We start from the raw sequence: 144,179 nt of genomic DNA, 5'->3' as shown, positions 1-144,179 counted from the left end.
TAGGTCACTTAGCTGGCTTTAAGGTGACAGCAAAGGAGATTATACCGGGCGAGCCTGACCTAATCAGACAAACCTTCAAAAAGTGTGACATCATTGAGATTCCCACTGTAGGCCTCAAGGAAGAAAGCAAGCCGCTCTGTCCTGAACTGCCAATAGAGAGGGGTGGCCTCTAGGAGTTGAGCCCCTCAGTCTTACAACCACAAGGAAGTGACTTCTCCCAACAACCAATGAGCTTGGAAGAGGAACCCAGATTCTGATGAGATTTCAACTCAGGCTGATTTCAACCTTGACTTCAGCTTTACAAGACCTTGAGCAGAGAGCCCAGCCGCGTCGTGCCTGGACTTTCATCCTCCTGACCTGCGAAGTCATGAATGAGTATTGTTTTTACCTGGTAAGCTTGTGGTGCTTTGTTAGGCAGCAATAAAAAACTCATGCCAGTTCCCACCCACCAGGAGACAATCAGCCTAAAAGACTCAATCTAAAATTATAAAATCTTACTTTAAAATATGCAATTGTATTTCAAATATATATGGTGAATCAAGTGAACGGTTGGTTGACCAAGTGTTTCCAAGCTGAGGGTCTTCTGAGCTTACTTTATTGAATATATGTAATATGTTTATAACCTTTTTATACAATATCTTTGTTCCATAGTGCTAGTCAAGTGTTTACATTGATGTTTAGATTGTTAATCTTCTCCTTCCCTTTTCCACCTGCCCTCCTCCAATGACCCTCCAGTGTATTATTTCAGATATTACAGTAATTATTAAGCCTGGTTGAACAAGACTACTCAGAATTATGTCTCACTGGAATCCAGTAAGATTTTACTCTACATTTGAGTCTCAGATAAAGCTATGCCTTGATACAGAAGAGGAGGTATTGACTGGAAAAAACTGACTGACCAGCTCTCTGGGTTCTAATCATGTGAAATTTACTTTCCTAAAATTTGCTGTGGCCGTGGTCCAGAAAGGGAGTCTTTGTTCTGAAAGTTCAGAAACTCCTTGTTAGTGTTGTAGGTAGGTCTGATTGGCCCAGGGTTAACCTGAATTCAATGCAGGTTGAATTCAGATCCTGATTCTAACTCTCTAAACTTCAATGTCCATTTTTAAAATGCTGAAAATGTGTCTACCTTAGAACACTTTTGAGATGGGAGGATTACCACCTGTACCCCAGTAACTTATGGAAAAATAAAATTAAAAAATAAAAGTTTTAAAAAAAGATCCTAACGAAGAAAGGAGAATATGTTCCAGATCAAAGATGAACACTGAGCATTCCAAAAAAAAGGAAAAGAAAAAAATGAGATGATTCAATGAGGTAATTCCTTGTAGATCAGTTAGGAGGAGGAGAAGGAGGAGTCATCAACATAAAGCACACTTGGTAGGGGTTTGACACTGAGTGAGAGAATGAATGAATGAATGAATGAGGACGCTTGGCGATGGAGGCCAGTTCATGAAATAAACATAAAAATCGGACCAGCCAAGTACTTTGGATAATTATTTTGGCTGACCAAGGAAGCTAGAGGAGATGCCAGGTCATTTCCAAAGGTTGCTTGGTAAGCATAAGATTCTAAGCCAAGGCAGGGAGAGATTTTGTTTTTTTAAATGGAGGAATTGCCTGTTTTATGGTAACAATCAGTGATCTCCAGATACACCTATCATCACACTCGGGTTAAACACGCCCGACAAAATCTAAACCAACACTGCAAGAGTTGAGTGTAGGTTTGCTAGTGTCCAATCTCCTTGGCGTGGTGCCTGGCTGGACACTAACATGGGAGTCTCTAGTCTCCTTTTCTTAACCATTACCAACAACTTTCGAAGAACTTAGACTTTTTTCCAACATATTGATTCAAGTCCAGCCTTACAGGCTTCACCACCATCATGTTTCATTAGGCTGATATTATATATCCATTCTCTAATTTTCCAGGTGTCGATGTCATAGTTGAAACCCCAGAGAGTGATGTTATGTCCAGTCTTTTGAGGGAAGGGGCAACCTAGATTTGCCATTCCATCCTTTCTATAGAGTAAATCACACAAACCAAATAGACCTAGTGAGATGACAAAGCCAAAATCAAAATGCGTTTCTCCCAAAGTCATTCTAAACCAAAGGCAATTTACAGACAGTAAAGTTAATATTTTTTCTTGAGTTTTATGATCTGAAAGATTTATGTACCATGATCTTAAAAGCCTATTTGAGTTATGTGGAAGAATGTCCTGATTTTTAGATGTGTGCTGAATTATTTAGAAATCAAGTGTCATGATGTCTGCAACTTACTTTCAACTAGGTCAGCAAATAAACACACAGACATATATATGTGTGTGTGTGTGTGTGTGTGTGTAGACAGAGAGAGAGAGAGAAAGATAAGTATACATAAAGCAAATTTCACCAAATTTGAGCAATTGTTGGCTCTGTGTGACACATATATAAATGTTCATTTGTCTATGTTTGAAAATAATCCTAATAAAATGTTGGAAATAAACTCTACCTGCGTTTTAATTCTATTTTATTATTATTTTGAGAGGGAGTCTCACTCTGTCACCCAGGCTGGAGTGCGGTGGTGTGATCTCAGCTCACTGCAACCTCCACATCCCAGGTTCAAGCAATTCTCCCGCCTCGTCCTCCCTAGTAGCTGGGATTACAGGCGCCCACCATCACACGTGGCTAATTTTTATATTTTTTAGTAGAGACAGGGTTTCGCCATGTTGGCCAGGCTGGTCTTGAACGCCTGACCTCAGGTGATCCACCTACCTTGGCCTCCCAAAGTGCTGGGATTACAGGCTTGAGCCACTGCGCCCAGCCTTAATTCTATTTTATATGTCCAAAGGTGAATTTGTGCTCTTCCATTCTTGTCTTCTATGATATTGACTCTAACCATTTAAATATATGGAACCTTTTCACTAAGGCCTCCTTTTGCCACCAGTTATGTTGTGTATTTTATTCTTTCATTCCCTTATAATGATTTTGTCCAACTCTCTTCTCCTTAGGACGTGGGTTTGCTTTCTGCTTTTAATGTAATTTTACATTTAACCAGAGAAGGCTTGCTTGGGCTGTTTCTTTTTACTGATGTCTTATTTAATAAATCAAAACCACCTCTAGCTTCTGAGATTAAGCCCAGCCAATGCTCCATTTTTTATTAGGATGAGAACGACTGTAACTTTCCCCCTGCTAGGCTGCCACAAGACGACTTTGCATTTAGTGACGACGGTGGCCTGGAAGTTACAGGGAATTAGATCCGACTCAATTTGACTCACTTTGATCCGAGCCTCTTAACATAATTTTCAAGTGTTTGACCCAATCAGGATCATGAAGTGGAAAATTTGAGGAAAACTGATTACTGAGGCTTTTTTCTTTTTCTAAAAAAAAAAAAAAAAAAAAAAAAATATCAAAAGGACCATTGGAAGATGTTTAAAGAAATGACACTGCATAGGAAACATCACAGTGTGTGAGTCAAGACACTTCGGAATCAGTCGACCAGAAAGGCACCTTGTTGTTGACTCTGCTGAGAGGACACACTCGAACAGGCAGGAGGATGGGGATCCTGCTGAGAGAAACAGAATGGAGCCCATCACAGTGTTAGCAACTTCCTCCTCAGAAGAGCTTCGTGGCTGAGCAGCTCTGTGGAAACCTTTTTGAGGTTCATGTCGATGGCACTGGGTCCCAGAGAGTTAGTGAGGTCTTATCATGGAGGAAGGCCTTGGCCAGAGGAAGTTCTGATGAATTTCTTGCTGATTCAGTAATCTTCATAACAATGCCATGAGGTTAGTGGAATTATCCCCAAGTTGAAGGTAAAGAAACTGAGGCTCAGAGATTTAAATAATTTACTTAGCAATGACACACAGCCATAACACATAGTTGATTATTCACATTAGTCATTTAGATCCCAGAGCCTGAGCTATTTTTCATAAATAAGAAGCTTAGAGATCATATGGTCTAATCTTTTCCTTCCTTCCTTCCTTCCTTCCTTCCTTCCTTCCTTCCTTCCTTCCATCCTTCCTTCCTTCCTCCCTCCCTCCCTCCTTCCTTCTCTCCCTCCCTCCCTTCTTCCTTTTTTCTTTCCTTCTTTTCCTTCCTCCTTCCTTCCCTCCCTTTTTTCCCTCCCTTCTTTCCTTCCCTTCCTTCCCTCCCTGCCCTTCTTCCTGCCTCCCTCCTTCCCTCTTTCCTTTCCATCCTCTTCCTTTCTTTCTTCCTCTCCTCCCTCATTTCTTCCCTCCTTTCCTTCCTTTCTCCCTCCCTCCTTCCCTCCTCTCTTTCCTTCTTTCCTTCCTCCCCTCTCTCATTTCTTCCCTCCCTCTCTTCTTTCTTCCTTCTTTTTAGCATGTAAGCATCTTCAAGGATACATCCATGAATAAATGAATTAAAAGTCTTTGCTCTCATGCAGCTCATATCCTTGGTGCTCATAAGTGAAAAATGACAGATTAAGCACAGTCAGGCATGTTTGGGGTAGGGAGCTGCATGTTTAAATAGGGGGTCTAGATAGAAACCGGTGCAAAGGCCCTGTGGCTGCAGCTACTGGGTCCTTGGCATGTTTGAATAACAGCAAGGAGATCATTGTCCCTAACACAGAGGGAGCAAAGGGGAGATGGGAGGAGGAGAGGCTAAAGAGGTTACTGGTGGCAAGCTCTTGTAGGGATTTTCCTCTGAGAAAAATCCATTGCAAGGGATTTGAGACACAATGACAAGACTGACTTCCATTTTCAAAGGTACACTCTGGCTGTTGTGTTTTAGGGCAATGGCAGAACCAACGAGACCAGTTAGAAAGCCAGTGAGGAAATCCAGACAAGAGAGATGTTTGTCATTCATGTTAGGATGGAGACAGTTAAGGCAAGGAGAAGTGCCAGATTCAGGTTATGTTCCGAAGGTAGGGACAAAATAACTTCCCAGTGGATGGCAAGTGGAGTGTGAGAATAATTGAGCAGTGGAGCACAGCTCTGGGAATGGGGTCTATGCAATAGAAAGGATGCAATGGCATCAACTGAGATGGGGAAGCTATTGTAGCTCATTTGGAGGTAGAATGGATATAGTCTGGAAAATGTTTACCTTTGGACTTTTTGATTTTGAGACATCCATTAGACATCTGCTTGGAGGCGTCTATAGTTTAGGATAAAAGTGGGGGGTGTATAGTTACCTGCAAGTTGTTAGGAAGGAGATAGTATAAACACTTTGATAGGTGATCAGCCAACCTTCGCTCACCTACCTTGTATAAATGTAAAGCTAGTTTTTTTCATAACATCTACTTTTCTTTCTCTCTATATTAGATATTTCTCTTTAGCTCATTTTTACAATGAGGACCTGTTTTCTTTAAATTTACTTTAAAAAATTAATAGATAATGCACATATCATAACATTAGCCATTTTAAAGTGTAATATTCGTGTTTTTAACAGATTTATGAGATTTCACAGCCATCAACACTATCTAATTCTAAAATATTTTCATCACCCCTGGAAGAAACCCTAAACATATCAATAGTCACTCTGTATTCCTGCTTCCCCTGAGGACCTGGCATCTATTAATGTACTTTCTGTCTCTATAGATTTGCCTATTCTGAGCATTCCATAAAAATCACATATAATATGTGGCCTTTTGTGTCTGGCCTTTTTTTTTTTTTTTTTTTTTTTTTTTGGTTAGCACAATATTTTCTTTTTTTGCATTTTTTTATTATTATACTTTAAGTTCTGGGATACATGTGCAGAACATCCAGGTTTGTTACATAGGTATACACGTGCAATGGTGGTTTGCTGCACCCATCAACCCATCATCTACATTAGGTATTTCTCCTAATGCTATTTCTCTCCTAGCCCCTCACCCCACAACAGGCCCTGGTGTGCAATGTTCCCCTCCCTGTGTCCATGTGTTCTCATCGTTCAGCTCCCACTTATGAGTGAGAACATGCGGTGTTTGGTTTTCTGTTCTTATGTTAGTTTTCTGAGAATGATGGTTTCCAGCTTCATCCATGTCCCTGCAAAGGACATGAACTAATCCTTTTTTATGGCTGCATAGCATGCCATGGTGTATATGGTTAGCACAATATTTTCAATTGTGTTCGTGTTGTACCATGTATCACCACTTCATTATTTTTCATTGGCGAATAATATTCCATCAAAGGAATATACTGCATTTTGATTATCTATTCATCAGTTGATGGGCATTAGCATTGTACCTGCTATTTTGTTATTCTGAATCATGCTGCAGTGAGCATTCATGCGCAAGCTTTTATGTGCATAGCTATTTCCAGTTCTTGTGGGTATGTATGTAGCAATGGGATTGCTGGTCAAGTGGTAACCACATGTTTAACTTTTTGAGAAACTGCCAGACTGACTTTCACAGCAGTTACACTGCTTTACATTGCCACCAGCAAAGCATTAAAAGTTCCAATTTCTCTGCATTCCTGCCAAGATTTGTGATTGCATGTCCTCTTGATTATAGTGATCTTGGTGGGTGTGAAGTGGTATATTATTGTGATTTTTATTTGTATTTCCCTAATGATTAATGATGTTGAACATCTTTGCATATGCTTATTAGTCATTTGAATGTCTTCTTTGGACAAATGCCTATTCAAGTTCTTTGCCAATTATTAAATTGGGGTATTTAACTTTTTGGTGGTGAGTTTTAAGGATTCTTTATATATTATCATCTGTATGACTGGCAAATGTTTTCTCTCATTCTTTAGCTTTTCTTTCCACATTCTTATTAGTGTCTTTTGATGCACAAAAATTATTAATTTTGATGAAATCCAATGTATCTGTTTTATGTTAAGATATACACCTGTGTTTTCTTCTAAGAGTTTTATAGTTTCCACTTTTACATTTAGATCTTTGATGCATTTTGAAATATGTTCTGTGTATCATGTACGATAGGACCCAAAATTCATCCTTTTGCATGTAGATGTTCAATTGCCCCAGCACCATTGTTACAAAGACTATTACTTCTCTAATGAATGGTCTAGACATCCTTGTCAAGCATTCTCTGAATTTGCTTTATAGATTCTTTCCAACTCCCTTACTTAGTACAAGAAGTATATAGGCAGATATGTTTTTTATATGAACACAAGCAAGCAGGTACACATATATATGTGTGTATACACTCATATATATGTATATGTGTGTATATGTATATAAATATAATTTTCATATTATCTTTAAAAGACCATAATCTTTTTGTTTTCTACTTTAACAAAAGATGAAAATCCAATTTTGTAACTGTAGGTAGTTGGGATTTGGAGATAGGGCAAAAGATGGGCAAATTGTTATGATTGTAGTACATTCCATATGGTAGTTATTAAATCAATTCTGTGCTACAACTGCTCATCTTCTAATGGAACTCACTCATACCTACCCTTTTATGGCAATCTTTCCCTATTATTGTAAAAACTTGTTGAAGAAAAGCATCATTTGGCTCAGTGAAAATATTAACCATAGCAATGGAAAGATAAGCCATTTAAAAACAGGCTGCAGGAAGGCATGAAGAAGGGAAACCTTGACCTCTCTGGGTCTGTTTGGGCCAGCAGATAAAGCTTATTTTTATTTTAGTATATCAGAACTGGAAAACCCTTAAGATGATCTCTTCTCCAGGATGATTCATCTGAAGGATTGGGGCTCTGAGAAGGAAGACAGGGCAGTATAGCAGAATGGAAAGCAGGTTGTATTAATCTGTTCTCACACTGCTAATAAAGACATATTGGAGACTGGGTAATTTGTAAAGAAAAGAGACTGGACTCCCAGTTCCACATGGCTGGGGTAGCCTTACAGTTATGGTGGAAGGCAAAAGAAAAGCAAGACACGTCTTACATGGCAGCAGGCAAGAGATTGTGTGCAGGGATTCCCCTTTATAAAACCATCGGATCTCATGAAACTTATTCACTATCATAAGAGCACCATGGGAAAGACCTGCGTCATGACTGATTACCTCCCACCGGGTCCCTTTCACAACACGTGGGGATTATGGGAGCTGTAATACAAGATGAGATTTGGGTGGGGACACAGCCGAACCATATCACAGGTGGAAGTTGGAGTTGCACAAACTTGACCTTGAACCTCATTTTCGTCATATTTTTCTCTTTGACCTTGGGCAAGTGACTTTACTTACCCACACCTGTACTTGTCCATTAGTGAAATGCCATGATAATACTTGTACTGCAGATCTATAGAATAAAATATGTTTAGCACCTAATTTAATACCTGGCACAGAAGAAGCATCCCATGCAAATGTGCTGTTATTATTACACTTGTTACTTAGTTTCTACAAGACGTTTTGCTTGAGAATGTCTACTCAGCTCACAGATATTGGCTAGGACATCACTCCTCCAAAAAAAAATCTTACAAAGCACTGTTTCTCAACCCCACATACACATGAGCCTCCATTCCATATTTGTGGATACTACATCCCATGTACTCAGAAAACCAAGCACCTTTCTTCCTATGATTTCTCAGTAGTTTACAATCACACCCACGCGCGCGCGCACACACACACAAACAACACCCTGCCTTTGTACAAATGTTTGTTACTATTTTTTCTCTTCCTTACTAAATTAAAAAATAAATGCAGTAAAAGTCACTCATCATGGGGTACAGTTCTGTGAGTTTTGCCAAACACTATTATGTAGCCACCACCAAAATCAAGATACAGAACAGGCTTATCACCCCCTAAATTTCCTCATTCCCTTTTGTAGTCAGTTCTCTCCACCTCCAGCCTTCAGCATGTACTAATCTGTTTTTTATCTATAAAGTTAGTTTTTTTCTCTGAAATATAAAAATGAAGTCACACAGCCTTTGCGTATGTGTTCCTTCACTAAAAATGCACTTGAAATTCATCCATGTTGTTGTGTGTATTGGTAGTTTACTGATTTTAATTGCTGAGTAGTATTCTATTGAATTGATATACAATGATTTGTTATCCTTTCACCCATCGGAAGCCATGTGGATTGCTGTGAGATTTGGGTGATTATAAATAGAGCCACTCTGAACATTCATGTACACATTTTTGTGAGACCATAACTTTTCATTTTACTTGGAGGAAATGTCCAAGAGTAGAATTTCTGGGCCTATCTGCAGAATTTTATTTTTTTAAAAAGTAGAAGAATTATCTGAGGCAGATGTAACAAAATGTAGGTTTGACAATGTGGGGGTGAGTGAGCACAGGTGTTCTTCATATTATTCTGCATGCTTTTCGTGTGCTTAAAACATTTTATTAGCCGGGCGTGGTGGCTCATGCCTGTAATCCCAGCACTTTGGGAGGCCAAGGCAGGCGGATCATGAGGTCAGGAGATCGAGACCATGCTGGCTAACACGGTGAAACCCTGTCTCTACTAAAAATACAAAAATTAGCCGGTTGTAGTGGCACTCGCCTGTAGTCCCAGCTACTCAGGAGGCAGAGGCAGGAGAATCGCTTGAACTCGGGAGGCAGAGGTTGCAGTGAGCCGAGATCGCACCACTGTACTCCAGCCTGGGCGACAGAGCGAGACTCCATCTCAAGAAGAAAAAAAAATTATTAAAAACAAACCTTACAACCTGTGCGATGTAAGTGAACCAAACAATCCATATGAAACAGGAACTGTTGATTTTGTCAAGGCTTACACATGGCCATTTAACTGTAATAACATTCTTTCCTACCTATCAACACAATAATTCTTAGACATATCACTGAAACCTTTTAATGACTCTATGAGTAGAAATGGATTAATCTTATCTATAGCTGACAAGGCAGCCCTTTGGGATAATGTGAATCTCTGTGTGATTCCACCTTCCAGGTACTACTGGAGTCACTTTACATAGATGCCCATGAGTTTCTTACTGGTCCACCTTCTTTCCACTTTCATTATCTATCTCCCCTCTGCTTCCACCTTACCCAAGTGCCATCTTCACCCAGTTATTGCTCTTCCTTTATACTTGGTCTTCTAAAAAGAGCTTTTTAGTTACTGAGAGATTTTCCAAAGCATCAAATTCTCATGTGAATATACACATAACAATATCTCATGATCGCTATATCTACCAGGGCAGGGGACAAGGATTACAAGAAAACAGGGAGGAAACAGGGAGCCTGCTGGGGCTAAGCCAGAATAAAAAAGTGGAGGACAATAGCAAAGATATGGAAACAACCTAGATGCTCATTGACAGTGGATCAGACAACGAAAATGTTCACATACACTGTGAAATACTACATAGCCATAAAAAAGGAAAAAAGCATGTTCTTTGCAGCAACATGGATGCAGATGGAGGCTGTTATTCTAAGCAAACTAACACAGAAACAGAAAACCAAATATTGCATGTTCCCACTCATAAGCAGGAGCTAAACACTGAGTACATAAAGACACAAAGATGGAAATAACAGACACCAGGGTCTACTTGAGGGAGGAGGATGTGAGGAGAGCTGGGGTTGAAAAACTACCTATCTGGTACTATGCTCACTACCTGGGTGATGGGATCATTTGTACACCAAATCTCAGCAACACACAATGTACCAAGTAAAAACCTGCACATGTACTCCCTGAATCTAAAATAAACATTAAAAAAAAGAGGTGAAGGAGCAGAAAACCATATCCTATCACATAATCATCAGGCCTCAAGAAGTTGGGTGGCCCCCACCCGCAGTCTAGAAAGGTGACGATGGGGACACTTTCAGGCAGAAAATGCTTTTCACAAAACGCCTTTGGATTATGCTTCGGAAAATTGCATTAGCTGTAGTGGTGATAAATGGTCTTTTAAAGTCACAAAACATTCATCAGCTTAACACTCAGAACCTTCAGGTAGCACAGAGAGTGAACATTGACTGGAAACATGAAATATGGGCCAGTCCACCATCCACTAACTGAAATGTTTTATCTAGTAATCACTCTGGAGCAAGATTTATTTTTGGTTTCAAAAACATCTTTTTAATTTAAATTAGATTCAAGGGATCCTCTCTCTCCATCATCTGCCATCCTGGAGTTTAGCATTTTTAGGGGCTCTTTTTTTCATTAACCCTCTCATAATCATCTTCCAATCAAGTGTTTCCAAAAAGAAAATTACACGTGGAGCTCAACAATAATTATGAACTCCACTGGAAGTTTGGGCTGATGGTAGGCTTTGAGGGAAGTGGGCTGAGAGTTCTTTAATGACAGGAATTATGAAGAAGTCTGATACAGAATTTGAATTTCCTTTTCCCAACATCGTCCCAGGTGTTCTTGACTTGCATTGTAGAGCTCAGCTTGGGCATTCCTTCTACTATGGAACCATTTTGTTGTTGTTATTGTTATTGTTGTGAGACAGGGCCTTGATCTGTTGCGTGGGTTAGAGTGCAGTGGCACAATTACAGCTCTCTGCAGCCTCGATCTCCTGGGCTCAGGTAACCCTCTTACTGCAATCCCCAGAATAACTGGGACTACAAGTGCATGCCCTCATGACTGGCTAGTTTTTACATTTTTTGTAGAGATGAGGTCTCACTACATTGCACAGGCTGATCTTGAGCTCTTCAGCTCAAGTGATCCTCCTGTCTCAGCCTCCCAAAGTGCTGGGATTGCAGATGTGAGCTACCATGCCAAAGAAGAAACATTTTTGTTTGTTTGTTTGCTTGCTTCTGCCCACTCCACCCAGACAGAATCACACACTTCTTCTCCTGGACCCCAACAGCTCTCTATTGTGCCTTCCTTGAAATCATCCATCACTTGACTTCCCAGCTCCTTTCTCCAGATTTTCCTCCTGCCCTTGGATACCTGGTGTTCATCTCAGTTATGGTTGAATTCCCTCTGCCTTTGCTAGTGTCCAGCATGCAGCAGACACTCACGAAACACTTGGTGAAGAAATGAAGTCATCTTTCTGTGTGTAGTCTGCTTGTCTGGATCCTGAGAGAGTGAAAAAGAAAAGCCTACAAGAGGCAAACAGGCAAAGAATAAGAGGAAAGAGAAAAAGAAAGAGAAAATTGCATCCCATGACAAATCTCATTGAACACCATTTTTAATATAATGAGAAAGGACTCAAAGAGAAACTTTAAAGGGGAAAAGAATCTTAATGATAGGAAACAGAAATCATTACACATCACACGGCAGGCTGACATCACATGGCAGAATGACAAATCCTAGAAACATTAATTTCTTTGTTAATGTGTAGGTTTACTTAATATTTCCCCCTTCTTACACAATTCTTCTTAAAGTTTTTATTTTTGTATTTTTAGTAGAGATGGGGTTTCACCATGTTGGCCACGATGCTCTCGATCTCTCGACCTCGTGATCTACCCACTTCGGCCTCCCAAAGTGCTGGGATTACAGGCATGAGCCACTACGTCTGGCCATGACTCTGCGTTTCTACAGCTTCAGTCAGACACATAGATGGTATCAAATAGCATTTTTTAATTTTAATTTTTGTGGATACATAGTAGGTGTGTATGTTTATGGGGTATGTGAGATGCTTTGATGCAGTCATGCAATGTGCAATAATTACATCATGGAAAATGGGTATCCATCCCCTCAAGCATTTATCCTTTGCATTACAAACAATCCAATTTGGCACCATCCAGGAAAACAGTAGTCCACATAAGTGATTTTGATATATTTGTAAGACTTTTCATTCCGGTTAACCAACATTTGCTGCAATTTTGACACTGGGCTAGGCAAGATCCACAGGCTTGAAATGCAGAAGAATGAATCTGTAGGGGCATGGGTTTGACTGACCTCACCCTCTCCAAAACTGGATTAGCTCCACATGCAAAATCATTCCACATGAACATACAGTAAGTGTGCACTTACCAGCATTGACAGGTTCTCAGAAATTCCAACTTGAAGTGAAATGACGTACAGCAGGTCCTCGAATACCATTGCTTGCTTCAATGTTCTTTTGTATAACATTGATGAAAAAAATGGTTTTATTCTAGTTCACTGCACTTAAGGTTGCAGTTTCCAAGAACCTATCAACAATATTAAGTGAGGATTCACTGCACACTCTAAAATGTAAAAAGAGAATAAAGTACTTGCTGTGAAACACAGTTTTAAGATAATTCCCCCCAGCAATTCTTCCTTTAAGACAGGTACCCTTAAATATATCATTTGCAAGCTTCAGGAGGCACCCCTGAGCACACATATTAATAAGCCATGATACCTGGCCTCGAGGAGTGAAGCAGATATTGCTAATGGCTTTTTGGGAGAAGTATATATGGCTGGAGGTCTGTCAGCAGAGAGAGAGGGGTGCTCAGTACAACCTGATGGTTAAGAAAAACCTTCTTGGAAAAGGTCACCAATTTACATGCCAAATCTGCATATACATATTTTAATCATTATGTGCCTCCATCCTTTTATTATTAAATGGAGGATCCTTAAATGACCCATCTGAGTGACTGCAACCCCTCATTTTGGACACAAATTTCTAAGATGCTCTCAGACATTCTCCATATGTAGCATTTTGCATGCCTTCTCCAAGTACCCTAAAAGTGAGACACTTCGATATATCTACATTTAAAAGCTTGCCTCCTCTTTTGTTATAACAAAGTGGTGTACCTGTATCATTCAATTCTGTCTCCACCCATCTCCTGCCTATCTCATTCATTCCTGGTTGGGCTAAGAAAGAAAACCCAATGCCAAACTTCTGTAACTTGTGTTAAAGTGAAATTAGATAGTGTCAGAGTGAGGCTAAAGAACAAAGCAGATAGCATCTGTAATAGTCGTTTTCTTGTTTTATCCTCTTTTGGGGGCCAGAGGGTGGAAAGGAGGTGGGAAGGGTCTAATTTCTTGGAGTACTCCACAGTTATGTACATTTCAAAGAGCTCTGTTTTTACACTCTCTAGTTTGGGCAGTAAGCCATTTTATTTATTTGTGGTTTATTTATTTATTTATGCAATTCTGGGTCAGCAATAAACCTGAGAAAATGGGCATTGAGAAAGTTCTTGGTTGTTGCATTTTTCTTTCCCTCTTTCTTTTTTTTTTCTAATCACTGTTTAGGTTCCAAACATAAATTTAGAATCTATGGAGGTGAGGCTACATGATACATGATTACTGATTGGTCAGTCAGCCAGACTAATAACATGAACTTTAATCACCAAGAACCACATTTACTCATATTTATTCTCCCTTTCTTCTCTTATTCACTCCGTAGGCCCGGGAAGAAGAGTGTCGTCATTGGGTACCTGTCTATTTCACCCTTGGCAGCCTGTAAGAATATTTGAAATGCTCATCTTCAAAGACTGACCTAAAAGTACTCTGGAACTAGGGATAAAGTTAACTGCCATCTGGTACTCTCTGAAGGCAGTCAGTGATAACCCATTCTCTGCCTTTACTTTTGATTTTCTCTGCAAACCTTCTGCCTACTGTGGACAATTTTTTCCAGCCTCCATGCTCCAACTTTGGGCATGAGAAAGGAATTTCAACTAGACTAACTGCTAAAATATACAGAAATGATGCCACAAGGTCTTTCTGTTCCTAACACCTCTAATAGTGTTGGGCTATGAGTGGTGCTGCATTAGTTTTGTGTTGCAGCTGTAACAATTTGCCATAAACTTAGTAACTTAGGCTGGGCACGGTGGCTCATACCTCTAATCCCAACATTTTTGGAGGTCAATGTGGGAGAATGGTTTGAGCTCAGGAGTTTGAGAACAGCCTGGGCAACATAGGGAGACCCCGGCTCTATTTTTAATACTTTTCAATAAAGAAGAAAGACCTTAGCAACTTAAAACAACATGAATTGCTTATCTCACAGCACTGGAGGTCAGAATCCAAAATGGGTCTCACTGGACTAACATCAAGGTGTCTCTAAGGCTGTCTTCCTTTCTGGAGGCTCTAATGGAGGAATTGTTTTCTTGCCTTTTCTATCTTCTAGAGGCTACGCACATTCCCTAGCTTATCACCCTTCTATCTTCAAAGCCAGCAGTGGCTTGGCCGGTCAAGTCTGTCTCACATTGCCTCACTCTGACCCTCCACCCCAGTTCTTTTTTTCACCTGTAAAAATCCTTTTGATTACAATGAACCAAGAGAATCCGAGAGATAATGCAACATAATCTCCTTCTCTCAAGATCGACTGATTAGCAAACTTAATTACATTTGCAATTTTAATTCCTCTCTGCCAAGTTCTAGGGATTAGGACACAGACATCTTTGAAGGAGTATTAGTCTACTGACCACAGGTACTCAGCACAAATGGGAAAAAAAAAATTTATTCTTATGGATGAAGTTCACTGGGTTGGATTCCTTGGGACAGTTACTCGGCTTTGAAAAGAGAAAGAGAGGTCATGTTCTCATTTTATCTTTTCTTGAACCAGAAATAAAAATGCTTTCATGTCTATCTTAAGGACAGAAAGCAAATATTCAGCAAGGGATGCGTTTTAGCCTAACATTTAACCACATTGACGATGAAGGCAGCCACAGCTTCGGAGTTCAGCCTGCCTCCTTGCAGCTAGCTGAACATGGACAAGCAATTGACACTCTGGACCTGCATTATCCAATAGAACTTTCTGTGATGATGGGCCTGTCCACGTCTGTGCTGCCCCATCTGTAACTACTGGCCACATGTGGCTCTTGAGGTCTTAAAACATGAGCAGTTAGAGAAACTAAATTGTCAACTTTATTTAGTTTTAATGAATCCGAATTCAAATTTAAATAGCTGCATGTGACTAGTGGCTGCCACATTATACAGAACAACTCTAGGCATTTCTAAATAAATGACAAGCTGCAAAATTTGGAATTAATAATATCCAGTGTTAAGGGTTGTTTTCAGGATTAAATGAGATAATCTATGTAGAGTGCTTAGCATGGCACCTGGTTTATGGTAACTGCTCATGGAAGTTATATTTATTACTACCATTGTCATCACTGCTATTATTATTTTATTTCTTATTGCTATTTAAGATGATTATTATTTACTACTAATAATAAGTATCATTATTTTTATTTGTACCCTTTGCATTAATGATTTCCTGCCAATTAGACAATGCTTTCATGTGTTCATAGAGGAGAAAGTGGGCTGGATCACAGAGAAAAGCCATGGAAAGAGAAGAACAGACTGGGTGTTTTCAGAGGAGGAAACCCTAAATCAATGACAAGCTCTTCTCTAGATAGGGAATCCCAGGAAATCGTGAAATTCAGAAACTAAAGATTCCCACTGAATTTCCTGAAGTGCTTCCCTGAGGTGGAGGCATACAATTTTGTAGGAAAGATCCCCTCCATCCTGGCATAGTATGAACTAAGTTCTGAGTCAAGACTCTTAGAAGTTATTTCTTTATATTTGTAAGGTATCCGCTTAGCACAGCTGTAAGTCACCAAGTGTGCAGCTCATAAGACACTTGAACCACTTATAGACAGATCATAAGCCATTTGAACCCTGATATATCTGACTACAGTCTTGGCCACGTAAAAAGGAAAGGTAGAAAGAGTGTAAACTTTGGAGTTGGAGCAAATGGAAATTGAATGCCGACTCTGCCGTTACTTACTGGGTGCTTTTGCCAAATAACATACCCTCTTCAAACCTGCTTTCTTATCATTAAGGGGATTGAATTAATCACTGTGTTTCAATTTCTTAGCATAGCACCTGATATATAGTACATGCTCAATTAATTAAATTATGTACCTGGCATATTAGAGATGCTTAATACATTTTTGTTGACTGGGTGAATAAATCTAGGGACCCAATGTGAAATGACTTTATACATCAAAAAGAATGGCTATATAGAAATGTTGCAAAGGATTTGGGCTCTGAACACAGAGGCAAGCCCATGAGTTTGCTGGTTGTGTTCTTCAGAGCAGGTGCTCTGAGATGCAGATTGAAAAGCAATTTATTAGAGATCAACATTTGTGAAAAGAAGAGGAGAAAGCTGCACTGAGAAGACAGAAGTCAAATGCAATGCAGGCCACTGTAAGGTTTTGGCCAATGAGGCAGGGAGCTCTAAGAGGATGTTGCCCATGAGTTGATTCAGTTTGGCCTGAAATGACTAGGCATGTATACCTTGCCCTTGCTTAAAGACTGGCTTCAGGCTGCCCCAGGAAGCCTGTGGTCTCACTCGAGGGTACTCTCTGAAGCTGAAACAGATCCTGCAAGAAATGACAGCTGGAGCTCCACAATGCCACACTTCTCATAGTTGGGCAGCACACCCTACCATGAAGATGGATCTGGGAAATACATCCCTTGTTCGCCCCAATGGGATACTCAGATTAATGAGAGCAGGTGAAAGGATAGAAAGTGCAAGAAACTTTCCCAGGGTCGTAATCAACCAGTGGCAAATATGTGATAGGAATCCAGGAGAAACAGAGGATGCTATAAGCTAAATTTGGAAAATTTCATATGTAACTCCTAATAAATTTCTATTCATTGTAATAAGGACATTTATATGAAGAAATAACATTCCCAAACAGATCAGCAAAAGACAAGAAATGCGGGGTACAATTGAGAGTAATGGAAGGATTTAGATCAAACAGAAAAAGCTTTCTAATTGCAGTGTTTAAAAACTTGGGCAATGACATCATAGTGATTTGGGATCAAGTCCTGATTCTGTAACTAACACATGACTATTAAGTCACTTAACTTCCCTAAGCCCTGGTTTCCTGATTTGTCAAATGGGGAATTGAATTGCAATCACTGCATAACATTGTCATGGTGATTAAATGAATTAATGCATCTAAAGGGCATTGTGTTAGCATATAACATTCACTCAATACATTTTAGCTCAGTGTTCTGACTAGACTATGAGTTTTCTGCAATTTCTTAGTGAGGAGAGGTTTGAAATTAATATCGGACTTTTCTTTCTACCAAACACATATATAATACTGAATATTATTTACACTTTGTGTCTAAGATATACCTAAATGAAACAATAGTAAAATATACATATTTCTAATGTCATACAGAAGATTCAACATTACCAATGATTTTTATTTCCCATTTACAATTATGTCCACTGAATCATAAATTACATAATCTTCCAAGACATTGTTATATACCAGCTTACATGCTCTCGGAGAATTGAAGAATGCATTTGCATAATAAATTATCTGAGGAATTTCAGTCAGAAGAATGTTCCAGTGTTTAATATTGTTGAACCTAGATTACCCAATTTCTTTTGGCCCTATAACCCTTATTTTTCATGTGCAGATTTATTAATCAGAACACTTGAAATTGCAAGCAACAGAGACTTAACTCTACCACACTAAGCAAATAAACAGATTTATTGCACCAAGGAATTGCTTTGAAGATGAAGCTCAGGCCTGGTTGAATCAAGGGACCAAGTAATGTTATTTGTCAACCTCTAAACTGTTTTCTCTGTATCCACTTAATTCTCAGGAATACTCTCCTTAAATGTTTAAAACATTGACAATACCAGTTCTAAACTTTCTATGACAACATAAATTCCCAGAAGGGAGGAGACAAAGTTTCTGTTGTTGCTGTTTTTGTTTTATAAAAATCAATTTTAGGAGAAGTGTCAGGGTAGCCTCTCAGTAGCCCAGATTGGACACCATCACTGACCAGAATGATGTAATAATGCTAAATGCCCACCTTAGGTCAGACGTCCACCTCTGGAACTGAAATAGGGTCATTAAAGTCACACTCATCCACAGCACAAAGACTTAGATGGTTAAGCTCTAAATAGCCCCATTGCCAGAGAGGCCATCTGAGATCTTTGTCTTGCCAAAAACAGCTCCATGCTGAATTTGCAGAAAGGCTTAATTTCTCCTCCGGAGCTCTGAGCAGGGTTATTAACAGTCCCTTTCAAGTCCTCCCTCTGGGAAGCTCTACAAACAGCTGCACTAAAAGGAAGAGGGAGGAAGCACTAAAGCTTTTGGAACCCAGGCTGTGCACCCTCTGGCAGCCCCAGGCTTTATCCGGGCAACCTTGATGTAGAGCAGCAGCATTCAGGGGAGGTTGGAGGCCTGAAGATTTTCAGCAAAGCTCATTTCTGAGAATGCCTGCCAGGGAGTGCCCTGTGCAGCCATATCAGGGAATTGAGAATAAAGCTGATATCCAAGAAAAAGATTGTGGTTTAGTTTAGGATAAAGATAGGCTGGTCAGAAAACATTTGACTTGGGGGAACAAGCATTATCATAAGACTTCTTGGTGGATGAGAAGTTATATATGCCACCATCAAGTGTTCCGAGCTTTAGGCAGGCATGCTTTTTTTGGAATGCACACATCATTATAAGAGCTATGACCAGGAAAGGAGCAAGTAGGTGAGCAGCATGGTGTATGGAAAGGTAACCGAACTGGGATGTAGAAAGAATTTACACCAATTCACTGAGTCACCTGGGAGGATTCCCTTCCCCTCAGGCTTTTACTTTCTTCATCTCACAAGTGAGATGGGATAGCAAATAATCTCATCTCACAATGAACTCTCGTGGTGTTGGCACTGTGTTGAGAAAGAATCTGAGGTTGTATCCTCACTCTTCAAGAAATAATTATGCGGTTGTTTTACAATCACATGTCATAGCCGTTGGAAAGGGTGATTACTAGCCCATCTCTTTTATTTGCTCTCCCTGGAGAAGATACTTCTAATCTTTTCTGGATGGAAATTTCCATTATTCCAAACACTTGAATATTTTCCTTGATGCTTGAGACTAGATAATTATTTTTAACCTCTCACAATTGTTTTAAATGTTATCTACAAAAATCTTCTCTTTTTTGGTATGAGAACTAAACACAGGTATAAAACCTGGAGCCTCTAAGCATTCCATTTGCCAAGGGTTTCAGCGTCTCTCCACTGTGTGTTCTGGTAAGTGAACTCTGCCAAACATTAATAAACTACAGCGTGCAGAGTCACTGCCTCCGGTCTGCTTGTGTTTTTCTTCCTCCCTCAGCCCTGATCATGTTGTCCCTTTCTGAGATTCCACAGCTCCCACAGATGCTAGAAAACCACGTCTGAGCAGCTGGAGAGTTCCTGGGGCAGGGTTTTGATCAAAGCTGGTGGCTTTTCAGTTCATTGTGTTCTCTTCGGCGAAGCTGTCACTGTTCTTTTTCTTTCACGTCTTTTAAAGGAAGTACTTCTTTGCACAGCTATTCAATTCAACAAACACTTTCTAGTGTCAATTGTGGGTAACTTTCTGTGCTAAGTGCAAGAGAAAAATAAAGATGAATAAGACATAGTCTGTGTCCTTGAAGGGGTCACAAGTTAGTGAGGGAGACAGACTTGGACACAACTATGGTGATGAAAATCAGGCTGTGATAAATACTTTAATACTTTATTCAAAGACAGAACACTATGGGAGAAGGGAACAGAGTAGGCATTGGGTACGATTCCAGAGAGGCTATTTGAGTTTGGCGGTGAAGGAGAAATACTAGGGGGAAAGAAGAATGTTTTCCAATGAAAGTAAGAAACTTACGCAAAAATATGAGGATAGGGAGTGCATGGTGTGTCCGGAGAACAATGAATGAATGGTTTGAGGTGGCTGGGATGCAGTATCTATGTAACAGCAGCAGGGATGAGGTGGAGGTTTACATCAAAGTCACAATTTTGAGGGCCTTAAATAGCACTGTAACCCACTTCAACATATAAAACGGATATTGAAGCCCTATATGTAATAGGCATAGTGCTCTAGGCTGAGCTGGGAGGATGCCACACACAGTACCTGCTCCTAAGAGACAGGAATAAAGGAGGTGCATATACAAAGTGCTAATCACTGCATAGTGTGTGATAAATTCCCTAATGCAGGTATATAAAGGGGTATTGCAGCAAATAGCCAATATCTAATGAGGAGTAGAGAAAAAGCATTGATGAATAAACGGGAGACAGGGAGAAAAATTATTTCAGCACTGGAACTACCAAATAAGACTTAAATTATGAGAGATTCTAAAATTTTTGGAAATTTTAGTATGGCCAAAATGTAGACTAAATGGGGATCAAGTGATGGAAGTTAAGGCTGATAAGCTTGTGGCTTAGTCTGAAAGAATGAAGAAAATAAGAAATGCTTAACTTACTAGAAACTAAATGGTAAATTTAAAAAATGCAACTGAGTATTTAATAATACTAATTTAAAGTACCCATTATAGGCTGAGAGCAGTGGCTCATGCCTATAATCCCAGTATTTTGGGAGGCCAAGGTGGGTGGATCATCTGAGGTCACGAGTTTAAGACCAGCCTGGCCAACGTAGCTAAACCTCGTCTCTGCTAAAAAATACAAAAATTAGCCAGGCGTGTTGTGGGGACCTGTAATCTCAGCTACTCGGGAGGCTGAGGCAGGGAATGTTACTTGAACCCAGGAGGCAGAGGTTGCAGTGAGCCAAGATCGCACCACTACATTCCAGCTTGGGCAACAGAGTGAGACTGCATCTCAAAAATAAAATAATAAATAAATAAAATACCCATTATAAATGGTCCATCATTTGTAGTGTACAATCCTCGCTGTACATATACTACTCCTTATCATTTTAAGTTTAAGTTTCTACTTGTATTGAGCGACTTACGGCTGGAAGATATATTTAGAAAAATGGAATTTTATCTTTAATACAGAAAACATTTTGATCTAGATCAGTACTGTTGAACAAAACTTACTTGGATGATATAAATGTTCTATACTGTGCTACCCAATATGGCAGCCTCCAGGTGCCTGTGGGTATTGAGAACTTGAAACATGGCTAATACAACTGAAGAATGGAATGTTTTCTTGGACTTAATGTTACTTAATTTAATGTAAAAATTAAATAACTAGATGTGTCTAGTGTTTAACATATTGGATAGTACAGATCAAAATGAAGAAAGTATATTAAAGCCTGAAATACAAAATTTGATAGAAATAGATTACTTAGAGCACCATTGCAAGAATAAACAAGTAAGACAGCTTATTGGAAGGAACTGTTGTCACGTAGGAATGCCATTCCCTCTTTCTTTCTGGAAGTTCTGAAATCAAGGAGATGAAAAGAGAGAAAAAGACAGCCTGTGAGTTATCCCTCCCTAGAATTAGCTTCTAGTTAGAATTGTTCAAAGAGACAGATTGAACAGAGAAAGGTTGTGAAAATAGTAGAAATGAAGCAACGAATTTTCAGACAAAATTTAACCCCCAGCCTTAATATTGTTATCAGTAAAGGGTGCCTAGGTTCTTGGCATCCTGAACAAAGAATTGGTCAAAAAGCGCAAAGCAAGGAAAGAATGAAGCAACAAAAGCAGAGATTTATTGAAAATGAAAGTACACTCCACAAGGTGGAAGTGGGTCTGAGCATAGGGGCTCAAGAGCCCAGTTACAGAATTTTCTGGGGTTTAAATATCCTCTAGAGGTTTCCACTGGTTGCTTGGTGTACGCCGTATGTCAATGAAGAGGATGAGGTAAAGTTACAAAGTCATTTACTCAGCCTACACCCTAGGTAAATGGAGAGGATATTTCCTGTCATAGCTGAAGTGTTTCCATTTGATTTAGTTGTAGGAAGTCCTTAGGTTTCCTGCTCCAGACCCTATTTTCCCATCTCAATACCGGTGTCTTGATCTTTAGCAGAATGATCTTAATGGAAGGATTACACAGCTCAGGGTATTTAAGGAATAAAAATTTGTGCCTGAGATAAATGTATCTTGTTTTTACTTACTGGTATCCATTTCCCACTTTTCTGATAGCACCACTCTTTTACTTTAGGGAACTTCCATTTCTACATCCTGTGTGGTCCTAATAGAGCTTTAAATCTCAAACCCTGAGTTTGATGGCCCAGGATTGGTCAATAAAAATGCTTTACCAGCCTGAACTCAATAACTGGTTCAGGGATAAACCAAACGAGCCAATTAGAAACTTCCCTGAGAGCCTTCCTAGCTGGTAGATTTTTCTCTGAAACAGAAAGCTAAAAATATCATAGATTTGGAGTTTCCACTGATTATCTTGCTGTTTGTCTTCTTGGTTATCATGCAAGGAGCCATGTAGAGATCAAAATGGGAACAAAGAACATCCCGAAGGTATAGTTCAAATCCCTATGTCTAGCTGTGCCCAAATCTCCCAATCCACTCCCCTAGGAATTTAAGAATTCCTAGTATAGGAGTTAATCAATTTACTCCTTTACTTGACTTGAGTTGGGTTTCTGCCATTTGCAACTAAAAGCCTGTATGGATACACTGTCACACAGAAGTACAGGTCTCAAGATTTGATAGCTGTTTTTCCATTAATTAAATCTAAATATCTGCCTCTGACAGGTGAAATTATGGTTTTTGGTGAGTAATGAAGAATTTTGAAGCAGAGTAATTTTTTTTCTTATTATTTTAGCAATTAGAGAGTAAAAGAAAAATGAAAGAGAACTTGGACTTTTCCAATATTTCAGTGAATGTCATATAAATGATCTTGAAATAATGCGGTCTGGGAGTATGCCATCTACTTTAAAATTTCAAATTCAAACACAGAGTCTCTGGTAATTATAACCACACTAACACCATCAAATCTTGCCACTGATGTGTGGGAGGATTAAATTCTGAAATAGAAGTTAGAATCAGAATTTGCCATTCTGATAAGACAATCAGCTGTCTTGTCAGCCTTTTCTCCCATCTCTCATCCACCCATATTGAGGACAAGCTGAGGATTACTCAAAATTCTAAAACAGGTGGTCTCGAGTGACTGACATTTGTCTTAGGAATAGGCACAATGTCCATATTAGCTTAGAGATCTTTGAATGTGGTCTGTAGATTGTCAAATATGCCCTGAGGTCCTAAATGTAAACAAGAAACCCCAAGTGAAAATTAACTTTATCCAAATAAATAAACTTTCTTTTTTCTTTTTTTTGAGACAGAGTCTCACTCTGTTGCCCAGGCTGGAGTGACTTGGTACGATCTCTGCCTCCCAGGTTTAAGCGGTTCTCCTGCCTCAGCCTACCAAGTGACTGACATTACAGGTGTGGCCAACATGCCCAGCTAATTTTTGTATTTTTGATAGAGACAGGGTTTCACCATGTTGGTCAGGCTGGTCTCAAACTCCTGACTTCAGGTAATACACCTGCCTCGGCCTCCCAAAGTCCTGGGATTATAGGCATGAGCTACCATGCCAGGCCCAAATAAATAAACTTTATCTATAGACCAATAAAATGTTTATTAAAATAAAAAAATTCATAGCATTTGTATAATGTGAGTATATTTGCATGATGAGGATGGGAGGAAGTATAGAGCAGTGAGGACAGAGTCAGAGAACACAGAGATTAAAATGATTACGAAGAGGGCTGGGGGTTTACCCAAGGATGACTATTAGGTCTAAGTCGTGGGGTGCAATGCTGATCAGTAGAGCTGTGGAATGGAATGGTTGGAGAGACAGAGAGAGAAGGAGAAAGAGGAGAGAAATGCCAGGTTGTGTGTTGTGGATGAGGGATGCTATTTAACAAGAGAAGTCAGATTATAAAGGATCAAAAATGACAGTAAAGGAATAGAAAAGGAAGCTTATGAAAGTGGCTCTATAAAAATAGAGAAGACTGTACTTCCTCCTGGACAGTGGGTTGAAGAGAGAAATGTTTTATATATACGATCCAGAATTAGTAATCGATACCATGGTGATATGGGATGTGGGTTCTAGAGTTAAATAAGTGGGTTATTTATCTATGCCACAGAGCAGAGGGTCTCAGCTGGGGCTATTGTGTCCTCTAAGGAACATCTGTCAGTGTCTGGAGATGTTTTTGATCACAACTGGCAGAGGGGGTTGCTACTGCCATCTAGTTGGTAGAAGACTGGTAAGATGCTAAACATTCTACAAGGCAACGATTCAGCCCAAAAATAAGAGTGCTGAGATTAAGATTCAGCTCAAAGATGCCACAACAGCAACATTTCTTAAGCTCTTTAAAACTAGGTTCCCTTAACTGCAGAGTCATAATAACAATACCTGCTTCTTAGGCATTTGAGGATTTAATGAGCTAATAGGAGCAGAGTGCATGGTGCTAGTAAATCCTCAGACACACCGTCATCGTTGTTGTTTTTATCATTGTGTGATGGACCAAGATATTGACTGAGCCAGGATTCAAGGACAGGGCTTAATGCTAATGAGAAAGAAGACGGCTTTAACGGTTATGTGTCAAGGTCTTTGATTTCCTACTTCTCTCGTGTCAAGGTCTTTGATTTCCTACTTCTCCTTTGTGGGGAGCAGTCGGGGCTGAAGAGAGAGGAGATGACCTTTAGAAATAGGTTTATTTTTTCCTTCAAGTCTGGAAAACCCCTGGGTGTACTGTTTTCAGATATAGAAATGCTTCCTGCAGTGGGATCTTTTGTTTGCTTGTTTGATTGTTTTGTTTACTCTTGGTAAGAATAATCAAGACTTGATCTCAGACCTGGAAAAGTGTATAAATGTATTTGTAAAGAGTACCTTGTTCTCTTTACAGATAAGATAAGAAAGATAATTTGGCAAATAAAAGTCTTCTCTGGCATACAAAAGATTTAAATCTATGTAAAAAGTTTGAAACAGTTAGCATAAATATTATCCAAGAGTTCATGTCAATTTTTAAATGTTTGTTATTTTCATTATGCCATCAACTTCATTGCTAACTTAAAACATGTTTTTGCCCATTTCATTATTTAAAAACATTCTAATTTCAAGCTGAAACTATAATCAAGTAAGGAGAAGGACTGCTTATCTTTACCTAGGTTAGAACGAAAGCACTCCTGACAGAAATGATTCCCAGGCAATGGAGCTGATTCTATTTCCGTTGCTGTTGAGAATGATCTGTTTTGTGACAGGACAGATGGATAGATAGATACTCCTTTGGGGTACTTCCAACTGAAGGAGAAAAGCAGATTAACTAATGAATACATATATATGTGCGTGTGTGTGTGTGTCTATGTGTGTATGTATACGTAAACATATAATGGATATATATCTGTTTTTATATACATATATATGGAAATAGAGAAGATGGTACTTACTCTGAACAGTGGGTTGAAGAGAGAAATGTTTTATATATATGAAGATTCAGAATTATATATATTCATTAGTTTTATATATAGAAACACATTTAGTATATTATATTTATATTTATATAAATATAAAACATGATATATTTATATATTATATATAAATAATGGATATATTGACTGTTATATATAACTAATGGATATGCTATGTATGTATGGAATTCATATATATGGAATTTCATACAATTCCATATGTGTGGAATACATATATTAAATATATATCCATTAGTTTTATGTATATATAGTCATATATATAACTTATATAAGTCACATATATTACTAATGGATGTATATTGAGTATAAATATTCGAATATAAATATTCAATATCTATAGAATAGATATTATGTAGTCATATATATATAACTAATGGATACATATTTGAATATATATATAATGGATATATATATATTTGAATAATTGCATGTGTTATGCCTGCACATTTTTCTATTTTCCAAGGTGGAATAAAAAGAGATTGAATAGATCTTACGAAATTGATTTGTTGCCAGCTTGTAGCAAGGACTGTGTGTGGAGGGTGTGTGTGTGTGTGTGTGTGTGTGTGCATACGTGTGTGTGTGTGTGAAATAAAAATTGCCTGAAAAAGAGTTGGGGAGAGGTGCACATTTGAAAGATTCCTACTCTAGTCAGAGTCACTTAGCCCCTTAATCCCTTACATTGGCAGCTGAATCCCAAGGATGTGTTCTGGTGCACAGAAGAGCAATAAACAAACACAGCTCAGGGCTCCTGGCATCGTGGAAAAAATAATCGCCTATTTCTTGTAAATAGATTGCAATAAAACAATAGTGACGGAACATTTGGTGGAAGAGAGAATCAACCAAGAGGAACTCTGACTTGGTGGCCTTTAAGCTACAAAAACAAACACAGGAGCATTGAAATGGACTCGAATGAATCCTTTAAAGACGACTAGCTTTTGAAGGTTTATTAATCAACCTCTTGGCCAGACTACCAGACTATTTTAACTAGAATGAAGGTGAAATCAAGTAATAAAAAAAATAGTTGATTGACCAAGCAGGAGATGTGTGTTCCAACATCAACAATTATTTTTTTTTTTCCCCCTTGCCTTATTTTCGTGTCTCTGCAGTGGTCAGATCCTGGGTCTGCCTTTCACAGACCGGTTAAAAGGAAAATGAAAAAGCAATGTTCTTTGTCGTGGACATGTGTGGCAGCCTTTTCAGAATTTCTTTGCCTTTTCCCTTCCTGACCATACCTGATTTGCATTTGGGGACCCAGGTGATGCTGATGTACCCCTTCTTTGGAAGGGTGCGGGCTGGAGCTCATGGCTTAGGTTAAATCCATTAAGTCATTACGGTCCCTCCGGCCACCATGATTGGTTTATCCATTGTATGGGATCTAATCTGGTCTGCTTTGTTATTCCAGCCAATATATTCTCCTCATAATTAAGTCCGTTCAAATGAGTTTTCTATTTTTTTGTCTTTTAAAAAAACTATTATTTTAAATTCAGGGGTACTAGTGCAGGTTTGTTACATAGGTAAAGTTGTGTCATGGGGATTTGTTGTACAGATTATTTCATCACCCAGGTGTTGAGCCTGGTACCAATTAGTTGCTTTTCCTGATCCTCTCCCTTCTCCCACCCTCCACCCTCTGAAAGGCCCCCGTGTGTGTTGTTTCCCTCTATGTGTCCATGTGTTCTCATCATTTAGCTCCCACTTATAAGTAAGGACATGCGGTATTTGGTTTTCTATTCCTGTGTTAGTTTGCTAAGTATAAGGGCCTCAAACTCTATCCATGTCCCTGCAAAGGACCACGATCTCATTCTTTTTTACAGTTACATAGTATTCCATAGTATATATGTACCACATTTTCTTTATCCAGTCTACCATTGATGAGCATTTAGGTTGATTTTTTTTGTTGTTATTATGAATAGTCCTACAATGAACATACACATGCATGTGTCTTTATAATAGAATGATTTCTTTTCGCTTTGGGTATATACCCAGTAATGGAATTGCTGGGTCGAATGGCATTTCTGCCTTTAGGTCTTTGAGGAATCGCCAGACTGTCTGCCACAATGACTGAACTACTTTAGACTCCCACCAACAGTGTATTAGCATTCTTTTATCAATAACCCAAAACATCTTGACTGACATGGTGGTCCCATATCCCAGTGTCTCAGTTGCTCAAATTGATACTCCATGCATTAATTTTCTACTGCTGCTGTGACAAATTACCACCAACTTTGTGGCTTAAAACAGCATGAATACATTATCTTACAGTCTGAAGGTGAGAAGTGTGACATAGTTCTCACCGAACTAAAAATCAAGGTGCTGGCAGGGCGGCACTTCTTGCTGAAGGCTTGCTGAAGGGTAGAATCTATATCCTTGGCATTTCATCTTCTGGAGGCTGACCACATTTGTGGTCTTTTCCTCTGTCTCCAGAGTCAGCAATGCAGTATCTCTCTGACTCTGATTTGCTCCTCACATCTCTTTCTCTGACTCATTTCTTCTGTCTGTCTCCTTCTTTGTTTGTTTTCTTTTTTTGTTGTTGTTGTTTGTTTGTTTGGTTTGGTTTTTTTTTTTTTTTTTTTTTTTTTTTTTTTTTTTTTTTTTTTTGAGACGAAGTTTCACTCTTGTCGCCCAGGCTAAAGTGCAGTGGCGTGATCTTGGCTCACCACAACCTCCGCCTCCCAGTTTCAAGCAATTCTCCTGCCTTAGCCTCCTGAGTAGCTGGGATTACAGGCATGTCACCACGCCCGGCTAATTGGTCAGGCTGGTCTCGAATTCCCGACCTCAAGTGATCGGCTCACCTTGGCCTCCCAAACTGCTAGGGTTACAGACATGAGCCACCACACCCAGCCCTCCTTCTTTCATTTTTAAGAATCTTGTAATTAAATTGGGCCCGACTAGATAATCCAGAATAATCTCCCCCTCTCAAGGCCAGCTAATTAGCAACCTTAATGCTATCAGCAACCTTAATGCTATCTACAACCTTAATCCAATTTCTCTTTATAAAGCAACACATACATAGTTGCAAGGAATGGACATGGGCAATTTCGAAACACTGTTCTGTTTACCATGTTTAATTATTCGGGAATTTTTTAATGAAACTTTTCCATGTTTACTAACGTGGAAATTTGGAGTCAAATGGAGTTGATGTTAGATGGTAATTATGAAGTCTGTTATTTTGACATTGCCACTGTCACATGTCTATATTGAAGTGCCTATGTAAACATTATTTTAAAAATAAGGGTTTTTTGTATAGATTCAGAGAGTAAAAATGCAATTTTTATACAGACATATTGCATAGTGGTGAACTCTGGGCTTTTAGAGTAACTATCATCCAAATAGTGTACATTGAACTGATTCAGTAATTTCTCATTCCTCACTTCTCTTCAACCCTCTCACTTTTGTGAGTCTTTGATGTCTATTATTCCACACTCTCTATCTGTGTGTACACATTATTTAGATCCTACTTATAAACAAGAACATGTGGTATTTGACTTTCTGTTTCTGAGTTGTGGAAAACAGCTTCCAGTTCCATCCATGTAGCAACATAAGATGATGCAAAATATGTGATTTCATTCTTTTGTATGGCTGAGTAGCATTCTATTTTTTATATTTATATGTATACTGTATATGTATCTATATAGACTATATATGGTATATATCTATATAAACTGTGTATATTAATACTCTATATATTAATACTGTATATATATATACAGTTTTGAGATGTTGTATATTTTCTTATCCAATCATCCATTGGTGGACAGTTAGATTGATTTCATATCTTTGCTATTGTGAATAGTGCTGTAATCAACATACAAGTGTAGGTATCTTTTTGATATAATGAGGTATATAATGAGGTACTTTCCTTTGGATAGATATACAGCTGCGGGATTGCTGTATTAAATGGTAGTTCCATTTTTAGTTCTTTGAGAAATCTCCATACCATTTTTCGTAGAAGTTGTGCTAGTTTACATTCCCACCAACAGTGTATGAGTATACTCTTTTTTCTGCATCGTGGTCAACATCTGTTATTTTTTGACTTTTTAATAGTAGCCACTCTGACTGGTATCTCACTGTGGTCTTCATTTGCATTTTTCTGATGATTAGTGATGTTTAAAGTTTTAAATATGTTTAAATATGTTTCTTACCCATTTGTGTGTCTTCTCTTGAAAAATGTCTGTTCATGGTTTTCGTTGCTTTTGTTCAATTGTTTAAGTTCCTTGTAGATTCTGGATATTGGTCCTTTGTCAAATGCAGAGTTTGCAAATATCTTCTCCCATTCTGCAGTTTGTCCATTCACTCTTTTGATTTTCACTTATGGCAATCTAATTCTCCCAGCAGAATTTATTGAATAAGGAGGTCTCTCCCCAATATATGTTTTTGTCTACTTTGTCAAACATCAGCTGACGGTATGTATGTGACTTTATTTCTGAGTTCTCTATTCTTTCCAGTTTATCTGTATGTCTATTTTTATACCAGTACCATGCTGTTTTGGTTACTATAGCCTTGTAGTATAATTCAAAGTCAGATAAGGTGATGCTTGTGGATTTTGCTTAGGTTAATTTTGGCTATTTGGGCTCTTTTTTGGTTCCATGTGAACTTTAGGTTTGTTTTTCTAATTTGTGAAAAATTATATTGGTATTTGATAGGAATTTCATTACACTTGTATTAGGTTGTTGCAAAAGTAATTGAGGTTTTTGCCCTTGAAGGTAATGAAAAAAACCACAATTACTTTTGCATGAACCAAATAGATTCCTTTGGACAATATAGTCATTTAAATGATACTGACTCTTCTGATCCATGAGCATGGGATGTTTTTCCATGTGTTTGTGTCATCTACAACTTATTTTATTTGTGTTTTGTAGTTTTTCTTGTAGAGACCTTTCACCTCCTTGGTTAAATGTATTCCCAGGTAATTCTTTTTTTTTTTTTTTTTTTTTTTTTGTAGGTATAGTAAATGGGATGACTTCTTGATTTGATTATCAGCTTGATCGTTATTGTTGTATGGAAGTGCTGCTGAGTTTTGTACATTAATTTTGTATTCTGAAACTACTGAAGTCATTGATCAAATCTAGGAGTCTTTTGGAGGAGCCTTTAGGGTTTTCTTAGGGAGAAGGTAAGAAAACCAGTAACAGGGTGAGGATAAGTAATGGGATGGACCATAAAATGATCCGCCGTGAGTAGGGTCAGGGCCAGGCTCTATGGAACCTGATGGTTATAGAATTTCAAGGCCCTCTGTAAGAAAAAGATTGCAAAAGCACAAGTAAAAACATGTTACAAAAGTAAGTATTTATTTAGAATTAGAATATAAATCACAACAAATTGCCCAGATTTCTACAATCTTATCAAAAAGCACAAATATTACAAAATTCAAAGAAATAATGTAATATTCTCTATTTATTATCGCCTTGATACACTTCCAGGATACATTTTTCTTACTCCTTTTAGCTGCAAATTTTATTGCTTTTTCATATGACAACAACTTGGTAATACTTTTCATAGAAATGAAAGATTATGATTTTGTTGATTGGGATGTATTTCTATTATTATTGATGGTTGTGTTTTATAAAACATGTGTCTATACAGTGAGAACTGTCTGTAGTATACCTGAAGGATTTCACCCTAAATATTCAAAAGATCTAATGAATTTTATTTATCTAATATGTTTCCTATGTACATCTATAAACTATGTAATATTTAAAATTGTATTGGCTGTATTTTTCCAGTATACTCCTTTTGGTAATAAATTTTATTTTGAGTAGTTATCAGTGAGAGCCAAGTCAGTTACACATATTTTATATATCTTATGATTGGAAGAATTTTCTACAGACTTGTTTCTACCATCTTTCATTTCAAGTCTTATTCCTCCCTCACTGCTCACATATTTCCCGGGCTTGGGGCTACAGAACCCAGGCACATCACAAAATAACCTTTTCCCAGCATTTTCATATCACGACTCCTGATGGGTAAACATAGTGGGTGGAACACATATTTCTTGAAGGCATTCCTACACTGGGATGTAACAGTAGTTTAATTCTCCATAAAAGTGACTGAAAACTACATTAATATGTCACACTCAATCCAACTAAATGTAGCTCCCACTCAAATCTCTTTGATGGATCACCAAAATACCTGTTCCATTTGGACAACCATATCACAAGAGGAAGTGTAATTAAGAAGGTTGATGGGATATCATTAATAGTCTTAACTGATAGCAGGTAAAATACTTTGGCTTTGACATTTTTAGAAAATCTATGACCATATATATACATTGCTAGGCTTCCTCCCAGGGTCTTGAAGAAAACCAGTGTAAGTAAACATCCTTGAAGCATGAGATGAGCTTGAGAAATGGTAGAATGTTCATAAATGTGATAAAAGAGAGGGAAGGAGGTGAGGTTTTTAGTGCATAAATTATGGGATAAACTGAAAGTTTTGGGGACTGCTATTTATTTTATTGGCTGAGTGGAAGTATTCCTGCCTCTAAACCCGTACGACACAGATTTGAAATGGATATTTTACTCTCTCAACCTCCACTCATTTGGTATTTTACCATTTTCAAAACTTTTTACATTCATGATCTCATTAGAATGCTATTTTCTTAAGTTTTCCCGTAGCATCTAGCTTATTTTAAGGTACTCATGCAATGTCAATGATCTGTGTTTTTGGATGTGTACATGTGTGCCCTCTTCTGACCAAAGAGAATTTATTATTGAGCCACACATGTCTTTTAGGATGAGTATTCTCCAAAGATCCTGGTTGAACTTCTCTATCTGTCTACTAGACATGAGCAGATATGGACCCTAAGAGAGGTTAAAATAGAACCACCCCACCAGCTTCAAAATATATACTCTTTTAATACCCACAACACTGGCCTTCATTTAATAATAAATATTCTTTGAATATCTACTACGTTGTAAGCACTCTGCAGAGTAGTTGAAGAAAACAATGAGCAAAACTGGGAAACACTTTGACAAGAAGCAAAAAGATTGTGGGTATTCTGTCTAAAAGTCTCTTCATCATCTCAGTTCCTGTCCATCGTCGAGCTGTTTCTCAGCTCTGCAAATTGTAGGAAACAGATAGCAATGCAAACGATTCTTGTGCATAGACATGCAAATTCTGTCCCATGGAATGCAATTGATTCTTGCCCTGTGGACATCGACCAGTTTTGCTTCTACTTGTGAATTATTTTCAAGATTCCTGATGTCTATATGTGTATCTGCTTTTTGGATTCTTCTTTGAATTATTTGTGACATCTTATGGGTTTCTGCATTAACTAAAGGGCTAACTGGAATCTTTTGACAAACATTCATGTTATATTTGTAAAACAGTCATGATTTTACTGTTTTTAAACATTGCAACCTCAAAACTCAAAATTTTACTAGTTTTAAACATTGCAGCCTCAAAACTCAGCAACACAAAATGGGCTTCCTAGAGGTTACAGCTTGAAGACACACATTAACCACATTATCTCATGCCACTACACATGGGCAGGCTCTTTGGGAGTCCTGAGAGTCTGTACTGGGGGAACTGATATTGTCTATTTGATCACTGCAGACTCCCCTGTGAAAGTGACATGTGAGTTGACCAAGTACGGGGTTTATAAGGTGTGCATAGCATGTGTAGAAGGAGAGAGGAATTTAGGAGCAAGCCAGCTTGTCACAGAAGCTGCTCGAGGTCATTTCTTCCAGGAGGAGATTTGTGGTCCTGGGAAGGGTGGCCTTTGGACAATACTTCAGAGAAGCTGGGAGATTTGGCAACTGCCATTGTCTGTGTTTTGTGATAAGACAGTCAGTGAGTGATCTTCAGATTGGCTGAGGCCAGGGGTGTGGGGAGATGAGAGCCAAGAACCTGGGGGCTGGCTGTCGCTCACCTCCCTTTCCTGGGATGAGTGTTCCAAGCACTTGTTTTGATGATCAAACAGTCTCTTTTTTGAAACATATTCACTCTAGGCCTTGACGACAACACTGCATTTCAAAAAGCGGTGGCATCATTAAGAAAGAAGGATCCTGGCTTTTCTCTGTGACCAGCATAGGCCATGAAAGCTTTTTCCACCAAATTTCGTTGTTATTTAATAAGGATCATGTCATAGTGTTCTGACCACTTTTATTCTGGAAGCTGGCTGCAGGTGATTTTTTTGTGAGCAGACCCCTCTACCTGGGATGCTCTTTCTCAGAGAGTCTCTCTTCCCTGTACTTCATTTACTTTTCTACCACAGGGTCATTTCCTCTGAATGGCCTTTCCAGATTGCCCAATCTAAAACACATCTTTCCCTCAATCTCTACTGTTATATCCTGCTGCAGCATAGCGTGAAAAAAAATTATGGGAGATCTTTTGGACTGAGCTCCTGCACTAGGCCCCAGTAGACGGTACCAAATCAAGTGGAATCACGCATGCTAAATGCTACATTGTCAAACTAAAACTTAAAGGAAGCAGATAGATCCCCAAACAGGCCAGTTTTTCCTGAAAACAGGAGGTTCCAGTCTCCTTGAGTCTGCATAATAGGAAAGTCCACTCTGCTTTCACTCTTACAGAAAAGGTAACTTAAAGTAACAATGTTAAACAATGTGACCCGCCAGATAGCTGATAAAACATTATTTCTAGGTTGTGTCTGTGCGAGTGACTCCAGAAGACATCGGCATTTGCATCGGTAGACTGAAAAATGAAGATATTCTCACCAAGGTGAGTGGGCACCATCCAATCTGCTGAGGGGTAGAATAGAGCAAAAAGGTAGAGGAAGGGCAAATTTACTCTCTCTGCTTGAGCTGGGACATCCATCTTCTCCTGTCCTCAGACGCTGGCACGTCTCGTTCTTGGAATTTTAGACTTAGGCCAGGACTAACACCATTGGCCTTACCTTCCATTCTCAGGCCTTCAGACTGAGATTAAATCACACCACCAGCTTTCCTGGTTCACTAGCTTGCAGATGGCAGATCATGAAACCTCTTTGCTTTCATAACCACAAGTGCTAATTCCTATAATAAACCTCCTTTATATCTTTCTCTGTATGTCCTGTTGATTATGCTTCTCTAGATAACCCTGTCTAATACAGACAGTCATCTGCATTTAGAACTAGATAACCCTGTCTAATATAGACAATCATCTGCATTTAGAACTAGCAACCCCTGCAACAACATGGGTAGAACCGGAGGTCATGATATTAAGTGAAAAACGCCAGGCACAGAAAGACCAATGTCACATGTTCTCACTTATTTATGGAATCTGAAAATCAAAATGATTGAACTCATGGACATAGAGGGTAGAAAGATGTTTACTAGGGCCTGGGAAGGGTGGGGTATGGGGTACAGGGGAGAGGTATGAAAGGTTAATGAGTATAAAAAAAAGTAGTTAGAAAGAATGAATAAGACCTAATATTTGATAGCACAACAGGGTGACTATAGTCAATAATAACTTAATTCTACACTTCAAAATAATGAAAAGAATGTAATTGGATTATTTGTGACACAAAAGAGAAATGCTTGAGGGGATGGAGACTCCCACTCTCCAAGATGTGATTATGATGCATTGCATGCCTGTATCAAAACATTTCATGTACCCCATAAATATATACACCTGCTATGTACCCTCATAGATTAAAAATAAAAACAAAATAATAAAAAAGCAGAGTAGAACTAGTAACCCAGACAATTGTAAGGAACCAAGAAGTTTGAGAATCTATGGCAAAGAAAATCACTTTGGTATGGAACTTTTGCGCTTAATTCTCAAGAGTGTAGAGGTAGAGAAAATCAAGACTTATTTCAATGTCACCTCTGTTTATTTTATCCCCCCTTTAAACTGAGAGCTTCTAAAGATCATGTTTATCTTGTTCAGAGCTCTATTCCTACTTACTAGCATAGTGATCAGTATATGATAGTGCTCAGTAGACATTTGCTGAATAGACACAAAGAAAACAATATGAAAGAATGCAAGTTGAATTGGCATAAGAGTTATTTTAGCAAACAAGATTATTTCAACAAATAAGATTTATTTTGCATTTACTATGTGCCAGACACTGTTCAGGAATGAGGATACTGTTGTGAGCAAGACAGGCAAGTACCTACTCTTATTAAATCTATGTTTTATTGGAAAAATGTAAGCAATAAAAGAAGTTTATTTCTCAAAGTAATAGGCACAATAAAGAAAATAAAATAGAGAATTGGTGTAAAAGTCAGATGGGTCACTTCTCTAACTTCTACTTTCATATTTTGGTGTTTAGCTATCCAACCACCAGGTGCATAAACTCTGATTAGGAACCAATGGTGGTAATTCCTTTCTCCTTGGCAGTGGTTGGTTTAGAGGTGGGCAGGTAATTCAGCTCTGGCCAATGAAAGGTGGGGCAAAGTGTGTCGCTAAAGCCGGGCCTATCTGCAAAAAGTTCCTTTGCTCTTTGCATACTATACACATATGTGCAATGGCCTTTTCTTCTCATGGACTTGATTGTGTTTGCATATGATACCCAGAGTCTCACATCATTTTGTGGCCATGAACTGGGACAGCAGGACAATGTCACATAACTAGGTTCCTGATGACATCACTGAAAAGCTGAATTTACCAACTGTGGATCCATCTACCTACATTACATGACATGCTGCATCTTCTTTATTTTCGAAACTGGTTTGAGTTGAGTTGTCTCTACTTGAATCAAAAGCACCCTAAATAATGCAATGAAATAGAGGATGTTGGGCTGGCAGCGAATGGAGGTGTCCAAAGATGAACTCTCTGATGTGGTGATATTTGAGTTGGATACTTAAAAATGGGAAAGCCACGGCTGGGTGCGGTGGCTCACCCCTGTAATCCCAGCACTTTGGGAGACCGAGGCGGGCAGATCACCTGAGGTCGGGAGTTTGAGACCAGCCTGACCAACGTGGAGAAACCCCGTCTCTACTAAAGATACAAAACATTAGTCAAGCGAGGTGGCACATGTCTGTAATCCCAGTTACTCGGGAGGCTGAGGCAGGAGAATCATTTAAACCCAGGAGGCAGATGCTGCGATGAGCCAAGATCACGCCATTGCACTCCAGCCTGGGCAGCAAGAGTGAAACTTCATCTCAAAAAAAAAAAAAAAAAAAAAAAAAGTAAAGACTCAATCCTCTGAATCCCTGAGAGCAATGAACTCAGGCAAACAGGACACCAAGTGCAAACATCCTATATTGGTAATAAACATGATGTGTTCAAGGACTTGAATGGTGGCCAGCTTAGGTGAGGAATGGACCAGGTTGTATGGATCCAACAGCAGCACCATTTAAGACCCCAAAGATAAAGGCAGAGACCAGATAAAGCAGATGTCGTAGGCTTATTAGTGTCTCCCTTCCAAAGATGGCCACATCCTAATTCCAAGAACCTATGAACCTCGTGAATATGTTACCTTAACTGGTAAAAAGGGTTTTGCTAATCTGATGACCTTTAGAAACTGGAGGTGGTGAGATGAGCTTGGATTATCCCATGAACCCAATAAAGTCATAAGGGTCTCTGTAAAGGTCCTTGTAAGAGACGGGAGGGTCAAATAGGAAGAGAGAAGGCAAAGTGATGAGAGAGCAGAGGGAGAAAAGACTATGTGATGCTAAGCCAGGAGCCAAGGAATGAAGATGTTGAAAAAAGGCAAAGAAACAAGTGATCCTGTACAGCAGCAGTCCCCAACCTTTTTGGCACCGGGGACCAGTTTCATGGAAGACAATTTTTCCATGAACCCAGAGCGTGGGCCGGGGGGGTGGTTTTCGATGATTCAAGTGCATTACATTTATTGTGCACTTCATTTCTATTATTACATTGTAATATATAATGAAATAATTATACAACTCACCATCATGTAGAATCAGTGTGACCCTGAGCTTGTTTTCCTGCAACTAGATGGCCCCAATAATAGATCATCAGGCACTGGATTCTCATGAGGAGCATACAACCTAGTTTCCTCGCATGCACAGCTCACAGTAGGGTTTGCACTCCTATGAGAATTGAATGCTGCTGATGATCTGATAGGAGACAGAGCTCAGGCAGTCATGTGAGCGATGGGGAGCAGCTATACACACAGATGAAGCTTCACTGCCTCACCCACTGCTCTCCTCCTGCTGTGCAGCTCAGTTCCTAACTGGCCACAGCTGGGGCTTGGAGACCCCTCCTGTAAAGGTCCTTGTAAGAGGTGAGAGAGTCAGATAGGGAGAAAGAAGGCAATGTGATAAAGCAGAGGGAAAAAAGACTATGTGATGTGGGGCTGGGAACCAAGGAATGAGCCTGTTTGGAAAAGGCTAAGAAACAAGTTGTCCTCTAGAGCCTCCAGAAGGAGTGAGTCCTGCCAATGCAATAACCTTAGGTCAGTAAAACTGATTTTAGACTTCCGATCTTCAGAACAGCAGGGTAGTACCTTTGTGTTGTTTTAAGTTGCTAAGTTTGTGGATGGTAACAGCAGCCACAGGAAACAAATACAATAGAGCATTGCACACCATGGTAAGAAGTTTAATCGAATGAAGGGTTTTATGTAAGGGAGTATTATCACAGGTACAGAGATATAACTGCAGCAGAGGAAGAGTAGAACCAGATATGACTGCACTTGTCAAGAAGAGAGGGGATTGTGGATGTGAAGGCAAAAGGGAAGGTGTGACTAACCATTGGATGGTTACCAAACAATCCAATACCCAATATCTACCCATTGGATTGTTACCAAACCTTTCAATATCCAATATCTGATATCCACCAAATAGGATGACTAACCATTTCCATTTACTGAGGATAAAGGGAGGAGTTTCTATTTTAAAATGGAGATAGCCCTTGCAAACCACCCTGGCTTATCTGGGACTGAGGAGCCTCCTGAGAAGTGGGACTTTCATTGCTATTAGGTTGGTGCAAAGGTATTAAAAGTCATGGCAAAAACCTCAATTACCTTTGCACCAACCTAATAAAATCGAGAGAGTCTCAGGCAACCCTGGACAAGCTGATCATCCTAGTGAGAAGTGACTTTAAGGTACAGTTTACTCATAAACAATGTGGAGGTTAGGGGTAACCCCCTCACTCCGTGTAGGTTGAAAATCTATCTATGACTTTTGACTTCACAAAAACTGAACTACTAATAGCCTGCCATTGACTTGAAGCCTTAATAATAAATTGGTTAAAACACATTTTGTATGTTGTATGTATTATATACTGTCTTCTTACAGTAAAGTAACATAGAGAAAAGAAAATATTATTAAGAAAATCACAAAAAATGTATTTACTTTTCATGAAGTGAACATGGATCATCAGAAAGGTTTCATCCCTCTTGTCTTCATGTTGAATATTCTGAGGAGGAAGAGAAGGAGCAGGAAATAGAGGGATTGTTCTTGTGTTCTCAGGGGTGGTAGAGGTGGATGAAAATCCCAGTATAAGTGGACCTGCACAGTTCAAAGGGTCGAGTACGTATCTATAGGAGACAGAACCAACAGAACTTGCTGATTTGTTTGTGGTAAGAGGTGGGAGATCTAATTGATACCTAGATTTTGGCCAGAAATGGAATGCATGGTAATTCCATTTTAAAAACTCAGGGAGACTGAATGAAGAGCATATTAGCAGGAAACTAAACGAGTCGATTGGACCCCAACTTTGGAAGTTCCTGTAGGAGAGGAGAAGGATACTAATGAAAATAATTTGGTGCCACAAAAAACAAAGTATTCTACCTTAGCATTTTGTTAAGCACAAGCCTTGAAGTTATTCAGTCCAGAGGCTACTTTTTCTTCATATGAAATGATTGTGACAACGGCTTCGTACTTACAAATTGAGTTTGTCTTCTAAGGTGTTTGCTAGAGCTTTACAAGAGGCTTAATCAGTTTCACATGAATTAATGATGGCTATCAAATGGGGGGGAGGAGAACGAATTCCAAATAAATACTTATTGCATAATTGAAGTTGCAAGAATCCACTATGAATAAAATATATTTGTATTTACAATGCATAAATCTGATGGTGACACTGTGGGGCAACACACGGCTTTTTGATAAGAACCTTGAACAGTGTTAAATTAGTAATAGGCTGAATACATTTCTTAATTATGTCACGAGCGTTGTGCTCGGAAATACCATTTGCAATAAATTGAGTCCCATTTGTATGCATGCAGTACAAGGAGAAAGTGCTGTATTTTGAAAATCCTAATGTACTCATGGGAACACAGGTTAATGTCATCTACTGCTTTAAATTAGTCCTTTGTTTCAGAGCTTGCGATTGCATTAAGACTTATCATGTACTCTTTTCATCAAGGTAATAATTACTATAGATTTACATATCCCGCCACAAGCAGAAACATGGGTCCTTCAGGGCTGCACAGAATGGAAAGCAGTTATATGAGAGAAGTGTGTATATATATGTATATACATACATACATACATACATATATATGTGGATATATACACACACATATATACGTTCCTTTTTAAAATAGAACCTTTTTCTTATTGAAATGATTGTAAAATAGGTAAAGACAAACTTACAACCAGAAAAACCATGTAGCGAGTTGAATAGTGACACAGACACACAAAATATCCAAGTTCTTATTCCTGGACCTTTGAATTTGACCGTTTTTTTGGAGATGGGATCTTTGAAAATATGATTAAGTTAACGATCTCAAGGAGTGGGCCTTACTTTCAATGACATATATTCTTATAAAGAAAGGTTTGAGGCCAGGCGTGGGGGCTCACACCTATAATCCCAGCACTTTGGGAGGCCAAGGTGGGAGGATCACTTGAGCCCAGGAATTTGAGACTAGCCTAGGCCATGTAGTGAGAACCCCATCTTAAAAAAAAAGAAAGAAAGAAAGAAAGAAAGAAACCGAGTGTGGTGCCTCGTGCCTGTAGTCCCAGCTACTTGGGAGGCTGAGGTGGGAGAATCACTTGAGCCTAGAAAGTCAAGTCAAGGCTGCAGTGAGCTATGATTGCATCACTGCACTCTAGCCTGTGAGACAGAGCCAGATCTTGTCTCAAGAAAAATCCACAAAAAACAAAAGACCCCAGAGTAAATAAAAAGAGAAGAAAAAGAAAGTTTGACAATTTGAGACACAGAGTATAGACTAATGCTCAGGCTCATAGATCCTGTAGAAACACTATCTTACAGGATACAGATTTTGGACAGACACAAAGGGAAGAAGGTGATGTCAAGACTGAGGCAGAGACTGCAAATGTATTGACAACCCGAAGGACACCACGCATTGCCAGCAGCCACCAGAAACTAGGAACGATACACATTCTCCCCCAGAACCTCCAAAAAGGATCAACCCTAATTTCTTTCTTCTGGCCTCCAGATTTGTGAGATAAGTTTCGCTTGTTTTAAGTCACACAGTTTGTGGTTATTTGTTATGGGAGTCTTAGGAAGCCGATACAATCAATATTTCCGTTAAACAGACAGAAAATCATCATTGCCCTCTGCATGTGAGAGAGATGTGATATATGAGATAGGTGTTATCAAGAGCCCTACTTAATGGAGAAGAAAACTAAGGGACAGAGAAAGTAAGCAATTTGTCAGAGTGAAATAGGTAATAAATGATTACACTGATATTTGAACCCAGGCCTACAGCTTCTAGGGCTGTGTTTTTCAATATGGTAGCCACTAGTCACACGTAGCTATTTACATTATTTAAATTAGCCAAGATTAAATACAATGAAAAGTTCAATTCCTCAGTCCCAATAGCAACATTTCCAGGTCCCACAGTCCACATGCGACGGACTCCTGGTTACTGTCTTGGTCGGTGAGGATTTTAGAATATTTCCACCATTGCTGAAAGTCCTATTGAACAATGCTTCCATTTAGTCCATGAAAACTAACCCCTATAATACCTCGGCAATATTTATGAAGTGTTTCGCTCAGCGACTGTCATAAGTTAATCCGTATATATCATCATTGTATCTTTCTAGATTATAGGATCTGTGTATGTCATAGTTATTACATCTTTCTAGATTTGTGTTGTGTGTGTATGTGTCTGAGTGTCTATACTCTCCTATCCATGTGTGTTTATGGGAGGTGGGATAATTATATTCACAAATGTATGTTTTATGTGGTTAAGAACATACTGTGCATACATGTAATTCCATTTTCTGTTTTCCCCACCATAAACAATACATTGTAAGACCTTCTGGTGGACATTTCAATTCTTTGAAACAGTCTCCCCAACTTGTCCCTGGAACTGCACCCCTTTTCAGACACTGTGAAATTTCTTTCTTAGAAGTAACAGTAGCTGGCTATCAGAAAGGCTAGAATCCCAAATGAGGGGAACATGACATGGTAGTCAGTCTGACAAAGAAATAGAGTTTTCAAACATATTGTGAACATGTGTGATGGATGATAAATCATCATGATTCTCTGTGTAATAATTGACTTGCTCTGTAATAATTGATTCCCTGAGTAATAACTGACTTTGTATAATAACTGATTCTGTGTAATAAATGGTTCTCCATAATAATTAAATTTCAGTGTAATAATTAACTCTGCACAATTGGTGACTATCAGTATAATCGTGGACTCTGTGATAATTGACTGTGCGATAACGGATTCCCTATGTGATAATTGACTCCCTGTGTGATAGTTGATCCTGTGCAATATTTGACTCTGTATAATAATTAACTCTGAGCAATAATTGACTCTGTGTGTAATATTGGACTCTGCCCATCAGCACAAACATGCAAATGCTTGGACTAGTGGAGATTAGAGTAATAAGGCCCTGCTGGTTGCAAGTGGGAGGAAACCAATTCAAATCAACTTAGGATAGTAACAGGAGGAGGAAATAATTAGCTCACCCACCTGGGCCGCCCAGAGGTGAATTGGCTTTAAGTCCACATGAATCCAAGTGTTCACATGAGGTCTTTGGGATCGTGCACCTCTTTCCCTCTTTGGGCTCTTGGCTTTATTCCCAGATGGGTCCATCCTCTCCATGGTGGGAGATAACCTTAACAACTCGGGCTTCTGTGACACTTAGAGTACCTACCTGATCCCAGGAAATTTAATAGAGCAATGCTTTGCTTCCAGCATCCATGTCAGTTCCCCAAAGGAACTCTGGCTGGCCTGGTTTATGTGCCCACAACTGAGATGGTAGAGGCAGACACCTTGATTGACGGCTACATCATTATCACAGGGGGTGGGTGTACTTCACAAAATGAATGGATGTGGAGTAGAACAAACAAGTAACAGATGTCTCCTCTTGTTCACAACCTGTGAGCTACCGTCTCCTGAGGGGTGAGCATGAGCTGCAGGAATTTGTCCCAGCAAGTTCTTTAATCCTTGGGTGAACCAGGCACTGTCTTTAGAACAGGGACATGATTAATATCTGTTATAAGCATAAAGAAAACAATGCAAAGTCATTTAAAATATCAAACTTACAGCAATATTTTGTCTTTATGAATTTTCTCTATCAATGGCTACTAAATATGTAACTACTACCTGTAGCATACCATAATATATATTTCTTCTAAAAAGCTCCACATGAAATACCTACAAAGCATTGAAATACATGTTTTACTACCAGTTGGGGCCTTTGACTCTATGAGATTTTTGTCAATGAAAGTTTTACAATATATATGAAAATTTTGAATTATTACCCAAAATTAAGTTGCCCTGACTGAGACTAGGAAAATGAACCTCAAAGAAAATCTCAACCGTCTTTATGCCCCTTCATTCTCCTTTTGCCTGGTTAATCACTACGTATCTTTTAGGTCATAATATAAACATGACTTCTTTGAGAAAGTCTCCTTCTGAACTCTCTAACGAGGCCTGTTTCCCTTTTGTTGTATCTCTTATAATTCTATGTACCACCATCAACCCCTGCCCTCAATATGTGCACTAACATATATTATAGTTGTCTATGTGACCATTTGAACACTCTTTTTTTACTAGATTCCAAATTCCAGGAGAGCAGGGTTGAACCCGGTTGTATCCCTGGGACCCTAGTTCAGTGTTTGGGACATAATAGATGCTCACCAAATATTTGCTGAATAGATGTATAAGTCCGTAAGTGCATAAACACCAAAGGGTAATCACAGAATCAAATCCAATTTTCTTCTTACAATACATAAAATTTGGAAGACAAAGTGCCCAATTTCTTACGATCACTGGGACACAGATGCTTAAAGATTTTACTATGTAACTATATCTTTCCAGTTCATAGGAAATTTTTGTTGGTCTTATAAATGCATTCAGAAGAAATCATGGTAAACCATCAGAGATGAAGGGAGAAGACTTTACGAGAGAGTGGGAAAGGTAGTTCAAATAGGCTTGATTGGCCAAGTGTGGTGACTCATGCCTATAATCCCAGCACTTTGGGAGACCAAGGCAGGCAGATCACAGGGTCAGGAGTTCAAGACCAGCCTGGCCAATATGGTGAAACCCCGTGTCTACTAAAAATACAAAACTTAGCTGGGCGTGGTGGTGTGCGTCTGTAGTCCCAGCTACTCAGGAGGCTGAGGCAGAAGAATCACTTGAACCCCAGAGGAAGAGGTTGCAGTGAGCCGAGATCACGCTACTTTACTCCAGTCTGGGCAACAGAGTGAGACTCCATCTCAAAAAACAAAATAAAATTTAAAAAAGGCTTGATTGACAGAGAACTTCAACACTATTGTCTAATTTAGAAGAATAAAAATTTAAGTTTTGCCACATGCAGAAACAGAAATCTTAAGTCAGAGCAATATAAAATCCTCCCAAGAAATAACTCTTGCTGGCCCTTTTATTGGAGATCAGGCCAAATAGGTTGTGAAACCACAGATGGAAATACTGCTGCCGAAACCCAATGCCAATGGTAGTGAGTATTCTCATATTTGCCTGCCCAGCATGTCTTCTGCTGAAGAAGCAATGACTCTTTTGAAGAACCCATTTCATAAACTTGGCACTGGCTCAGATTCCCACCTACCAGGATATGTATCCCAAGTCAGAGGGATTCATCTCGTGGGTCACTGTCATTGGTCCTGAGATGAACATGTGATCTCAGCTGAGCCACTCAGAGTCTTCTCTGGGACTTTTCTGCCAAAGATAAGAAGGAAGTTACTCTCGTTGTGATGGGTGGGGTGAGCTCTAATATATGGGTTTGGGAAGGCTGTGAGCATGACACCTGCTGCATGGGTGGACCCACCTGAGGAATGAAAAGACAAGGATGCATGATTGCATCCTCTGGGACCTTGGCTCAAGTAGATGAGCCTGGTGGAACTTGTTAGTTATTTGAGTCAATCAATGAGTTTTTTGTTTTGCTTGAGTTAGGGTTCTGTGACTTGTGACTATTAAAACAGCTGTAGTTTAATTTATGTTAATGTGAATGTAAACATTTCTTGGATTGGATGAGTGGTGTTCTACAATTGCTGAGGCTAAGACAACCATTTTGTAGGCCTATCCATGACTGGTCTCAAATGGGCTATTACATAGTTGTTGCCATGTTTTAGGTTTCTGTGAGATTCTGCTACAGTTGTTGAGTGGTCCATTAAATGGTATATAACCAGACAGTGTGTTCAAAAGGCATTCTGAGAGTGTAGTGTTTTTCTTTTTTTAAATCTTAGAGAAAAAGTGGGACATTTTTCATGTCTCTGGAAGCTCCATTATGATGCATTTGGACATTTTTGATAAAATTATGAGGCATAAAAACTTAGAAGCATTGAAGATTAATTTTCCTCCATAAATATATAGATCATTGTCAAATTCTATATGACTAGTTTTGCCCAGAGCAAAAAATATTTTCCATGTAATTTCATAGCAATATAGAAGTAGATAATGGGACAATGGCATTGAAAAAGGCTTTTATGGATTGTAAGTGTCAGGTTAACATTCACAACCTGATGAATCAAGCAGAAGCTGCTGTTAAAATGTAGGGCTTTGTTGTTTTAAAGTTAAAAATAAAGTTGGGAACTGGTACAATGGTAAAATTAAAGTAAAAGAAAATAAATAATCCATATCTCTTCTGTTCTGTTTAAATATTAAAGTGTCAGCTGCAATTTTGAAATGACACAAAGAAGCTTGCTGAGCTGAAAAAATGCTTCATTTGTTGGATTTCTATGCTGTCTGAACTACAATTTTGTCTAAGGATGACTTTCTGGTTAGAGGTGCCTGAGTTGTATGGTCTCTTACAGGTTAAGAGGCAAGAACACCACACAGCTGATGATTTTTGTTTCTTCTAATTCCTCTCTGACCTCGTGGCCTCTTCCAGGAGTGTACTGTTAGGTGCCCAGGAGAGTGAAGTCACTCATTCTAGTTGGAATTGCAATTCCATCCTAAAGCCTCCAACTGCACTGTTTATCATGGCCAACTGGTCATTCCTTCTTCATGGGATTCCCAGAGGCCAAAATGTCAGTATCTTAAGTACTTCTTTTCACATGAGGCCATCAAGGTTCCTTGCTCAGACCATTCAATCCCTTGAAACTTAAAGTCTTGTGCATAAGAATGGCTACTGATTTCTGAATATTGGCATCTTTGTTGGAATCCACTCAGGAGCTTTGATAACTGGAAATGCTGCATCAGACATCCTGGCATGGCATGATCTGGCTGTGTTCTCTCCATGTTGAATTGGCAGCCTTGTTGAGAAAACCATGAGGAAAAGTAAAGGAATATTGGAGCTTTGCTTTTCTTGAAGGTGTCCCAGGGTAGGATTCCAAGAGCCACAGGGCTCTGGTGGAGCAGTAGAATGGGGAGTTCACATGGTCAAGCCAAGGTACCTAGGAAGCATCAAGAAACCAAGCTGCCCTAGATCCGAAGGCAGATATACAGGGGGTAAATCTCAGGGCCAAGAATTTGGAAAAGGGTTGAGATAGTATTGAAGCAAGCAGATGCCAGAAATAAAAGAGGAGGATTCTAGAACACCAACAAAGATTGCCTTTGTGGTATCTATTTATAGTGGAACTTTTATTATTTTTTTTTAACATCAGAACTCCCTTCCTCCGTGTAGGGAATTTTCCATTGCAGAAGTTTTTGGAGAGGCAGAGCTCACTTCTCACAATAGAACATAAAGTTTTAGCATACTAATTTCTCCAAAAATCCCTGAAGCTAGGACAGGGTTTCTCAATCTCAGCACTGTTGACATTTTAAACAAGATAATCTTATGTTGTGGGAAGCTGTCCTGTGCATTGTAGGATGTTTAGCAGCATCCCTGTCTTCTATGGGTGAGATCCCAGGAGAACCCCAACCCCTAGTTGTAACAGCTAAAACTGTCTCCAGACATTGTCAAATGTCCCCTGGAGACAAACAGTCCAGTTGAGAACCACTGGTCTAGAGGGCGGCTCATGATCTAGATTCAGCCGATCAAATGCATTCTTCTCCAGAACTGGGAGCTTGAGAGTCCATGAAGAAGCCTCCAGGAAGTTTATCACCTTCATCAGCAATGAGGGCTGTACCACCAGTAGCACCAGTAGTAGTCAGTTCTGAAATTACAGCAAACTGCAGGTGTCTTTGATAGGAGATTCACCAGTGTCCAGGGCCAGTCAAACTAGCAAGCATTTAATGTCAGTGATGTCACCAAACTAGTTCAGGACCATGATATTGGCTGAGGCACATTCTGCCTATATCCTGGAAGAAGGGAGGAAGGGAGGAAGGAAGGAAGGGAGGAAGGGAGGAAGGAAGGAAGGAAGGAAGGAGAAGAGAAGGAAGGAGAAGGGAAGGAAGGAAAAAGAAAGAAAGAAAGAAAGAAAGAAAGAAAGAAAGAAAGAAAGAAAGAAAGAAAGAAAGAAAGAAAGAAAGAAAGAAAGAAAGAAAGAAAAGAGAACCTAGCTCTCCAGTTTTTCTAGTGAACAACCAAAATAATCTTTCAGTAAATTGCTTATCTGCTTAAATGAGCTATGATCCATTTTGGTTGCTTAAACTAAGAGCCATAACAAATAGACCATCCCTTATATTTAACTGGAAAAATAGCCAGATCCTGGGACAGCAAGGGAACTCAATTCAGAGGTCATGAAAGAAGATACACCTAGCTGTATTCAGGTCTGAAGTCCAGTGGATGTCGAATGAAACAAATACGCCCCCAGGAATTTTCTCCCCTGCTCCACTCAACTTTTGCCTAACCTACCTCTGAAACTTCAGGAGATATACAAGAAAATGGTGCATAGATGCTCTCTACAGAAAGCTTATGTATTTAAGAGTGCATTAGGAGGCCAACTCCCTGAGTTTACACATAGGCATGTAATAGCAGGTAAGTTTGGATACCTAACTGCCTTGTAATTCAGTCTCCTCATCTACTCTACAAAATGCAAGTGAAATTTCCAGTGTTAAAGACAATGGAAAAAAAAAAAAAAAAACATGAAGGATGACTGGGTGCCATGGCTCATGTCTGTAATCCCAGCATTTTTGGAGGCCGAGGTGGGCAGATCATTTGAGGTCAGGAGATCAAGACCAGCCTGGCAAACATGGTGAAAACCCATCTCTACTAAAAATACAAAGACTATTAGCTGGGCATGATGGTGCGCTCCTGTAGTCCCAGCTACTTAGGAGGCTGAGGCAGGAGAATCAATTGAACCTGGGAGGCGGAGGCTGCAATGAGCCGATATCGCACCAATGCAGTCCAGCCTGGGTGACAGAGTGAGACTTTGTCTCAAAAAAACAAAACAAAAAACACCCAAAAAAAACCATGAAGGGGTTCTCAATTGATTTTGCCTGCTCTGCATACATTTAACCTTTTTGGTTTGTTTGTTTGTTGTTGTTGTTACATCACATCAATTTCCTTTTTCCTTAGGTGAATTGTCTATGTGTGGGAAATTGACTGAAGCCTACCAATCAGCATTTTCTATATCCTAAACCACAGTGATCAGTTTCAGGTGAAATCATGACTCAAACTTGTCTAATCAGTCAGTTTTTGAATGCTGGCTGAAGCAAGCAGCAAGAAAGGTTGACTGTTCCCAGGACAGTTTCTGGGGGCTGTAAATATAAGCGTGATGCTTCTGGCAACCTTCCTGCTATTGTGAGGAAGGATTAGCTTGAGAATGGGGGAGTAAAGAGAAAAGTGCAGCAGAGAGAAGAGAGTAGAATACAGTTTGATATCTGCATTTGAAGCCCTGGATCCAGCTGTACCTTAAGCAAGTACTAGCCTCGCAGTTCCCAATGCATTCCCCAATGCATTCCCCTTCTTGCTTAGGGCAGTTGGAGCTGAGCTTCTGTCTCTTGCAACACAGAGTAGCTGAATTACATTGCCACCTAGCGCACAGGGAGCCCTCACTACAAAGGTACCAACAGTAAAACCACAACAAATGTTTGAAGAACTAATCGTGATGATTGTTCTTTGATTTCTGTTCCCAGCATCTGGCACAGGAGACATCAATAATCACGTATTGTATTGGAGTTTAATTGCATGAATGCAAGGAGCCAGGTCTCAGGACATGAAATGATGAATTTCCATTTGTCAAGGCTACCGAGTTGAGACAGTTAAAGTCTTTGGGGAAAATGAGCCTCTTGCACTTGCACAGAGGACATTTGTGCTTCTCAAACACTCTATAGCTCTCCAACTCTGTGGGGATTAAGGTTTGTATGTCCAGGAAGGTATTTAGAATGCTTTTTTTCCAGGATGCTTTTAGGGTAATGAAATTGCGACAAGCAATACCAACCTGGGAGTGTTGCCCGAGGCTCAGTCACAAGTCCCTCAGCCTCAAACTCTGCAGCCAGGAGCTCTAACATGATCTCTGGCATAGAATGTCCATATTTAAAAGTCACTGCCAAAGGACTTTCAGATCAATATTATCCCCCGGTAGCATTTCCTCACATATTACATTAAAAAGACTAATTCCTTAGAGAGTTGTAAAGATGTTTTAGTGCAGAGCATATATTATGAATGTTTCATCGTTATTCCTCAGGATTTATTTAACATTTTACTCGACAGTCCCTTTGGATTTTTGATTGATTACTAGGCAAATTAGATAAGAAAACTCTTCCTGTAAAAGATTCCCATGCAGCATCCATAGCCGTGGTGGTGATAACGACGATAGCTTAGTGCTTCTTGTGTCAACAACCACGCTAAGCAGTTCACACACACTGCTGTCATTTAGTTTTTACCCCATTTGAAGAAGATATTATCTCCACTGTACAGATGAAGAACTGAGCTTTAGGGAGTTCATGAGTCAAAGCCAGGGTTTGTTGAACTTCAAAGCCAGTGTTTTTAATACATGCTCTTTTCACAGTCACTTAGTCCCCACAACGTTATCATGAGGTGGGTGGTCTTTTTATCAACCCATTGTACCAAGGCGGTAAGAAATATTCCTTTTAATCCATTGTCTTTAATACTGGAAATCTCACCTGCATTTTGTAGAGTAGATGAGGAGACTGAAACATAAAGGAGTTATGTATTCAAATGTACCTGCTATTACATGCCTGTATGTAAACCCAGAAAGTTGGCCTCCTAATGCACTCTTAAATACATAAGAGTGCATTAGGACTCTACCAGTAGAGACTAGTTTGATCCCCAATAGCTGAGATCCTCAGCTAGTGCAGGAGACAGTTGTACTTCATTGTTACCTGATACACCCTGATTCTCAGTGTGGATACACTGAGAATTTAGATTACTGAGTTTAGATTACTGTTGCCATGAAAAACAAGTTTCAGGTTCAACTATGACAGGAAAGCATTGTTTACTCTCTTTTCTGTCTTTGGGATTCACAAACATATGCCCCAGTGAAAGGTTCTGAGACAATCTATGGAGAAGAATCCGGTTTTAAGTTTATTTTACAAATGTGTTTGGAAGGATCAGGTTCTGGAACTTTTGGGTTTGTTGGTTGTGTTTGTTGGTTTCCTCCTTATAGCAACAACTTGCTTACTTGAGTATATTAAAAGAACAATCAGGCCTTCAGTGTGATCTCTTAACACTCCTCAGGCAACACTACGGTGAGAGGGTGGGCTCAGTATAGACATAAGGAACCCCATGTGTGATGGCAGGTTCTAAGTTTCTTTACTAAGTAAATGACAATCATTAGATTGACTGACTCATTTTTCTTCTCTCACTGGAAATATTATCCTAAGGGATAGGTGGCATATATTCTTACTGGTGATTCTACTAGAATCTAGAGAGGACTGACAAGTAGTTCATCTTCATCTGGTTTTCGAACAATTGTATAAAGTCTATAGCTCTACTTTTCAGTATCTCAGTGAGTTTGCAAGTCATTAGGATTCTTGATGCACAGGGTCCAGTAGATGTAGAATGAAACAAATATGTCCCCGGGAATTTTCTCCCCTGCTCCACCCAACTTTTGCCTAACCTACCTCTGAAACTTCAGGAAATATTCAAGAAAATGGTACATAGATGCTCTCTGCAGAAAGCTTATGTATTTAAGAGTGCATTAGGAGGCCAACTTTCTGGGTTTACATACAGGCATGTAATAGCAGGTACATTTGGATACATAACTCCTTTGTGTTTCAGTCTCCTCATCGACTCTACAAGATGCAGGTGAGATTTCCATTATTAAAGACAATGGATTAAAAAAAACCATGAAGGGATTCTGAATTGATTTTGCAGGCTCCACATACGTTTCTCTTTTATTTGTTTCATTTTTGTAGTTGTTGTTGTTATATCACACTAATTTTCTTTTTCCAGTCAGCCTGGACCAGCGGTTCTCAATGGGAGTGATTTTTTTTTTAAGCTGCCCTAACCATTGTCCCCTTCCAGGGATTTGTCCTGTTAATTGTTGATATAGAAAAGTTCAATTTTAAGAAAAAATATAATTATTGTATCCATAATAGAAGGAAGATAAAGAAAAATCAAAATTTCTCAACGGAAGGAGAAAAGACACCAGGAAAATGTAACTACAAGGTGGAGAAGAATTAGTAGTTCTTTCTTTTTTTTATTATTATTAAACTTTAAGTTCTGGGATACATGTGCAGAACGTGCAGGTTTGTGACATAGGTATACATGTGCCATGGTGGTTTGCTGCACCCATCAACCCATCATCTACACTAGGTATTTCTCCTAATGCTATCCCTCTCCTAGCCCCTCACCCCCCACCCCAGCCCAGGTGTGTGATGTTCCCCTCCCTGTGTCCATGTGTTCTCACTGTTCGACTCAATGGGAGTAATTTTTAAGCTCTTCCCACTCCCATGGAGCATTGGGCCATGTCTGGAGATAGTGGTGGTTGTCACAACTGAAGGGGGGCAGTACTGGCATCTAGTGGGTAAAGCTAAATATTTTACAGTGCACAAAACAGTCCCCTGCAGCAAGCAAATGTTCAGACCAAAATGTCAGTAGTACTGAGGTTGACTCAGAACTACTGGGTTAGACCATGTGGTGATAACACATAAACCCTGCATTTTGGGGGCTTAACACATGTTTTTGCTATGTTTTTAGCATATGTTTTTGCTGTGTTTGCTATGTTTTTGTTTTTGTTTTCTCAAGTATGCAAGATCTAATGGGAATGTTTGCAGCTTGTCACTCTTCTGAGAGATGCTTCTCCAAATAGTTTCTGAAGGATACAGACTTCCAAGCTTCTTCCATCATGTGAACTGCTGACTTAGAAGCCATAATTTCCAACTAGAAGTACAGGTGAAAGAATACATGGATGACCGGGCAGGGGTAATCCCAGCACTTTGGGAGGCTGAGGTGGGCAGATCACGAGGTCAGGAGATAGACCCATCCTGGCCAACATGGTGAAACCCCAGCTGTACCAAAATACAAAAAATTAGCCTGGCGTGGTGGTGCGTGCCTGTAGTCCCAGCTACTCAGGAGGCTGAGGTAGAGGAATCGCTTGAACCCAGGAGGCGGAGGTTGCAGTGAGCTGAGATCACAACACTGCACTCCAGCCTGGCGACACAGCATGACTCCGTCTCAAAAAAAAAAGAATACATGGATGATTGTGCAGATCTTTCAGGGCTCAAGTCCAGAAATTAGGTACATCCTTTCCACCTACGTTCTTGTGGCCAGAACAGTAATGTAGGTATATAAAGACTCAAGGGGTTGTGGGGCAGTGCTGGAAAATGGCCTTCCTGCATTTTCAAAAGGAAAACGAAATGTTTTGATGAACACATCATATCGTCTCTGGCATGCACAGAAAGTTCATTTTGAATAAATGCTGAATAAATAAGGCACAAGAGCCAAAATATTTATACAGCAATTAAACAGTGGCAAAACATAATTTTAATTTAAGAGACTAGCATTGTTGCTGAGAAAATAGTTCTCAGGTCCATGCATCAAGATTTAAGCAATAGAATTAATATTTACTAAGTACCCACTACTGTCACGCACTTGGAGTGTGTTAGTTCATTAAATCCCTCTGTGATATCGCTATCACACCTGTTTCATAGATTAGGTAATTGAAAATCAGAGAGTTCAAGATTCCAGCATGAGTGCACACAGCAAATAAGTTACAGTGTCAGTATCCAAATCAAAGACAGATTCCAAAACCCCTGTCCTTTTCTTTTCATCAACATCTTTCCAACCAGCGTTTGTCATGCATTATTCCTATGACATGATCCTTGCCAAAATAGTCTCAGGAGCTAAAGCATTTGAAAACTTCTGAATGCTGTTTTTTGTTGCTTTTTTTTTTCTATCTTGAAGCATCACAATGCCTATTAGGCTATGTAAAGCATATACAGCTTATTTTAAAGGGACCAATTAGACCAATTAGATGAAAGATTCCTATATTTTCATTATATGTATTAATATTCCATGCAATTAAGTAAAATAAGTCTTGGGAAATATTATTTTCTTGCAGCAGTTCTATTTGTAATTTGGAATTTAATTTTATGCCCACACCAATGCATATAATAGGTACTATTATATCTAAACCACTGTTTTTAGAAAGCAGTGTGGTGTACCTATAATGGTACTAGCTGGGCAATTTGGAAATAGAGGTCTGGTTCTTATTATTTTTAATTTTATTTTTTTAATTAGCACAGTGATTTTTCCCTAGATTTTATACTTTATTTGATTAAGATATTTACTTTCCTAGATTTGGGGTTCATCATCTATGATGGGGGGTGGTGCTGAATTAGTTAAGGGGTGGCAAGTAGGTCTTATCTTCTATTCCAAATAAAATATGATTCTGTTTTGTTTTGCTTCATCTGGTTTTATTTTGTTTATTTGGTGTCTCTGGGGATTAGCTTCCGTTCAGAGCCAGTATCAATTAATGCCAAAAGAGTTTTACCTTTCATCAATTTACAGTCACACTAGTAAATGGCCTTACTTGTGTCTGGGGAAAGTTTTACTGAAGATTCACAAAACACACAAGTGTTCACATTGCAGGGTCCTTTGGGGCCCCAAGGATGTGAGCAGGTTTAGTTCTAGCACCTGGATAAGAGGCTGTGAATCCTCACCCCGGTGACTTAGGTTGGGTTCCTGCCCACCAGCTTGGAGTCATTGCCTGAGTATGTCAGGAAGCCCCACGGTTGGGGCTGCCCTTGTACTTAATTCCTAAGGTCTTGTGACCAATTGTGCATTGTCACCTATCCCTAGAGGTCCTGCACTCTTATCACTACTTCATCTCTGTGGGTTATTCTGGTAATTGTACTCGCCTTGTGTTACGGGCTACCTGTTTGTGTCCCTGACAAAAAGACCAAAAATTAAAAATAAAAATTCCGAATCAAATATGTTGAGTGTGACTGCCCAGAACAGTGTGTTGACAAGGAAGCTAAGTCCAGATTCAATAGAAATGAAGAATTCTCTGAGTGGTGCATAGGGTCTGCCTTGACCACAGATGGCACAAGTGATATCCCATGTGCTGTAAATATGCTGTGTCTGAACTAAAGGAAGCCTGAGGTCATTTTCAATTCTAGTATCTGTGATTGCTGTGGAAAATTAGATAACGATATGCTCCTCCTCCTACCTACAAATACAATGTGGTGGGAGAACAGGGTGGGTCATTGGCCAAGCATAACCTACCAGGTCCATGGCATGTTCTAAAATCCAAGCACAAGGGAATGCGAACTCTCTGGATAGATCAGAGAAATACATTGCTGATAGAGGCTGTAGGACATTTTGTAAGAAGTCAGATTTCAGCTAGATTCTGAAGAAAGTATAGGAGCTTGGCAGGCGGAGATGAGGAAAAGGCAGTCCAAGCAGAAGAAATAACTGCTAGCGGCTGACAAAGGAAGGTCTGTTTGATGACGGTGAATGCCCAGACTAGTGGGAGCATTTAGAGACTTCGGGCCTGGAGCAGGGACCAGGAGAGACCGTGGAACAGACTGGAGCCAGGTAAGTGGAGATCAGTTCTCCACGCACTCTGAATGCTAAACTCTGCAGGTTGCTGGCTTCCTGGTGTTCCTGTAGCTGTGGGGACTCATGCTGCTTAAAGCAGCCTCAATAGAGTGTCCTTGGAAGAACTGTCCTTGCTGGTGGCCTGCTTACTTGCCCACTGCTGACAGAGCTGGCTTGGGGCGTCTGTCCCCTCTGCTTTTCCTCACCGCCCAGGGCTGCCTTCCTGGGACTGGGCCTAATGAAATGTTTCCCGTTTTAATTTCAGCTCTGCTGGGAGGAGCTCTTTTATCTCAGCTGCTTCTCTGCCATCAAAGCCCACTCAACTTTGAGTAGCTGCCCGCCCCCTCGCTGGTCCTGTCCTCCCCAGAATCCTGCCTGGAGGTTTTAATTCAGAGTCTCAGAAGACAAGCAAGGGGGTTGCTTTTGATTGATCAGTCAAACACAATCCCCTTCACAATTGTCTTTGGAGACTCAGGCTCCAGACATGAAAGATAAAAACAAGAGATGCCAGCTTGGTTTAAGATGGAAGTTTGTGCTAGATCTTTCTGTTCTTCCTTCAACTCAGAAAATAAAATAAAATAAAAGATTTCTCTCTCTGTTCATTCCGTGCCTTGTTTCCTTTTCTACCCATCTTGCTCCATTTCCCAAGGGAATTTTTACTTATTTCAGAAGTAATAAAAGCCATCCAATCTTTACTGAGGTTCCTCTGATCACTTTATGTATATTCTAGGCATTCTACTTATATGACTTTTTAAATCTTAACCACTATCTGATGAAGTGGGTACCATTATTAACCCCATTTTACAGATACAGAAACTGAGTCAGGAAGTGCTTAAGTAATACATCCCTGGTAATGCAGCTATTAAGTGATGAAGCTGAGATTTAATATCAGGCAATCTGGCTCTCCAGAGTCCCTGCTTTTTTCCAACATGCCATGCTGTGTCCCTGACATTTCACTTTTGAGGTGATACACTATATGTTGACTTACAGCAAGGAAATCTACTAATCTACTGAAACTTTTTTTTTTGAGACAGAGTTTCACTCTTGTTGCCCAGGCTAGAGTGCAATGGCATGATCTCAGCTCACTGCCACCTCTGCCACCCGGGTTCAAGCGATTCTCCTGCCTCAGCCTCCCAAGTAGCTGGGATTATAGGCACCCACCACCACGCCTGGCTAATTTTTTTGGTATTTTTAGTAGAGATGGGGTTTTACCATGTTGGCCAGGCTGGTCTCGAACTCCTGACCTCAGGTGATCCACCCGCCTTGGCCTTCCAAAGTGCTGGGATTACAAGCGTGAGCCATCACACCCAGAAGCATTTTTTTTTTGTCACCGATGCATGGACCAAGAATGATGGGTTAAATGAAATGAAAATATGTAACCTCAAGGACTGAGAGCAACTTTGTGGGAGGTCTCCTAGGTGTGCCTATTTTAATATTTTAACCTAGAAAATAGACAAAGAAAATATGAAGGATTCTTCAAACTTCTATACTGCAGCCAATAGGAGAAGGATAAAAACGGGGTAAGGAATGAATATCATAGGATCGTGTCTTAGTCCATTTTTTGTTGCTATAACAAAAAATACCTGAGACTGGAGAATGTATAAAGAAAGGAGGTTTATTTTGGCTCATGGTGCTGAAAGCTGAGAAATGAAAAATCTGATGGCCACACCTGATTGGCTCCTCATGAGAGCCTCATGTTCATCATAACATGTGGGAGAAACAGAAGCAGAAGCGATTAAGCAAAGGGCTAACCATGGGAGGCAGCTTCACTGATATAGTTTGAATATATGTTCTCACCAAATCTCATGTGAAATTTTAATCCCCAGTGTTGGAGGTGGGGTCCAGTGGGAAGTGGCAGCAGATCCCCTATAGCTTGGTGCTTTGCTCACCACAGTGAGTGAGTTCTCATGACATCTTGTTGTTTAAATGTGTTTAGTATCTCCCCACTCTCTCTCTTGCTCCTGTTCTCTCCTATTCCTATTCTTGCCATGTCAGACACCTGCTCCCCCTTCAACTTCCCCATGATTAAAAGCTTCCTGAGGCCTCACCAGAAGCCAAGCAGGTGCCAGTGCCATACTTCCTGTATAGCCTAGAGAAGGGTGAGTCAATGAAACCCCTTTTCTTTATAAATTACTCAGTTTCAGGTATTTCTTCATAGCAATGCGAGAATTGCCTAACACACTCACTCTGTAACAACCCATTTTCATGGGAACTAATCCATTCCCTCAAGCACTAACCCAGTCTCACTAGAAAGACATGAATCCTTCTTAACAACCTTATCATCTCTTAAAGGCATCACTTTTCAACATGGCTGCATCAAGCACCAAGCCTCAACATGAGTTTGGGTGAGGACCAACCATATTCAAACCGTAGCTACAAGAAGCACTGTCATAAGAGAAGGGAACTTGGCTAATTTAAACCACTTTCTATAGCTCCAGCTAAAATTTGGGGCTGATAAAATATTAACGAGTTGCATCTAATATGATTAAATTTTCTTTGCGTAAACAAGCTCTAACACTCACATCCAAAACTCCACTTATAATGTACATGGAATGCAGAAGCCAAAAGTCACTTGGAGACTATGAAAGAAAAATAAAAACTGAATACACTGAGAACACAAAATATCCCCCATGGGACATCAGACATCCCCAAAAGTGTCTAGGTTCTTAGATGGCCAGAGAGTTCTATTCCAGACACCAATACGTGGCTCACAGACTGGAAATAACTCACTGAGACTTTCTGGTGTGACCTGCACAGGTTTTGTTCTAATTTTATTATTTGAAAACACTTGAAATTTGGAATCATTTACATCCTGTTGATAACATGGCAGATTCAGAAAACCGACTTTGAAAAACCCTTAGGAACATACTTCACTAAAGGTATTGAAAAAAGTTGGAACTCAGTAGCAGCTGCATTTTATGGAGGGTCTGTGATCTTTGGTTGATAAAGGGCCTTGGCACTTCCTTTTTTTTCTTCAGCCAACATGGTTTTTACTCATGCACTTTCTTTGCTGGGGTCTTATAGATCCCACAGGAATATCTGTTGTAAGAGAAGTGATAAAATTATCTGCTTTCTGCTTGTTGGGCTACTCCTAGACTGTGGTGTTTCACTGTAGTCAAGAAGGACCAAGAAGAGGCAGAGCATATACAAGACTGAATGATGACTGTTTTCTGTTGACCTAAATGTGACCAACCAGAAGCTTCAGGAAAATTATTGTCCCAAATATAAAGACTTCTTGGACAAATCTGTTAGACCTGGACTGGGTTGTTTTAGGTGACAGAGGGCTTTCTTACGGGAAATTAATAAACTGGATCTGGTTGTGGTTGTTTTCAGAAGATTGTAGACATTCTACAAACACCATGGTAATAATCATTGCAGGTAGGAACCATCAATAGATGCTAGAATTAGGGGAGAAAAGTGCAGTGACAACAGGATATGTGTGCAGTCTCAAAGTATCTCCCCACAATATCCTTATTAATTAAAGAGGGAAAAATGTTCACTTTGCAGTGGAGAGGTCTGACAGCTATTGCCTTAGCCAAGAGACGAGGGTTAACATCACCAGTAATAAGACATATCAACATCATGATACCCAGGCAGAATGCACTGGGGAGTGCATATCATTTTCTGTGGTATTCTTGCCTGAAATGCAAATCTTCCTTCTAATTGGAAGCATCTAATGAGGAAACATCAGATAAACCCAATCGAGGGGGGCATTTTACAAAATAACTCCACAGTACTCTTCAAAAATGTCCAAGTCGTGAAAAACAAAGAAAGACTCAGGAGTTGTCACAGATTGGAGAGGTCTAAGGAAAAATAATGAACAAAGTTTGAGAGCCTGGATGAGTTCCTGGAACAGAAAAGAGAAATCAGTTGAAAAACACTATTGAAGTTGCAGCAAGATCTGCAGATTAGTTAATAGTATCATATCCATAATAATTTCATGGTGTCAATTGTGCTATGGTTATGTAAGATGTTAACATTAGAGGAAGGTGGTTGAAGCATGCGTAGAACATCTTTGTACTATTTGGCAATTTTTCAGTGGTTCTAAAATTATTTCACTGTTAAAAAATGTTTTAAAGATGCTGTCCAGCAGATTTATCAAATGTAAAAATAAAATTGGTTTTTAATGTTTTTTTTCCTCTAGTGTTGAATGTCTCCACAAGCATTTCTCGTCCTTTTCTTCTGAACTTTCTTTCTCGACATTTTTTTTTAAACTTTGCTGGTGCAGTGGCTCACACCTGTAATCCCAGTACTTTGAGGGGCAAAGGTGGGAGCATCGGTTGAGCCCAGGAGATAGAGGTTACAGTGAGGTCTGATGGCACCATTGCACTCCAGCCTAGGTGATGGAGCAAGACTCTGTCTCTAAAAATAAAAATAATAAATAAAAATAAAAAAGATCTTTGGGTCCAGATTACTTTTTAACCTAAAAATTTCTGAATCTTTCTTTGACACTTTTGAAGGGTACTGATGAGTTGTTTTGTAAACCAATGTATTTTCTCTTTCTCCTCCTCCTGCTCTTTTTCTCCTCCTCTCCCTTCTTCTCTCTGTCTCACAAGCACTTTTTAAAAATCACTAAAACACTTGCCAGATTCTGCCAGAAAATATTATAAATTATCCTGTCCTTTCTAGGGGAGAAGATGCAGAGAAGAACCAGCAGCTTGGAGAATAAAGAAATGGAGGCTGAGGTGAACCCAGGAGGGCATTTTCAGCCTGATACCATCATCAGTGATACAAAACTGCCTCGTGCAGAAGGAGAAGCAAACAGGTACACCAAGCACCCAATAATCAGTTAAAAGAAAAAAGTTCCAATTATTTTCACAAATTCTTGTGGAGACAGAGCCCTATTTGTTGGTAACCAGTGAACTATGAAATCAACCAAGATAACTTTGTTCTACTGTATCTTGAGAACAGGGTTCTCTAGAGGGATAGAACTAATAGGAACTAATATATATATGGGAGTTTATTAAGGAGTGCTGACTCACACAGTCACCAGGTGAGGTCCTACAACAGGCCGACTGCAAGCTGAGGAGCAACGAAGCTAGTCCAAGTCCCAAAGCTGAAGAACTTGGAGTCTGATGTTTGAGGGCAGCAAGTATCCAGCACGGGAGAAAGATGGAGGCCAGAAGATGAGACCAGTCTACTGTTTCCATGTTCTTCTGCCCACTTTTGTTCTGCAGCTGATCAGATGGTGCCCCCCCAGATTGAGGGTGGGTCTGCCTCTCCCAGTCCTGACTCAATTTTTAATCTCCTTTGGCAACACCTTCACAGATACACCCAGGAACAGTGCTTTGTATCCCTCAATCCAATCACGTTGACACTCAGTATTAACCATCACATCTCCTAACCATCACTCTCCTTGTAACCAACCTCCTGTCACCTTAGTTGCTCCCCCACTAAAGGTTGCTCTACTTATCCCACTCAGCCTTCTGCAACCTAAGCATGATCAGCCAGTCCACAGCAAAGCCCTCCCCTTCCTGCTTGGACTCCGACAATCAGTGCTGGTCAACCTCAGGAATAGGTGGTTTCGTTTTCCTGCTAACCTTCACCACCTCTTACCCTTTACCTAAATGAGGATGCCTGCTCTTTCCATTAGAGTCCAGTAACCTGTATAAGGCTACTGCTAAATAGAGATGGCACTTCTTTCCACTAGGGCTCCATCACCCCTTATAAAGCCACCCCTCAATAGGAATGTCCACTTCTCCCCACTAGAGCTGTGGCCGCCCTTCCTTGGGGACACTGCACTTACCCACTCAGGCTACAAAACCTTGCTCTGCTGTCTTCCTTATCCTGTTCCAAGCCATTTGCCCCAGCCTCCAACCAGGATGTCTATATTACTCAACCCCAACTAAAGTGGTTTTTTTTTGTTGTTGTTGTTTTTCTTTAACGTCTTGCTGAGACGCCCAGGCTGGAGTGCAATGGTGCGATCTCGGCTCACTGCAATCTCCACTTCCCAGGCACAAGCGATTCTCCTGCCTCAGCCTCCAGGTAGCTGGGACTATAGGCATGCACCATCATGCCCAGCTAATTTTTGTATTTTTTTAGTAGAGACGGGATTTCATCATATTGGCCAGGCTGGTCTCAAACTCCTAACCTCAAGTTATCCACCCGCCTTGGCCTCCCAAAGTGCTAGGATTACAGTCATGAGGCATCGTGCTCAGACCTATCTAATGATTTTTGGACTGAGGCAAGGGAAGACAAAGAAGGAATACTGTTCTTTGCTTTTGTCTTCCTTTTTGTGTCTGAAAAACTCCTCTAAAAATATGCAGGTGTGTGTCTGCCCCCCCCGTTCAACATCAAACTAAGCTGGTCCTACCCTTTTGCCAACAAAGATGAGTTCAGTCCAGGTCAGCCTGGGCACTGCAATAGCTTTTGCTCCTCTTTTCCCTCTCCCAGACTCTTTCTATTGTCACCTTGGCTTTCACTGCACAACAGCCTAGGGGGTAATGTAGCAATGAAAAAAATAGGACTAGGGGGTGCTGACCCTTTCTACAAGGATCTTTGATGGCCTGGGTAGCTCCTTTGTGTGACTTAGAAGGATGCACTGTTTCCCCCAGGAAGACACAGCCCCATGGTAGGGTGCAGAACTTAGGAGCCATAACCGGAGTGGGAATTTACTCCCCTCACTGCACAACTGAACTCAGGAGACTGGTCCTGCTTATTAGCTGTGTAACAGCGCAGCCTTGAGTCATTGACTTAATTTTCTAAGACTCACTTTCCTCATATATAAAAATCAGAGACACTTAGAGTACCTATCTTAAAGGGAGGTGGTAGAACTAAATGAAGTAAGACTTTTCAAGTATTCATCGCCATGCCTAGCCTGTGGAAAGCACTCGATAAGTTGCTTTTACGCAGTCTCCACATCAAGACTGCATGAGGTGCACACTCCAGACTTCAACAGGGTCTTTCTTTCCCCCCGGCTGACTGGTAAGGGCCATGAAGGCAGCACTTATGTCTGACCTTTTTTGTTGTATTATCAGCACCTAGTATGGTATCTGATATACAGTCAGTATTTGATTAAAATGAATGTATGAATGAGATTTTTGAGATCAAATGAGATAATATATAAGTAAAAGCCTGCACATATGCTAATAATAGGTGTAGATTGTTTACCCTTCCTCCCTTTTGAAACTCACAAGAAGTGTCAGAGACTCTCTGAAATGGTCTGACCCCTGCTCTCAACTTTTCCCCAGGGCTTCAAGTATGTATGCCTACAATTTCTAATTTCTACCAATCATCAAATACTTAAGTAGATAGTTCATCATCTTTCACAGCACTGGACTGTTTACACATATGTGTATGAAGATCACAGTGTGGACCCCAGCCTTCAAGGAGGCCCCAGTGATGCCTGCTCACAAATTTGTGCCTTTGTGTAGTCCCCTCCCATGCTGAGTCAGGTCTGGGTACTGTGACTCCTAGAGTATAGAGTAGGGGGTGGTGTGTAATATCTAAGGCAAAGTTATAAAAAGCATTATGGTTTTTCTCTTTGCTTCTTTTCTCTCATTTGTTTTCTGGGTTTTTTTTTTCTTTTTTCATTTTCTTTTTTTTGGAAACTGAGTCTTGCTCTGTCACCCAGGCTGCAGTGCAGTGGCATGATCTTGACTCACTGCAACCTCCACCTCCCAGGTTCAAGCAATTCTCCTGCCTCAGCCTCCCAAGTAGCTGGGATTACAAGCATGCACCACCATGCCTGGCTAATTTTTGTATTTTCAGCAGAGATGGGGTTTCACCATGTTGGCCAGGCTGGTCTTGAACTCCTGACCTCAACTGATTCACCTGCCTTGGCCTCCCAAAGTGTTGGGATTACGGGCGTGAGACACCAGACCTGGCCTCTTTGTTTCTTACATAATTGGCTCTGGGTGAAGCCAGCTGCTATCTTGAAGACACTGAAGCTGTCCTCTGGAAAGGGCCACACACTGAGGACTTTCACCAACAGTCAGCACCAGCTGCCACTAATATGACCAAAGCATCTTGGGAGTGGCTCTTCCACCCCCAGTCAAGCCTTCAGATGACTGTAGCCCCAGCTGACACCTTGGCTGAAACCTCAGGAGAGATCTCAAGTGAGAATCTGCTCCAAAAATCCTCAGAATGTTTTATCTCTCACATGTACCACAGAACATGTAAGAGATAATAACATTTTGTTGGTTTTGAATCACTAAAGTGTTGGAAATATTTTGTTATTCAGCAATAGATCATTGCTACAATGTGTTCTAATTTTTGAAGGCAGAGCTTCAATTTCTCATTTTCTGCCCAACTGTCAAATCATGTGTTCTTAACAGTGCTGAAAAAATTTATTTATGTATTTGTTTTAGAGACAGGGTCTTACTACGTCACGTAGGTTGGACTGCAGTGGCGCCATCATAGCTCACTGTAAACTCGACATTTTGGGTCAAATAGTCCTCCTGCCTCAGTCTCCTGAGTAAGTGGGACTACAGGTGTGCACTACTATGCCCAACCAATTTTTTAAAAAAATCTTTAAAAGTGTCATTAGTTTACTTACTAGGTGCCTCTGTGTTACACACTTTTAGACACTCTCATTAATCATCAGTGCATTACTATGAAGTTATCTACTATTAAATCACTTTTCAGATGAGAAAACTGAGGCTCAGAGAGAATATATTGCTGAAGACCGTACAACCAGTAAATAGGGACAGCCAGAATTTGGATCTGGTGCTGGCTAAATCCATGGCTCATGTTCTTAACCATGGTGCCAGATTGTCTCACTGCTAAATTGTTAATGATTAATTATCAAGTTCTGGGCTAAGTCTCTAACATGTAACATACATTATCCAATCTGACCTTCACCACTGTGAAGTCATTTTAAAGATGAGAAAACCATGGCATTGGAATTCAGGGTCCAGTGTTTTTTGTGTGTTTGTTATTGTTTTGCTTTTATTGTTGTTGTTTTTTGAGACAGAATCTCCCTCTGTCACCCAGGCTGGAGTGCAGTGGCATGATCTCGGCTCACTGCAAACTCCGCCTCCCAGGTTCAAGCGATTCTAGTGCCTCAGCCTCCCAAGTAGCTGGGACTAAAGACGCCCAACACCACGCCTGGCTAATTTTTGTATTTTTCATGGAGACGGGGTTTCACCGTGTTGGCCAGGTTGGTCTTGAACTCCTGACTTCAGGTAATCCACCCACCTCGGTCTCGGAAAGTGCTGGGATTGCAGACATGAGTCACTGCACCCAGGCTTCAAGTTGCATATTCCTATGTATCGTTTGGGGGAAAAGCATCATGCAATAAAATTTGCCACATCCTTGAGATGGTAAACCACATGACCTTTCTGTATATCATTCACAGTGACTGGAAACAGGCTAGGCACATAGGATTTGTTTAGGAATTACTTAAGGGAAAGAAGGGAGGAAGAGAAGGGAGGTTGGGAAGGACAAAGGGAGAAAGGAAAAGTTAAAGAGAATTATAAGATTCCCCTCAAGTCCAAACCTGGAGCGAGGGGGCAATGAAGAGATCTGGTTGCTCTAGGATCTCTTCAGGGATGGAGAAGAATTATAGACCAGGGTTTGAAACAGGATCTCAGTAGGTAAACACGTGACATGGGCCTGGAAATGCATTAGAAGGAAGTGGTGACTTAGCAGTATGAAACACACTCGTCCAGTTTAAAGAAGGCCGATCTTTTCCACTTAGCCCATTAGACAACAGATATGCTGGCTCAATGTTGCAGATAGTTCCTTCCTTCCTCCCTCCCTCCATCCCTCTCTTCCTTCCTTCCTTTCTCCCTTCCCTCCCTTCCTCCCCTCCCTTCCTCCCCACTTCCTTCCTTCCTTACTGAAAATCTGCATTTCTACGTGAAACCTCCCTTTCTTTAAGAGTTGACAGCTACTTGTTTTTATTTTATTTTTTAAAACACTAGATGGACCAAACAAAATACGTCTGCAAGCTTGTAGTGACCAGCAGGCTGTAAGACTGTGGTCTCGGATGTAAAGAAACAAAAGGGCAGGAGGTAGCCAGACTGAGAAGGACCAACTGCTACGAGAGAGAAGAACAAAGAGAAGGAGAAATCAAGAAGATTGTTGCTTGATTTTCCTCCCATCTTGTAACTTACAACCCAAAAGCTTGCTGGTATCACCACCAGAAGGTGGACTTGGGTGGGGCTGGGAGATCTTTGGAAGCTTGTGGGTGAAGAACAGCCAGTGGCCCATTCTGGCAACTGTTGACTTTGTACCCTCTGTTCTTGGGGGAGAAAAAGTGTTGTCAAAACAGAAAGAAATTTTATCCCAGCAGCCCTTGGTAGGACATGAGATCTATTCTTTGTTAAAGAACGCCTCTGATCGCTGATAGCCTTTTTGTTTTTCCTTCTTTTCCCTTTTGACTGTGGGACAGAAGGGATTGAGCACAAACCGGCAGTGAATGATATCCCTCCCAACTTTGGGTGATTATGTTCGTTAATAATGATTATCGCTTCTATGTAATATTTGCATGATAAACTATAGACATCTGGTGGAGTGTGCATGTGCGCGTAGTGTTTGTTAGAAAACAGAAGCAAGTTAAATGCTGATGAAATGTGAAATCTAACCATTCAGACTAAAAATAAAGTCGGCAGGCTTTAGGATTTCTGCATGCCAGCAATTCTGAACTGCTTACATACACCGTCTTAGTTACCGTGGAAACACTTGGCTGTGCATATACAGACACAGAGTACACAGTTTGTGGGCCTGGCCCCTGGGGGTCCCATTACAGAATTTTGTATGTTTAGAGATATTTTGTAATAAGGCCCCTTGTGTCACTTATTAGTGATAAAATGTACAACTGCCTTCATCAGCATCAATCTCAAATTTGTTTCTTATTGAAATGAACCAGCACGCTTTCAGGTAAGACAGAGAGTGTGTATATATAGATGTATATGATTTTATGTTCCCTAAAGTGTTGGGTTATAGTTTAACTTTCTTTTATTTTTTTCCTCCGGAAATTCTCTCTCTTTCTTTTTCTTTATCCTGCAGAATCGACTGAAATTTCTAGGTGATAGACAAACATGTATTTCTCAAGGCCAAGCTCAGAGGCAGAGATACATTGAGGGGAGCATGAAGCCTGGGGTTTGCAGGGTGTTTTCTCTTAAAGTGCAGATTTTAGATAATGGCTGATTTTCAGCATCACTGACATTATGAATTCCAGGAGTCCTGGATGGGAAAGCCTTTATCCAGTTGTAAATGCTGTGTTGTTTCGGCACCATTTGAGTAACATTCACTTAAAGGGTCTAAAAGTAAAGAGATGACTCTGATTTTTTTTTTTTCATTACCTGCTCTGTGTTGCCAGGACCGAATGACTCCCGTTGATATTTACTTTCTTGGTTCTTTTCCAAAGTGTTAATCTAAATGTCTTCGGTAGCAGAGAATGGAAGGCTCTCCTCTGTTAATGGTTTTCTGCCTGTTTCAGGAAGGCCTGCAGTTTAACACTCCCTGGTGGATTCTACAGAGTTAGAGGAAGGACGTGCATTGCAGAAACTCCAGATAGCCTGGCGCTTTCTATGCAAGTCCAGCCACTAGCTACAGACGCCCTGGACCACACTGACTGGTCTGAGTTTGAGCTGTTCTTGTAAATTGAAACTGATGCCCGGTGGAGCTGGGAGATCTTTGCTTCTGTAGTTCATCACAGCTGGGGTGGAATACTGACTCTGCCATTCTTTCATCATGACCTTGAGTAATTCTCTTAATTGTTTTGAGTCTTTTCCTCATGTCAAAAGCTGAGGGACTAATCCCTTCTCCACCAGAACTTTAAAAACATTAAAGGGTATGAAGTTATATAAAGTTTCCAAAACACAGTCAATAAAATTTTAAAAAATACTAATAGTAACAATTAACAGTTAAGTTGATGACTTCGTACTGTATTGAGCAATTAATACATATTTTATTTTTGTAGCCTCACTATAATGCTTTAAAGTGAGGAATGATAATAATAATAATAGTGATATTTTTGTTTTACAGTTAAAAGAAAACTAGAGGCTTAGAGAAGTAAATACATGGTCTAAAGTTTACAAAATCAGTTGATGCGGTGTTCAAACCCAGGGCTGACTAAATTATGGGCATTTTCTACACAAGTAAGTGCGTGCTAAGCACTGTTGTTAATAATAAGAAAAATGGAAATAATTGGAAAATTTACCGCTGCAATTTTTGAGGTGGGAGGAAGGATGGGATTGGGGCATTAAAAACAGCTGAACTCCCGGGAGATTCCATATTGATGGAATGTTTACCAGGGAAATGATTCCATTTACAATCCAAGCAGTGAAAAAAAGGTAGATTTCCAGTTTGGAAATTTTATATTAGAATTTAGAACTAAACACATCAAATGGTTAAATACATTGGTGTGGCTAGCTCTTGTCATGATGTATCAATGGTGGGATTGGGATGGGCTTTCTGGGATGCAGGAGCTGAACCTCTCTCTCTCCCTGGCATTGGGGCAAAGGTTAAGAAGAGCCATCCATGCGTGAGCTCTCTGCTCCAAAGTGAGATTGGCAATGGTGGGAGCGGACACATCTAGTGCCATAGTTGCTTATTTGTTCAAAAGAAATTCCATTTACATTATAGATGAAGGTTGTTTTACAATAATCCCATTTACATTGTAGATTTGTATTGTTGATGTCAGAAAATCAAGCCAATATAGCAAGAGTCTTGTCCTTCGTCGATAGCTTCATTGAACTGCACTGTCCTAAGTGCTAGGGATAGCAGTATGGAGACAAGATTCCTGCCCTCTGGGGTAGCACTGTGCAATAGAACTTTCTGTGATGATGAACATGTTTTATATTTGTGTTAAACATTACAGCTATTGAGCTTCTGACATGTGGCTGCTGTAACTGATGCACCAAATGTTTGATTTAATTCAATTCCTTAAATTATAAATTTAACTAGACACATATGGATAGTGGCTACCAGGCTGGGCAGTGCAGATCTAGAGGATGAGATGTGGGATAAGGTGAACCAGTGACTGTGAAGAAGGCTATAACTTTAAGACTTACAGGAGGTGCTGGAGTCTGCAGCATCCCCTACTGCAAGTGGCGTAACTTCTGGAAGGTTAAGTATTTTATCTGAGCCTAGACCATGCATCTGTAAAATGGGGACAATTATAAAATTATTTCAAGATTGTTGTCAGTATGAGCTATTCTACACAAGTCTCTTAATAGAGCTTAAAACGGGGTGGAGAAAATACTAGTAGTTATTATTATTAATAGTGTTGTTATTATTATCATTATTTTGTAACCAAAGGATGCACAGGTTGCTACAAGGGTCATTGAGAGATTAACTCTGCTGTGATTGAGGCAGACATAGAAGGAAATATTGAAACCTAATTCATAGAAGGGATGATATTTGAGCTTCATTGTCTACTAGTGTGAATCACTCAACAAGGCGACAGAGGGTGACTCAGGCAGAGCCTGTGCTTGGCTAAAGCACTATGATTTGAAGGAGTGAGGTTTGTTTGGGGAACTGGGGAACCACAAGTAATGAGTCTATAGGGTCCTGGTGTCTCGCAACCACAGTGGATGTTTGGAAGCATCTTGTAGATTTCAGTGATCCATCATATTCATTTATAGGAGGAAGTGAGATCAAATTTTCATATCAAAAAATAAATCCAGCTGCTGTGGGGGACTGAATTAAGGTAGAAAGAGACTGAAGGCAGAGAGATCAATTAGAAGGAGGTCTTGCGCAAGATGACTGATTTGTTTTATGCGACCACCAGAGCAGGAGCCAGAGAAAAGGCAAGTAGGCAAGGTAAAAAGAAACTTTATTAACTAGCCAGTATGAAGGAAGAAAAGGCGAGGTTCACCGGCCTCCCGTGGCGGGGGCCAGGGAAGTCGCCCCGGTGTTCTCGTGCGAGGTTCCTAGGTCCGCATATGAGGAGGGGCCGAGGGGCCGGGCGCGGTGGCTCACGCCTGTAATCCCAGCACTTTGGGAGGCCGAGGCGGGCGCATCACAAGGTCAGGAGATCAAGACCACGGTGAAACCCCATCTCTAAAAAAAATACAAAACATTAGCCAGGCGCGGCGCCTGTAGTTCCAGCTACTCAGGAGGCTGAGGCAGGAGAATGGCGTGAACCCGGGAGGCGGAGCTTGCAGTGAGCCGAGATCGCGCCACTGCACTCCAGCCTGGGCGACAGAGCAAGACTCCCTCTCAAAAAAAAAAAAAAAAGGAGGGCCCGAGGAAGTTCGCGCCCTGCGACGGCCCGGAGCGGCTTTTGTGTCTAGGGCCTGGGAGTGGGAGGGCAGTAGGCGGGACATGGGCGGGTCGGGGGCGTGCGGTAGGCTCGGCCAGGTTGGTTTCTGTTTCCTCGGTCGGACGTCATGTTGCGCCTGCGCAGTTGCCCTGTGCTTTTTCCCGGGCGCGGGAAAGTTGGTGATGAAGAACCCGGAAATATGCCATCTTAGTCATCTTTGTTCTTTGTTCCGCTACCCCTCCGTCCAGACAATGACAAGACATTTAATAAGGTCAGCAGCCATGGTGATGGGGAAGGCGTTTATTTGAGAGGCAGGTAAGAGGAAAAATTGACAGAGATTTTACAGAAAGAAAAGTTGAGACTTTATACTCAAAAGCTAGATTTAGGTCAATAAAAACAACAATGATGATAATATTGATTCATACATTTATCATGCTTTTCAGTTTATCTGAAGGAGTGTTTATCTCCTTCAACCTTCCCGGTAACCCAATGGGTACATCAAAGATTAAAATTGTTAATGTGTATGATGTGCTTAGTCCTGGCTGTGTATGCTACTGAGTACTCAGTCAGTGACGGTCATAGTTGAGGTTATTGTTGGCCTTAATCAAGATTCTCGTTGTTGACAATGTTCTTTTGTTAAGAAAAGTGGATTTTATCCACTTGAAGAGGTTCAGTCCAGAGAGAAGCCTCGAGAGACCTTAGCACAAAAGAAAAGAATGAGGTACTAGAAAACCCTCAGAGACAGCCTCTCGTCTCCGGGGTGAGATACTAATAGAAACAACGGCTATCGGGTGCTTCCCAGGGCTGCCCCACCTGACAGAGACTCTGGTGTCCATTCATGAAAAATCTCTGATTATGAAACTGATCATCCGCTTTGCCCCGTGTGTGCTTTCTTTCCAGGTTGTTGACTGTATCTTTACTTGGACTTATCCTTCATGTACACAGTGTAGTGAAAGGAACTCTGGCTACAGATTAAGCAGCAGTGGACTTGCATATTATTTCAAGTACTTCTTTTTTATTGGTACAAATTTCAGGGGTACAGTGCAGTTTTGTTACATGGATGTGTTGTGTAGTGGTAAACTCTGGGTATTTATTTATTTTATTATTATTATTATTATTGAGACAGTCTTAGTCTATTGCCCAGGCTGGAGTACAGTGGTGCAATCTCAGTTCACTGCAACCTCTGCCTTCTGGGTTCAAGTGATTCTTCTGCCTCAGCCTCCCAAGTAACTGGGACTACAGGCATGCACCACCATGCTTGGGTAATTTTTGTATTCTTAGTAGAGTTGGGGTTTTACCATGTTGCCCAGGCTGGTCTTGAACTCCTGACCTCAGGTGATCCTCCCACCTCGACTTCCCAAAGTGTTGGGATTACAGGTGTGAGCCACCGTGCCTGGCCAACTCTGGGCTTTTGGTGTAACCATCACCCAAATAGTGTACATTGTACTCATTAAGTCATTCCTCACCTCATTTCTTTTTTTAAAAAAAAAAAAATGTTTTTGGCTTACTGTTTAATTCAGAAAGTGGGTAAAAAGTAACAAAACTTTCTGGTTTCTCCTTGTTTCTCACCTGTCAAAATCAGGATAGTATCTACCTCATAGCATTTGTTTCACGCTGGTGGTATCCTCATATATTTTCTATGCAGGGGGGAGTTGAAAGATGTAGATTTATCTTTTTTCTGCCTTTTTTTTCTAGTATTTCTGTGGCTTGTGTGACCTTAAGACTTTGACCAGTAAATCTGAGAGGAATCTGGAGAATTCCAAATGGCAATAATCAAATTTAAACCAGCTTTCAGGGCAGCTTGCCTTAAAATCTTATTAGCCAGGGATGGCTAAAAAGAGGCTTGACAAACACTTCTAGCCTCCGAGCTGAAATGTGTTTCTCAGGATCAGTCCATGGGTGCTGACTCTTTGCACCCATTTCTCTAGGATGGGCAACGCTGACTCCTTTTTCCTCTGATGTTGTTCACTGTTCTGGACCAGAATAAATTCAACCATCACACCAGCACTGGCAAATATGCTGTAGTGGGCAGTTGGTGCCAATGTTGGTAATTTTTTTTTTTTTTTTTTCCAGATTTCAGAAGCTTTAGATTTAAAGGTGACGAGGTCTCAATAGCAGGAAGGGGCTTGCAACACTGCCTTAAAATCTTTGGTTTCTCTTGGGACAGGTTTCTCTCCTTTCCCACCATGATAGCACCTAGCCATATATCATCTCTTCTGTTCTGATAACTCATTTATCAGGCAACATAAGAATGTGAATTGCTCTATGACAATTTAATTTCTAAATAACTTAAGTTTGAGTTCTTTATATACTCAAGTGATTTGTTCTTACTTTACCTTTTATTTTTCATAGAAGCATTTTAAATAAACATCTCACTTTCCCTTCTGCTCTCTAAAGAAAAATTTATCCAACACAATATACCTTTTCTCTAAGGATTCAAGGTCAAATGTCAAACAGGTTCTTTGGGCGAGGGTAACATAAAAAGAGGATGCTCTGGGGTTGACTCAGGTGGGAAGGCAGGTTTGTCTTAGCACTAAATGCCCCCAGAAATCCTCAGCTTTTGAAACTACTCTGTCTGCTTTTTGTGTGATTTTTAAGACTTGCTCTTTTTCCTCACTGTAAGTCTGGCATCCGATTTTACTTCTAATTATCATCAACTTCCAGAAAACTCCTTTTCTTCTCGCAATTTGTGGCTTTTAATCTACTTCCCTCTGTGAAGCTAGATTATGAAAGTTTATTATACTGGTTACCCAGGCAAAAGAAAACAGGCTTGGAGAAAAAGTACCGGGGGGCAATCCCCTAGGTCAAAGTGCTTGAATTCGAGAGGCTCTATTTTGTGAAATATTCTCCAGCCACCCAGAAACCTGACTGCGTCTTGTTCATTGTTGCTCTGGTTTCAGTGATGGTGTCCTCTTTCAAATTCATGTTGAAACATATTCACTAATGCAGTAGTATTATGAGATGTTGCTTGTGGGAGGTGTTAAGTCATGTGAGTTCTGCCCTCATAAATAAGATGAGCACTCTTGTAAAAGGGCTCAAGACTGAGAGGAGCAGACTCTTGCCCTTCTGCCTTTCACCATGTGAGAACACAGAAGCAAGGCAGCATCTTGGAAGCAGAGAGCAGCTCTCCACAGACACCAATGCCAATGCCTTGATCTTGGACTTCCCAGTTCCCAGCACTGTAAGAAATTAATTTTTGTTCTTTATAAATTACCCAGTCCAAGATATTTTGTTATAGCAGCACACACAGAACAAGCCAGTTGTGAAGACTGATAACTGGTGATTCATTGTTGAGAGTGGCCACAAATGGGCAGATAAAAAAGCATCACCAGCATTTTGATATGTGTAGCATTTGTTTACTTTGTTTTGTTTATTTATATTTATTCTGATATCAAGACTCTGACTCATAAAGCATAAGAGAGGTAGGAGAGGAAATTCTATCTCAGTGGAGAAATATACATGAAGGCATATGATACAGAGACTGTGTTATCTACTGGAAGAATAAAATTAGTTAAGGTAGGATTTCGTAGATAGTGCAAAAGCCATCTTCACACTGTCTTGAAAGGCATTGGAATGGGCTTCCGGCCAATAATCTCCCTGATACCCAGGTAAAAATGAATCTGAAATCTCATTAAAGATGTATCTTCTCCCAAGGGCTCTTACCAGGAGGGTAAACTCTTCAAACTCACATTGGGACTCTTGCTTTACCTTTTCTTCTGTTTTATGAGGATCCAGAATCATCAGAGTCATCATAATTTCTTCTATCATTCTTTATTGAAGTGAGTACTACTAATTCACATGGAGGAGTCAATGGTGGTCATTTTTTAACAGCAAGAAGCAATAGTTGAGTGGTTAGGCAAATATCAGAAGAAGTGGGAAAGGTCTAGAAAAAATAAACCAAGGAGAATAAAAAACAATTGTGCTATTTTTTGCAATTTTGGACAAAAGTAGACTCACAAAAGTGGTTTTACAAACATCTTCTTTGCCATTTCCTAGAATACTGGCCAGATTTAGGATCCCATGGAAGGAAAGTTACTGTGTCAAACCCTGTGTAAATCAACAAGAAAGGATTTACCTGTGGCTTGTCTAGGTTGCCTCTTGAATGAAGCCCTTGAAATTAACGTAGAAAAAGCTACTGCCTCCCATAATCACTATCTTTTCCTAGTTAATAAGTATTATTACCCTATCACTTATCCTTATAGAACTATTCCACAAAACCTCCTCCAGGAAAGAAACCTTATCTTCATTGTTTTCTGAATACTTTGCTGAAGATCTCCTGCTCTTTTCCCAAATTGTCGTCCAAAACTCCTTATTCACCTGGCTCTCGAGTCTGCAGATCTTGTCTTCATGAAATTTTTATTATATCCAACGTCTGCCCAATCTCAGGGTTCTCAATAGATCATCTTTGCCTTTTTATTTATTTTTTTCATGTTTTGTTTTGTTTCTCCATTTCTTTTCTTTCTTTCTTTCTTTTAATTTCATAGGTTTTTGGAGGACAGGTGGTATTTGGTTACACAGTAAGTTCTTTAGTGGTGATATGTGAGATTTTGGTGCACCCATTATGTTGGATCATACGTAAGAGTAGGCCAAAAACTTTTGAAAATCTCAGTGCTAAAGGTTTGAAAATAAAGTTGCATGGAAGTTGATGTGATCTTAGTTGGGAAAGGATATAAGGGGTCGTGAGTTGTGTTGGGTTAGAAGTTGGGAAGTCCACTAATATGGCGCTATTTTCAAGTAGTCTTGGGCCTATGGTTTCCACTAAAGTGAAGGAATACTCTTACCGTTGATCATCTTGGAAAGCAATTATTCCTGGGACAGGGAATGAGAAGGATTAAGTGTAGGTGACAGTTTGGCATAAGTAAAATCTTTCCCCTCCATTTGGGACAGAATCAATGGTAAAGAGGCACCCATTATGTTTCAGTGTAGAGAGTGGTAAGCTGCCGAATAAAGAAGTCTCAGAGGCACAGCTTTGTACAGCACCAAAGGAGGGTTTCTGTCATTGTAAGATTTATTTGCAATATATTTGCTGTCTTAATCCCCAGCCTTCCATATATTTTCAAAGCTGCAGCCCAGACTCAGGTGTGCTTGAGGAATTAGGCAAGGGCCCTGTCCTCACTTGGGAGGTGGCCCGGTGTGGTAGCAACAATGAACTCTGAGAGCAGAGCCACGTGCAGTGACAATCTCAGGAGGTCAGCAGCAGTGTTGGCAGCAGTGTGGTGGCAGAGCAAGGAGGTCAGAACAGAGGAAACGCAAGCACCTGTTCCTCAGCACACTTGAGCTTGCATTCTGCAAAAGCCTTAGGCAGCGGTGGAGCATGCATCAGGGCCAAATTCCAGCAGCCCCTGTGGATTGCTTTTCCTTCTTTTCTTCTTCTTCTTATCTCTTGCTTCATTTCTTCCTTTCTGTCTTTCTTCTTCCCCTTATTTCTTTTTGTTTTCCTTTCTTTCCATTTTTTTATCTTTGTTAGGGGTTAGAGTTCTCTTTCCTTACATTTTCCTTTCCTTCCTTGTTTTCTATCTACCTTCTTTCAACATTTCTTCCTTTCCTTTTATGACCTGACCATATTAGTCCTGTTTCCATTGCAAATGAAAACATCTAATAACCTAATACTGTATTGGCTTGCAAAATGTATTGGCTTGTGGAAAAAAAAAATTGAGTTTAACCCAGCATTTGATTGGCTAACAAAACTGATGTCTGGAGGGCTCTATTGAGGCAGTGAGAGCTGCCATTCATTGCAACGATATCATCAGGGCTCCATTCCTCTCCACATGTTTGCCTGCTTTCCTCTCTGCTGCCTGATCATAAGGCAGGACTTCTCCAGTAAGAGCATAGATGATGACCAGTAGCTACAAATTTATATTCTCCCGTTGCAAAGAGAGTGTATTATTCCTAGTGATGCAATGAGGAAAAAGATAGTTTTTGGCATTATTGCCAAAAGATGCAAAGCCTAAATTTAAAAACAGGAGGAATGGAGACTATTATTCTAAGTGAAGTAACTCAGGAATGGAAAACCAAACATCGTATGTTCTCACTCATAAGTGGGAGCTAAGCTACGAGGATGCAAAGGCATAAGAATGATACAATGGACTTTGATGACTCAAGGGGAAAGAGTGGGAAAGGGTTGAGGAATAAAAGACTACAAATTGGATTCAGTGTATACTGCTTAGGTGATGGGTGCACAAAAATCTCACAAACCACGGCTAAAGAACTTTCTCCGGTAACCAAATACCACCTGTTCCCCAAAAACCTATGGAAATAAAAAAATTTTTTAAATGAGGGGAAATCAGGCAAACCAACATTAAGGGACATTCCAGAGAACAACTTGCCTTCAGTTTTCACACAATTTCACTGCCATGAAAGACAAAGAAAGGCTGGGAAACTGTTTACAATCATGAAACATGGCAGGTAGGCAATGTGTGACCTTGGCTTGGATCCTGGAATTTAAAATGTTGTAAGGGACATTGTTAACACACTTTACTAAATTTCAAAACATTAGATAATGATATTGTGTCCACATTAAAGTGCTTGAATTTGATTTTTTTGGTTTTTTGGTTTTTTTGTTTTTTTTGACAGAGTCTTACTCTGTCACCCAGGCTGGAGTGCAGTGGTGCAATCTTGACTCTGCAGCCTCCACTCCCAGGCTCAAGCAATCCTCCCACCTCAGCCCCCAAGTAGCTGGGACTACAGATGTGTTCTACCACACCCATTTAATTTTTGTGTTTTTATTACAGGCAGAGTTTCGCCATGTTGGACAGGCTGGTCTCAAACTCCTGACCTCAAGCGATTTACCTGCCTTGGCCACCCAAAGTGCTTGGATTACAAGCATGAGCCACCGTGCACCAGCCTTGAATTTGATAATTATATTATGGTTACATAGGAGAATGTTCCTGTTCTTAGAATTTACCTGCTGAAATATTTTGTAATAAAGTATCATTGTAGCTGTGACTTGTTCTCAAGTGATGCAGAAAAAAAATATAGACTTTATACTCACAGATTCATATATATACGCACCCCCCCACACACTGAGAGAGTGAGAATGAGAAAGAGTCAGAACATATTGAAGTGTTAACGTATTTAAAAACTGTAAATCTATTTGAAGGATATCAAGATAATCGCATCTTTGCAATTTTCAACTTTTTAGAAAAGTTTTAAAGATGTTTTTAAATAGAAAGAAACAAAAGCAAAACAGTTTCTCTTTCACAGTGTTCACAGAAAGTATGAGAATTCAATGATTTTGGTTTGGCTATATTAATATCACAAGCTATAGCTGGACAACGGTTGTGGGTCCTCATGGATAGAGGAGCTCAGGTCATATGGGTGTTGGTTCAGTGCCACCTAAACAAAGAACGGGGGTAGGGGGAGCTCCTAAAGGAGAACTGAGGTCCTATCCCCAAATAAGGGGAAGCGGATGCTGATAGATAAAACAATTGTCTAGTTCACTCTTACCTCCCTTCACTGTAAGACAAAACTGCAAAATTCTGAAGCATTATCTTCAGTGTTTGCCTTAAACTACCATTAAAAGTTTGAGCAGCACTTAATGAGCTCAAAGCAACCTTCGCATCTGAGATTCTACAAAGCCATTCCAACTTCTTTTTCCTGTTTAGATGAAAGACAGTGAACTCATTGGCTGATCTTAACACACACATCAATTAATTTAATTGACTTAAAGGTTGTTCTTACATAAAATGCTACTCTTTGAATTGTTCTAAAAGACATCAATTTGTCATTAAAAAAATACCTAACGGAAGCTTTAATTTTTTCCTCCAATTCCTTTAATGTCTGTTTCGCTAAATGCTTAGCAACAAAAGGCTGGCTTGGGTTAGGGTTTCTTTGCCAAGATAAAAATAATCTAAAATTTAGATGTGTCTGCAGTGATCATGGCAGTGTAAATTAATTAGCCACGCTGAGCCTGAATCAGCAGTGTCTCTGAATTGATCTTGCTTTTATGCTGCTCTGTTTTCTAAAATGTGTTCACCCTTGAAAGTAGCCATTCTTGTGATTACTTCCCTTTCTCACTCAGAAACCACAGTTGGCAAAAAAGTTCTTTTTTTTTAGTGTCGAAGTTAATAATACATTAATAAATATTGGAATTTGAATTTTGTGCCAGCAGCCAAGCTAAAGGCTACATGCCAAGGATGAGGATACAAAAATAAATAAGAGATTATCCCTATCCTCGGGGAGTTTACATTCTTTTGGGGAGGTATTAAAATATGTATACCAAAAGTTAAATTATGCAATGTCAAACAACAAGCCATGTCATGAGGTAAGTTGGGTTTCGATGCCAAGAAATAACTACAAATACAGTGATGTAGAGAAAGTAGTTTATGTTGGGTGACAGGACTAGTCCGAGAAGACTTTTTGAAAGAAGAGAGTTGGAATAACAGTGTTGAATGTGTCTAGATTCCATCCTAAAACTTTATATATCTTTTTAACAGCTTCAGTGAGGTGTTATTTATATAACTCAAAATTCGATTATTTTAAGTGTACAAGACAATGATTTTTAAGTGAATTTACAGAGTTGTGTAACCACCACCACGATACAATTTTATAACATTTCCATCACCCTAAAAAACTCTCTCAAGCCCATTTTCAGTCAATCATTGTTCCTATCTTCAGTCCCAGGGAGCCAGTAACTTGTTATACTTTGCCTTTTCTCGACTTAATGGGTAACCAGAATCACATAATATGTAGTGTTTTCTGTCACTTCATATAATGATTTTAAGGTTCATCTCTGTTGTAGTATGGATGAGTACTTTGTTCTTTTTGATTTCTAAATAATATTTCATTATATGGATAGATCACATCTGATTTATCCAGTCATTAGTTGACATGTATCTGAGTTGCTTCCATTTTCTGACTATTATAAATAATGCCACTATTAACATGCACATAGCAAATTTGGGGGTGGATATATGTTTTCATTTCCTTAAATACTTAGGAATAGAATTGTTGGCCGGGCGTGGTGGCTCACACCTGTAATCCTAGCACTTTGGGAGGCTGAGGTGCGCAGATCACCTGAGGTCAGGAGTTTGAGACCAGCCTGGCCAACATGGTGAAACCCCATTTCTACTAAAAATACAAAGATTAGCCGGGCGTGGTGGCACATGCCTGTAATCCCAGCTACTTGGGAGGCGAGGCAGAAGAATCACTTGAACCCAGGAGGCAGAGGTTGCAGTGAGCAGAGATCACGCCATTGCACTCCAGCCTGGGCGACAAAGCAAGACTCTGTCTCAAAAAAAAAAAAGAGTGGCTATCACGTGTGGCAAACTTATGCCTAACTTTAAGGAAACTGTCTTCCAATGTGGCAGCGTCACTTCACAATCCCATCAGTAGTGTCTAAGGTAGAGCTTTACCTATATTATTTCACTTAATTATCACATGAGCTCTGTAAGGAGGAGAATTTGAGGAAGTAAGAAATGTTGATTGTCTTACCCAAGTTTATCTATCCCACCATTAGAGAGGCTGAGTTCTAACGAAGGTTTGACTGAATCCAAAACATTTAGATTCAGATTTTGAGGCACACTTTTAAGAAGAGCTTTCGAAATCGGATTCAAAGGGTAATAAGGGTTGATTAATAATGTCTGCCAAGGACCCAGGCTGGAGATCCGCAGCCACTCTGCCGCCTTTACCAGCCCTGGACTGGTGCACAGGCCTCAGTATTCTGCAATAACATGCAATTCTTCTCTTGGCTCCTCACCGTCGTTGTTGAAGCCAGGCTAAAGATTATTTCAGAAAAATTCTCTTCTAAACTCCTCTAGCATGGAGACTATCCTCTTACTGCAAAACTGATTGCATTGTATTATAATATTCTGTTCAATACCTGTCTCTCCCGCTGGGGGGAGAGCATCCGACGGAAAGATGATCGCTTCTGCTCAGTATCCCTACCCAGTGAGAGTGCCTCGCTTAGAAATGGTGCCCAATGAGTGCTACTTTGATTGAATAAATGGAAGAATAAAAGTGAGCATAAAATTAGATTTCTCCTTCCTATTTTAAACATGGTGAAGCAAAGAGATGTGGACTTTGAATAATGTACCACATCTAGAGAACCAAAGAAAGACAGAGAGAGGAGCCTTGAGTCCCCAAATTTCTTAATCATTGAGCTTCAGCTCACTTCTCGAGAGAAATTGGCCTCTGTCTGTGACTGCAAAGCGATTGATGTGGCCCGTTAGATTGTGCTGATGCTGGAATGTATTGAGACGAAGGCTTCCAGGATACAAGGCTCTCCCTTGGTTTAAAGTGAACAAGCCATGGTCTACCCGATGTGCAGAGAAGAAAACACAGAACGAAGGATTTCCCAGCAACCTTTAAACAAAACTTTAAAAGATAATGTTTTGACCCAATGCAGTTGGTCAGTGGGTGGCCTGTGAATGTTATGTAATTATATCATCAACAAAGAAGGATGCAAAATTCTTTAATTCAGAAGCATGGTGCTGGAGCCCACAGTCCTCCTTTTCTCCAATCTCTCTCTTTCTGTCACCAGAAAGACAAAAGAGAATGTGTTAACAGTATTCAGTATTAAAATGATGAAGTTGGGGTTTATTTTTTTTTATAATTTTCAATGTTTTTATGCAAAAACGTTAATTATAGCAAAACACATTATTTTTAAGGCTTCGATACTCTTTTAAGCAGTGATTTTTCATTGGCATAAACATATCAAGAAACAAAGTCATATTAGATAACAAAAATGGTTTTATGCAAATGACACTCTCCATCTCTGTTGGAAAAGCGTTATGCCAAGCTCTCTAATTCCATGAGATCTTACCTAGCAGAGGTGAAGGTGAGCAGAAGGGAGTTGCAGGAAGAGTGGTCTATGAAGGGGCTGGTGGTAGAACTCAGCATAGTGAACTTGAGAGATTAAAGGCAGAACATCTTAGCTGAGTGTGGTGGCTCACGCCTGTAATCCCAGCACTTTGGGAGGCCAAGGTGGGTGGATCATCTGAGGTCAGGAGTTCGAGACCAGCCTGGCCAACATGGCAAAACCCCACCCATCTCTACTAAAAATACAAAAATTAGCCGGGCGTGGTGGCATGCACCTGTAATCCCAGCTACTGGGCAGGGAGTTGAGGCAAAAGAATTGCTTAAACCCAGGAGGCAGAGATTGCAGTGAGACGAGATTGCACCACTACACTCCAGCCTGGGCAACCGAGCAAGACTCCGTCAAAAAAAAAAAAAAAAGCAGAACGTCTGGATTTTAGAGCAAGGGATAACATAAAGGGGAGGTGTGCACCAACTCTTATAAGACCTCAAGTAGGGTATTCAGGATAGGATGCAACTTGGTAGTTTAATATTTATCAAACTTAAGGATGAGTTGTAAGAAAGTACAAGAATACTCTTTACTCAATTGTTTACAAAAGTATCTCCTTTTGAATCACTGACTTTTCATTCTATATACCTTATATCTGTAAGTATGCACCAGTACCTTTTTGGGTAACACACATATACATATATACAAATATATAATGTACACATACAAAGATTATAGATAGATATAGACATATAGATATAGATATATTATAGATAGATAGATTATAGATAGTAAATATTAGAGAGAGAGATAGATTTAAATATAGATCTAATTTCCCTCATTTGGGGTAAATTGAATTATCATATCCCTTTATTCCTAAATTCTTCAATGTCTTTTTGAAAAGCAAGGATAGTCTCTTACATAAACACAATGCAATAATCAAAAACAGAAACTTCAACTTTGACACAATGCTATAATTTAATCCAGAGCCCATACTCAAATGTGACAATAATCCAAATATTGCCCACTATAGCTAATGCTTTCCTCTGTGTGCAATTCAGGATCATGCTTTAGATTCCTTTAGCCCACTTATGGCTACTGTTCCATTATTGGAACACTAAGCATGTGAGAGTTATATCCTACTGCTCAAGGTTATTATATACGATTAACATATATTTTTAAATAAATAATGTAAATGGATTATTTATAACTTGAAGGATAAATGCTTGGGGGGATGGGTACCCCATTCTCCGTGATATGCTTATTTCCCATTGCATGTCTGTACCAAAATATTTCATGTACCTCATATGTGCACCTACTGTGTACCTACAAAAATTTTTAAAAATTAAAAATTAAAAAAACATAAAAATGAATAAATAAGTGTGGCCACTTTGTTAAGCTGGCGTCTGCCAGGTTACCTCTTTGTAAAGTTACATTGTATGTTTTGTAAATAATAAGTGATTAGAGGAAAATTCATTTGACTATGTGAATATCCTGTTATCCATCAATCTTTCACTCTCTAATTTTAGCATCCACTGGGGGTTTTCTAAGTCTGCCATTTATTCGATATTTGTTTTTTGGCAATATAAAATAAGAAAAAGCTTCCCTTCCTATTAGTTAATCTATAAATATCATCATGAATTCATAGACTCTTATTTTACTTAATAGGTAATAATGCATTTCTGTCATTGTTTATTTCAATGCTTACATTGTCCCAGATTCGGCCAGTGGGAGCCAGTGTAGAGTTCTGGCCTTAATCCCATGACCAGTGGGAAACATATCACAGGATTTTAGGCAGATGGGTGAAAATATCATATTTGCTCTTTGACAAATTACTCCAGCTAAATCATAAAAAATGATTGGAGGATATTATTTATTGTTATTATTTTATTGTGGTAAGAACACTTAATGGGAGATCTACCCACTTAGAGCATATATATGTAAGTATATATATGTATATATCAGTATATGTATATATGTATATATATGTGTGTATATGTGTGTGTATATATGTATATATAATTTTTTTAATGTTTTTTGAGAAAGAGTCTTGCTCTGTCACCCAGGCTGGAGTGCAGTGGTGCAATCTCAGCTCACTGCAACCTCCGCCTCCCGGGTTCAAGTGATTCTCCTACCTCAGCCTCCCAAATAGCTGGGATTAGAGGCATGCACCACCATGCCAGGCTAATTTTTGTATTTTCAGTAGAGACGGGGTTTCACCATGTTGGCCAGACTGGTCTCAAATTCCTGACCTCAGGCGATCTACCTGCCTTGGTGTCCCAAAGTGCTGGGATTACAGGCGTGAGCCACAGTTGCCCAGCCAGCATATTTTTAAATATTCAATACAGTATTGTTACCTATAGGCATAATGTTGTACAGCAGACCTCTAGAGCTTCTTTATCTTGCATGAATGAAACTTTATGCCCATTGAATAACAGCTTCCTGTTTCTCCCTCAGCCCTACCCCTGGCAACCACCATTCTACTTTCTGCTTCTCTGTATTTGAGTATTTTAGATACCTCATACAAGAGGAATTATGTGATATTTGTCCTAACTGACTAATTTCACTGACTGTTATTTCCTCGAGGTTCATCTATGTTGTAGCATATGTCAGAATTGCCTTTTAAAAGCTGGAAAATATTGGCCAGGCGCGGTGGCTCACGGCTGTAATCTCAGCACTTTGGGAGGCTGAGGCGGGTGGATCGGGTTTAGGAGTTTGAGACCAGCCTGGACAACATGGTGAAACTCTGTCTCTAATAAAAATACAAAAATTAGCCAGGCTCGGTGGTGCTCATCTGTAATCCCAGCTACCTGGGAGGCTGAGGCAAAAGAATCGCTTGAACCCACGAGGTGGAGGTTTTCTGTGAGCCAAGATTGCGCCACTGCACTGCAGCCTGGGCGACTCTATCTCCAAAACAAGAATAAATTAAATGAAAGCTGGAAAATATTCCATTGTATGTATACACCACATTTTACGTATCCATTTAGCCATTGATGGACACTTGAATTGCTTTTATATTTTATCTATTGTAAAGAATGCTGCTATAAATGGGGTATACAAACATCTATTCAAGATTCTGCTTTCAAATCTCTTGGCTAAATATCCGGAAGTCTGATGTCTAGATAAGATGACAGTACTATTTCTAATTTTTTGAGGAATCCTCATACTGTTTCCTACGGCAGATGCACCATTTTCATTCCCACCAACAATGTATAAGGGTTCCATTTTTTCATGTCCTCACCAACACATGTCTTCTTTTAAAAAATAATTCTAAGGTAATAGGTGTGAAGTGATATCTCCTTGTGGATTTGACTTGCATTTCCCTGATGAGTGCTGCTGAATATCTCCCCTTATACATGTTGGCCATATGCAGAAATGTCTATTCAAGTCCTTTACCCATTTTCAAATTGGGTTGTTAGGTTTTTTTGTTTTTTGCTATTGAGTTGTAGGAGTTTCTTAAATATTTTAGTAATTAATCCCTTATCTGGTATGTGGCTTGCAAATATCTTCTTCCATTGCATAGGTTTCCTATCACTTCTTTGATTGTTTCTTTTGCTGTGCAGAAGCTTTGTAGTTTGGAAGTTGTCCCACTTGGTGATTTTGCCTTCATTACCTGTGCTTTGATACATTATCCATGAATTAATTGCCAAGACCAATGTCACAATGTCATGAAGTTTTCCTCCATGTTTTCTCCTAGGAGTTTTACAGTTTCTGTTTAAGCCTTTAATGCATTTTTAGTTGAGCGCTGTGTATGGTATAAGCTATGGGTCCAAATTCATTCTTTTGCATATGGATACAAAGAGAGGATGGTGCAAGAGCTGTGAAGAACATGGGAGGAACATACTGGAAGCTCTCTGTCTCTTTATCCTTCCTATCTATGTGTGTGTTTCTGCCGTATGTGTGCATGTGCATGCATGTGTGTGTGTGTGTGTGTGTGTGTGTGTGTTTCTCTGTCTGTGCTGGTCTTACTGTCTCTCTTTTATGTAAGTACATAGTTTCTTTAACAGTGTGTACTTTTCCCCTAACAACTGTACCCTGATGCTTTTAGAAATTCTCTGAACTATTTTTCCTTTTACTATGGTAATAAGCCTTCAGAAACATAATTGAATTCAGATATTAAATACTGTAAGCACTATCATTTAGCTTCTGATAAAAATGTGCATTATTGTATTTGAAATGACAAAAAAAAGAGTGAATCAAAACAACATTTTTTTTCTTCCTCCTGTGAAGTCTTTGTGTGGAATAACTCAATCTCTTGTAGGCTGCATTCTCTGTGATGTGGGAAATAGAACCAGGGCTATTATGCAGCGATAAGATGTGGTTTCCAATTCTGCAGCACAGTGGGAATCTGCTCCATTGTAGGTTTTATCACCTTCCGATTTGCCAAGTATTTCTAGCAGGGAGAACACAGCACTAATCATGGTGGAAGATGGATACAGGAAAAGAACATGAACTTTGGAGTTAGCCATTCACTTGCTCATTCATTCAATCAAACAATACTTATTGATCACAGATGCTGGACACTCAACTAGGTGCTTGGGGATACAATACCAGACAAGAGTGACAGGATCTGAATTCAATAGAGTTTGCTAGCACTGCTTTTGCTACGTGGTGGGGGCTTTCATTTTGGTCATTATTTAACTTCGTTGACCCTACTTTTTGATTTGTGCAGCTCTGTCAACCCTATTAGGGTGATGCCAAACATAACTGGGGGCATAGCAAGAGTTTCTTGCTTAAGCAGTATGGGTCAAGGTGGTCACCACTTTCTATTTAAAGCATTTTGTTTTCAGATTATTACTTTTTTTGAGACAGGGTCTTGCTCTGTTGTACAGGCTGGAGTGCAGTGGTGCAATCATAGCCCACTGCAGCCTCAACCTCCTGGGCTCAAGCAATCCTCCCATCTCAGCCCTCCCAAGTAGCTGGGACTACAGACATGTGCCACAACTTCCAGCTGATTTCTTTTTTTTTCTTTATGTAGAGATGGGATCTCATTGTGTTGCCCAGGCTGGTCTTAAACTCCTGGGCTCAAAACAATTATCTCACCTCAGCTTCCCAAAGTGCTGGAACTATAGGCACCAGTCACCGTGCCCGGCCAGCATTTTCTTTTCTCTTCCACTGAACCCCCAAATGAGGCTTTTAAAATGCTTCTCACTTTTGCTCTTGGTTGATGCATCAGCTCTGTGCTATACGGGCAGCCAACTGGACCTTGCAGATTCATGCTCCAAGGAGGTTAGAAAATTCTCCATTTTTTAGGTTTTTATGCATAGAAAATTGGTCATAAGATGCTATAAATTTTCCTAAAAGAAAGTAGGAGACATCAGAGGGAAAAGAGAAACATTTCTGAGGCAAACTATGGTATTTTCTTTCCCCTGATACTGTTCCCATCTGGTTCCTTTTTCGTAGAATTTGGGCGTTCCTGTAGAGTTAGGAGAGGCACAGAATTAGGAAAAGTTTTGAAAGCACTGCAGAGTCATTCTCGTGACCTGTGTCAGTCTCGGTCAAAAATATATATGCCGAAACAGACAAGAGGAGTTTCATTAACTGTCCCACTTGTAATTCTTTCATGAAATGAAAATGCTAAAATATTGTACATTAATCTCAGGTAGCTTGGACTTTTCGTCCATATCAGCCTCTGGGCCACTCATGGTCTAATGCTTTGAGACGGGATGCTGGATGCTGCCTGATACTCATTCTTGCCTTCGTTCTTCTTTCTTAGTCACAGAATTCTGATTTTCAGCTAGATACATGACTTCCCAACCAGAAGTTTACTCTTTTTTTAACCTCTCTCAAAGCTAGATGTGATGTGTAACGAAATTCTGGCCAAAGGTCTATAGGTAGAAGTGTCACAAGAAACTCTCTTCTGGAGAGTCTCCTTGAAAAAGAAGAGTATGCCCTTTCTCCTTCTTGTTGGCTGGAACCTGGTTGTGGTGGCCGGAGCTAGGTCAGCTCTCTGGTACCATGAAGTCAACATGCTGAGGATAGTGGAGCAATAAGATTAAAAGCCTAGATCTCTGAAACCATAGAGCTACTGTACCGGTCTTGACTTACCTACACTGGGCTATTTTTATATGAAACAGAAATAAACTTATCTTCCTTCCTTCCTTCTTTCCTTCCTTCCTTCCTTCCTTCTTTTCTTCCTTCCTTCTTTCCTTCCTTCTCTTTTGTTATAGACAGCTGAACCCTTCAATACACTTTTATTTTAAACAAGAAGAAACAACCCAGACAGGGTATATGACTTACCTTGGATTCCAGTGGCAGGATTGTGATTAGGATACAGCTTTCCTGACTGGAAGTACAAATCTCTTCCAATAATCTCAAACTGCCTCTTGTTAATTTTGAGTCAGGTGTAAAAACAGGAAATACTGGACAAGTCAGATATATATCATTAAAATTGTTAGAGGATCACCAGTGAATGAGATGAAGGAACACCAAAGGCGTGCTTCTAGTATATCATGGATATTCTGGAACATGTGGATGTCCAAAAATGCATAGATTTCTTTCTTTTTTTTTTTTTTTTTTTTAAGAATGAAGTAAGACAAATTGAGAGGTTACTCTATCAACCAATATTGGTTTTGTCAAAAATGGTTGGTGTGGAACAATTACACCTACTGACTAGTTGATATAACAAGTTGTGCGTTGAAATGAAGTGGAATAACTTGGTCTTGGTGGAGTCCCGGGGGGTGCATGTGTTTGTAAGTTGAGTTGAGTTCTTAATGGTACTTTTAGAGAAAATTCCTTTAGAAGCTTTGTTTAGAGAAAGCAGGGGCATAATAGCCCTCTTGGATATGTACACATAATTAAGTGGCTTTTACTGCTGAATCGGGCTTCTTTTCATGCTGTGGTTACATCTTATTCTTGTTTAAAGGTTTTGTTTTTAAAGTATGAAATGGTTTATATGTGGAATCTAAAAAAGTAGATTCCACAGACGCAGAGCGGAGAAAGGTGTTATCAGAGGCTGGGTGGAAAGGAGGAGGGATTGGGAAAAGGAAGATACTTCTCAAGGGGCACAAAGTTTCAGTTAGACAGAAGGGATGTTTCAGAAAACTATCGTACTGCGTAGTGACCATAGTTAAAAATGATGTATTGTACAATTCAAAGTTGCTAATAGATTTTTAAAATTCTGACCACCAAAAAATGATAAGGTGGTGAGGTGACAGGTATGTTATTTAGCTTGATTGAATCTTTCTGCAGCGTACACACAGATCAAGACATCACATTGTACTTCATAAATATACACACTTATTATTTGTCAATTAAAAGTGAACTAATTTTAAAAATCATGAAACAGCTTGTAAAATGGGAACAGTGTGATGTAGTAAAGATCAATACATTAAAATATTCAACTTAGTGTTTATTGGTGTAATGTGAAACAAGAAAATTTATTGTCTTCTGATAGCTAGTGCTGTTTTTTGTTTGTTTGTTTTTTGGTAGAGTCGCTCTCTGTCACTAGACTGGCGTTCAGTGGCGCAATCTCAGCTCACTGCAATCTCCACCTCCCACATTCAAACAATTCCCCTGCCTCAGCCTCCCGAGTAGCTGGGACTACAGGCTCCCGCCACCATATCTGGCTAATTTTTTGTATTTTTAGTAGAAACGGGGTTTCACCATGTTGGCCAGGATGGTCTCGATCTCCTGACCTCGTGATCTGCCTGCCTCAGCCTCCCAAAGTGCTGGGATTATAGGCGTGAGCCACCGCGCCCGGTCAGCTGGTGCTTTTTTAGAGTCAGGACACTGTTTGAACACTGTTTGCCTTCTGAGGAGGCAGGAGTCTGACTGACTTGGAATGTGGACTGGAAAATCACAATCTGAGTCTTTAAAAATCCATGAAATGTTGAAAGTGGTAAAAGTAAATTGAAACCCATTCTGTGAAGATGTCACCTCCTTCAGAAAGCCTGCCTTGATATTCAAGTCTTGTTTATCGGATCCTCCCACTGGCTCTCAAGCACCCTGGGGTTTAACTGTTAGAGCACATATTGCAGTGTGTTACTGGAGCTTGTTATATGTGCACCGATAACAATACTTACCCAGCCCTTAGCATCATCTATTCAACCTTCATCAGGACCATCTTAGGTAACATTTGTATTGTTACTACTGTTTTTTATTGTCATCATTTTGCAAAAGTTTGGAGTCTAGACTTGTTCAGGGTCAAACAGTGAGTAAATTAAAAAAGCAGAATTTAAATTTAGTTTTTTTTTCTACCCAGCTAATAACAATGAACGATTATGGAAATAAGAGAAAATTCAGAGGACTGAAGATTGGCACATGGTAGACAATTTAGCAACATATGTCAAATGCTTCAAAGATGTGCATCACCTGTGAGTTATCCTTTTTATTTCTAGGAATGTATTCTACGGATGCCATTGAAAATGCCATATTAGTTTTGAAGGCTGAAAAGAAAGCAAGGGGCCGGGAGTGGTGGCTCATGCCTGTAATCCCAGCACTTTGGGAGGCTGAGGCAGGTGGGTTACCTGAGGTCAGGGGTTTGAGACCAGCCTGGCCAACATGGTGAAACGCTGTCTCTACTAAAACTTCAAAAATTAGCTGGGCATAGTGGTGGACGCCTGTAGTCCCAGCTACTCGGGAGGCTGAGGCAGGAGAATCGCTTGCACCAGGGAGGCGAAGATTGCAGTGAGCTGAGATCATGCCACTGTACTCCAGCCTGAGTGACAGAGCAAGACTCTGCCTCAAAAAAAAAAAGAAAAGAAAAGAAAGCAAGGGTGATATTTTACCTCCCCCAAAAGAAGACTATTTGATGTCTAAAAAGCATAGGGTGTCTATTGTGCATTTGTTATAGTTGTTTTTAGTTCTAAAGAAAAGCTAATTTTACACTCTTCATTTCTAGAAGAAACAAAGTAATTTAAGGCTAAGCGTGCCACTGAGTTCTGAGGTTTTCCTGCTGCAGAGGTTCTCTAAAAGTCTTAATTCCTGTAATGCAGTTTGGATATTAACTTTTGGCTATTTTGCCCCCAAACCAACATGAACGTAGGAGGCTAACGGTACACTGACGTCCTCTTCCAGATTTCCAATACCCCCAAGACCTCGGGCAACAGCTTTTGGCCTTGCAGGGAGGTCTCAAACTACAACTGCAGTTTCTGACAAGTGTTTCCTTCTCTCTCCACATTTTGCCTCCCCTCCAAGCCCAGTAATGAGGAATCCAGTATAGAATAATTAGACTTTCTGCGATTGAGGTGCCTGCCAATTATGCTGATGGAACTGAAGTCTTATTAGACTAATAAGGTTTTCTAAATTGGACTTGGGGTTCTTGGTGATGTGAGGATTCCTGAGAGAAGTTGCTCAACTATTGAAAATGAGTTTACCTAAGGATAAATGTTCACCTTGGATGAACTGGAGTGAGAAGTGGGTTCACACTCGAATTCTGTCACTCATCCGCTATGGGACCTTGGGCAAGCATTTCAATTTGCAGGTGGGGAATCAGTCTCCCGCCCTATCAGTAAAATGGCAAAATCAATTCCCACACACCTGAAAAGATTATAAGGATAATGAGCTAAAAAACACAGAACAACATGGGATATTTTATATGAATTATCTTATCAAGCTTAACTTTAAGCCTGGTTACTTAATCATTCTACATAGTAAACAATAAAATACAGGTAATCATATTATTATTGTTACAAACGTAGCATAATCTTGAAGAGTTCTGCAGACAGGGAAACCTGAATTTGAATCTCATCCACAACACTGACAAAGACTGTTTCGCCACTCTCAACCTTGGTTTATCTCTCTCCTTAAATAAAGATAAAAATAGTAACAAAAGTCGTTAGGTCATGTGACATTGTTACGAGGTTAAATCAACGAATACATGAAAAGTACCTTTACCACGCTGCCTGACTTAGGAAAGGAATTTCCTATGACTGACTGAACGGAAGTGTGATTGAGATAATTATTTTCAGTGGAACTTGAAATGTATTGCTGGTACAAGTTTTCCAATTCAAGGTTGTCCAAATGTACAAAACATATTTACATCAGGATTGTGGTGCTATTCGTGTTACGTGTAATTCTATGCATTAAGATTATTTTGGAAATAATTAGATCAAATCAACTAAAGAAAAAGTACTTTTTCATATAATGATTAGTTAAGTCTAGAGTTTATGTTGGATTCAGGATCTTGAACCTCATTAGCAACAGTGTGTCTTTTTGTTCATCTCTTGCGTCTCTTCGTCTTTAATCACCTATCTGCATGTGGATCTTAGCCCTCCACGTGGGAAGTATGGTTCGCTCTTCCAATGCTCAGATATTAATCATGGGGAAAGCTCTGAGACACTTTGCTTAGGTCTAATTTTAAAAAGTGCTATTGGGTCAACTGGAGTTGCTATCCCCATTTAAGCTGCTAAAAGCCTTTAGAGGCATCCTGGCCAGATTTCTCAAAGTCCTTACATAGCTTCTGACCCCTAACCTCTGTCTTTGCTAATCTTAGCAGCAACAGGGTCCCCTACTCTAATGACATCCAAACTCCTATTTTAGAAATGTCTCTAATTCCATATTTCCCGACAATAAGAGTTAAGCAGAGAAGGGCATGGAACTCTGGTAGCTAGTGAGGAATTTTTCCTTTCCTAGAAAGGACAGAGCAATGTTAGCATGACCTAGAGAACATCCACTTAGTCTGCAAACACACCTTAACCATGCTCTTAGAAGGCTCTTTAACCCCAGGGTTTGAGATATGAAGATGTAACATTGGGTTGTTTGGAGCTCCCATGTTTAGAGGGACAAACATTTCACAAATGACCAAAGTTAATATTGAGAAGTTTTCTAATAATAATAATAACACTGAGTGAACAGGCCAATAAACCAGCCAGAGTTGGGTTTGCAGTGTCTAATAGGTCTCCTGGAGAAGGCACTCCCTCATTTGGATCCTACAGGATGGGCAGAAGTCATTTTCTCCTGAAATGGAGAGCAGAACCATTCCATATGATTGGTTGCCCTCCAACCTGCTGTCTTTGGGAAAAGCAGCCTGAAGAGCTGCGTCACAGGTGGTCTACACATCCCCTGGCACAAGATAACATCATGCTTTACCGAGGTGGATCCATCTGGGTAAGACAAGAAGAAATATTTTTAAAAAGAAAAAAGAAAACAAATGAAAGAGAAGAAAAAGAAGCAAAAAAAAAAAAAAAAAAAATGTGTTTACCCAGTTCCTGTATCCCAATGAGAAGAGATTGAACTGCCAATAATTGAGCAAGGCTCTCTGATGATATAGATTAAACCAGAAGGGCCAACAGTAAACAAGAAGAACTTCAAACGAGCAGCGTTCTGGCTCTCTGGGGACCTCCATTAACGAGTCACCAGATAGGCAATTACTGTACAGTTCTTGCAATGACCGGGATCAAACACAAGCATTCTGCACAGTAGGCAGTCAGAAAGCAGGCAGACAAAAAACTGTGAGAATATGCCATTAAATCTTAATTATTCTTCAAAGGGAACAAGCACAACCAGGGGGCAGAGAAGGAAGGAATATTCGGAATCTCACCAATGCCTGGGGCTCGGGGCAGTAGCACAGCTACTGTTTCAACGCTTGTATTTACTTAAAACTGAACCTCTTCTTCTGACTTCTGCATTGGGCTGGGGAATTCGGTTTACATAAGCAGCCCAGTTTCTCTGACCCTCTGTATCTTCTTCTGGAGTATATGAAGGCTGTGGTACCCAGGCCAAATTTTGCACACAAGGTTTGAATTCGAATGATTGATATTTCTATGATGCCAAGAAATAGCACACCCTCCAGTGCTGACCACAGATGACACTTGAAATCAGATTAGTCTTTTAGCATCTTTGGAATGAATATTCTCTGTTCTGTAATTCACAGGCATCAAGTGTCATACTAGTCATGTGTCATTTCCCTGAGGCATGCAACTGAGGGGTCCTTGATTAGTGCATGGAAGCCCCTGCATCCTAAACTTAACACGTGATCCTGGTTAAATGGAAGGCTTAAAGAACTTGAAAGGTATTAATTTTGAATCCTGATTTTTAATACTGTATGTATCACTCTGGTGTATGTGTGTGTGTTTGTGTGTGTGTCTGTGTGTGTAAGAGAAATTGAGATTTTACAGAATATATGAATCTAGCTCCCATTTTTATCACTTAGCATTATGGCTTTAAATATTCTGTATCCGTAGTAGAAGCTAACCCAGCACTCACAGTGGAACATACAATGTGAAACGTGTGTAATTTTAAGTTCGCCAGTAGCCACATTAAAAAAAAAAGAAATAGCTAAAATTAATCCCAGTAATATATTTTATGGAACCCAATATATTCACAATATTATTCTAATATAAAAATTGTTAATGAGATATTTTACATTCTATTTTTTTTTTTGGCACTGCCTGAAATCCAATCTGCATTTTACAATTCCTGCTTATCCCAGCTTGAACTAGCCACATTTCAAGTTCACTTGGGGCTGCTGGGTTTCATATTGGACAGCACAGGAGTAGACGGTCACCCCAGTTCCATTCTGGATCATTTCCACCTGTAAGTTGTCATCTAAGAAAGACATGGTATGCTGTACAGAAAGTTCTATGTGGCTGCTGCCAGCGTAGTAAAATAGATTTGACATCTTATAACCTAAGAGCCGCAAAACCAAAAATGAAGAGGCCTGTGATGGGGTCAACATTGAAAACTTCATACCACGATAGCTGTGTTCGAGGTCACAATGAGGACTGCACCAGTGAAATCCTCTTCACTGGTAAATTTGAACTTGGGACAAAGGGAGACCACCTAAGTCTCTTTCCTTCACTCTCCATTCAGCCATTGGAAGCACTCTGTAGGATAAAGGGAGGAGGGCAAATCGGAGTTCCCAGGACATATTTGTGCATACAAATCACGACAATGCTTTTGAAAATGCAAATTCCCAGGCCTTACCACAAGACATTCTGAATGAGTTTGGAGGTATCTGTCCAACAAGTCACGTTTTCAATTTAAAAGAATTCATTATAGAAGCAGCCTGTTGGGCTTGGAAAGGAAACACAAAACCCCATTACCCTATTCTGTAAATCCCACCACGTATTGCTGTGATGGTTAATATTGAGCGTCAACTTGATTGGATTGAAGGATGCAAAGTGTTGTTCCTGGGTGTATCTGTGAGGATGTTGCCAAAGGAGATTAACATTGGAGTCAGTGGGCTGGGACAGCCAGTCTCACCTTGAATCTGGCACCATTTAATCAGCTGCCAGCAAGGCTAGGATAAAAGCAGATAAAGGAACGGGAAAGGATTAGACTGGGCTGAGTCTTCCAGCCTGCATTTCTCTCTTGTGCTGGATGCCTCCTGCCGTCAAACATTGGACTCCAAGTTCTTCAGCTTTTGGACTCTTGGGGTTGCACCAGTGGTTTGCCAGGAGCTCTCAGGCCTTTGGCCACAGACTGAAGGCTGTACTGTTGGCTTCTCTACTTTTGAGGTTTTGGGTCTTGGACTGCCTTCCTTGCTCCTCAGCTTGCAGACAGCCTGTGTGGGACTTTACCTGGTGATTGTGTGAGTCAATACTCCTTAATATACTCCCTTTCAGATATACATCTATCCTGTTTATCCTGTTCCTCTAGAGAACCCTGACTAATACAATGATGTTTGCCTCACAGTCTTTCATGTTTGGGGGTAAAGAGGTGAGAAACTGGAAAACGAGAGTGACTTCTTAACCGTGCTCTGATTGGAGTGTTCTATTCCACGCCCCCTCCCCCCCCACACACACACACACACACACACAATTGTTCCACCTTCCCTGCACTGTGTGGCCTTACTTATAATGTGGCAAATATGTAGACATGTTGGATTGTCCAGATTTTACCCCAGGTGTTTCCTTCCCATGTTCCTTACTTGTTCTCAGCCCAATTTACTATCCTTAGGTACTTGTAAAATCAAGAAACAAAATCCCTGCTCCAAAGACCTATGGAGAAGATAAAACAGACCTTTCAGGAGAAGATGATGGCCTATGACAGGGGTTCCATAGCAAATGGTACATACAGGAGCCACTGAAGATGACATGTGGAAGTTGTCCGTTCTCACACTACAATGAAGAAATACCTGGGACTGGGTAATTTATAAAGGAAAGAGGTTTAATTGACTCACAGTACCGCACGGTTGGGGAAGCCTCAGGAAACTTACAATCTTGGCAGAAGGCAAAGGAGAAGCAGGCACCTTCTTCACAGGGCAGCAGGACAGAGTGAGTGCAAGCAGGGGAAATGCCAGACGCTTGTAAACCCATCAGATCATGTGAGACTCCCTCACTATCACAAGAATAGCATGGGGGAAACCATACCCATGATCCACTTACCTCCACCTGGTCCCAAGTGGGGCTTACAGGAATTACAATTCTAGGTGAGTTTGGGTGGAGACATAGAGCCAAACCATGTTGGAAGTGTTGTTTACATCTCCTTAGCTCTTCAAAAGCTAATTGCTCCAATTTCAACCTGACTGTAAATGTGAAATCTTCATTCTTCCACCTGTTTGCATCACCTTTGATTGATTCCTCAACCTAACCAAAGAGTTCTCTAGTAAGAAAATTAAATACTCAAACCTTGCTGCTCTTATTGTTGTAATCAATACTAGAGCCTTGACTTTCATAACACATCCTCACTTAGAAATGGTTCATAATCTCATGACTTTGTATATATGACTGTGTTTTGTGTGGACTTGAACCACAATGAAGCTTGATGTTCATAGTATTCATTTTTTAGAGGATACTTTACGAATCAGAAAATATTTGCACTTACATTTTCTCTTCTGGCCCTTGAAACATTCCTTGTGTGGCTGAAGAAAGTCAATAGTGGAATCATTTAATAGATAAGGGCATTGAAGCTCAGGTATGTTAAATGCAAAATCACAGCATGGTGGGATGGCACAGCCAAGGAGAGGATGCTGGTCTGAGACCTCATATTTTGGTCCTCTTTCTACTTTACCTCTCACTGCCACTTTCTCGAAGAATATCAGATGCTCGCATATATCTGGCATGTGTGTTCTTTTACACATTCTGAGCTTCATCTAAAATGATGCTTCTGTGCAGAAATTCAGCCCTGACCACAGGGCTCTTGGAAATGCCTATCATGAGCAACAGTGAGAACTGCCCCCACGGTATTTGTGTTTCAAATCTGTCTACAGAAAAGATTGAGAACCAGAAGCCCTTTTCCTTTTTTGAATGCTAGCTGACTCACTGTTCAAGAAAGGAGAACACTTTCAATTATGCTGTTTGACTGCAGTGACAGGGATCCAAAGGAAATGGCTCCGTCCCTTCCCTTTCATCCCAACCTCAGTGACATCAAACTCTGATGTGACTGAGGGTTGGCTTGTGAAGGAGTCATTAGGAAATTCTGCCTAAGCCATGGTCCGATGAGAAGGATGTATCCTACGGTGGTGATTTTCCTGTGTCCCCCCACCCAGAGGAAAGTTGTCAGATGAGCAGGAGGAGTATATTCTATAACAAACAGCAAGCTAATAGGTTATACAGATAACTCGCTGACTTTGCCTTACAGAACCTGTGCTGTAGACCTTAGGACAAGATTCATGCTCAGGGGGCCAACTCTATGGGTTAGGATTTGAGTTTAAGCAGCTTATTCTCGTATTTCATGGCAAGCCCAAAGTCCTCTGCTCTCCAGTGAGTAGGACAGTCTATGCTGGTTCCATAGTTAGTTAAATAAAGCAAAACTCAGGTGTCTGAAGCCTAGGTCCAAGCTGAGGACATGCTGGTTGCATTATCTCAGGGAAGCAAGAGTGAAGCATCCATATGAAATGCATCTCATGACCATCTTCGACTTTTCCACTTGGCAAATATGAGTACTTGAAACCTGAAAGGGACTGTGACTTTCTAAAATCATACAGGGAGGGGCCAGGCACAGTGGCTCACATCTATAATCTCAGCATTTTGGGAGGCCAAGGCGAGTGGATCACCTCAGGTCAGAAGTTCAAGACCTCCCCAACTAACATGATGAAACCCTGTCTCTATTAAAAATACAAAAATTAGCCGGGCATAGTGGCGCACACCTGTAATCCCAGCTACTTAGGAGGCTGAGGCATGAGGATTGCTTGAACCTGGCAGGTGGAGGTTGCAGTGAGCTGAGATCACGCCACTGCACTCCAGCCTGGAGACTCTGTCTCAAGAAAACAAACAAAAAACCTCAATGAAATAAAATCATAGAGGGAGTAAAGAGAAAGTGTTTCTCCTGTCTTCTGGTCACCTGTAATTCTTTTCTCCTAGACCAACTGTGCACCTGTCACCTTAATGTTTATGAGTCTATGTCTGGATACTTGGAAAACAAATCCAACTTCTTTTCTAGGTTTTCACAGCTTTGAAGAAGCTCCATCCTGTGTCCTGAGCCTCATTCCCTCCATCTTCTAATCTCCTTCTCTTTGTTCACTTCCTTGACCATAGTAGCCTCGTTTTGTTTATTGAATGCAATATGTCAGCCCCAGAGCCTTTTCCCAGCTGTTCTTGGTCTGCAGTTCTCTCCCTTTGATGCATCTGCAGATTTTTCCTTCCCATTCTTCAGATCCGGGCTTAGAAGTCACTTTCTCTGAGAGGCATTGCTGTGGGGCAATATTCAAAATTGTCCACCTTCTTCATCACATTACTTCACTTTCTTGTTCTCTTAATATCAACCTCCGAAATTATCTTTTGACATGTGTGTTTAATTCATTTTCACTTTTGTTCCTCTTGCTCCAGAGGGCAATCTCAGAGAGTACTTTGTTCATCACTCTATCCCTGGTACCTCCGACAATGCCTTTCAGATAGGAAATGCTCAAGTAATATATACGCAATGAATTGATACATGAGATGCACCTTTATTTGCTTGTGGTTTCTTTTCCTTGAATTCAGAATCCACCATGAGTCTGATATCTACATTTTCAATGGTAGTGCTGCTTTTTGCTGTATTTCTATAAATTCAAATACCTACATATCTATAGCAATGCCGATACACATATTGATATTTTATCTATTATTATATTAGGGGGTTTACCCTCTTAGAGCTAGCTTTTGGACTCTTCAATCACCTTCAACTTTTCAGGAGTCGACAGCCCAGTCTTGGTTGATACTACGACTCTCAACTCGACCACATGGCTGCAACATTGGTAAATTTTAATTTTCAAATACAAACAAATTGAATCGCTGCAACATTGGTAAATTTTAATTTTCAAATACAAACAAATTTAGTCCTTATTAATTTTCAGTTGGGAGCTCTCGGGGTGTTGAGTAAAAATTATGGCAATAACTAGGGACGTCTTTTAATGTTATTAATTCAGACTTAGAACCACCAGCATAGGAAAAACTTCTGTTTCCTTGAGTACGAAGTGCAAAAGCAAATGGTTTGGTCACTATTATTTCTGTAGAAAAAGTGATCTTATAGAATTAAAGATACTAGCTTCCTCAAGATTTCCTTCTCTCCCTCCTTCTTTCCCTCTGTACATCCTTCTCCTCGTCTGTTTTCCTTTCTCCTTTCCTTTCTCCTTTTTCTTCTCCTTTTTTTATTGTCTCTTTCTTCATGCCCTTTCTTTTTTACAAAAAGGGCTTTCTGAAGCAGTAAAACCACAGTCTAAAATGAATGCAAGCTCACATTCCTCAATGGGGAGGTGATTTTCAAAAAGCTCATCTTTTTAAAGGCAATTTTTAAAAGGAAATCCTCACTTTCTCCCTACAAAAATCACCCTCGTCAGATGGGCTTCTGAGATAAAGATGAAGTGATCATTGTGCCCCCAATTATACAAGACACTGTATTTTTACAAAGGAGTTTACCTTGGAGAATAAAATTATTTTTTTCCTGATTTAAAATTGTTCTTACAAAATTGCTATCTCCTTTTCTCAAGGTACATACAGTGCACCATGATAACCTCAGCAAATAAATGTAGTTCCAGCAGGAAAGGAGGCAAAAGACTGTGTGGTATAACACTATCTGGCTGACAGATCAGCCCACACTGCAAAACACAAGGAGAGTAAAACAAATGACGAATAAATGAGAAAGCAAGCAGGATAGTGGTTGACTCCTACTCCACAAATGGAGGGGGGCTTGCACCCAGGGAGAAAATCCAATCGTGCATTATGATTGCAAGTACACTTTTATGGGTATTCTTGAGAAGGCAAAGAAGAACTTATTCCAGTCCTGCCTCCATGTGGACACGTTTTCCCTCTGCCTCCAAAACTGCGATTGTCTCCCTTGTGGTGTTTGGTAATGAATCCTCAGCTCTGTGACATAAAGGCCAAAGAGCCTTGTTCTGTATCCATGGAGTTTGCAAAGAGATTAGCAGGGTCTAAAGAAGTGAAAAAAATAAATAAAAACATCTGGAAACAGGGACTTGGCATTTTGCTTCAGGCGTGGGTGTGTTTGGAAGCTGAGAACTAGGGAGAGGACCACTGATTTTCCCCTTCTTTCTTTCTTTCTTTTTTTTTTTTTTTGAGAGATGGAGTCTTGCTCTCTTACCAAGGCTGGAGTGCAGTGGTGTGATCTCGGCTCACTGCCACCTCCACCTCCCGGGTTCAAGCGATTCTCTTGCCTCAACTTCCCAAATAGCTGGGGTTACAGGCACATGCCACCACACCCAGCTAATTTTTGTGGTTTTAATAGAGACAGGTTTTCACCATGCTGGCCAGGCTGGTCTCCAACTTCTGACCTCAGGTGATCCACCCACCTCAGCCTCCCAAAGTGCTAGGATTACAGGCATGAGCCACCACACCCAGCCTGAATTTCCTTTCATATTGCCAAGCCTAGTACCCACCGTAATTCAAATAGGTAAATAGGACAGGATCAGTCAACTCTCCTGCTAGGAGCACTTTTAGCCAAAATGATGACTGCCATTGTAATTTCTGTTTCAGTTTTTTTCCAATCAAAGTAGTATCTTGAAGCAGAAGTACACAGATAAAATTTTTGAGGCTTCTTTCTAATGCAGCAAAAATAGATTGAGCATTTGATGTATGTTCATCATTGTTCCAGGTGCTCTGGGAGTAAAATTAAATAAGCCTGTTCTTGCCCTTATGTAAGTTAGTGATATAGAGGGAGAGGCAGATATACACACAAGTACTTATAAGTAAAGGTCAAACTTTGTATTTTACTTATGTATTGTATTTGGCTATCTCTCCCATCAGAACGGAAATTCCTTGAGGGCAGGGATTTGAGAGAGAAGAGTTTAGTTTGTTAACTATTTTGTTCTATTCACTAGAAAATACTAAGCACCCAATAAATAATCACAAAATGAAGGAATTAGAAAAGTAGGTATAAAAGCCAACACAGAGGTTCCAGAGAATCAGAATTGTTCCGATAGATTTGCTCTAGATGAAATGGTGTTTGAGCGTGGATTTAAATGATAAGACACGGTATCCTTCCCAGCCTCTGGTAACCATCTGCCTCCTCTGTGTTCATAAGTTCAATTGTTTAGATTTTTAGGTACCACAAATAAGTTAGAACATGCAATGTTCACATTGCATGCCTTTATCAAAACATCTCATGTACCCCATAAATGTATACACCTACTGGTATGGTTTGGCTGTGTCCCCACCCAAATCTCACCTTGAATTGTAGCTCCCATAATCCCCTCATGTTATGGGAGAAACCTGGTGGAAGGTAACTGAATCATGGGGGCAAGTCTTTCCCGTGCTGTTCTGGTGATAGTGAGTAAGTCTCACGAGATCTGATGGTTTTATAAAGGGCAGTTCCCATGCACAGGCTCTCTTGGCTGCTGCCATGTAAGACATGACTTTGCTCCTCCTTCACCTTCTACCATGATTGTGAAGCCTCCCCAGCCATGTGGGACTGTGAGTCCGTTAAACCCCTTTTTCTTTATAAATTACCCAGTCTTGCGTATTTCTTCACAGCAGTATGAAAATTGACAAATAAACCTACTTTGTACCCACAATATTTTTAACTTTTTAAAAATGTAAAACTAAATAAATAAATATCGTGCAGAAGGTGGATAGTGAAGCCAGGAAAAACATGATGAAACAACTTTTAGTTCTTTAATTATAAAGTTGATATCATATCATATCGTAATATAAATTAATTTGGGGAAAAATAAAGAGCAGTGAGCAACCCAGAGGCTCAATTACCTGAGAACCACACATATTACAAAGGTGCATTCTTCCGTTTTTTTTGTTTAATTTTCCTCAACATGTTTATCCCATATAGCCGCAGAGCCTTCCCTGTACTCGTGACACAAAACCTTACTTCTTTCAAGTAGCATGCATGTATCTATGTGTTGTTAGGCAAGCCTTCACAGGTATTATTTTCAGGAAAGGAGTGAGATCCTCCACCAACTTAGCCAAAGCATAATTCGCTCAAGTATTCAATGAGTTGGGTTGTAAAAGACAGGTCAGCAAAAAACCAGAAGCAGGCAAGGACAGGTGGTCCTAATGGAAAGTTGAGGTGTGCCATGATGGGTGTATAATGGCACAATATAGTATATACTAATAATTATAACATAATAATATAAATTATTATTTGTCAATTAATTAGCTAACCAATACGTTTTTAAAAATAGTAAAGAAACTTACTGGCATAGTTTATAACTGGATTTTGGTTTTATAAATTATTACACACATGGACGGTTCAGCAGCCAGTCAGCAACTATGAAATGAATTAATTCAAAGTGTCCTGCCTGAGAAAAATTCTTGGCAAATGTTTCCTTATATCTCATGATCTTCCATTCCAGGGGTGGCAGACAACAGCCTGCAGGCTAGCCACCTGTTTTTGTAAATAGAGTTATATTGGAACCCAGCCATGCCTGTTGGCTTATAGATTGTCTATGGCCACTTTAGTGCTTCAAGGGCAGAGCTGAATAGTGGCAGGGCAGACTGTGTCCCCCACTGTGCCTAAAATATTTACTATTTGACCGTTTAGGAAAAAAGCTTGCCAACCCCTGTCATATTTCATTACCATTGTTATTGTAAAAGTCCTGGATTCATCCAACCATATATTTTGTCAAGAAAAATTGTGGAAGACAAAGAAGATTACTGGGTATCCTGTGTCATGTACCCTCCTGGGTTATGTGTGCCTTTTCCTCTCTTTGACCTCTTTTACAATTCTATAAGTGGTGGAAAACTGAGACGAATGCAGATGATCCTTATCCAAAGAAAAGCAAATGAATTGTGTCCTGTGAAATGCAATTGATTTATACCCTTTGGATATTGACCAGTTTCACTGCCATATTTGGGTCTATTTAAAATTCATTTCAATATCCTTGATTGCATATAAAAATATGGGATTTTTAAGCTTTCCTTTGAACTAATTGTAACATCTTACTGGCTCCCTTATGAATTGACAAAAATATAAAAATCTTTGTTAGCTATTCGTTTTCTATTTGCATGTGAATCATGATTTTACCATTATAAAAATGTGTCTTTTGGCCGGGCGCGGTGGCTCAAGCCTGTAATCCCAGCACTTTGGGAGGCCGAGATGGGCGGATCACGAGGTCAGGAGATCGAGACCATCCTGGCTAACATGGTGAAACCCCGTCTCTACTAAGAAATACAAAAAATAGCCGGGCGAGGTGGCAGCGCCTGTAGTCCCAGCTACTCGGGAGGCTGAGGCCGGAGAATGGTGTGAACCCGGGTGGCGGAGCTTGCAGTGAGCTGAGATCCGGCCACTGCACTCCAGCCTGGGCTACAGAGCGAGACTCCGTCTCAAAAAAAAAAAAAAAAAAAAAAAAAAAAAAAAAAAAAAAAAAAAAATGTGTCTTTTAACAACTTCTATATTGCACATATGCACACCTAAAGCCCTATGCTGAACAGGAAGCACAGAGTTAGGGTTAAAAGGGAATCCTTGAATTAGAGGACTTTCATTTGTCTCGTGACCACACTATTAATTAGTTGTTTGAAGTCGTGCAAATCACTTAACATCTCTGAACCTCAATTTTCTCCTCTGTAACATGGTTATCGGAATAATTCCTACCTCATATGGTGGTATGAGGATTAAATAACATAATCCATGCACAATTATCTAACATTCAGTAAACAACCTGGCAGTGTTAACTACGGCTGTAATTGTCATTGGAAATTGCATTCTCATTCATTAACTGAATGAAATTTTCAGCATCCACATCATCTTACCTTCTGCCAGTTGCCTGTATGCAACCCCACTGACCTGGTTTGGGTTCTTTTAAAAGCAGAGCCTGAGATAAGACTTGGAGCAGATTATTTTTTACAAAATGTCCTTGGAGGCAAGAATGAAGAAGCAGCAAAAGTGAGAAATAGAGGGAAGAAAAGAGGAAAAGATTGTTTTTTCCCTCCACATGGGTACCACTGTAGGAGCAGGGGCTCAGTCTTGCTTGGAACTCTCCAAAAAACTGTAGGATTTGCCTCAGAACTGTCTCTTCTAAAGACAGGAGGCCAAGACATTAGCCATCAACATCCATCACTCATTGATAGAAGATATTATCCAGGGACATCAATTCTCCCTCAATTCCTGGCTACTCAGATTGAAGGCCGCACAAACTCTGGTGGCATGGGAATGAACCTTGAGACAACGTTAGGTGCTTGGGGAGGACTGCTGTTGGTGTGTTTGGGAACTGTTCATAACAATAGATGCATTGGATACCCAAAGACAGGCCTAACAGATATGACAGGAACACAAAATTCTTGCGTATACCCACCATTGAAAGCAGAATCCTGTCCAATCTCTTCTCACAGCACTGCTGAACGTACTCTCTGTGTTCCCACACCTTTCTTAGAGGCAGAAAGCCTAAAGAGTATGAGCATAGCAGCCATGCCAGGACCACCAGATGCAACAGTGTGGGGAAGTCAGATCTTGCCTTAGCGGTGAGGCAAGAAAGATTCCTCTCTATCCCTGCTCCAGAGACTTATCCTGCTCCAGGATTGGGGTTTGCAGATACAGCAATTGGACCCTCTGATTTCTCCGCTATGGAATGCTTCAAGGAGGGCCTTAGGGAATGACACAAGCCTGGATGTACCTCCCCAGTAGCCAAAAACTCAGGAGGAGAGCTGACTGGACTTTCTAGATCTTTCGTTTGCTTGCATCTAGGGAAATCACAATTGGATAGCTTATAATATAGACATTCCTCCTCCTAGAACTTCTCAGGTTGTTGGTCAACGACCTGAAATTTGCATTTTAAATACATGGCATTTGAAATTCATATGTAACTATAATGCACTGATGCTACTGTAGTTCAGCCATTTACTGAACAGTCAGTCTCTTCACCTGTATTATCTCAAAACTTTATAGAAAAGGTAAACTACAGAGACAGTAAAAAGTGGTTGCCAGGGCTCTGGAAGTAGGAAAGGAAGGATAAATGGATGAACCATAGGGGATTTTTCGGGCAGTGCACCTATTCTGTATAATACAGTAATGGTCAATCCATGATATTATAGATTTGCAACAATCTGTATAACTGTACAACATAAAAGTAAACCCTAATGCAAACTGTGGACTTTAGTTAATAATAAGATATTGATATTGTTTCATCAATTGTATCAAATACACCACACAAACACAGGATGTTAGGAGAAACAGTGTTGTGGGGAGAGGAGTATAGGGGAATTTGGTACTTTGGTACTTTCTGCTCCATTTTTTAATAAACTTAAATTGCTCTAAAAATAAAGTCCATTAATTAAGAAAAAAAAACTTTATAGCAAATCCTTATAATTGTATCCTTGTTACAGATGAGGAAAGCAAGGCTCTGACTGGCTAGAGAAGTTCCTGTGGGGGCCACGAGGCTGGTAACAGACCAGCAGAGATGGGAACCCTGGTTTATGAGGCTCTGAAGCTCAGGTCCCTGCCATTCGGTCTCCTCACTTCCTTCTTCACTGGCCTCCTGCCTCCTGGTGCGGTGCTCTCTCTCCTCCGTGGCAAGCTGCCTTTGCTCTTCACCCTCCGTGCTGCTTTGACATGGCCTGTCCCGTTGGGTCAGCCTGCCAGCACTCTGCAGTCACGCTGGGCGAGTGGCTCATCAACCTGAGGCTTCCTAATGAGTCTGTGAAGTGCCATCAATCCTCGGTCCCCATTTCACTGAGGCATCTCGGCGCTGTGATGTATGGATCAATCTAAGCGTTTCTGGTCTTTGAAAAGCCTAGTCCAGTGGCAGCCCTGGGAATCCGGCTCACTCGGTTACCCTTTTGCTAATTTATAATTTAGCTGACACAACTCCACGGCTGTTTTATTTGTCTCAAATGAATGTCAGTTGGTACAGAGGACAAGGCGTTTGGGAGGTAAATTAACTAAATCATTGCATGAATTAGTTAGACTGCATTGAAATACAACACCCTTTCCTTCTCCCACTCTTTTTGTTTTTTTAACATTTCACAAAAAGCCTTCCCCTCCCCACACTGGCACCCTGACACACTCCTATATCCTCTCTCAATCCTACACCTCAAAATAATTTACTCTGGATGGAGTAGCACAGCTAGGAGTATAATGCTCCAAATATATAAATAATAATGAGAACCTTTAATAAAATCAGACATAAGTTATACAGCAGACATCAATTACAATGGATTTTAAAGGTTTTGATCTAGAACCCGGGTGGTGTTACATTTAGACTAATAACTGTAACCATGATTTATGTGTTTGCAACCAAAATGGTTTCAGTGCCTCGATATATGTCCAAAGTAAAATTTATAGTCTGCTACAGAATGTATAAATAATGAACAGCCATATGTCATCACATATTTAAAAATGTGACTCCTTATGCAGCAGCAATGGGATAAAATGAATTAAAATCTTAAGTTCATTGGGAATAAACGTATTTGGGAGCACTTTAAGAAATGTGCACAAATGCAAACATTGATTTAATATATTTTTTTCTCAAGTCAAAGAAAAATGGCTGCTGTAAAAATGACAAACCACTCTGGGGAAGCCTCAGGAGTCATCAAATTAAAGAGTAGCATGAAAGAGAAAAAGAACTGGTTCGAATATGGAAGAAATGATCCTGGGGAGGCTTTTCTCTGACTCTGCTGTGACCTCAAATTATTACAAAGAGCTTATAAATGATCAAAACCCATAAAAGAAGTTGATGATGGCATTCTACCTTACAGTTCCCCATAAAGTGTATATAAGGTGTTTGGAGGTTGGGGAGATGCTACTGATGAGGGCTGCAAGCCAGTTCACTTATTTCGAGTCCTCACGGAAGTTGTATACCAGTCTGAAACTCTGCTTTGTCATCTGAAAATAGGATGAATACGGTCCAGTAGATAGCATTGCTAGGATTTACTAAAGGGTGTCAAAGCAACTAGTATAGTGCCTGGCACAAGTAGTTGGAGCTCAATAAATGTTAGTCCTGGTCTCTCGTTTATCCCTCCCCCAGTGGAAGGTATGGTGTCGGAGGCATGAACCATGTCTTATTCATCTTTCTGTGGATGACATCTAGAAAAGGAATTCAGGGTGAGCAGATATCAATGCATCTTCCCTGAATGAATCAATGAATCAATGAATGTGTTTCCGTGGCTCTAACAGCACTGGGAAATCCAGACATCAGAAAGAGTTATGAGGCAAGCATAGGTTGCCAATGTAAAACTGTTGGGGAATTGACGTGGTCTTCATTAATACATTTACAGAAAATCAAAGCCTGCTCCTTAAACTCTGGGACAATGTCACAGTTTAATTTTTGACAATCAAAACCTTTTTTCAAAATAACGATTCCTTACCTCCGTGGGTGCTCTAATAATATGCTAATGAGAATGTAATCTTTCTTCCTAACTTCAAGCTGTCATGAATACATGATTCTTAAGTGATATAATTTAGTAATGTTTGTGGGGTGGAGCTTTGCACTGGGTTTGGTAGTTTTCTCACCTCTCTTCCTGCTAAATGGTCTCCAACTGCTGTGTTTGGATTTCTTCTTTTGATTTTAATGATCTCCGTTCCTTCCCTCGAATTTAACTTCCAGTTCCTACTGATTTCAGGTCTTACCTCAATTAGTCTTCTTAACTGCTCTTACAGAGCTGGAAATTTGGTAGCCAAGTTTTTCAGGTATCTATTACTGCATAACAAAACTCAAATGCATTGGTTTGAAACAATTTTTTAAGGTAGCTCACGGTTCTGTATGTTGTCTAGGTTAGAAGGCATTCCCTTAAACTGCCTCCCATGGTTCCAATCAGATGGCAGCTGGGGCTGGAGTTACCAGAAGGTTCAGCTGGACTGGACTTCCAGGGCTGCTCATCACACAGCTAACAGTGATGCTGGTTGTCAGGAGCAGGCTTAGCCGGGATTATGATGAACGCACCTATGCATGGATTTCTTGTGTCCTGAGTTTCTCACCGCTGGGTTCTGAGAAAGAGTAGTTCAATAGCGTGCATCGCAAAAGATCCAGCTGGTAGGAGTAAGTCTTCTTGTGGACTAGGCTGCATCACTGTCATCACTTTCATCCCATTCTCTAGGTCAAAATATGGAAGAAGACAACTCAAGGGTGAAATACCAGGAGATGTGGCTCAATTGGGAACCGTCTTTGGACACTGGCTCCCCCATCAGTTGTTGAAATTACGTTTGCAACATTGCATAGGGGGTCATCAAGATCCTCCAGAAGAAAAGTTCCTGGATTTCAATGCATAGAATTATGTATTTTATTTTGACTTCTCAAACACTTTTTTTCTTCCACCACTTGCCTTCCAATTATTTCCCTATCAAGGTTGCCATTTACACGATATTTAAGTGAGTGAGGCTTGGCAGTACTTAGAAGTCAATGGACGTTCAGGTAAGACTTATTAATGTATCTCATGAATTTGCCATTGCAAAGCACTTTTACTATACTAGAATTCCCCATTGCAAAGCACTTTACTACACTAGCTTGGTTACTTAGCTCTGGTTGTTGGTTACTTCTTTTTTTATGATGGAAATTAATTTTACTTAAAGCACATGGTTTTTTTCTATAAGCTAGAGTTTGGAATAGAGAATGTGTCTGTTTTGTGTATGAGCATTGCGGGTAGATAAGAGTCCTTATTTTAGGAGTTTTTCTAAGTGTTTATTCCCATGGGACCAAATACCAACTCGGTATAGTAAGAGGAAAAAGAAAATCATTCTTACAGGCTATTTGGTGTTCTGTAGATCACAAATGAATGAAAAAAATATTCAAGAGTCAGGTCATCTATGTCCCTTCAGTGGCTGTACTACAGTTCATTTAAATAACTCTCTATTTTTAAAGTATTTGCTTACTTCCTTCTCTTCTATAGATAAATCTTTGTGAGCACCCACTCTCTCCTCCTCAGCAAAGATTTCCCATGTTCATTTCTATCTTTGTGCCATCCATATAGCAGTCAACAACCACACCATTTGAAACTTCACCAAAGTATATAATTTGTATCTTACTTTTTAGAGTCCTGTAGCCTTGCACATACATTCTGAAACATTTCATTGGTTGATACAAGTCACTGAAGACAGGAGTGTCCCTAGGGCTCTAGTCTTCTCTCCTTGAGCATTGGTCTAAAATTGAAATCAGGTTAAAGTATTGGGCACTGGGTCCTCTTTAAACTTCAGCAAGCAGCTTGATGGACTGAGTGGTACAGGGAAGAAAACGCCTGCTTTGATGCGTTGGGCAAGATGCTTCTGTTCTCTAAGCCTTCATTTCTTTATCTGTGAAATGGGAAGAATGTATTTTCCCTCCAAATGTGATGAAGAGGCTGGGCATGGTGGCTCACGCCTGTAATCCCAGCAGTGTGGGAGGCTGAGGAGGGAGGATCAGTTGAGCCTAGGAGTTTGAGAGCAGCCAGGGCAACACAGTGAGACCTCATCTCCATATTTTTTGAAAAAGTAAAATAAAATTAAATAAAAATGTGATGAAGAAGCTTCCAACAAAAATTCACACCCAGTCTCTGGTTCAGTGAGCAGCACATCACAAGTTAATTACAAAGGTGAGTTCTCTCCTCATCCACTCCCCTAATAAACATATGTGTAGTGTGTGTGTGTGTGTGTGTGTGTGTGCCGGCGTGCACACACATGCGCATTCCATCACCTTATTATCTTGGAGGCTACAGGTGCTTCTAGTCTTGCTGTCCAGGTAAGCACCTCTATTAATCAAAGTCCTGGTAAGGGAGGGGTGCATACTCAGATTGAATGATTTGAGGAGAGTTTATAAAAGGGGCTAGTTTAAAAAGTCAGGGGGGTTAGGGAAAATTACAAAGGATAGTTCAGTATCCCTGAGGTAGGGGACTAGTAATAGTGGAAAGGAAGGGGATGCCTGCTAAGATTTATGGCCAAGTAATTGCATCCAGCCTTGGTGACCTGAAAGGAGGAACCTAGGAGATCAGGATCTCCCCCTGCATATGCTTCCTTCCCTCTAGGTCAGCTGGTGCTTCCCATGAGATGAACCATTACCAAGCTCAGGTCATACTGGAGTCTGAAGCTTGGGCTTATGAGAAGGGCTGTCTTTTTTATTATTTGTTCTCAAACTGAAGTTCACCATGCCTCTAGGGTCTGCAGATATATTGTTGAGATCTCAGGATTCTCCAACAAGTGTTTTATTTCTATCTAGGTGATAGCCTAATAAAATTAAAACATTTTGGGATTCACCTTATTACCAGATACTGCCACACAATTACTGAGCCTGTTCTTTTGTGTGTGTGTTTCTACTTGAGTTTGGCCCAAAATTGCATTACCGTATATTGCAGAGATGAAGGTTTTGTGGTGAATAGAAAGAAGTATGTGTGCTCAAAGCAAAAAAATAGTATAGGAGGGCCAACCTGCAAATGTGTTGCACCAGAATTTTTAAGATCACAGTCTCTTGTGAGTGGATGTGTTTCATAGATATTATCTTTGTTTGCATGTGTTAACTTTGTAATGGTTCACAAGCAATAAGTTTAGAATAGGTTTTCTTTTTCTGACTCCAGTCAAACTATGATTATATGTCCATTTAATTCAGATTCCAAAGAGTGACAATGGCTAACCTCATCTTTCAGTGAACTAGTTAGCTTCATGGAAAATCAAGTGGCCTCCTCATAAGCTGACCTCACTCAATAGCAGAATTTTGGTTATGTATGGGAGCCTTATGACCTGATTATTCTAAACTAACAAGTAAAAACTCAGGATATATTAATGCCACTCAATGCAATATAATTATTGGGGAGTAGACATTTCTATATTACCATCCCTGAAAGAAAACACTAAAAGGGACTAAGTGTAAGCCTATACCTGAGATGAGTTTTCTACTATTAAACCCAATTATGCCATTTGAAAAAAAAAATCTTTCACTTTAAATTAAGGCAGCAAATTTGGATTTCGTTGGTATCAGAGCTTGTGTGCATTCAGTTTGTAAAATCGTTTTGGTTTTTGTAGTTGCATAAGAGCTACAAGCATGAGCGTTTATATCTACCTCATTGGTCCTACATCTTTCACTGAAGATACTATAAAACTAATGAGTCAACACTGAAGGTCTTCATTCCTCTTCTTTACCGAAAGTTATCCGAGCAACAGTGAAGTTTGAGAAAATGCTGTCAGATAATTCTTTCTCTTTGGGGCTGGTTTTGGCAATGGTCTTCAAAAGTATTACTGTGTTATCAGGTTCCTGCTGCTGGGAAGACAGGATCAGTCACTGTCAGAGACCCTAGAAACAGAAAAGAAAAAAGAAAAAGTACCCATAGCTCCACCACCTCCTGCTCTCAGCTCCAAAGTCCCCTTTATGGTGACGAAGGTTCACTTTTATCCTTTCGGAAAGTGACAGGCTGCACTGCTTCCCACCTGGGGAGATGTAGAAATAAAGAAAACTCAACTTGTTCTGGAGCAAAGCTGTCAGCCATAGGGACCCCTCTCCTTTAGCAAGCTGCCCAGCATTATTGGGAAGTTATCTAAAGTGTCAGAGAAAACACTATTGATTTTTTAGTCTGTTTTGTCAACTAGTCAATAAACCTTGCTTTTTCCAGGATATTTTTTCTAGCTCCCTGCCTCTCACCAATCTTCTTTCTCTTATCCTTGTTTCTCTTTCACTTTCTCTCTCTCTTACTTTTTCTCTTTTCCTTTTATTTCTTTCCTGCTTTCCTTACAGTGTCAGCAAGCAGGTACAATAACTTCTCATGAATTTAAACTTAGCTAATATCAGATTCATGATAATTTATCCATATAATTATTTTTTAAAAATAAATGGAGGTTGATTTGTATTGAAGAACGCTAGCTTCGAAGCTGCTAGAGATGTTAAATATATTCATTGTTCATTCTGCCTGTTTGCTTCCTCATACAGCCAGACTTTGCAGTTCCTTGCAACTCTTCCTTGTTGTTTAAATGATTACATAAAGAAGCCATTGGCAGACTCCATCACCATATTTAAAGCTCCTTCATAAAACCTGAAGGGTTTGTGAGATCACAGTTAAGTAGAATTCACTCTACGCCAGGCACTGTTCTCGGTGCTTTACATATGGTAACTCATTTAATTCCTGCAACAACTTTGTAAGGTAAATTCTATCGTTATCAACATTTTATACATGAGGAAACTGAGGGGCTAAGATGTTTCTTCCTATCCTCTACTTGCTGAGGAATGCCTATGCTAAATCATCTAAGACCAATATTTGACAGCCAGGTATTTATTTTTCCCCAGAACTGATTCCACAGGGCAGAAATGATGATGGCTGTCATGAATGTCTCATTGTTAGGCATGCAGGCCACATACCCAGTGTGTCTGACCTGTGTCACACCAGTGTATACAGGGGTAACATAGCCCTTGGCTTCTCCCAGGGCCATGAATAACTAAATACACCCTCCCTCACTTCCCCAGCTCCTCTCTTTTCCTGGCTTTTTCCTTTAATCCTAGAAACACACTCAAGTCTGTCTGATTACTTACTCTCCCCTTTTTTCCCCACTCCCTCATTTCCAAGTGACAGCCTTGTGTTGGTAAGGATGGGTTAGGCTTTGCTGCAGAAACAACAAAGCAATCTTTGTGATTTAAAATAACAAAGGTTATTTCTTGCCCATGCCAAATGTCCATTAGGGTCACCTGGGACTCTGCTTGATACGGTTTGGCCATGTCCCCACCTAAATTTCATCTTGAATTGTAACTCCCATAATTCCCACATGTTCTGGGAGGGACTTAGTTGGAGATCATTGAATCACGGGTGCAGTTTCCCCCATACTGTCTCGTGGTAGTGAATAAGTCTCCCAAGACCTGATGATTTTATAAGGGGTTTCTCCTTTCTCTTGGCTCTCATTCTTTCTTGACCGTGACCATGTAAGACGTGTCTTTTGCCTTCCACCATGGTGGTGAGGCCTCCCCAGCCACGTGAGCTGTGAGTTTATTAAACCTTTTTTTCTTACACATTACCCAGTCCCAGGTATGTCTTTGTCAACAGCATGAAAACAGACTAATACATTGCTCTTCCCAACTGGGAAGAGCCCTGAGCTAATGGAGACTCTATCTTGACAAATTCTTCAGGAATTACCGTGGTGAGGCAGGGATAAGGAGGTATGAGAGTAGCTAGCTCCTTTTTTTTTTTTTTTTTTTTTTTTGCTATCTTAGCCTTTTTTTTTTTTTTTTTTTTTTTTTTTTTTATTTTTATTTTTTTTTGAGACGGAGTCTCGCTCTGCCGCCCAGGCTGGAGTGCAGTGGCCGGATCTCAGCTCACTGCAAGCTCCGCCTCCCGGGTTCACGCCATTCTCCTGCCTCAGCCTCCCGAGTAGCTGGGACTACAGGCGCGCGCGCTACCTCGCCCGGCTAGTTTTTTTGTATTTTGTAGTAGAGACGGGGTTTCACCGTGTTAGCCAGGATGGTCTCGATCTCCTGACCTCGTGATCCGCCCGTCTCGGCCTCCCAAAGTGCTGGGATTACAGGCTTGAGCCACCGCGCCCGGCCTATCTTAGCCATTTTTAAGTGTACAGTTCAGTCGTGTTAATTATATTCACATTGTTGTGTGTGTATCCATGTGATTCTTACAGACTAAAAATATTGATAGTACTTTCTCTTTCTCTCATGTTTCAAGTTCAAAGGAAAAAATTTGTAACTTTCACAAGCCAAGGATTCCACAAACGTCAAGGTCTTAGTAGCTCTGTGCCTTTCTTCTTTGATCATCTAATGGAGTTTCTATCAGTGATATATGAACAAAGAAATACTAAGTGTGAGTCATCATATTCACATTTAGTTTAATACTACATATTTATGTTAATTGACAATATGTATGTAAGAAGAAAATTGTTATTTAGAGTTTCAACTGTCTTCTAAAGAAAGAAGATGTTGGAAAATGGCTCTGTATTTTTCAGGGTATTTTGATTCATTTTGGAATTAAGATTTGAAGCTAAGAGATGATATGTTGAATTTATCTCCTCCTTCTGTCGTTTCTCCATTCCTCCTTCCTCCCTCCCTCCCTCCCTGCCTCTCTCTTGATTTTCTTTTCCTTTCCTTCTTCCTTTTCTTTTATGCACAAATACATATGGAGCTTTCAGTATGTTAAAATATGAATTCTTGCCAGGCACGGTGGCTCACACCTGTAATCCCAGCACTTGGGGAGGCCGAGGCAGGAGGTTCACCTGAGGTCAGGAGTTCAAGACCAGCCTGGCCAAAATGACGAAACCCTGTCTCTACTAAATATACAAAAATTAGCCAGGCGTGGTGGCGCTTACCTGTAGTCCCCATTACTCGGGAGGCTGAGGCACAAGAATTGCTTGAACCTGGAAGGCGGAGGTTGCAGTGAGCTGAGATCGCACTACAGTACTCCAGTCTGGGCAACAGAGCAAGACTCTGTCACAAAAAAAAAAAAAAGTTTTTAGATATGTTGGGAATAACACGGGAAACCAGGCAGATAAGGATCTCAGAAAGTCTACATTCCTAATGGGGGAAGAAAAGTAAATTCATAAGTTAAAAAGGCAAGAGACTGTCTGATAGAAATGAGACAATTAAATAGAACCATGTGGCAGAGCATGGCCAACTGCCCACAGGAGTCTGAGAGGCAAAGGAGAGCCTCTCCAAGAAACTATCCCTTGAGAAGAGACCTTAGAAAAAAGATAACCCAGCAAGAACCACATTTAAGCAATGACTGGCACAGAAACGATGGCTGGGATGAACATGATGCATTTACAAAACAGAAAAAAGGCCGGACTATCTGGAGAAAGGGAAGTGAGGAAGGATGTTGGCATACCAAAGACATTTGTGCTCTCATGTTTTGAAAATGATATTTAAGCAAAGTATTGAAGCTGAGCACAGCGATGGCCCTCCCTGAAATTCTCTGAAACCGACAAATCATCTTTGAAAAGAAGAAAATCATTAAGGCACTGGCTATTTTCTTTAGGTGGCCTTGCCCCAAACATTTTTTTTCCAACTATGAGATGACATTTCATTCACCCTTATGAAAGAGACATGAGATGGGTAAAACTGCAGCGGAGGTCTGAGAGGGGAGCTACCCTTCCTCTGAAATGATCATGAACATCATTTTGTGAGTCCAAAATAGCAGGCTTGATTCAGCAAGTGCAAGCTTATTCACTTGAAGCAACAGGGTACTGGAATACAGACCATCTGAGCAGATCCAGTACAAATGGTCCTTGTATTTTAAAATGAACATTTGTTAAAATGTCTTTTCAAATGATGTTTTATTAAAGTATTTTCCTCTTATTACAAAGGAAACATGTTTATTGTAGCCTAAGGCAGAAACTAATGAGAAAAACACAGACCATCCCATCCAGAGCTCACCAGAATCAACCTAAGTGTGCGTAGCTTCCTCAATCCATCCTAGATTATTTCTTCCTCAAAATTAGATTATGTTTTATTAACTCATCCTTGCATTCAATCAACAAGTATTTATTCAACCCCTATGGTGAGTCATATGCCTAGGATACAGGCTTGAACAAAATCGATATTACCATTGAGCTGATGGAGAAATTAGCAAGGAAGACAAGTTTTTTTTAAAAAACTCCAGACTTTCAGTTTTATAATAGTAAACATGTTTTACTTCATTCTTCCTTCAGCTATCATTTCAAAACAACAGAAAGAGAAATTTAAATGCATACTTCATTTTTGAAGACACTAAGAAAAACTTGTAGCTCAAAATACACACACACACACACACACACATAACTTCCAAATGCGGTGAAATTCATCGGAAAAAGGAAGAGAACAATAGTTACTATGTGCAGAAAGTTTTCCAAAATCAGAGTTACAACCTGAAGAAAAGAATCATCTATTCATCTTTTTCAGTATCAGAAACAGTGTATAGAGAATAACTAGTGCCTCTTCTTTCTACTTAGCCTAATAGATAAGTGGTCGGTGGAGACCAAATAAAGCACACATGCATAAACCCACACACACCTATACACACACATGCATGCCATATTTGTAGGAAGCTATTTGTCAACGAGGCAAGGTGAAGAGAGCTCTGACGCAGAAGTAATACTGTAGGTTCCGATCTTGGTTGTCTGGCCTGAAAAATATAATAATAAATTACCAAAACTCATTCTGGGAGTGAAAGAAAATCTAAGTATATTAACTACTAATGAATGTTGTTCAATAATAACTGAAATAAACCTCTTCAGAAAAGTGCTGGACTCAGATGTTTTTGAAGGGGAGTTTTACCAAAAGGTAAAGGATCAGACTACTCCTATACTATTTAACCTCTTCTAGAGCTTAGGGGAGAAACGTGAAACCTCCCAAATTCTTGTTGTGAACTGACCGTAACGTTGATAACAAGCGCTTCAAAAGATTGCAAAGATCAGTTTCATTTTAATCAAACATAATCCAGAAATAGATATGAAGTCTTCTGACTCCTTGAAGGAGTGTGTATGACCACCTATCTATGTGGTGTTTGACTGCTCCTATCAAAGCTTATAACTAATCCACATTTTCAGTGTTTTTTCTCCCTCTCTCCCTCACTGCTGTTCCTGTGGCCTCTGATTTTCTGGATTTCCTGGGTTTGGCAGAAGGCTTCAATTCATTTCTCATTAATACGCCTCTTTTTTGGTATCTAATTCTATCTTCTCCCTCTCACTCTGATAGGCAGGACTACTTTTCCATTCACTGTCTAACTTCAAGAAAATGTTAAGATCCTTCATTCATATAGGTCTCCTCCAATGCCTTTATTTCTACAGGTTTTTATTTACTTTATTGCCTCCATCTCACTTGAATGGCATTTCCAGAGGAAGAGCCAACACATACCTATGGCCCATACACCTGTTTAATCAGCAGCCCTTAGCATAGCGTTTTAAATAAAATCACTACAATATTATAATTGCACCTAAAAAGTAAACCACTACAATATTATAATTGCACCTAAAAAGTAACAGTAATTTCTTAGTATCATCCAGTATCGAGTCAGTGTTGAAACTTACTCAATTGTCCCCTGAATGTGTTTTAACACACTTTTTCTAGCATAGCTGTTTTAATCTGCTTTTCAGGGTTAATAATCATTAACTTTTAACATCATTAATGCATTTCTATGTTAGTAATTATTCAGTAATCACCATCCTAATGAAGGACTAGTATTTAGCGTACAGATAAATCATAAGTGATGTCAATATTTGCCATTTTAGTTACTTCAAAGGAAACCCAACTAAACTGTTCAGTAGCTAAACATTTTTGCATGCTTAAGTCCTATTTCTGCAAGTATAAATGATACACAAAGAGTATGTTTGTCTTCTGAAATTTTTAAAATACACTTTCTCCTAGAGTTGCTGTATATGTAAGTGCCTTGTTCTCAGACCCAGCTAGCACTACTATCAGTTTATCAGTTTTTTTTATATCTGCATGAATCGTAGGAAGCTACATCTCATTTTTCTTTTAAAAAAAGTAATTTTTAATTATTATGGGTATATGATAGTTGTAAATATTTATGGGCACATGTGAAATTTGGACATAAGCATACAATGTGTAATGATCAAATCAGGGTAATTTGGATATTCGTTGCCTCAAGCATTTATCATTTCTTTGTATTAGGAACATTAAAATTCCACTCTTTTAGTTACTTTGAAATATACAATAAATCACTGTTAACTATAGTCACCCTATTGTGCTACCAAATACTAGATCATATTCCATCTATCTAGCTGTATTTTCACATCCATTAACCATCCTCTGTTTATTTCCCCCTCCCCACTACCATTCCCAACTTCTGGTAACCATCCTTCTACTCTCTTATCTCTGTGAGTTCAATTTTTTTTTTTTAGCTCCCACATATGAGTGAGAACATACAGTATCTGTCTTTCTGTGCCTGGTTTATTTCACTTTCACTTCCCATATTCCAGTTCCATCCATGTTGTTGTCATTGACAGGATTTAATTCTGTTATATGGCTGATTAACATTCTATTGTGTATGTAACAGGTTTTCTTTATCCAGTCATCTGTTGATGGACACTCAGGTGGCTTCCACATCTTGGCTATTGTGAACAGTGCTGCAGAACACATGGGCGTGCAGACAGCTCTTCGATATACTGATTTCCTTTCTTTTGAGTATATGCCCAGTGGTAGGATTGCTGATTCATGTGGCAGTTCTATTTTTAGTTTTCTGAGGAACTCTGTGCTGGTTTTTATAGAGGCGCTAATGATTTGCATTCCCACCAATAGCGTACAAGGCTTCCTCTTTCTCTGCATCCTCCTCAGCATCTGTTATTGCCCATGCACTACATAAACACCATTTTAACTGGGGTGAGAGCATATCTCATTGTGGTTTTGATTTGCATTTCTCTGATGATTCGTGGTGTTGAGAGTTTTTTCCTGTACCTATTGGCCCTTTGTATGTCTTCTTTTGAGAAATGTCTATTCAGACTTTTGCTCATTTTTAAACATATTTGTTTAGTGTATATACCTTTCTTAATGAGACTGACCTCTTTGATATATGCTTATTAGCCATTTGGATTTCTTCATTTTATTTGCCCATTTACCCCTTCTAGGGTTTTATTCTTAGACTTACCAGTTTGGGTGTTACTTTGATTCTAAATACTCCACTTAGAAAATAAAATCAACATGGTCAAGTTAGAGAAGGATATGCTAAGAGGAGCTAGGGCCCTTTGTAGATATGGTTGAGGTTTTTAGAGAAGTGAGTTCTCTACAAGAACAAGTATTCAAGGAGAAGTCTTAATGCTTTGGAAAAGCTGTCATTGGAGAGATTCAAGACTAAATGTGAAAATAATCCAGGCAGTTTTAAAATTTCTTGATATCTTGAGATCTTCCTGTCAAGGAAAGATGGGTGCTTAAAAAACAGGTATCCAAGTCCTCAAAACTCTGAAAATTATAAAACAACTTGTATTCTGCAAAGGATAGCTTTTTATACTAGCTGGTTGAAATCTTGCCTTGTTTTCTTTTCTTTCTTTCTTTCTTTTTTTTTTTTTCCAAGTCTCACTCTGTCACTTAAGTTTGAGTACAGTGGCGTTAGCTGAGCTCACCACAACCTCCACCTCCTGGGCTCAAGCAATTCTCCTGCCTTAGTCCCCCGAGTAGCTGGTATTATAGGCGCCTGTCACCATGCCTGGCTAATTTTTGTATTTTTAGTAGAGACGAGGTTTCACTATGTTGGCCTGGCTGGTCTCGAACTCCTGACCCCAAGTGATCCACCCACCTCGGCCTCCCAAAGTGTTGGGATTACAGGTGTGAGCCACCGCACCCGGCCTTTGCCTGGTTTTCAAACTAACAAGATTGTAAGAATCAAGCTCTTTCATATAAAAGCTTACTGTGATTTCACTGATCATGAAGATCATTTAATTTAGGAGATGAGAGAGAGAAATAAAGAACACAGAGAGATAGAGTCAGATATAGAGATTGGAAAGGGAAAGAGAGAGAGAGAAACATGGAGAGAAAGAGAAGGAGGGAGGAAGGGAGAGAAGGCAGGAGGAGTAGAGAGGGGAAGACAGAGATAAAGAGAAAGAAAGAGAGGGAGATAGAAAGGGAAGAAACCCTTCATTAACTCATATATTGGCCTGAGCCACTGGATATGATTTGTATGATGTTGAATTTAGTATTTTTGTTTAAACATCCCCCTGTCCTCCTTTTTTCAGTGGTGGATTTGTTTAGCCTCTAAAAATATTTACAAAATATCAGTATCAGGTTTTTTTTCATGTTAGCTGAGTGCCATTGTTGAATTCCAAGATACAAAACCAAACAAGGATAGCGTGATAGCCTTGAATTAAAGCCCTGTCAAGGGTGACTTTCCGGAACACTACTCACAATATCAGCAAGAAAACTGCAGATGTGCAGCCTCTGTGCACAAACCGCCCTCCCTGGTTTTCAGAATGTATTACCCTTCCTGTTAGCACTTCCTATAGGCAGTGTGGATTCCAACATTTATTGACAATGTCCCTGAATTTGCGGTTAATGCTGTTTCTTTTCAGTGCTTGAGTGAAAATAAGAAAAATACTGAACAAGTCTTGAGTAGGTAAGATGAATTAGGCATTGCATTAAATTGTTTCTCCACAAGAAATAGAATGTTTTTATTCTGTAACCTCAGTTTCCAGTACTTGCATCCCCAAACTTTAATCTCACTTTGTAGAAGGCCCAAGTCTCCGTGACCCATCAGGAGTATCACTTAGAGTCTGCAACTCTAACTTCCTTGAACTCTGAATTCTATGAAACTAATAATTATTGCCCATATTCCTTCTGAAGAAGAACAACCAAACATAAAAGTCTAGTCAGTTAGCTTGATTATAGAATGGTTTCAGAAAGAGAAACATGTTCCATTCAGGGGTTAACCCCTGGATTCTGTGTTAGGACAAAGTAGATGAAAAATACTTTTTACAGCTCTTTGGGAATTGCCACGCTTCTTTCCACAATTATTGAACTAATTTACACCCCCACCAACAGTGTCTCAGCGTTTCTTTTTCTTTCCAATCTTGCCAGCCATCTATTATTTCTTGACTTTTTAGTAATAGCCGTTCTGACTGGTGTGAGATGGTATCTCACTCTGTGTGTGTGTGTGTGTGTCTGTTTTGAGACAGAGTCTTGCTCTGTTGCCCAGGCTGGAGTGCAGTGGTGCAATCTTGTCTCACTGCAATCTCTGCCTCCTGGGTTCAAGCAACTCTCCTGCCTCAGCCTCCCAAGTAGCTGGCATTACAGGCACCGCCACTACGCTTTGCTACTTTTCATATTTTTAGTAGAGATGGGGTTTCACTATGTTGGCCAGGCTAGTCTCAAACTCCTGACCTCAGCCTCCCAAAGTGCTGGGATTACAGGCGTGAGCCACCATGCCCAACCTCATTGTGGTTTTTATTTACATTTTCTTGTGATCCACCACCTATCATGAGCTTCTTCTTTTTTTCATATGCTTGTTGGCTGCATACATACCTTCTTTTGAAAAGTGTCTGTTCATGCCCTTTGCAGTAGACTGAATAAAGAAAATTGGTACATATACACCGTGGAATACTATGCAGCCATCAAAAAAGAACAAACAACATCCTGTCCTTTGCCAGGACATGGATAGAGCTGGAAGCCATTATCCTTAGCAAACTAACACAGAAACAGAAAAAGAAATACCGCATGGTCACACCTAAAAGTGGGAGCTAAATGATCAGAACACATGAACACATAGAAGGGAACAACACACTCTGGGGCCTATTGGAGCATGGAGGGTGGAAGGAAGGAGATGAGCAGGAAAAATAACTAATGAGTACTCAGCTTAGTACCTGGGTGATGAAATAATCTATACAACAAACCCCCAATTCACAGATTTAGCTATACAATAAACCTGCACATGTCTCCCTGAACCTAAAATAAAAGTTAAAGCAAACATAAAATAAAAACATACTTTTATAGATTGTCCATGGCCCATATGGCTTCTAAAGAAAATCATGGGCCAGGCATGGTAGCTCACTCCTGTAATCCCAGCAATTTGGGAGGCCAAGGCTGGTGGGTCACGAGGTTAGAAGATAAAAATCATCCTGGCTAACACAGTGAAATCTCAACTCTATTAAAAATACAAAAAATTAGCTGGGCATGGTGGCGGGTGCCTGTAGTCCCAGCTGCTCAGGAGGCTGAGGCAAGAGAATGGCTTGAACCTGGGAGGTGGAGGTTGCAATGAGCAGAGATCATGCCACTGCACTCCAGCCTGGGCGACAGAGCAAGACTCTATATCAAGAAAGGAAGGAAGGAAGGGAGGGAGGGAGGGAGGGAGGGAGGAAGGAAGGAAGGAGAGGAGAAGTAATAAATTTTCACCTTCAAATGCACCGAAAGAACCAAAAGCCTTCTTTTGAAGATCAAGGGCAATGTCAAAGAGCAAGTATTCCAGGAAGGGGAGGATCTTTTGAATTACATACAGAGAATGGGATAGAGAGTTGACAAAGGCACCAAGAGACCCCTGCATAGCTTAGGAGGCCTAGTTTATGTTGATGCCTTCATTTGAGCCCCCATCTGATGCCATACCTGCATTTAATTAGCCCCGGAAACACAACGATGCATAAACATGGTCCCTGACCTCAAAGAGTTTAAAGTCTATGATACCTGCAGGGTGGAAAGCGGACATCTGTGTATACTTTTAACTTCTGTTGAGCAGGAATAGGCAATGGCTATTGTGATAAGTCCTGGGGGATACAGGAATAGAAGGGGAGATATTCAATCCAGATCAGAAGGCTTCATACAGCAGGTGATACTTGAGCTGAAAATAACAGTTAAAGAGGGGTAGTGGGGAAGAGTACACAAACGGGAGAGAGTACAGGATTGAAATCTCAGAGGCAAGAGAATGCATGACTTTTTGAGGGTGGGGTAGTGTTTCACTATGGCTAAAATGTTGTCCTTTTGTTTTTCAAATGAAGCAACTGGAGCTCAGAAATTCAAGTGATTTACCCAAAGTCACAGAGTTAATAATGCATAGAACCCAAGCCTTAGAACTGACAGCGCAGTGTTCTTCCACTAAACCTCACCCCTGCTTCCCTACTGAGTCACCTTAAGATAAGGACCCACATCACTGACTCCTGTTCAGCTCTTCTTCCTGTTTCCTTCCAAAGATGAGCAAGAAGACGGAAGCAAAAAGAAATGAAACCTCCCAACTTGGGGCAAAGGCGCCATATGTCTTCTAACTCCTGGGCACCACAGGGAGTCTCTTTAATGACCTTCCTAATTCTACCCACCCTCCTGCTCTTGCATCGCAATGTTGGCTGCACATATGGTGCCTCTCCCTTCCCGAGGAATTGCTTTTACTGATATCGTTTCCTGTCACAACCTTAATATTCTTTTAATGTACTGCCATTGCTTGCTGCAGAGCTAATCTGTTATCCCTTGTTATGGAGACCTCATTCCAAATGCCAGAGCAGAGAATCGTGTCTCTGAACTAGAAGCAACACTTTGTGTGTTAGTATTAAACTTTGACTTTCAAACGATGGACATTATATTCTGGGTTGTGAAATCTTGCGTTTGCACAAGACATGACTATAGTACTTTAGATTGCTTTCCATTGTCACAGTTGTTATAACAGCAACTGCAACTGCAATAGCAAAAAAAAAAAAAGTTATACTGTTTTAAAAGCATAATTCCACAGAACTGAAAAGTCCAACCATAAAGTGGAATACAAGTAAGGCTATATCAAGCAGATCACCAGTATCACCAAGGATCAAGGGATTTTTAAAATCTCTTCACTCTACCTTCCTTGGTCTTGGTCCCTTTCTTACCTAGGGTACACTGTTAATTCCAAAATGATTGACAGCAATAACCAGGTTATGAGTTTCCCATTTTATAATAAGCAAGAGAGGAAACATCTCCACCTGAAGTCTCCAGTAAATGCCTTAGTCTCGTTGCCCTGAAATGCACCATGTGCCCACCTGTCACATGACCAGGGATAGGTGATGTGCTGATTGGCTTAAGGCCAACCAAACTAAACCTCAGTTCCAGATCTTTAGGAAGCATGGTAGGGGACTGGGTACGGTGGTTCACGCCTGTAATCCCAGCACTTTGGTAGGCCAAGGCGGGTGGAACACTTGAGGTCAGGAGTTCAAGACCAGCCTGACCAACATGGTGAAACTCCATCTCTACGGAGTCTCTCTAAAATACAAAATTAGCTGGGCATGGTAGCAGGCACCTGTAACCCCAGCTACTCAGGAGGCTGAGGCAGGAGAATTGCTTGAATCTAGGAGGTGAGGTTGCAGTGAGCTGAGCTGGTGCCATTGCACTCCAGCCTGGGCAACAAGAGCAAAACTGTCTGCGGCAGTGGGGCGGGGTGGGGAAGAAAACAAAAACAACTACAAGGAAGCATGGTAGCAATGTGGGAAAGGGTACTGAAATGGCCACCAATGAGTCAGAATGTGCTTTAGGGGGTCATTATGGAGATAAGGGTTTAGGTTCCAATTGTTTCCATATAAATACTAGCCCCATCCCTCCCTGAGTGATTTTGGGAATCACTCAGTTACTTAATGTCTCCGAGCTTCATTTTCCACATTTGTAAAATGGGATTCGTGTCAGAACAAGCTAGTAAACTAATTTTAAAAATGTAAAATCTGTGTGTGGCATTTAAAGACCTTCCAAAAGCTATAATAAAGACTAAGATGATGAAGGTTCATTTCATTGAGGGTGACTATCCTCTCCAAACTTTACAGTTGTATGAAGTACCACATTTAGTTAAACTCTTCCATTTTCCCCCACTGCCTTCAGCCATACAATAACGACATGAGGCAGGGAAAGAAGGGGCTCTTGTACCCACCTTACACAAGAGAAAACCAAGGCCCAGAGGCCTTCAATGACTTATCTGAGTTGAACATACAGATCAATTGACAAAATTGTTCTTTGGGGTTCAGAGCCCTTTTCAATATGAAAAGCGGGCATTAGAGTCCTTGACTTATTTTTCAAGGTTCTAAATCTGTGCTGTCCTATACAGTGTACACAAGTCACAAGAGACTGTCTAAATTTACATGAATTAAAATGTAAAATGAAAACTTCAGTGTCTCAATCATACTAGCCACGTTTCAAGGGCTCAAAAGCCACATGTGGTTAGGGAATACCATATTGGTCAATGCCGATATAAAAACATTTCCACCATCACTGAAAGTTTTATTGAGCAGTACTGGTCTAAACCAACAAACACATTAAATGTCTAATATTATGTTACTTTTTCACAGAGCTCAGACAGTAAGTGATGGGGTTAAAATACTTGGCCAACATTCCTTCATTGTCTTGGTTAGATTACAATGCAGGTAGATTAAAGTAGTGGTAAGATTTATTTAAACTGACTGGTTAGGATTCTCTTGTCTATATGGGCTTTTTTGGTTCCATATGAAATTTAAAGTACATTTTTTCTAATTCTGTGAAGAATGTCAATGGTAGTTTGATGGGAATAGCATTGAACCTATAAATTACTTTGGGCAGTATAGCCATTTTCATAATACTGATTCTTCCTATCCATGAGGATGAATTGTTTTTCCATGTGTTTGTGTCCTTGAGCAGTGGTTCATAGTTCTCCTTGAAGAGGCCCTTCACATCCCTTGTGAGCTGTATTCCTAGGTATTTTATTCTCTTTGTACCAATCGTGAATGGGAGTTCACTCATGATTTGGCTCTCTGCTTACCTATTGTTGGTGTATAGAATGCTTGTGATTTTTGCACACTGATTTTGTATCCTAAGACTTTGCTGAAGTTGCTTATCAGCTTAAGGAGCTTTAAGGCTGAGATGATAGGGTTTTCTGAATATAGAATCATGGCATCTGCAAACAGAGGCAATTTGACTCCCTCTCTTCCAGTTTGCACACGCTTTATTTCTTTCTCTTGCCTGATTGCCCTGACCGAAACTTCCAATACTATGTTGAATAGGAGTGGTGAGAGACTCGTGCTGGTTTTCAAAGGAAATGCTTTCAGCTTTTGCCCATTCAGTATGATATTGGCTATAGTTTTGTCATAAATAGCTCTTATTATTCTGATATATGTTCCATCAATACCTAGTTTATTAAGAATTTTTAACAAGAAGGGATGCTGAATTTTGTTGAAGGCCGTTTCTGCATCTATTGAGATAATCATGGAGGCATCACACTACCTGACTTCAAACTATGCTTCAAGGCTACAGTAACCAAAACAGCATGGTACTGGTACCAGACATATAAACCAATGGAACAGAACAGAGACCTCAGAAATAACACCACACATCTACGACCATCTGATCTTTGACAAACCTGACAAAAATAAGCAACGGGGAAATTGTTCCCTACTTAATAAATGGTGCTGGGAAAACTGGCTAGCCATATGCAGAAAACTGAAACTGGACCCCTTTCTTACACCTTATACAAAAATTAACTCAAGATGGATTAAAAACTTAAATGTAAAACCCAAAACAATAAAAACCCTAGAATAAAACCTAGACAATACCATTCAGGACATAGGCATGGGGAAAGATTTTATGGCAAAAATGTCAAAAGTAATTCCAACAAAAGCAAAAATTGACAAATGGGATCTAACTAAAGAGCTTCTGCACAGCAAAAGAAACTATCATCAGAGCGAACAGGCAACCTACAGAATGAAAGAAAATTTTTGCAGTCTACCCATCTGACAAAGGTCTAATATCCAGAATCTACAAGGAACTTAAACAAATTTACAAGAAAGAAACAAACAACCGCATCATAAATGGGCAAAGGATGTGAACAGACACTTCTCAAAAGAAGACATTTATGCTTCCATCCAACATATGAAAAAAAGTTCAACATCACTGATCATTAGAGAAATGCAGATCAAAACCACAATGAGATACCATCTCATGCCAGTCCGAATGGCAATTATTAAAAAGTCAAGAAACAATAGATGCTGGCAAGGCTGTGGAGAAATAGGAATGCTTTTACACTGTTGGTGGGAATGTAAATTAGTTCAACCACTGAAGATTCCTTGAAAATCTTGAACCAGAAATACTATCTGACCCAGCAATCCCATTACTGGGTATATACCCAAAGGAGTATAAATAATCTACTATAAAGACACATGCACACGTATGTTTATGTATGCCTACTGCAGCACTATTTACAGTAGCAAAAACATAGAACCAACCCAAATGCCCATCAGTGATAGACTGGATAGAGAAAATGTGGTACATATACACAATGGAATACTATGCAGCCATAAAAAGGAAGGAGATCATGTCCTTTGCTGGGACATGGATGAAGCTGGAAGCCATCATCCTTAGCAAACTAACAAACTAACAGAGGAACAGCAAAACCAAATATGGCATGTTCTCACTCATAAATGGGAATTGAACAATGAGAACACATGGACACAGGGAGGGGAACAACACCTACCAGGGCCTGTTGAGGGGTGGGGAGTGAGGGGAGGGAACCTAGATGATGGATTAATAGGTACAGCAAATCACCATGGCACACGAGTATCTGTGTAACAAACCTGCACCTTCTGCATATGTATCCCAGAACTTAAAGTAAATAAATGAAACTGACCGGGCACGTGGCTCACACCTGTAATCCCAGCACTTTGGGAGGCTGAGGTGGGCAGACCACTTGAGGCCAGGAGTTCAAGGCCAGCCTAGCCAACATGGCAAAACCCCATCTCTACTGAAAATACAAAAATTAACTGGGTGTGGTGGTACATGCCTGTAATCCCAGCTACTCAGGAGACTGAAGCAGGAGAATTGCTTGAACCTGGGAGGTGGAGGTTGCAGTGAGCTGAGATCATGCCACTGCACTACAGCCTGGGTGACAGAGCAAGACTCTGTCTCAAAAAGAAAAAAACAACAAAAGATTTATTAAAACTGAGAGAAGAGATAACCTCCATAATGGGATAGTATCTGTGCAAAACATACATCTAATAGAGGGGTAATATCCAAAATATACACATAACTCAAACAACTCCATCGTAAAACAGACAACCTGATTTAAAATTGGGCAAAGGACCTAAACAGATATTTATCAAAAAAAAAAAAAGACATACAAATAGCCAACATATATATTTTAAAATGCTGAACATCACTAATTATCAGGGAAATGCAGCTCAAAACTGTAATGAGATATCACCTCACACCTGTTAGAATGGCTATTATAAAAACGACAAAAGACAACAAGCAGTTGGTGAGGGCACGGAGAAAAAAGAACCCCTGCATCCTATTAATGAGAATCTAAATTAACCCTGCCACAGTGGAAAATAGTATGGAGGTTCCCCAACACATTAAAAATGAAACTACCATATAAGCCAGCAATCCTGTGATGCAGTATATATCTAAAGGAAATGGAATCAGCCTTTTGAAGGGATACCTGCCCTCCCGTGTTTATTGCAGCACTATTCACTATAGCCAAGGTATGGAATCAACCTAAGTGTCCATCAATGCATGCATGGATAGAGAAAATGTGTCATATATACTCATAGAATATTACTCAGCCTTGAAAAAGAAAGAAATCCTGTTACATGTGACAACACAGACGCACGTAGAAGACATTATGTTAAGGGAAATAAGCCAGGCACAGAAAGACAAACCCTACATGATCTCACTTACATGGAGAACCTTAAAAAGTCAAACTCCCAGAAGCAGCAAATAGAATGGCAGCTGCTAGAAGCTGGGAGCAGAGATGGGGGTGTGTTTACAGAGTCGTTGGTCAGAGAACACAAAATTTCAGTTTAACAAGTTCAGGAGAGCTATCGTATCATGGTGACTATAGTTCATAATATATTGTATACTAAAAAGTTGCTAAGAAAGTAGATTTTAAGGGGTCTCATCACACACAAAAAATGGAGAAGTATGTGAAGTCATGCACTGAGTTAAGTAGCTTGAGTCAGCCATTCCGCAATGTATACATCGATCAAACCATCCTGCTGGATGCCGCAAATATGTACAATCTTACATGTCCATTTAAAATGATAAATAAATATATAAATACAATCACAAGTGGCACCCACATTTTGGTAGGCCAGGTGTAATTGTAAATAACAGCAAGAAGAGGGTGAGAACACATTTTTTAAAAAGCCCTGCAGATTATGGCAACCAAATAGATTTTTTTGAGAGAATCAATAAAAGAGAGAGATTGCTGTTGGTCACCCAGAATCCTTTCTGTCTACATTATAGGTGCTATTTTATTGGATATTAAAATAAAATAAGACAAAGAAAGAAAGAAATCTGTTCGACTCCGTTTAAAGCAAATTCTAACTTAGAGGAGTTTTAAACTTTCTTTCTCCCCTCTCCCCACCCCATCTTTTATTTCTGCTCTCCAAAAATCACTCTTCTCTGCAGCAAGGAACATCCAGAGTACAGAAACAGTGAGCGGAAGGGCTTTGGCAATTTTAATATACACATTGAAAGCTACAAGGAACCTGGCATCCTACTTTGGAATGGTTTGGAACCATCTCCTCATTTTCATGCCAGACAATGTTTTTATAATTAGCTTCTCTAAAAGGGACTCATTCCTCAATGCATGTTGTGATTTGTGGACATGCTGCAAACAAAGAGGTTCCGTGGCAAAGGGAATGTAATGGGGCCTCTTCTGTTTACTCTCCCTCATTTTTCTCCATGGCTTATCTTCCTCACAAGGCCTTAGATGTGCCGTGTGTGTGTGTGTGTGTGTGTGTGTGTGTGTGTGCGCGCAAGTTGAAAGTGGCAAATAATATGGGTAAGTGGAAATATCATTGAATGAAAAAAAATATTTCTTCTTGCTCATCTGTTACCTGGCCAGCCAAGACCATCACTGGATGGCAAGCACTCGGCCTCTGTTTCCCCAAAGCAGCATCTGGCTTTCTGGCTGACCCTCGCGTGCACGTGTGCAGAAACACAGCTTGTTTCTCTGAATAATGACAAGCTCCGAGCTGCTTCCTCTCTCTAGAGCCATTTTCTTTGGCTCCCCTTTGACCTAGTCATTGCAAGGTTTTCTCCCCATTTGGAAACTTTTTCCTGCATTCATTTTTCATGAAGACTTTATGTGTCTCTGATCACCCTTTTAAGAAAGGGATGAGACAAATGAATTCTTCATATGCCTCTCCTATACCTGTGTGTCATATATTTTAGAGCCTCTGGTGGACTAAGCAGGACTTTAATGCCCTTCTATGTCAGGGGAAAACGATATGTTGATCTGAAAGAAATGTCATGCCAGCGGTGACATGTATGTTCTCTTGCGTATTTTCGAAGAGTATTGCTCTTAAAATCACCCTAGTTAAAACTGTGAAGTCTTTAAAGAGAACAAACAAAAACAAAGGCAAAATAAACCAAACAACAGCAAAAAATAAGGTTTGAGAAGTATATGCATGAGATGGCTTTATCTGCAACTTAAAGTTGGCTTTTATCTGCAACTTTAGTTCTAAAGATTTTAAAGAGAAGGATCTCAAATCTAAAGGTGAGGTTACCTATCCCCACTCCATTACTTTAAATGGGGTCAGGGAGAAAGAACTAGGAACCCCATGCTAACAGGTCCCCACAGCAGCTCTGCCTCTGCTCCCACTTCCTCTCACTCCCTGTTTTTCCCTGCTCAGAAGGAGGCTATACTGTTTTTCATGCACCATCATCAACCTAGTTCTCAAGGAAACATTCTAGACTTCACCTTTGATTCTTTCCCACCTTTTAAATGTTTGGCACCAAATACCTTAGCAAGCTCTGGACGTTCTATGTATAAAATATCTCATAGAATCTAGCAACTTACCGGAACCACACTCTCAACACCCTACTCCAAGCAACAAACGATCTCTCATTTGGATGATTTGCAGTTGCATCCTGACTTGCCTTCCTGCTACCATTCTCCTTTTCGGGATTCTTATCTCCCCCATCAAGCGCTTCCTTGGTGAAATGTGAATCAGGTGATACCGTTCCACTCTTGAATACCCTCACCTCTTGCGCTTAGATAAAGCCCTTGTCTTTTCTTGGTTTGTAAGACCCTGAATGTTCTGACCCTGACTTGCACCTCCCCATGCACCCCACTTATCTGTTTCCCTACTCCCTATGTTTCAGCCACATCTGCCTTAAATGAATCTGTAAAGGCAGGCTTTTATCAGACCCTAGGTTTTCCCCACGGGCTGCTTCCTCTGCATAGAATGAATTTCCCCAGATCTTCACATGCCTAGTCCTCTGTCTTCCATTAGATCTCATCCAAAACATGACCTTAAATTTTGTTTCTGAGCACTTAATTAAGGACCCCTACCTCACTGCCTCCAGGAAGATCTTCTATCCTTGCCTTGTTTGTTTGCTGCAGAGCACTTATCCCAACAGCTGTTATTTTGTTGATTTATTTGCTTTATTTTTTTTCCCTTCTGTCTCACCCATCAGGATGTCTCCTCCATTGGAACAAGGGTCTGGTCTTCTTTTTACCTTTGTACTCCCAGAGCCTGACTAAGGTTGTGCATCTAAAAAAAAAAAAAAAAAAAAAATTCAGTAAATATTTTTTGAGCAAATGAATAAATGAATGAATGGATGCATGGATCTTTTTTTTTAATGGATTCTCATTCTGTCCTCCATGCTGGAGTACAGTGGCACAATCTTGGCTCACTGCAACCTCCGCCTCCTGGGTTTAAGCAATTCTCTTGTCTCTCAGTCTCCCAAGTAGCTGGGACTATAGGCACATGCCACTATGCCTGGCTAATTTTTGTATTTTTAGTAGAGATAGGGTTTCACCATGTTGGCCAGGCTGGTCTCAAACTCCTGACCTCAGGTGATTCGCCCGCCTCGGCCTCCCAAAGTGCTGGGATTATAGGTGTGAGCCACTGCACCCTGCCCTCTTATCTCTCTTCTGGATGGATTCTCTTTGTTTAGGTATGAGCTGTTAACCATTCCAGAAATATTGATCTTGAAATCTGGAAAACTCTGAAAGGATTCTATTTCACGTGGTCTCATTGCAAACACTACGTCAAGAGGTTGGGGAAAATTTTAGAGTGAAGGAGGACTTTCTAATAGTCAACAAATTAACAAAACCAAACAACAAAACAAAAAACAGTCAACCTGCCAGCTCAGTTCTGCATAGCAGTTCATACACATTATGATGTGCTGACATAAAAACCCTTGGCATTTGGGAAGGTGCATTTGTCTGGAACAGCTGGGGGGGCCCAGACACAGAGGATGAGAGGGTCTCACTCATGGGATATTTCCCACAGGCCTCCATGAGTTCTCACCTATGACTGCTGACAGGGCAGGTCATCAGAAAAAGAACCCTCTCTCATTAATGCAGGTGTGCAAGAGATAGCTGAATGCCACAGTAGAAAGAAACAGACCCTGCTCCCCACCTTAAGCTCCTACAAAGCAAAATCCTTAAGCAGCAGGGGAGTAACAGAAAGCACCGTTGCCTCTAGAACACAAGTAAAGACCAACTGCTGCTAAGGGAAGGGCAGGAGCCATCCACAGGTTAACGTCAGCTTTAGACTGTACGAAACCAAGAGGAAGCGACCTGTGGCATCAAAGAGCACAAATTTTAGAGTCAGACTCTCTGACTCTATCTTTCTCATATGTAAAATGACAATAATAAAAGCATGATTATTAATACCTGTTAATATTTTTGTGAGGTGCATAGAACAGAGCCACACACTGTATTTATGCATCAATCAATCAATGAGTACTTAAACACACACAAAAAATACAATCTATGTCAGTTCATGTTTAGTATTACACTTTGAAGACTATGGAGATGATTTCTTTATTACATGTTTGATACACGAAAAGAGCTAATCATTGTTATCTTTCAATTATCCTCATGTAACGATTGAAACTTTTATAAAATGTGTTTAACTTTCCTGTCTTGCTATTAGCCAGATTTCACTGGTCCAAGGTTGAAATTAACCAGGTAGCATTAATATTGAGGGAATTCTGGAATGAAACAGTAGAAAGAAACTGAAGCTAGCCATTTCTCTTTACCCTAGTACATGTCAATCCACATCCCCTCGGAGGACAATGTAAGCTTCCTCTTCTCTGCTCACCAGTATCAAAGGAAAGTCAGCTGCCAATGAAGCAGAAAGATATCACTGATGCTTTTCAGGAACAACCTCTTCCTGAATCTCCTTCCTGGTCCTGAGATGATGATGGGCGTGATGTAGTTACAGGATCTCGCTTGGACAAAACAGGCTTTGTTCCCATGTTAACTATAGAGTTGCCGACAAAGAAATGCCTCCCTCCTCTACCATTGGATTGGCCACCTAGCACTGTTTACAATGAAGCAGTGATATTGTTTCAATGAAAACAAAATTTATTTATTTATAGCTGAGTGACCTTCTGTTCACGAGTGTTAAGGATCCCTGGTGCCTGACCAAAAACCACATTCCTCTGAATATCTGGCTAACACCTTGGAATTTAGGACCTTTGGCTGTCTTCTAAGAGGGGGTCACATTTGAGCATTCTTTGTGCTGGGATCTAATGCTGATCTGATACAGGATATATGCAGACAGCAATCTCTCCTCCAGTGATTAGTCCGTCTCCCCAGTAGGCCACTAGGTTTTCTTCCTCCAACTCATTTATCCCACACTGGTGGTTCAGTGTGAATGTAATAGCTTGAAAGAAAGATTGTTCTGGGTGCCATGAAAGAGTTCTAGGTGTGGAAAAATCAAACCTAGTTCTGTACCTTGAATTAGTTACTTTCTGTACCACAACAGACAAACCTTTCAATTTCTTTTAATCTTAGTCTCCTGAACTATTACATACAGAGATTAATATCTATTTGCTGAGCATGGTTGCTTTGGGGGAATCGAATATGTAATACTAATAATTGAATTGAACCTGGTGCTTCTGATATGCCAGGTATCATTTGAAAACTTCACCTGTTTTATTTTATTTAATCCTTAAGCAACTCTAGGTGATATCTGTTACCATTATTTCCATTTAAGAGATAGGGAAGCTGGCCGGGAGTGGGTGGCTCATGCCTATAATCCTAGCACTTTGGGAGGCCGAGGCAGATGGATGACCCGAGGTCGAGAGTTCAAGACCAGCCTGACCAACATGGAAAAACCCCATCTCTACTAAAAAATACAAAATTAGCCGGGCATGGTGGCGCATGCCTGTAATCCCAGGTACTCAGGAGGCTGAGGCAGGAGAATTGCTTGAACCTGGGAGGCAGAGGTTGTGGTGAGCCAAGATTGCACCATTGCACTCCAGCCTGGGCAACAAGAGCGAAACTCCATCTCAAAACAACAACAACAACAACAAAAACCAGCAACAACAACAAAAACGAGATAGAGAGATAGGGAAGCCAAGTATTGATTCATTGATCTGCTAATCCATGCATCTAATGAATACCAACTGGCTTAGACCCTATGCTGGTAATTGAGATTCCCAAAATGAATATAGCCTACCTTCAAGGAGCTCACTGTATGGAAGACAGGAAAAAGCACCAAAATAAAAACTGCTTCAAGATGAATAGATTCTAAAAGAAGTGTAAACACAGTGTCCTAACCTCATAAAGTGGTGGCACTTACAGCAAGAAAAGAAAGCTTCAGACACACTTATAACCAGAGTGCTGTCTTCCTGGCCCTATGCAGAAATAAAACGGTTGTGGTCCCTGTCCTTGTGGGGCTCACAGGTTAGCAGGGAAGATAAGACGCCATAGAGAAAAACTTATAACAAGGAAGGAAATAACGAATGTCATGAAACAGATGCAAATAGGAGTTGAGGATTCTGGGGAGGCAGAAATGCACCCAGTTGGGGATATCAGAAGGCCTTTCTGGAAAAGGTGGTATTGGGTCTGTTTCTGAAGCTTCTGAGCATACATAATGCCCTGGGGCACTGGGCATGGAAAGATCCCACAAACAGTAGTACATTCAGTTTGATTTTGTACCTGACTTCTTGGTGCATGTGGCATTATTAAGTTCCTAAATGTAAACATATTCCTTTTAAAATCCATCTTCAAAGTAGACTGGAGTTTCAGGGCTGTGGGGACTTGACATATCAAAAGAAACTTGCTGACACAAACCGGAGTATGCAGCATGATCTGTTCTAATATATGATTTTAATGTTTCTCATTTTGCAGCCGTGCCAGCCTCCATCTATCATCCACTGTCACATTTAAGTTTCCTAAATTACTGCTTTTTAACTTTTGTCACTTATTCAGCAAAGAGATATATTCCAAAGCCTGACCTCCCCCCAGTCCACCCCGGTGATTGTATCTCAATATTAATAGAGAGAAGGAGAAGAGAAATCTTTGCTCCATTCACAATAAGCCAAGGGTCTTTTTTCAAAAAAGAAAATAAGAGCATAATATGTTTCTGGTTTCAAATTCAAACATTGATAGAATTCTGTCACCTCTCAATGATTTGGCATGAAAAAATATAAAACCAGTAGGAGTTGGAAGAATAGAATGTATTTAGAGTTGCAATTAAAGGAGAGAGGCAGGGAGGGAAGGGGAGAGGGAGGGAGAGAGAGACAGGGAGACGGGGGGGGATGGGGGGAGAGAGAGAGAGAGAGAGAGAGTTCTTTGTAACATTTCTGTATAAAGGATCAAAGGAAATATCTCCCTCTTCTCCAAAATGTAGGAGGGAAAGAGTCATACATTTCTAGACTCAGATGCTGAGAAAGAAATAAGCGTGTTGTAGGCTCTGCTTTAACATTACCATCCTGTGTGTTTTTTAATCTGACCTCCAGTTGATCACCTCTAAAGGTGCCATGATGTTAGGTGAACTTCCTGGGTGGATTTAGCTTTTTCCATCAAGTGGAAATGACTTATGGTGGGCAAAAGTGTGAACTAAGCACAGATGATGTGAGATAAAGATACTTATTTTAGTATGACCACATGCTCTGCTTTTCTCAAAACGAGTTCCAGTTGACACCTGTTTTCCCAGCATTTCACCTAGTTAGTATTATTTTTCACTAGTGTCTTGGTTTAGACAATGAATTACATGTTCACCCTGCTCATGGGTGAAATACACTCAGCATACAAAGCCCACAGCACAGCGAAGAGAACACTAAGAAACACGGAGATGCCTCAGTGTCTGTGGAGCCAGGTGAGTAAGGTCAGTCTCTCTCTCCTTATCCAAGGACAAGAGGCCAATATCTGTTCAAGTTGCTCTGTGTGACTCTCCCTGTAGACCAATTTAGCAATATTAAACCTGAGAAGGTGCTTGGTAAAGCCCCAAGTACTTTTCACAGAATGGTCCTTTGGTAATATTATTGGAAGCAACTCATCTGTTGGAGTAGCATGCAATCAGTAAGTGATACTTGTCCAATGGGAAAAATATGCTTAACTATCATCTCCTAATTTCTGTTCATTTAATCTCCATTAGAGACACCACAGGCTCTCTGTCCATGTTTTTAAAAAGAAATGAGAGCTTCTGGTTCTAGCTAAGATGAAATAAGGACATTCCATTCCATCTTCCCCACTGATTGCAACTCAAGACTCAAAATAGAATATATAAACTATGTGATCATTCTGGAAAGCAAATGATTTCAAGGAAATTGGGGAGGAAAATTAAAACTCAAAGTATAATTCATAAGGTGAAGAGTATTCTAGATATTTTTTCACCCGTATTTAAGGTTTAAATTGAAGAGCAATATAAATCCCAGAACTACACAGTATACGTGGACAGAAAAAGCTCTAGGAGAAACCCTCTCTGTCTTGTCAGAGGATGGAAAGGGGGACATCTGCAGATGGGAAAGATGGAAGGATGGAAGAAACCCTTGTGTGGCCTTTTCCCTATTTGTACTCCCCAGGTCCTGCACCCAACGCAAGCACCAGTCAGGAACCTGCCATCCTGCAGCAGCAGTGGTAACAACAGACCTGCAGACCCTTAAAAACCATCCAAGATAAAATATTTCTCTCTGACCAGAGGAACTGAAAACAATAAAAAGCTCTGTATTCTGAAGATAGTGAGGGGATTTTTGTTATCTCTCTCTGTCTCTCTCTCTCTCTAAATCACTGCTTTCAGCCTTACTGGAACCTAGCTATAAGAAATATGTGGCAGTAAAGGAGACTGAAACCCAAATTTTGTAGTCAAAAGACCAGGAAAAGGAGCCCACAGAAGCCAGTGAATATAGGCGGATTCATAGAGAGGTAAGGATTAGAAAAAATATGTACTGTAAATCTGTACATGACATCCTGGCCTCACTACTGAGCGTATGTCTGGAATTGACACGACACAACACAGAAAATGCTGTGAAAAGTGAACTACAGAGTAGAAACACTATCCAGAGTCTATATTGGTCTCCGGGTAGTATCCCCTTACAGGGAGGACCAAAAGGCACCTCCAGCTGATCAAAGCCTTTAAAAACTTAACCAACAGAGAACCACAGACACAGAAGTCAGGTCAGGACTTGTGATCTGAATCTAAGAAAGTCAGGACCAGCTAAATAAAACATACCAATCCTGTCCAGATAATTTTAATGGGATCCTGATTCTCATAGCCTAATCTTCAAAGTCACCAGAAATCATTCAAGTTTGCTAGACATTAAAGGAACCAGTACAATATCAATGACTCAAGGAAGGAGACAATCTACAGACACGAATTCTGAGATGGTCCACATTTTGAAATGATCAGACAGACTTTAAAGCAGTCATTATAGACATGTCCTATGAAACAGCAGTGACCAATTATTAAATAAATCATAAGATAGAAAGATTCAATGGGGAATAAAAACTCTAAAGAGAATTCAGTAGAAATTTCAAAAATAAAAATTATAATAACAAAATAAAAAACATCATTGGATCATAAAGGCGATAAAGGAAAAAGGCTTTGAACTTGCACACAGATCAAGAAATCTTACCCAATCTGAAAAACAGAAAGAAAAAAATGTAAAAACATAAGTTAAACAGTCTTAAAGACCAGTAGAACAATATATAAGATCTAAAATTTTTATCACTGGAGTTCCAGGAGGAGAGGAGAAAGAAATTGGTTCAGGAAAAAAGATTTGAGAATATAATGGCTGAAAACGTTCCCAAAAAGTGAAAGACGTACATCTAGAACTTCAAAAATCCAAGTGACCCTTAAAACAGAATAAACTCAAAATAAACCATGCTCAGAAAAATTATAATCAAAGTACTGAAAACTACAAATAAAGAAAAATTCCCAAAGCAGAAAAAAAGCGATGCATTATATTCAAATGACTTACAGATTTATCATCACAAACCATAAAGAACAAAAGATAGTGTAACAGCATTTTTACCATGCTGGGAGGAGAAAAAGAAAACTGTCAACCCCAAATGTTATATCCAGCAAAAAATTTCTTAGGAATATTCTGATACAAAGTAACAAAACAGTCATATATGTATATGCACCTAACAACAGCAATTCAAAATACATAAAGCAAAATATCATAGAACTGAAAAAAGAAACAGACTAATTCTAAATTATGTTTGAAGACATTAGCACTCCTATCTCAGCAAACGTTAGAACAAATAGAGAGAAAAACAGTACATATATAAAACACTACCACTCAACTTGACCTAAGCTACAATTATAGAATGTTTTATCCAACAACAGTGGAGTATATATTATTTTCAAGTTTACATGGAACATTCACCAAGATAGAACATATTCTGGGTCACAAAACCATATATTCATGACAAAAGAACAAATCTTTCGGCAAACTAGAAATAAAAGAAAACTTTCTTAATCGAATAAAGACCACTTATGTAAATTCTTAAAACAGTGCTATATTATAATTGTGATAGTGGTAACACAAACCTACACATGAGATAAAATTGTGTGAAATGACATACATATGCACACGTGCACACACAGAAATGTACATAAAACTGGGGAAATCTGAATAAATTTTGTGACTTATATCAATGTCAATTTTTTGGGTTCAACATTGCACTATAAGACCCAGCACAGTGGCTCATGCCTGTAATCCCAGCACTTTGGAAGGCCAAGGTGGGTGGATCGCCTGAGGTCAGAAGTTTGAGACCAGCCTGGCCAATATGGTGAAACCCCATCTCTACTAAAAATACAAAAACTAGCTGGGTGCAGTGGCACAGGCCTGTAATCCCAAGTACTCAGGAGCTGAGGCAAAAGAATTTCTTGGGCCAGGGAGGCGGAGGTTGCAGTGAGCCAAGATTGCACCACTGCGCTCTACCCTGGGCAATAGAGCGAGACTTTAGCTTAAAAAAAAAAAAAAAAGATTGCACTCCAGTTATGCAAGGTGCTAACTTGGGAAAAATTGAGAGAAGAATACATAGGACACATCTATGCATTTTTTGCAACTTTCTGTGAATCTGTCATCATTTTCAAATAAAAAGTTAAAACAAAAACATATGGCTAGCATTAAATCCGTTGTGAAAGGCTGAATGTTTTCCGTCTTACATTGGGAATAGGCAAGGATATTCACTCACCATTTCTATTCAATATTGTACTAGAATAAGTTAAATGCAATAATGTAAGAAAAATAAATAAAACTCCTACAGATTGAAAAGAGGAAAGTTAAGTTGTTTCTCTTCTCAGAAGACGTAACTGTCTGTATATAAAATTGCAATGACTTTACACCAAAGCTCCTACACATAAGAAGTGAAGTAGCTTTGGTATACAAGGTCAATATGCAAACATAAATCTTATTTCTTTACCCTAACAATGAATAATTAGAAACTAAAATTTGAAAAATAATGTCATTTACCATAGTTTAGAAAATAAAATAACTAGGTATATATCTAGCAAAGTGTGTGCAAAAGTCCAAAACATGAATGAAAGGAATCAAAGACCTAAATAAATAGAGGGATATATTGTGTTTATGGATTTGAATACTCAGTGTTGTCAGTTATTTCCCAATGAATCTATAGATTTAACATAGTCACCATAAAAGTCCTAGCAATTTTGTGGGTAGATATTGACAAATTTATTATAAAATGTATATGAAGAGGTAAGGAACTTAAAAAGCCTAAACAATTTTGAAAAAGAACAACATTAGAGTACTCACAGTGAATGATTTTAGGACTACAATAACGAAGACTGTGTGGTATTGGAAAAAATGTAGATATGTAGGTTCAATGGAACAGAACACAGAGTCCAGAAATAGACCATCACATAGGGTCCACTGATGTTTCACAAAGGTACAAAGGCAATTTAGTGGAGAAAGAATAGACTTTTCAACAAAGAGTCTGGAAAAATTGGACACCTATACACCAAAAAAAAAAAAAAAAGAAAGAAAGAAAGAAAATGTTGTTTTATACCAAACACTTTGCATGACAAAGTACTCAAAATGGATTATAGTCCTAAATATAAAATGTAAAACTGTAACACTTTTAGAAAAAAACATACATCAAAATCATCGTGATGATGGGTAATGCAAAAATTTCTTAATATAGCATGAAAAAATACATGGAATAAAACCAATAGATTAGGCAGGGCACAGTGGCTCACACCTGTAATCACAGCACTTTGAGAGGCTGAGGCAGGTGAATCACTTGAGGTCAAGAGTTCAAGACCAGCCTTGCCAACATGGGAAATCCCCGTCTCTACTAAAAACACAAAAATTAGCCGGGTGTGGGGGCACATGCCTGTAATCCCAGCTACTTGGGAGACTGAGGCACAAGAATTGCTTGAACCCGGGAGGTGGAGGTTGCAGTGAGCTGAGATCACGCCACTACACTCCAGCCTGGGTGACTGAGTGAGACTCCATCTCAAATAAATGAATGAATAAATAAACAAATATAAATTAGCCTTAATCAAAATGAAAAACTGTTGTTCTGAGAGAGACATCATTAAGATAGTAAGAACATAAATTACAGAATGGGCTGGGCGCAGTGGCCCATGCCTGTAATCTCAGCACTTTGGGAGGCTGAAGCAGGTCGATCACCTGAAGTCAGGAGTTCGAGATCAGTCTGACCAATATGGTGAAACCCCAGCTCTACTAAAAAGTACAAAAATTAGCCGGGCATGGTGGCACATGCCTGTAGTCCCAGTTATTCGGGAGGCTGAGACAAGAGAATTGCTTGAACCCGGAAGGCAGAGTATGCAGTGAGCTGAGATCACACTACTGCTCTCCAGCCTGGGTGACAGCAAGATTCCATGTCAAAATAAATAAATAATTAAATTACAGAATGGGAGAAAATATTTGCTAATGGCATATCTGAAAACTTATATTTAGGCCACACACACAGACTTATGTGTATATGTATATTTATATGTTGTACATATATAGTCAAATCAACAGTAAGATAGAAAACCCAATAAAAATCAGTAAGAAAATTGAGCAGACATAATAACTTATCACAGCACACCTTTTAGAATGCCTTTGAATAAAATAACAACACAAAGTGTTAACAAGGAAGCAGAGTACCTGGCACTCTCACACATTGCTGGTGGGAGTGCAAAATGATACAGCCACTCTGAAAAGTATTTTCATAGTCTCTCAAGAGGTTCAATATACCCTTATATTATGACCAAGCAATACTACTAGTAAGTATTTATCATACAGAAATGAAAATAGAGGTTCATACGGAAACCTTTTCATGAACGTTTATAACAGTGTTATTCATACAATTCTAAAACTGGAAACAGCTCAAGCCTCCTGCAGCGGTAGAGAATGGATTAAAAACAAAATGATTCATCCATGCAATGGAATCGTACTCAGCATTTTATTGTTGGTATACACAACAACGTGGGTGAATGCATTATTTTTAGTGAAAGAAGTCAGTATCAAAAGATTATTCATTGTAAAATACCATGCATATGACATTCTGGAAAGGTAAAAACTTCAGAGAGAGAGAGAGAGAACAGATCAGTGGTTGACAGGGGTTATGGGTTGATGAAAGTTTGACTGCTAAGGGGCAGCCCCAGGAAACCATGGAGTTGAGAAAACTGTTCTGTGTCCTCCTGTGGATGAGGTTACATGTCTCTGCATTTGTCAACATTCGCAGAATTGTACATCAAAAAAATGAGTTATACATGATGTACATTAAATTTCACTGTATGTAAATTTAAGAAATCAAATAGTGACGCTGGAAAAAATAGTCCTAGGATCAGTTAGATCATAAGATGTATCTCTGCAATTTTGACCTCTTTAAACCACCCTGGCCCACACAACAGGCATCCAGCATCGAGATAAAAAGAAATGGTCTAATGTTGTACTGAGAGTTGCAGACATGGTCCCATGTGCTGGAAATAGAAGCATCATTTAACTTGAGTAATAGAGTATGAGGATTTGGTTACGTTTTCTAAAATTTGCAAGTCTAGAGCAAAACAATTTATATCTTATGAAGGGACAAGTTTCAAAGATGGGCTCGCAATCATATTAGCAGAGTGACTATAGTCAATAATAATTGTACATTTTAAAACAGCTTAAAGAATGTAATTGGATTGTTTGCAACACAAAGGATAAATGCTTGAGTGGATGGAGAACCCCATGTTATATGATGAGATTATTATGCATTGCATGTCTGTATCAAAACATCTCATGTACCCCTCAAATATATCCACCTACTATGTAACCACAAAAATTTTTTTAAATAATAAAAAAAATTTTAACTTAGCTTGAACTCAGGTGGAAATTCCATCTACCTCAGAAGTAACCACTATTCCAAATGGTGTTCATTGTTTTACTTGATTTAAAAGAGATACTTCTTGCACACATACACATAGTTTAGCTTAATTTGTTAATATGCTTTTTAAAAACAGTATCAAACTGTATCTTGCTTGTGGAACTTTGTTTTCCAAGCAATGCTCCTAAATCAAACCCATAGTTATTTGTTCAGCATTCATTTTCATTGCTGTATGGTATTTTATTGTATGACTATCTCTAAATGTATTTACCTATTTTCTTCTTCCGGAATTTAGGTTGTTTCCAAGCTTCTTTTCTTGTATATTTGTTTTCATAGTAGATAATGCTGCTAGGACCAATCTTATATGTGTTTCCAGGGAGTCACGTGACAACATTTACCTGCAGTAAAATTGCTAGGCATAGAATTGCTAAGTTGGGAAGTATATGCAAGTATCAGATTTCACAATATAATATAAACTTGTTTGCCAAAATTCTTGGACAAAATTATACTCATATCAAAAGTTTATAAAATAATCCTCTTCATCCATACCCTTTTCTACCCTTAGGATTATTAAGACTATTTAAGTTTTGCCAACCTATTTGGCACAAATGTTATTCTCATCGGGGCTTCTTTTACATTTATTTGTTTTCTAATTTTTTTCATATTATGGAATATATTAAAAGTACCATATTTTTCCTTGTTATTTCATAAGTAACATAAGGCTGCTCCAAGCTAGAAGTGACTTACCCAGCAGATTTGGACATTTCAGATCCCATGTGGATATCCTGAGAGCTGAAGGGATTAATATCTCATTCTACTAATATACCAAATAAGTTGGGGAGGTCTGGATGAAGAATACATTGGATAATGGTGCCCGGGAGAACTGGAGAGCTGTCCACAGGGCCAATTAATTGCCCACATGAAATTGACGACTTTCATACACACGCAGATAAGTTCAGATGTTGATGGGAACATGGAGGATACAAACTCTTTCTAAGGAGACTTCTCCTTGATGTATTTTCTGCTAAAAATTGAGTCATGTACAGTTGCTAAAGTCTTGGGCCCTCAGCATCATTGGGCAAGTGTAACAGCTTGGGATATCCCAGCCCCATAATTCAGTTTCACAAGACAAATGAACCTATATTTCTCAAAGCTATTGTTAGTTGGGCCTTTGTTGCATACAGTCTAACATGTTGCTAATTGATATACAGCTCAATATTCGTTGAACACCTCGTATTGTCATAGTACTAGACATCTTAATAATGTCAATAAATAGAGAAAAAGAAACCACCTCCAACCACTGTCACCAAGAGGTGATATGTAAGAAGAAAAGATAATGGTAATAATAATACCCATCATTATTGAGAGACTTCTCTTTTTTTTCTTTTTTTGAGATGGAATCTTACTCTGTCCCCCAAGTTGGAGTGCAATGGGGTGATCTCGGCTCACTGCAACCTCTGCCTCCCAGGTTCAAGCAATTCTCCTGCCTCAGCCTCCTGAGTAGCTGGGATTAACGGTGCCCACCAGCATGCCTGGCTAATTTTTGTATTTTTTGATAGAGGTGGGGTTTCACCATGTTGATCAGGCTGGTCTCGAACTCCTCACCTCAGATGATCCACCCGCCCTGGCCTCACAAAGTGCTGGGATTACAGGCACAAGTCACCACACCTAGCCTATTGAGAAACTTCTAAGGGTCATATTCCTTATTTCTGTCATCTTTAGTACCAGTCAGGCAACTGGGGACATGCATGTAGCCTAGACAAGTAACTTGATGTTTGGCTGACTTCTGTCATACCAAGATCATTCAATAAATTAGTGGTAGAACATTTGTTTGAGACAGATTTATGAAGCTCCAAAACCCACACTCTTTCTCCTAAGACTTTTTCATCCACTTCTATCACTCACTTATTCCCTAACTCACCCTTGCAACGACAATAGAATTCAAATATGAAAGAAAGATTCTGACACCAGTAATTCAAGACAAACGCTATAGCAAGACCTGTGCACCAGCTACAAATGGTGCATTGGCATAAGTTAACTGGACTTAGGTGGGAGTTCTTACATCCTCATTTGCCTAGATTAGTCCTGGTTTATTTCTGTTGTCCCATCCAGTTTGTGGCTCTGTTAACTCTCAAAAGTGTCTCAGTTTTCCTTTCTATAGGAAACATCAGGATGACAAACATGTACATGAAAGTCATGGTTTGCACCGAGAATTAATCTCTTACGGGCTAATGTTTCCACTCAGTTGTCATCATTGCCATCAACATGTTTCTTTGATGGCTGTCATAAAGTGTGACTCTAGATGTTTGCATGTTCTTCTATTTTTTCTGCAGCTGACTAAGTGAAGGAGAAAATAGGGTGTTTGTGACTTTTCTTCAGCTGAAAATCATTTTGAAGTAGCGAGCAACTCCTTTAAGAATTAATTTAACCCTGACCACAAGCAAAGGATTCCCACTTTGCAATCAGCTTTCTGGGGTTTTGTGAGATGACATTTAAAGAGATGGAGATTTCTCAGCACTGCAGCATTTGCAGGTGCAGCCAACACATTGTAATTTTTGCTTCTGAAAGACAGGCAGCACATGGATAATTAAAATATATGGAAAACTCCCCAACCGTATTTTACTCTTAAGAGATGCAGTAGAATATAATAGTTAGGCATTCAATTGGATGTAAGATTAGAGATGGGAGGACATAGTGTTACTCGGAGGTGGTTTCCGAAGTCAAACTGCCTGGGTTTGAATTTAGATTATCCCACGAACCAATCATGTGGCCCTCTTCAAGGTATTTAACTTATTTATGAAATAGAAATTTTAATAAGACACGGAGACTCTACTGAAAATTATATGATAGAACATATGCAAAGCAGTCGGGATAGTTCCCTAGCCTATAGCAAAAATTTGATCTTATCATTGTTAACTTAAAGAGAGATGGAGGCAGTGCAATACACATCTGGATTCTAGAGATGAGGGTCAAACACTGGGGAAAGTGAGTATAGATATCTATTTTTACCTTTATGTCTAATTATGCAGAAATTCATGTCAATGAAACATTTAAATGCATCTTTCAATTTCCTTCACTTTTTGTTATCATCTCTTTCACCAGCCTAGTTGTAGTCACCAGTATCTCTACCCCACAGCTGCTGCTGCTGCTTCTTTTTTTTTTTTTTTTAGATGAAGTTTCGCTCTTGTTGCCCAGGCTGGAGTGCAATGGCACGATCTCGGTTCACTGCAACCTCCGCCTCCCAGGTTCAAGCGATAAGCGATTCTCCTACCTCAACCGGGATTACAGGCATGGGCTGCCAGGCTCAGCAATTTCTTTTTTGTATTTTTAGTAGAGACAGGGTTTCACCATGTTAGCTAGGCTAGTCTCGAACTCCTCATCTCAGGTGATCTACCCACCTCAGCCTCCCAAAGTGCTGGGATTACAGACGTGAGCAACAGCACCCGGCCCCCGTAGCTTCTTTCATTAGTCATGTTGTATCATCCGCTTCTCCTCTCTTCCAATCCCTTATGAACAGAGTAGCCAAGTGGCTTTTGGAAAAGTAAACATAATCATGAAGCTTCGTTGTGTAAAGCCCTTCGTTGTCTTCCCACGGCTCTCCTAATGTGGTCAACAGGGTCCGGGTAAATCAGTTTCACTGCCCTTCCAGGCTTGTCAGGTGCCAATTTGCCACTTGCCTACTATACTCATTCCGTATATATTCTCAATTCCTTAGTCAAGGCCTCCCCCACTGAAGAACCTGGGACAGGTACCCCTCACTATCTCTCTTGTCTTCTGTGTACATCTCAGTTATTATTAAGTCTCAGTTTAAATGGTATGTCTCCCAGGGACCCTCCCCTTATCACTCAGACACAGGCAGCTATCCTGTTATTTGGTCTCCAAAACTGCATTTCCTACATACCTATTTCTTGCTTAATAACTTTAATTAGTTACTGAAACCCACCCACTAAATGACAAATACAAAAATAAAATATTTACATTGATTTTAATGGGAAAATTATTTGCAGTTCTGTATCAAATCAGTATATCTAAATAATTCATATAGCTAGCAATAATATATAGGAATTGAATGATAAGAAAGCAAGGAATAAGCAATAGTTTGAAAGTAAATAAATAGTCTGCATGTGGAATGTAATCTAATGAAGATTTTACCAGTCAGGGGAGAGAGAATAGTTGACTGTGGATAGTAGCTAGAAAAGCAGTGAAAGAAAAGGGAAATTATTTGGAAGAATTCTTTCTCCTGTATAAATGTTGCAACATTTTGGGGGAACTCATGCTACCTTTCACTCAAACTGCACTTGAAAGCGAAGTTATATCACAGAAAAATATCTTTAAAGTAAAATTAAGACTAAACACAAAAGTGTCTAGTTTTTGCTCTGAAATAATACTCAAGTAAAAAGAACAC

This window comes from Macaca thibetana, chromosome 20 (assembly GCF_024542745.1).
Source record: "Macaca thibetana thibetana isolate TM-01 chromosome 20, ASM2454274v1, whole genome shotgun sequence".
Taxonomy (NCBI): Eukaryota; Metazoa; Chordata; class Mammalia; order Primates; family Cercopithecidae; genus Macaca; species Macaca thibetana.
The sequence above is the reverse complement of the archived record's forward strand: the minus strand, read 5'-3'. Positions refer to the sequence as shown.